This window comes from Cavia porcellus, unplaced genomic scaffold, assembly GCF_034190915.1.
Source record: "Cavia porcellus strain 051 isolate PalLab524CR breed Dunkin Hartley unplaced genomic scaffold, mCavPor4.1 scaffold_18, whole genome shotgun sequence".
NCBI lineage: Eukaryota > Metazoa > Chordata > Mammalia > Rodentia > Caviidae > Cavia > Cavia porcellus.
In genome coordinates, this window is record NW_026947501.1 from 62,537,225 (window position 1) to 62,681,403 (window position 144,179).

At 41.7% G+C, this 144,179-nt stretch overlaps 1 protein-coding gene, 1 long non-coding RNA gene and 1 pseudogene across 2 annotated transcripts; 2 read left to right on the forward strand and 1 right to left on the reverse strand.

Moving 5' to 3' along the window:
* The first annotated feature begins 1,818 nt into the window (after positions 1 to 1,818).
* Positions 1,819 to 1,932, forward strand: LOC134471547 (U6 spliceosomal RNA; annotated as a pseudogene).
* A 28,531-nt stretch (positions 1,933 to 30,463) lies between these two features.
* Positions 30,464 to 35,251, reverse strand: LOC111755494 (uncharacterized). Its single transcript, XR_002790043.2, has 3 exons — positions 33,294 to 35,251; positions 33,065 to 33,152; positions 30,464 to 30,756 (listed from the first exon to the last, which is right to left on the reverse strand). It is a non-coding gene; the product is annotated as an uncharacterized LOC111755494 (long non-coding RNA).
* Positions 35,252 to 59,003: 23,752 nt separating this feature from the next.
* On the forward strand, positions 59,004 to 118,540 carry Tapt1 (transmembrane anterior posterior transformation 1). Its single transcript, XM_063230129.1, has 14 exons — positions 59,004 to 60,111; positions 70,886 to 71,016; positions 81,930 to 82,048; positions 92,558 to 92,720; positions 97,373 to 97,508; positions 98,621 to 98,718; positions 98,913 to 98,982; positions 104,151 to 104,231; positions 105,677 to 105,786; positions 107,725 to 107,784; positions 108,169 to 108,237; positions 110,578 to 110,654; positions 113,963 to 114,123; positions 116,387 to 118,540. Exons 1-14 carry the CDS (start codon positions 59,019 to 59,021, stop codon positions 116,614 to 116,616), a joined length of 2,598 nt encoding a protein of 865 aa, XP_063086199.1. The 5' UTR covers positions 59,004 to 59,018; the 3' UTR covers positions 116,617 to 118,540.
* Positions 118,541 to 144,179: the final 25,639 nt, after the last annotated feature.

Genomic DNA, 144,179 nt, shown 5'->3' on the forward strand with positions numbered 1-144,179 from the left:
CTCGCTTCCCCATTTGTTCCCAATTTAGTCAATGTTACCTGAGCAATTAATTCCCAATTTAGTCAATGTTACCTGAGCAATTAATCTTACTGGTTGACCATAGTTCTGTCCCACTTAGTGCCCCACTACCTTGAGAGTTCCCATATTTTCCCCACCTTGGACTTACTTTGTGGTTTTGCTCTATAAAAGTCCCTAGAAAAGACAGTCTTTACCAACCCACTTGGGACCTCTTCTGTCTCTCTGACAGAAATTTTCTTTCTCTAAATATATATATATTCTATTCTTAACCTCCTAAAATTCATTCTTCAGTTTTAGAGAACATGAACTCACACCAGACATAGAGTAGGTTGGGAATTTCATTCTGCTATATCAACATAACCATCTTCTATTTGTTTCCACGTGTTTCTATGGCTTCACACAGCATTATCATGCACGTGTGTTGATTTCTTTTCTTGTAAGGATACAAATCACACATATTAGATTTGGGCTCGTCTTAGTTGAACGTGACCATATTTATCTCAATTACATATCCCAGGGATTGCACAGTGTACCCTACATCTACTGTCTCATTCATTACTAGGACAAAAAGTATAGCCCCTTCTTGACCCAAGAAAAACTGAATCTGTGTGAGTATAAAATCTGTTCTTCCATTATTCATCAAATGGGTACCATTTGCATACTGGTTATTACTCAGAGAGAGGATAGCAGAGCCCTAAATTATTCCTCACCAAAGTGTGCCCCGGAGGCTGGGCTCACTCACTGAAAGGGAACCAAACTTCATAGTCATTTCAGTATCACAGTGAAACATCTCAGATGGCCTTTGTGTAGATGCCCAAGAGTAGTGGAGACTTCAGATTTGATCACTGGATTTATAGGCACAGGAAAAGTTGCGTTTTAAAATTTTTTGTTAAATATAAAACTCTATTGAATGGTAATAGGAATAAAATCTAAAATTGCTAAGTTTTTCCAGCTTAAAACAATGTCAGGTAAATAGCCCAAATTTCATATGCCTAACCACTGACAATCCATTCTTCCCATTACTAGAACTTGGGTACAGATATGAATTAAGAAAAGAAAAGCCAGGTGTGGCAGCACACATCTGCAGTGGCAGCTATTCAGGGGGCTGAGGCAGGAGTTTCACCTGAGCCCAGGAGTTCAAGACCAGTCTGAGCAACATAATGAGACTGTCTCAGAAAAAGGAAAGAAGGGAAGGGAAGGGAAGGGAAGGGAAGGGAAGGGAAGGGAAGGGAAGGGAAGGGAAGGGAAAAGAAGGGGAGGGGAGGGGAGGGGAGGGGAGGGAAGGGAAGGGAAGGGAAGGGAAGGGAAGGGAAGGGAAGGGAAAAGAAGGGGAGGGGAGGGGAGGGGAGAGAAGGGAAGGGGAGGGGAGGGGAGGGCAGGGGAAGGGAAGGAAAGGAAAGGAGAGGGGAGAGGAAGGGAAGGGAAGGGAAGGGAAGGTGAGGGGAGGACAGGGAAGGGGAGGGCAGGGGAAGGGAAGGGAAGGGAAGGGAAGGGAGGGGGTGGGGAGGGGAAGGGAGGGGAGGGGAGGGGAAGGAAAGGGAAGGGAAGGGAAGGTAGGGGGGTGGGGAGGGGAAGGGAGGGGAGGGGAGGGGAAGGAAAGGGAAGGGAAGGGAAGGGAGGAAAAGAAAAGAAAAGAAAAGAAAAGAAAAGAAAAGAAAAGAAAAGAAAAGAAAAGAAAAGAAAAGAAAAAAGAAAAACAATCCAAGGAAATCAAGGTCCAAGTCCCTGTCTCTTTTATACTGGGCATTCCACAGTGAGTCTAGAGAGAAAAAGAACAAGAAGAAATCACTCCATTCTATAGCTCACTTCGGCAGCACATATACTAAAATCGGAATGATACAAAAGATTAGCAGAAGATTAGCATGGCCCCTGTGCAAGGATGACACGCACATTTGTGAAGCGTTCCATATTTTTCTACCAAAAAAAAAAAAAAGACCCCATTCTGATCTTCATGGGACAACGAGAGAAAGGAGACACAAGCAAAGAGACAGACACATCCTAATTTCCTCTCCTGGCTTGTGCCCAGGCGGGGAAGACAGATCCCAGAATGCTAAATCTCCAGGTGTTTGTTTTGCTTTACTTTCTAATGTGGACTCAGTTTTGCCCACTACATTTGCTTACTTAAAGTAGATTATACACACACACATAAATATGTCTCAATTACCATGACAGCTTATAATATTTGTTTTCAGTCTTCCTTTATTAGATTGGAGGAGGGAGCAATGTGGAAGAAAGGAGAACGAATGGGTAATTTGCACTGTTGAATTTTTAAATAAAACTTCCCGAGACCAATCACATTTGCTATTTTGATTATTTTTCTGATGCATGAGTGGTTTAGAAACTAGAAGAACAACTAAAGGAAGATGAGGGAACAAATGGAAACATTGTTTTAGAACCTAAAATGACCAGGATCCCCTACTTCCGCAATGCTGCCATCTGGCGAGGTTTTCCTAGTGACTAAGGGCAAGCATTTGGACATTACCAGAATGCAAACAATTCCAATTACCAATGGAGCTAAACCATAATTACCATGCAAATGATTTCAATAATGTAATAGAATGGGATATCTGGTCATTACAGGGCAGACAATTCACAATGTTAATTGAGGTTAGTCTGTTTTCAGAGAGTAAATAATATTAACAGCAAAATAAATCCAAACTAATATTAGGTTTGACTTTGCTTATAATCAAGGGGAATGGTCTGCTTCTGAATTATGTCTATGTTACAGAGTGTATGCTACTGCTTCAGTCTCTGTTGCAAGTAAAATAACTTGGATTAAAAAATACTGGGGGACAAAATGGTACTGAGATGTGATTTAGAGTTTGAGAAGAGAAGGCAGCAATTGAAGGTCTTCAGGGCAGAAGATAGACATGGAGGTAGACAGCCTTTAGTTCCCAAATGCCCAAATATACTTTGGGGTAGGAGAAGAAAAAGAGAGGACCAAGAGAAAGAAAACTGCCGGGAAGTCACTCTCCTAATTCCTGTTCTTCCTGCCCATTCTCTCGTCCCGGATTCAAAAGTTAATCTAGCATTAGGTGATCCAATTGGCCATTCCAGTCAGTTTCCTACTCACCCAGCTCTCTGATACTCACACTCTGTCCCCCATTTTGAGCCACATCAGAGGTAAAGAATGAGGTTCTTCCCTGTCACCCCTGAGCTCCCATCAGGCCCTTCCTGTACATGCAGGCCCTAGATGTTCCTTCCACCAGAAGCTGCCTCTCGCCCTCTGCTCAGCATGGAGGAGCCACATGGCCTCACCGTGGGCCTCAGAGTCATTCTCTCCAGGACTCCAAGTCAAAGATGATGCAGTGGAGCTAACATACAGCAGCATCCCTAACCTGTGAGGCACGCTGGCTAGTTACAGACCCATGCAGGACCTGATTTCTGCTCAGAACCTAAGGCCACATTTCTCCAGTTTCTCCCTATCCCCTGATCTATACACCATTCCTCTAACAAACTCCCCTTCGATAACACCTTAATCAGAGTTCATTTCAGACACTTTCCAAACATGAGGGAACAATGAAAACATTGTTTTAGAACTTAAAATGACCAGGATCCTCTGTTTCCTGAATGCTGCCATCTGGCGAGGTTTTCCTAGTGACTAATGAGCTACCATTGTAGAGAGAAACTCTAACACATACTTCTAAGAAACGCAAGCCAGTTCTACAAGCATCAGGCAGCATGTGGGAAGGGTGGAAAGGTGGGGTGCTTCTAAAGATTTTCTGAGGTCATTTTAAATTTGAAAATAACTTGTGAGTAAATGATCTGATTAGATTCATTGGGGGTTGTGAAGCCAGACCATGTGGACGTGAACTGCACTTCCTGCTCTCAATAGCTGTATGACTGGGATATATTGCTCAGAAGTGAAATGGAAGAAATAAGGACACATACTCTAGAGTTTGCCATGAGAATGTGTGAGGCACACGTTTGGAATTTAAAAGAGCAGAGTTTGACAAGAAGGAGCATTTGTGAGTACAAAAAAATGGGATAATTAAGACTTTTGAAAAATAACCAAGTAAGAATTTTAAATAATGGTTCAACAACCTTCCTCAATCTCTATTTGTGGCATGATCAAAATATATGGTAAATGTTTGCATTTTTTAAAATGTTGTTACAGTAAAAGACAGTAACCCCTGTGGAAGTATCCACCTTGCTTCATGCAAAGCATGCTTATCCCCTTGTTGTTCCCACTCGCTGAAGCAGTTCTGTGAGTCCTCTTTCATGACTATCTTCACAAAGTGTGATCAAAAATCTGGTGACTGCTGCTGCCCAGTGCCATCCAAAGGAAAGACAGGCTTGTAAAAACATCACGGTGTGTCTCTGTCCACCTATTCCCAGATCTGACACCACGAGACTTCCAGCTTTTACCCAAAGTAAAATGGCCATGAGAAGTAAATATTTTGAATTAATTCAGGACATGGCAGCAGCCAGCACAAAGAAGCTAAAGACACTGGTAAAAAAAGGACTGCTTCAGAAAGAGGCAAGAATGAAGGGAGAAATGCATACAAAGGGGAGAATTTCAGTGGATCAATTGCAATGTGTCTTTTACTGTAATCTTTTTTTAATTCAAGCAATCACCACAGTTTTCAATCATCTCATGTATACAAGTAATTATGTGGCATCTGTCATTTCTGACCAAGATGAGATCCTATCAGCAGACATGCTGTTTTCAGCAAAGAAATCCACAGAGCAGAAGGCCATAAAGATGAGTCTAGGACAGGATGTGCAATCTCCCCAGCACTGAAGAGTCTGATGTTATCTACACACCTGCACCAACCGTTTTCACCATTCTGTGAACCTCCATCAGCTCCCTTCCCAAGTCCTGGTTGAGGGCTGACATCTGTCTCGATCTCAGCCCCTCCACCTGGAGGAATAATCCAGCCCAGGGTCTAAGCACAAAACCCTGTTCGAGTGGTCTCTCACATGTGCCATTTATCACAGTATCCAATGTAGTTAGCCTGAGGTTACAAATACTCTCATGATATTTCCATCATTTTTGAGCTTTATTTACAGCCTGACATACCAAAGTTTGACTGCCCTTGTTCTAGCTAAAAAGAAATTTAATTACTAAGTACTGAAAGAAAGTATTAAGAGCATGGGTCCTCCCCCAAGATGGTGGGTAGATAAGTAGAAGAATACAGAGGCTCCCTGAGTCAGACAACTCAGGTACTGGAATAAAACCTCATGGGGAGGTCTGGACAAAGGGAGATGGATCCTCTCAACCCAGGAAGACACTAAAGGGAAAAGAGCTGGTCAAACATGCAGTCCTGGGACTACCATTGGAGCAGCTAAGACTAATGGCCATGGTGCCCTTGCTGCAGTGCCCTAAACTTGCACGGCCACAACTCACCAAGCCGCCCAAATTCCTGCCGCTGCAAATAAGCTAACTGAACTCCCACTGCTGGGACTCGCTGGAGCCACAGTCATGCTGAAGTTAGAGGTCGGTTGACCTAACAGACAATGGAGCTGGCAAGAGACCTGCATTGACTCATAGTGAGTGTTGGGATAAGACCCTCCCACGGGAAAGAGGCAACCAACTGGACAACATGTTGGAATCGAGAAGGAAAGGCAGGAACAAGGAACAGCAGTGACTTCAGTCAGTTGTTCCCTTCCCAGACCAGATTGGTGGGATATGCTTGGCCTGGGTAATGCTTCTAGTCAAGACCCAGTAAGTCATCCCAAACCAATTCCATACACATGGCACACACTAACACAGTGAAGGCCCTCACAGGTTGACCGACCCAGAGGGCAGGGGCCAGCATATGCTGCCCCTGTTTGCACCTCAATGACCAAAAGCAAACTGGAGAGGGCAGAAAACCCTAGCCAATGCACTGCAGAAGAACCATAACCAACAAGAAAGGGGCTGGGACCTCCACAATACACCTGTTTGGAAGAAACCAAAAACATGACAAGAGAAAGAAACAAGAAAAAGTCCCCAGCCCCCAGCCCTGAGAATATTGATCCAGGAGAGGTAAATACAAAAGAGACTGAGGACAACAAACATGCAATATCAGACACGGCATCAGTGGACATGAAGAGATATTTTTAGGACCTTATGACGAGCTCAGAAGTGAAATATTTAATCAAGAAAAGAAAGATATAAGTAGATTAATAAAAGAAATGCCAAGCAGCTCTCAAGAAAACACCAATGGAAGAACACCAAAAAGGAGAGAAACATTAAATGAAGAATATAAAGAAAACCTAGAATGCATGAAGCATGTTCAAAGAGATAACCAGGAAATAAAAAACTCCATTGAAAGCTGGCAAAACTGCTTGAAAGCAACTAAAGATAGACTATCAAAACTTGAAAACAGCTTTGCAATGTGTGATCATGAAAGAAAAAATCTCTTAAAAATAATGAGGAAACAGGCAGTAACAATACAAAGGCTAGAAGATGACAAGAAGATCTATAACTTAAGAATAAAGAATGTGAATGAAAAAGCAGGAGTAAAAACAAAGGAAATACAGACTATTCACAGAAATAATTAAGAAAACTTCCCAAGCATAAGAAAAGGAAATGATATTCAGATGTATGAGGCATACAGAACTCCAGCCACCTACAACCAAAACAGAGCTACACCCAGACATTTAATAATCAAGATCCCAGAAATTCAATATAAGAACAGGATATTAAAAGCTGTCAGAGAAAAGAAACAGAACATCTATAAAGGAAAACCCATCAAAATCACAGCAGACTTCTCAATACACACCATCAAATCAAGAAGAGCTTGGAGCAAACTATTCCAAGCCCTGAGATAAAATAACCTTCAGCCCAGATTGATGTACCCTGAAAAACTGTCTCTAGAAATTAATGGAGAAACAAGATGCTTCCAAGACAAAGAGAAACTAGGGGAACTTGCAACCACCAATCCAATCCAACCCCACAGAAAATACCAAAGGACATTCTAGAGAGAGAGAAAAGTACCAGGATTTCAGGAACAGTGGCAGAGAGGCCTCAATGAATGGAGCAGAAAGTGGAATGAAGGAGAAAATCAGACAACTGATGGCAGAAAAGTAGCACAACAGAAATGAGACAGAGAAGGTTGGCTATAATCTCTAATATAGATGGCCTTGATACACTAAAAAAAAAAAAAAAAAGAAACACAGGCAGAGTAGATCAGGAGTCAGGGTCCACCAAGATGCTCTATATAGGAAATATAATTAATTTGAAAAAGGGTTTGTAGACCAAAAATCAAATATGAGAAAACAATGCTTTATATGATGGGGAACCAGAAAGTAATAGGAGCAACTCGACCAGCACCTGCACATAGGTTGGAAAGACAGGTTTTGTAGGTAAAGGAATACAACTTGAGATCAAGTCCAGGAGGGAGAAGGTTCAGAACCACTTACGTAAACAGCAGGTTGGCCCCCTCAATCTAAAACCTGAGGGAGTTGGTGGGACCCAAAAATGCACAGTGCACCCTGTGGAAGTGAAAAGGGGAGGAATAATCCAAAAAAAAAAAAGAAGGCAGAGGATATTGTTAATAGTGTATCAGGATTTAAAACCCACATTACTCACACTGCTCTGTTTAGATAGATTATATTCTGTCCCAGTTTGTCTACTTGCACTAGACCTGAGGGCACAGACAGCTATCCCAAAAATAGCAGAATATAGTACAGTAATCATCCTTAATTCCCTATTAACTTAATCTGGAGCCCTGTAAAACTTATACTGTTTTATCATGACTGATCTTAGTTGAATCTGGTTTGTTAGATAGCTGTTTTGTATTGACAGATTTTATTCAAATCTGATATGATTGATAGTATTAAGTCTGAGAGTATAGGCAACTACACTGAAGATGACAAGATTCACTACAATATCCATTCTGGTTTGATTATTACCTGCTTTTGAAGTTTTATACTATCTACAATGTTTTGTTTTTATTAATATTGCTATGTAGTGCTATATTCAATTATACTATGCCTGAGGATATAGACAATTCTATTGAAGATAACAAGAGACAACATAGTAATCATTGTAGATCACCTTGTACTATGGTTTTATATGACTTTTTCATTTCATGCATGTGTTTATAGGAATATGTTTTCTTTTGTCTTGCTTTGTTTTGTGTCTCCCTCTGATATAGAAAGGATAGAAATACATGTAGAGACTCATGCATATGTAGAACCTATAAACAGTTTATGAGAACTGATCTTATAATGCATGATGAAATGAACAACTACTTTGAAGAACAAGAGACCCAGTGCTGATCCCGGAGTGTCTTGATGTGAAATCCAGCAATACTATTATTCTTTGTTCAGAGTGATGTTAGCCTGCTTTGGTTTGTTTAGTCTTAACATACATGAAGACATGGATAACTGTGTGTCTGTTTAAGTGCATAACACTGATAACCATATTTCTAAGTTTTTGTTGGATGGTTGAACAGAACTGTTTGCAGTCTGTTTGAATGTCCACTTCGTATGCTTCACTTTTGTAACTTGAACAACTATTTGTAAGAGGACAATATGTAATTATCCCAACTAGTGACTTCTTAGGGTTTATTTTTTTTTCTTTTAAATTATGTATTATTTCTACCTTTTTTCTGCTTTCTTTATTCTTTCTTTAAATAAAATTTTTTTAAAGTATAAAGAGCATGTAGACTAGGTATGACTTTTCCTCCTGGTCCCTCACAGCTTTCCAAAAGGTTGATATCCCAGGGAACTGCAGAGGTAAGGAATTGTGTGGTTTTATGCCACTTAAGTGACCTCCCTGCTGGTAGATTCCACATGCAAGAGCTTGCCTGAAGGACAGTCTAGAGCTCAGAATCCTAAGTCTCCTCACTGGCCTTTCCAGGCTCTCAGAAGGCATCCAGGAAAGATGCAGTTCCAAAAGACCATCCTGGCCTCTCCCATTTGTCTCACTTCTACAGTTTCTTGATCAGTGCTTCCTGCTAATTCTTCTTGGTCTTTGGCCAAGGCTAAAACGGAAACCTCCCCAGATGGCCATGGTGCAAAGGTGGCCATGTAACCAAGCTCCTGATGTAGGTTGACATGAACCAGTTCCCAGGAGTGGGATCCATGGGGGACTTGGAGGCTCAACCAGTACCTTCCTAAAGCTGAATGCTTTACATTCAGGCTTTGAAGACAGGGCCATGGCCAATGTTCTGAGATGCTTCAGTTGTGAGTTCCTAATAAAACCAGAAAAAGAAAAAGACAAACAACCGTGGTTCTCACTCCAGGATCCCAAAGTACACTATACTTTGTACTCAACACTTCCCAGAGCCCGCACATATCTTAATGGAAGTGTGGTGGTGGTAGATATAATCCAGGCACAGGCACTTTTCAATACATCAATGAATCAAAGAGACAGTGGGGACTGAATAAAAGTCAGCCTTTTAAGCTAGTCCTAAAAGGAGATCTAAGTCACTAAGCATTGGAGTGGACGCAGGTGACTGTTCATTATGACATGCTTATTTGACTGAAATAAGAAAAACCTAGCAGATTTGTAAATCACAGTTCTGGGTGTGTCTGGGGGGTGTTCCCAGAGATGACTGGTATGGAGGCCAGCAAACAATCAGGGAAGACTCATCTTGGTTGTGGGTGGCACCAACCAGTAATCTTGAGGTCTGGGCAAAGCAAAGCAGAAGGTGAAAGTTGACATGCATTTTTGAAGAGCTCCAGTCTGCTTGAGTGGATGCATCTTTGGATGCAGTCATCTTTTGACATCAGTCTCCAGTTCCTTCAGCCTTCCAGTTCAGACTCATACCAACAGCTGTCCAGTTAGCGCCCACTGCCCGAATTTGGGCTTGTGTTGCATCCTTGATCTTCTTGTTCTGTGGCTTCCATCTGCTCAGAATGAGCAGCCACTGGATCTTCTGGTTCTCCAGTGTGCAGATGGCCATTATGGATTCTCTCTCTCTCCTCTCTCTCTCTCTCCTTTCTCTCTCACTCTCTCTCCCTCTCTCTGTCTCCTTTACTCTCTGTTGTGATCCTTTAGCCCTTTCTAATAAATCTGCTTGCCAAATCACACATGTATTTTCTATTGATTTTGTTCCTAGAGAGACACCTAACCAATGCAACTCAGTTGGTAGTGTCCTCCTCTGGCAGACAATTCTTTCGGGGGCGGGGGGGCTTCTCACTCTCCAAGGATACAGCCCCTAGGAGGCCTCTGAGCTCAGCTGAGCTTGGCTCTCAGGTGAGTCCTCATCAGTTCTGGCAGCCTCACCCACAGAAGGATTTGTGGGCATCAAGTACAGCTCACTGAGTGAGAGGGGTGTGGGAATATGTAAGCAGTCAGACCTCTCTACAAAAGTCAGGATGCTAAGAAACAGGACCAGGTCTCCTGGCACAAACCAGGAAAATCAGTCTCCACTGGTACCTGGGAAACAGACCCCAATATTGAGGCAATGTAAAAAGCCTGATCTCAAGGGACTTCTGAAACATGATCTCCAGGATGAGTTTCATGCAGTCATCGGCAGCTCCTCCCAGTCATAGCTCAGTAGGTTCCACTGTGTGATGGTTAATCGTGGTAAGTCAATTTGACTTAAGAAGAGCCAAGCAGATTAATAATTTCTCAGTGTGAAACCTTGTAGCATAGATAGAATAGGAAACAAAAAAAGGAAATGTTTCCTTTTTCCTAGAGGAGCCCCTGTCTTTGCATTTGCCTGTACACATTGATCCCAGTACCTTCCGCCTTCAATGCAGACTCCAAGCTTCCACACAGACTCTTCAGCCTTCTTACATAAACTCCCACGAGTGACTCTGAAATGAGCTTCCACACTTTCGATACTCAAGCGCCACTGGATACTCTGGCTCTCCAGCCTCCAGACAATCAGTTTGGATACTTCCACCCCTCGTTTCTCAGATGGCCACTGCAACTCTTCTACTATTGATCTTGCAAGTCCACCTAATAAATCCCTGCATACTCATACATACACTTTACATGGAATCCGTCTCTCTAGAACCTTGAGAGACACTGAGAGCCCATGCTCTAGGCCCTCCTCCACAGGGTCATCACTGAGCACTTAAGTGCCCTCCCAGCCTGAACTGTCCAGGGGCTGGTAACCTCATTCCTACTGAATACTTCCAGATACTGAAATTCACCTTTCTCTCCATGAAGCACTCACTGTTCAGAATCCTATCAACAAAAGGAACACAATCACTATCTCTACCCACCCACCGATGTAAAAGCAGGAGAGAGATGTGAAACAGGTTAATTTAGGGATGGGTTGAAGAAAATTAAGGCTTTGTGGGCTGCTAACCTGTCCTTTCCTTTGAAGGCAGGGATAATGTCTCAGATTCAAAAATACATTTCTTTAATTTTATTTAAAGAAAGACTAAACAATCAGAAAATGGGTAGAAATAATACATACATTCAGAGAAAAAATAAACAGTATGAAATCACTAGTTAATATTTACGTACTGTCCTTTTACAAACAGTTGTTCAAGATATAAAAGTGAAACAAATAAAGTGGGAATTCAAACAGTAAGACTGAAAACTGTTTTGTTCAACTATCCAGCAAAAACTGAGTAATATAGTTGACAATCCTATACACTTAAAGATACATGCAGTTATCTATATCTTCATTTATGTTGGGATTAAGCAAACTGAATCAGGCTAAAGTCATTCTGAAAAAAGAATAATAGTATTACTGGATTTTACATCATGACACTCCAGGAGCAGCACTGGTTACTGTAGTGTCTTTTTTTTTAAATTTAAAGAAAGACTAAACAAAACAGAAAATGGGTAAAATACATACTTTCAAAGAAAAAAATAAACAGTAAGAAATCACTAGTTGATGATTGCAGATTGTCCTCTTACAAATAGTTATTCAAGATACTAAAGTGGAGATATAAAGTAGGCATTCAAACAGTGAGACTGCAACCAGTTCTGTTCAACTATCCAACAAAAACTTAGATATATGGTTATCAATCTTATACACTTAAACATACATGCAGTTATCCATATCTTCAATTTTGTTGAGATTGAATAAAACCCAAGCAGTCTAATGTCACTCTAAACAAAGAATAGTACTATTGGTGGGCTTTACATTACAACCCTCCAGGATCAGCACTCAGTACTTTAGTGTCTCTTTTTCTTCAAAGTATCTGTTCATTTCATCATGTGTCATAAGATCAGTTCTCATAAACTGTTTATAGATTCTATACATACATGAGTCTTAACGTGTCTTTCTATCCTATCTATAATAGAAGGAGAAACAAAACAAAGCAAGACAAAACAAAACATATTCCTATAAACATATGAAATGAAAAAAACACATAAGACCATTGTACAAGGAGTTCTACTATAGTCCCTGTGTTATCTCTTGTTATCTTCAGTAGAATTGCTGTATCATCATAGTATAATTGAATATATAAGTACATAACAGTATTAATAAAAACACAACTTTGAATATAGTATAAAACTTCAAAAGCAGGCAGTTATCAAAACAGAATGTGTATTGTAGAGTCTTGTCATCTTCAGTGTAATTGCCTATACTCTCAGACTTGATACTATCAATCGTACCAGTTTTGAATAAAATCTATTGATACCAAACATCAACCAAAAAAACCAGATTTAACAAAGATCAGTCATGATAAAACAGTATAAGTCATACAGGGCTCCAGATTAAGTTAATAGGAAATTAAAGGTGATTACTGTGCTATATCCTGGTGTTTTGGGGATAACTGTCTGTGCCCTACTTGCCTTAGAAGGCAAGTAGACAAATGAGGACAGAATAAAATCTATTTTAAAAAAGCAATAAAATATCTAAGCAGAGTGGTGTGAGTAATGTAGGATTTAAATCCTAATACACTATTAACAATATTTTTTAAGACTCTCCCTCCCCTTTCACTTCCCCAGGTACACTGTGCATTTTGGGTCTGACCAAGACTCTTGGTTTTAAATTGGGTGGGGGGCAACCTGCCATTTACCTAAGTGGTTCCGAACATTCTCTCTCCTGGACTTGACCTTTAATTGTATTCCTTTACCTATTAAAGCCTGTCTTTCCAACCTATCCACAAATACTGGTCTAGTTGCCCCTATTATAGCTCCCTGTTCTGTCACATAGAGCATTATTTTCTCATATTTGATTTTCAGTCCATGTACTCTTTTTTATGTTAATTATATTTCCTATAAATAGCATCTCGGTGGACCCTGCCTCCTGATCTACTCCACATGTGGTTCTTATTATTTTATTTAGTGTACCAAAGCCATCTATATTAGAGATTATAGCCAACCTTCTCTGCCTCATTTCTGTGATGCTCTTTTTTTGCCATCAGTTGCCTGCTTATCATCTTCATTCTGTTTTCTGCTCCATTCATTGAGGCTTCTCTGCCACTGTTTCCAGAATCCTAGTAATTTTTCTCTCTCTCTAGAATGCCTGCAGTATTCTCTGTAGAGCTGGATTGGTGGTTGAGAATTTTTCAAATTCCTCTTTGTCTTGGAAGCATCTTGTTTCTCCATTAATTTCTCGAGACAGTTTATCAGGGTATATCAATCTGGGATGGAGGTTATTTTCTTTCAGGGCTTGGAATATTTCACTCCAGACTCTTCTTGACTTGATGGTTTGTGTTGAGAAGTCTGCCATTATTCTTATGGGCCTCTCTTTATAGGTGATCTTTTTCTTGTCTCTAACAGCTTTTAATATTCTGTTCTTATATTGAATTTCTGGGATCTTGATTATTATATGCCTGGGTGTAGCTCTGTTTTGGTTGTAGGTGGCTGGAGTTCTGTATGCCTCATACATCAGAATATCATTTTATTTTCCTATGTTTGGGAAGTTTTCCTTAATTATTTCTGTGATTTAGCCTTTGTATTTAGCCTTTCTCTATTTAGCCTTTGTAGTTCCTTTGTTTGTACCCCTGCTTCTTCATTCACATTCCTTACTCTAAAGTTATAGATCCTCTTGTCATCTTCTAGTCTTTGTATCGTTACTGCTTGTTTCCTTGTTATTTTTTAAAAGTTTTCCCTTTCATACTCCCACATTGCAAAACTGTCCTCCAGTTTGGATAATCTATCCTTAGTTTCTTTCAAGTAGATTTGCCATCTTTCTATAGAGTTTTTAATTTCCTGGTAATCTCTTTGAATCTGCTTCATGTATTCTATATTTTCTTTATATTCTTCACCAAATGGTTCTCTCCTTTGTTTGAGTTCTTCCCTTCTTCTGTCTGTGTCTTCTTGAGGGGTGCTTAGCATCTCTTTTATTATTTTTATATCTTGGCTAAATATTTCACTTTTGAACTCGTCTTTGAGGTCCCGAGGATATCTCTTTATGTCCACTGGTGCCGTGTCTTACATTGCATGTTTGCTGTTCTCATTCTCTTTTATATTTATTTACCTGTCCTGGGTCAATGTTCTTAGGGTTGGGACCTGAGGACTTTTTGTTGTTGCTTCCTCTTCCCATCATTTTTTATTTTCCCAGGAGGCCCCAGTTTCTTTCTTTATTGGTTACAATTCTTCTAAAGCATGCTGGCTAGATGACCCTTCCCACTGCAGTGTGCTAATGAGTTGCAGACAGGGGCAGCATATGCTGGCCCCTCCCCTTCAGATCACTCAAGCTGCTGAGGCCTGCACTATATTACTATGCACCACCTCCCCTCCAAATCAGTCAAACTTCTGAGGCTTCACTGAGTTAGTGTGGTTAATGTGCGCAGCCACCATTCGGAATTGATTTCCAATTGATTGAGTCTCAGCCAGGTCACATGACCCAGGCCTAGCTCACCCCACCAATCCTGTTTGGGAAGGGGACAACTGACTGAAGTCACTGCTGCCCCTTGTATTTTCCAGTCCTGGCCAGTCCCTGAATGTCATTAGAAATCCAATTTCTGTGGAATGGCTCAGCTCCTGTCACTCACCACAGGTCGATGCAGGCTCCCCACCAGCTCAGCTCTGTGTTTGGCTGGCTGATCCCCAACCTCAGTGTGATTGCACCTCCAGTGAGTTGAAGTGGCAGGACGTCAGACAGCTTGGCAAGTTGTCCTCTGTGGCAGGAGCATTGCACCTTTAGCTGTTCCAATAATAGCGCCGGGACTGTATGTTTGATTGGTTCTTTTCATCTTAGTTTCTTCTTGGGATGAGAGGATTCATCTCCCTCTGTTCGGGACTCCCCATGCTTTATTATGTTGAATTCTAAGTTGACTATATCAAGGAGCCTCTATAGCCAGCTGTTATCTATCTGCCATCTTTTCTCTGCCCCCCCCCAAAAACACATTTCTTGAGTCTTAATTAAATGTCGAGCCTTCTGTTGGATTCTTTCAAATATTATTTCATTTAGTCCTTACAAAAACCCTGTGAATAGAATTAGTATAAGCCCTACTTTACAGATGACACACTGAAACTCTAAAGTTATTTGATTATGTAAGCTAACAAACAGTGGAGTCAGAATTTGAATCCAAGTCTCTTAACTCAAAAATCTTGAGTTCTTTTCTACTGTACTAATTTTATGAGAAAACAGTCAATTTTTTATTGAAATATTTCCAAAATGATTTTTACATTTTATTATAATTTGTTTTGGAAATAAATTTTCATAAATGATCATTTTTCTGATGAAAGTATATTGGCTCAGTGTGTCAGCACACACCAGTAATCCCAACATGGGCTCTTGGGAGGCTGACACAGGAGGATGACTGTAAGTCTGAGTCTAGCTTGAACTGTACAGCAAGAGACCTTGTCTCAAAAAAAAAAAAACCAAAATCCAACCCCTCAAATTAACTAAAATATATAATACGTATATATCCACCCTCCTCAGTGCACAGAAAACCAAGTGATAGAAGTCAAAGGCTGCATGATGGTCTTTTTGAGTGTACTGTTTTTATTTCTTTTCTGGTTTTTGCTGTGTTTAAATTACAGAGCTTGTGTCTTTGTGGAGGAAAGGTAAAGTGAAAGAGGGATGTGGTGTGAACACTGGCTGTACAGGGACCGTCCTGTGGAACCCTTCCAAGCCCAGGAGCTGACAGGGAAAAGAGAGGGAAAGCAGGTTAAAGATACATAGCATGCGTCTTGTCCAAACCAGACAGAGAGAAAGAGTTTTGTTTTGTTTTGTTTTGTTTTGTCTTGTTTCTAATTTTATTTTAAAGAGGATAAAACCAAGGAAAATAAAACAAGACAGGGGCTCCTCGAGGAAAAAGGAAACATTTCCTTTTTTGTTGTTGTTTTCTATTCTGTCCATGCTACAAGTTTTCACACTGAGAAATTACTAATCTGCTAGGCTTTTCTTACTTAAGTTGACTTACTAGGATTAACGATCACACAGTGGAACTCACTGAGCTGGCGATTATCTGACCCAGGAGAGTGAGCAAGCATGTGTATGGATGCGTATGTGTGAATTCGTGTGTTTTTGAACAAGCTCAATTTCATTAATGTTAATCATTTCATTAATGTTAATGTTGATCATATTCTATTTTGTAATGTTACAGTTTTAGTATATCTTTTTTTTGGTGGTACCTGGTGGGTGAACCCAGGGCCTTTGCACTAAACTACTTTTACTCCTCCCCTTTTTTCTTCTTTCTGTCAAACAAGGTCTCATGACGTCACTAAATTGCCCAGCTGGACTTATATTTGCAATCCTCCTGCCTCAGCCTTCCAGAGTGTATGGAGCATTGTGACTGGCCTATTGTGTACTGTTACATTTGTAATATACATTTCATCTCCTTGGAGAAGCTTTCAAAATTAGGAGAAACAAGACAATGATTACAATTTTCTGTCAATTTAGAATTATACTGAGACTAACAGGCCTGAGGAAAACATCTATCTCGGATAGTCTTTTGTTGAAAATGTGAATGCATATTTTTGAGATTGTGAAAAAAGATTTATCCAGCTCCTGTTGGATCATCAGCTCTGCCTGAGATGCTAGAGCAGCTAGGAGGGTGAATAAGAGACACCGGGAACCTTTTAGAGAGGAGGAGAACTATGATTCTTGACGTCAGAAGATGTGAGAAGAAATGCTATGGTATAAAAGTGTTTCCATACCTGAAAATGAGGAACTGACTGAACATGGGCAAACCGATACTCAGAATGGAACTTGGAAGTAATAGCAGAGAGCAAAGTTTCTCTCCTTCTGGATCCCTGCCTGAAAGCCGTGCCATGCAAGGCTGCTGCTGGAGTGGGGACAGCCACACCCAAGCCTCTCCCTGAGTCTGCACCATTCCTGGGAGAGGACCCAGCCTCACCAGGAAGCCATCCTGGCTGGGAAACTGTATCCTTTCATTGTTTTGTTGGGTTGGGTTTTATTCTCGTTTTGTTTGATTATGCTAAATCTGATGGCAGGAGCAGCTATTTCAAAGAAAGGAAGACATATTATGGTAGCCATTTTTGGTTTACTAGTGGCTTGTTTTGAAGTCCTTCACTGCATTCACTGTTTTTGGCTTTATTGTTTCTATCCTATTACGTTCTGTTCAATTTTTACTATGTCCAAAAGTATCTGCAGCTATTTTGAAGACAAAAGGTGTTATGGTAAGTATTGTTGGTTTCATAAGGTTTTGAAGTCCTGTATTATAATGATTTATTTTTTATTGCAAACAGTTTAATAAATTTGTTGGAAAAAGTGAATGATTCAAGCTAAGATATAAAATCTGAAAAATCTTATTAATGAAATTGAGTTAGTGTTCAAAAACACACGAATTCACACACACATATCCATACATACGCTTGCTCACTCTCCTGGGTCACATAATCATCAAGAATACATCTCTTAGGCTCTGTGGAAAGCTAGACTTACTAGACTCATTTAATGAGACTGATTTCCCATGAAAACAAAAGTGTAACAAGAGAAATAAAAATCTAAACCCCTCTCACTTGAGCGTATCTATTTTTAAAACCTGAAATAAAACATAAATACATTAAAGTGACCATTTAAATATGTGAGCAAAATTTAGTTGCTGAGGCAGGAGAAAGTATTAAAGGTCAGAAAATAAAACCTGTTACTCTGTATCAGCTTTAATTTAGCAGTTTACATGATCCCCGAGACTGATTGCTTCTTCTATTTTCTTGATGGAAACTTTTAATTCATAAACTCTTTAAATCCTGAATTTGTATCAGCCCAGTATTTTACGGTCACAGAGGATGGATGTCTTATTCATTCATTTAACATTTATAACTTTTCCCCTATGTGCCACGTACTCTGTGCGAGTGCCAAGTGTCTTCCCCTGTCTTCTCTCAAGGCTCAATCAAACTTTAAATTTTACCAGTAGTGATATGCATCACAAATGAATATGCTATATTATTTTCCTTTCATGCACTTGTAGGAAGTTGGAGGGCAGGAGAAAGCAAGATAAAAATTTTAAAAAGTATAGTACAAGGAAAGTAAATAGGTTTTTCAGAGAAACAGAAACAGTTCTTCAGAATGGGGAAGATGCTTTTATTTGAAGCATTTCTGTACTGTTTTTATTTGGTGCATTATTTTTATATGCAAAACCCCAAAAGCAAACAGGGAAAAATCCAACACAGTCAGACAACACTGTACCAGGATTCGTTAATTCAGGTCAGGGGCAGAATTTACCTTAGGAAGGAGGAGGCATAGGAAAGAACTCCTTGCAATCTACTAATGCAATGACAATAAAAGGCCACTGCTGCCTCCAAGTTGTTGTTTGCCTCTGAACATAAGGCATTTTATTTTCCATAAAGCTCACAAATTTTTCCGACAAATTTAATAAACTGTTTCCAAAATTGGGAGCACAAAGTTGTTCATAATAATCACCAACACATTTGTAGTCACGTTTGTTGTGATTTCTTTTTCAGTTCCAATAGTAATCATTCATCACTAGTCATGTTAATATCAATTGGCATTCACAAGAAGTTTGTGTAGTTTGTTAGTCTTTTCAAAGCGTTAATGTTTAATTATCTGATTCTTAATTAATGTTGGCTGTTTTCTTTATTACTGTCTTCTATTCTTGCTCTGAGTTTATCATTCTTGAACTAACTTAACTTCTTGAACTAACTAGCCTCTTTCATTTGTTTGTTTTAAAATTTCATATATTGTCCAAAATATAAATCTAAAATCATAAATTTAAAGTGTCATAATAGATAAATTCTAAATTCTATTTGCAGTGCTTTACTGCTTTTCATTTATTTTTTATCATACTTTTGTCTTGAAGCATAAATAACTGATAACAATTTTTAACTTCTAAAGTTGTAAGGATTGTTTTTACCACCTTCTACTAATGCCACTGTATTTTAGACAGAGAATGTAACCAATAGTATAGTAGTTTTTAAGCAATCACTAAGCCTTTCTTTTGTGGTTGTGGCTTAGTATTTGTACATTCTCTAATGGATAGGATCATAATCCTATTATATCTATTTTTATTATAACTATTTTACTCTATTGTTCAAATTTTCTAAAGTCTTAAAAGAATTAGTCTATCAGATTTTGAAAACTACATGTTGAATTCTCCTGTTATTAATAAGAATGTATTCATTTCTCCTTGAAAACCTTTCATTATTTGCTTGCATATTTTGAAGGCATATTATTAGATGCAGATATGTTCTAATTTGTTTGAATTTCCAGGTTTGTTGTTTGTCTGAAACAGCATCTTGATGTACATGGCCAGCCTTGTATTCACTATGTAGCCCAGGCTGGCCTTGAACTCCCTGGGAGCCTCCAGGTCTGAGCTTCCCAATTGCTGGGATTACTGATGTGCACCACCACACCCAGCTTGATTTGTTTTATTTACTGGCTCTTTATCTTATTCTTTTACTACTGTGAAAAACCAAGTGTTAGACTAGTGTTAATAATTAATTAGGAATAGTGATAATTAATGTCTATTAATATTGCCATCCCAGTACTAGAGAAGAGAACTTGTATGGAAAGTGCCCATGTTTCATCCAAAGTCCTGCAGGATGCCTTGCACAGGCTGCTCCTGAGCCTGCATTGCTCTGCTGGCCAGCCCATCTGGAGAGGGAGAATGGAAGCATGTGCTATAATTTCATCCCCATCTCTCTTTGCTCTGCATAGCCTGGCCAGGAATTCCTATGGAGGCCACAAAGCTAAGGGACAGCCTTTGCTGCTAGATACCTCCCCATGGGCTTCAGACTCTCCAGACACCACACCCCAGCCCTAAGGACTCCTGTCTGGCTCATCTCCCCCTGCCTAACATACTGAATTGCCGCTCCCCTCTCCCCCCCACCCCCAGCTCAACCTTCTCGAGTTCCCTTACCCAGGACAAGCAGCAGGTCCTAGTATGTAGGGCACTCTGGCCATCTGGTAATTTGAGCCTAATCTTAGTTCTGTGTGAAGAAGCTGAGACCAGGGGAAGCCACACAGCCCACTTGGCTGTATGGTGCTAGAGTGAGCGAAGTGCATGTTTGTTTGAGAAGTCTGAGGTTAGCTGGATGTGGTGGCACACACCAATGTTCCCCACACCCTGGGAGCCTACGGCAGGAAGATGCAAAGTTCAAGTCCAGCCTGAGCAATTTAGGGGTTGCTGGGGGAAATACCGAGAATCTATGAATCTACTTGGAGTAGATTGGCTGACCCTGATTTTCTTGATTGGGAATTTCAAATCCTAAGAGCTTTGCTGCAAAATTAAACAAATTCCCAGAATTAGTTACAAAAAGGCTCATTGATGGGGGATGGTATGTGTAACAGAAAACACTTACTCGGGCAGAGTAAGAGCAACCTTTAAAGAAACACTAGAGCTAAGGTCATATTTCTCTGAAAAATAAAGCCTAATTAGAAAATAAATTTCAGCTGTAATGATGATGGCCAATAACATCCAGAAATTGTACCTCTGTATTCACTCTACTGGCAAATAAGGCAAGGATAGGCCGGTTAGGGTGGGGCTTTTTGATCTTTAGTTAGGTCTTATTTTGGGGTAAATGCAGTGGTAACTTTCCTTTTCCAGAAAGTTTCCCCTTTATTCTGAGCTTCCATATCTCTAAGAAAAGAACAATGACAATTTTCAAAACAAAGCAAGCTATATGTTTTAAAAACATTTTAAAAATACAGCGTGGTTGAAAAATTTCTTTGAACTTTCCAAAACAAAGTAATTTTCTTTTAACAAGGTAATATTCTTTAAAAAAAATTTTAAATACATATTACATAGCCTTCCTACTTTCTAGAAAGTTTTATCTGTTACTGTTTTCATCCTGCAATGATACATAATTCGGGAGAACTGTAACATTTACCAAAATTCAAATACAAAATTCTGAAGTCCCACTTCACCATCACGACGCCTACAAATTTCACTAGATGGCAGCATGTAATAACAAATGATGACACACAGCTCTAGCACTAGCAAATGTCAGTCTCGCAAAGAAAGACTATAAAACAACAGAGACAGTGCTGTGGACCTTTTTCTGCTTCACTTTGAAGGATGGCAGATCTGTCTACAGCATTCCCCTGCCCCATTTTAAGTAAAAGTCTATTTTAAGTAAAAGTTCTTGACTAAAGCTATATGGATAGAAGAGTAGGATTTCCTGAGGCATCTTTCCATCTTAGCATTTAAATAATATCCTTTTCAGGAAGATGGCAGTTTGATAGGTAGCAGGGTAGAGGGCCTCTCTGAGAAAAACAACTCAGACACTAGAATTTAACACCATGGAGAAGACCAGACAAAAAGAGAGGGATTCTCACAACCCAAGAAGAAACTGAGGAAAAGAAAAAGGAAGAAAGGAAAAGTGTGGACAAAAGGCTGGAACCAGACACTTTCACAGGGGCCTTTCCTGTGCTGTGCTGGGTGCACCTTAGAGTCAAATGATTCATGGTGGCGCTGAAATCGCGGCTGCCAAAATCAGAGCTTGGTGAGTCTAGGGCCCTTGGTGGGAAGATGCAGTGCAACAGAGAGCAGAATCAACATGCAGAACTGCATTAATCCATGGTGAGTGCTAGGAATTGGGTTTTGTGGAGGGGGTAGCCAGCTGGACGACATATTGGAGTTGGGCAGGATGGGCCTGAACCCAGAATCCCAGTGGCATTAGTCAGCTGCTCCTGGCCCAAAGAAGACCAGTGGAATCTTCTTGGGCTGGGTCACGCCCCTGGTCAGGACCCAATAGCCAGGGACGAAATTGTCCTGAACCTGTGATGTCCACATGGCACAGACTAATGTGCTGAAGGCACTTCCTGGTTGACTGGCTCAGAGGAGAAGGGTCAGCCTGTCTCATCCCTGTGTGCACCTCAGATCAACAGTAAACTGGAGAGGGCAGAAAACCCCAGCCAGCACACTTCAGAAAAACAGTAAGCAATGTGGAAAGGGCCTGAGACCTCCACCATACACCTGTCTGGAAAAAACATGACAAGAGAAAGAAACAAGAAAAATCCTCCAGCAGCTGACCCAGGCAAATTAAGTTCAGGAGAGGTAAATACAGAAGAGATCGAGGAAAGCAAACAGACACAATATCAGACACAGCATCAGCGGACATAAAGAAATACCTTCAGGATCTCATAGATGAACTTAAAGCTGAAATTCTAATTCAAGTGAGGCAAGATATAAAAAGGTTAATAAAAGAAATTCTAAGCATCTCAAGAAGACACAGATGGAGGAATGGAGGATCCCAGAAAAAGGAGAGAAACCTTTGATGAAGAATATAAACAAAATCTAAAATACGTGAAACAGATCCAGAGATTACCAGGAAATTAAAAATGCTATTGAAAACTGGCAAAACTACTTGACAGAAACTAAAGTTAGACTTTCAAAACTTGAGGATAGATTTGCAATATGTGATCGTGAAAGGAAAGATCTCTTAAAAATAATAAGGAACCAGGAAGTAACAATACAAAGTCTAGAAGATGACAAGAGATCTATAACTTTTTAAAAATTTTATTTAAAGAAAGACTAAACAAAACAGAAAATGGATAGAAATAATACACACATTCAGAGAAAAAATAAATAGTAAGAAATCACTAGTTGATTTTTACATCATACTGTCCTTTTGCAAATAGTTGTTCAAGATACAAATGTGGAACATATAAACTGGGAATTCAAACAGCAAGACTGCAAACAGTTCTGTTCAACTAAGAGGATGTATAACAAGAATAAAAAACGTGAGTAAAGAAGCAGGAGTAAACACAAATGAAATACAAAGGCTATTCACAGAAATAATTAAGGAAAACTTCCCAAGCATAGGAAAAGGAAATGATATTCAGATGTATGAGGCATACAGAACTCCAGCCAGCTACAACCAAAACAGATCTACACCCAGACATATAATAGTGAACACTCCAGAAATTCATCACAAGAACAGAATATTAAAAGCCATCAGAGAAAAGAAACAGATCAACTATAAAGGAAAGCCCATCAAAATCATGACAGACTTCTCAACACAAACTATCAAATCAAGAAGAGCTTGGAGATAAGTATTTCAAGCCCTGAAAGAAAATAACTTCCAACCCAGACTGATGTATCTTGCAGAACTATCTCTCAAAATAAATGGAAAAACAAAATGTTTTCATGACAAAGAGGAACTGTGGGAGTTCATGACCACCAATCCAACCCTACAAAAAATACTGAAGGACATTCTAGAGAGAAACAAAAATCACCAGGATTCCAGCAACAGTGGCAAAGACACCTCAATGAACAGGGCAGACAGTGGGATACAGGAGAAAAGTAGACAACCAACAACAGAAAAATAACGTAGCAGAGATGAGGCAGAGAAGGTTGGCTAAAATCTCTAACACAGATGGCCTTGATACACTAACAAAAAAAAACACAGGCAGAGTAGATCAGGAGATAGGGTCCATCAAGATGCTCTAAGTAGGAAATATAATCTACCTGAAAGAGGGTTAATGAACCAAAAGTCAAGGTGAGAAAGCAATGCTCCATGTGACAGGGAACCCGAGAGGAATAGGGACAGCTTATCCAGCAGCTGCAGATAGACTGGAAAGTCACGACACTTTTGTGCAGTGGAGAACTACTCAGCTAGAAGGAAAGAAAACCTTGAGGCTTTAGTAGGTAAAGGAATACAGTTCAAGATCAAGCTGAGAGATAAAAAGGTTCAGAATCACTTAGGTAGATAGCGGGTTGCCCCCCTAATCTAAAAACTAAAGGAGTTAGTGGGACCCAAAATGTACAAAGCACCCTGAGAAAGGAAAAGGGGAGGAACTGTCTAAAAAAGGAAGGCAGAGGATGTTGCTAATAGTGTATCAGAATTTAAAAGTCACATTAGTCTTATTGCTCTGTTTAGTTTGATTTTATTCTGTTCCTGTCTGTCTATTTGTACTAGATTTGAGGGTACAGACAGCTATCCCCAAAACTGCAGCTTATACTATGGTAACCATTCTTAATTTCCTAGTAACTTAACCTGAAGCCCTGTATTACTTACACTGTCTTACTATGACTAATCTTATTTGAATCTGGTTTGTTAGATTGCTGTTTTGTCTTGACTGATTTTATTCGAATTTGATATGCTTGATAGTATCAAGTCTAAGAGCAGAGGCAACTACTCTGAAGATGACAAGATGCAACAGGATACCCATTCTGGTTTGATTAGCTGCCTTTGAAGTTCTATAATATCTCTAATGTTTTGTTTTTATTAATATTGCTATGTAGTGCTATGTTCAATTATATTATGCCTAATGATACAGACAATTCTACTGAAAATGATAAGCGACATCATAGTATCTACTGTACAACACCTAGTATTATGGGTTTTTATGTCTTTGTGTCATGTTTTTCTAGGAATTTGTGTTGTCATCTTGTTTTGATTGGCTTTTCCTTCTACTACAGAAAGGATAGGTATACATTTAAAGATTCACGCATGTGTAGAACTTCTAAACATTTTACTAGAATAGATTATATAATGCATGATATAATGAACAGATACTCTGAAGAAAAAGAGACACTAAGATACCTAGTGCTAATTCTGTAGCATCATGATATAAAATCTAGCAATACTATAAGTCTCTGTCCAGAGTGATATTAGTCTATTTTCTTTTATTTAATTTCAACCTACATAAATATATGGACAGCTATTTTGAAGAGAACGAGAGACATTATGGCAGCCATTGTTGACTTCCCTATTGTCTGGTCTTGAAGACCTAAAATGCCTTCATCATCCTGATGTGATCAGTTTAGTACTATTTTGTTTGGTATGAATTCACTGTGTGTGAAGATATGGACAACTATTTGTAAGTAAACAAGAGACAATATGACAAGACAGTGAAGATCTCTGGTGGTCTTGCTTTGAAATCTGTGTTTCTTAAATTGTTTTCTTATGATGTGTTTTGTTCTATTTAAATTTATTCTCTTTAAAATAAAAAAAGCATTTAAATAAAGTAAATGAAAGTTTACCTCTGAGAAAAGAGAAATTTTCACTGATGCAGCACATTATAGTCAAGCATTTCTCCACATCAGATCTTTGTTTAGTAATTGATGATTTAAAAAAGCAAACTAGAATTTTAACTCCAGGGAAAACCTATTGATGCTACTGAGATAGGTAGAAAAAGAGGACTGACGTTGTACAGTTCAGGAACCAACACATAGCACTTTGCTTAGCCCAAACCTATGTGGGTGTTAAAAACTGTTCACATGCAAATTCAGACTATTTCATATAAAAATAAGAGAAATGGAAGAAGAACTAAACTAATAGAGACTCACATTCATTCTTTGGAGATCTCAACATTATTAAGATGTTAGTTCTATCTAACTAAAACTCCAGAAGGTACATTTGCAAAGACTGATAAGCTGATTCTACAATTTATTTATAAAGTCAAATGACATAGAACTGCCAAAAATATTTTGAGGAAGAAAAAAAAAGAACAAAATTGAAGAACTTAAGTTATCTTATTTCAAATGAAAACTGCAATTAACCAAGACAGTCTAATATGAAGTAGGTACAAAGACAGACATTAAAATCAGTGGGAGAGAGTAAAGTTTAGAACAGATGTAAAACGTAGACGGTCCACTGGCTTTTGCTATGTGAGGTGCAAACAGAAAATTCAGTGATTTTTAAATTTATAAAAATGGCTACAGTGAAAGACACATTGTCATTAATCTTTCTCACATCACTGCACTTGGAACACACTTATCCCATCGTTCTCGCCACTTTGTGGAGCAGTTCTGGAATCCTCCTTGTAGATGTCTTAGTTGTGCTGTCCTGGATGTCTTGATCTCCTGAATCAACTCAAAATATTTACCTTTTGTGGTCATTTTGATGTTAGGGAAGAGCCAGAAGTTGTGTTGTACTTGGTCTTGTGAATAAAGAAGATGGGGACACATTCTATTGTTTTAATGAACCAACATTTCCAATGACGGCGCGTAGCAGCAACATTAGACATAGGTTTGATCATACCTCATTCTGAACATATGAACTAATATTTCTGATGGGAAGCAGTTTGATATCCCTCATAAAGTTGAGCACACATTACTATCTCATCCTTGAGTATATAAACAAAAGAAAAGTGCGAGCCTTAACATTGATAGCTTTATTCATGATAATCAACCACTGAAAACAACCTCAATTGTGACCTGATTAGATAAATAGGTTATAGTATACGATTTGTTTACAATGTAATACAACATATAAAAATATACAATGTATATAAATGTGATATTCTTTTCCTGTTCTCTTGGTGGTTTTCTTTGTTGTATGCCATGGTTTATACAATAGAGTACCACTTAGGAACAAAAACAAATTACTAAAATACACAAAACCATAGAATCTCAAAAAATATGTTGAGAATAAAAGGACAGTAATAAAACAGTATGCAGTAATGCTTCCATTTAAATAAACAACTAAAACTAATGCATACTATAAAACTAAGGCAAACTATAAAATATCAATATTAGTCAGTATTAGAAAATGAGTCCATGAATTCCTGAAACTGATGGTAGAAAACATTAAATGCAAAGGAGTTGGAGGGGATTTTCTAGGGTGACAGAATCAAAACTATGCCTTGATTGTACTGGTGTTCACCTAAATGAACGTATTGTGTGGAACCCATAACACTACTCTACGATACAGATAACCAGGTTAATGGTAGCAAAGGTGGGACTGGAGCAGACATAGAAGGAAGACAGTCTGGGAGTTGCACCAGTGTAGCTGTTATCCTCGATGTGCCTTTGATGCATAATGCAAGTATGACTCTGGCTGCTGTGGCCCATGCTTTCTGCACAAGAATACATTAAGGATTCAGCGCCAATAGCAAAGAAGTCTGTCTCTCCGCCTACGAATCCTTCACACTTGAATCACTTTTAATCTAAAAATGTTCTGCGTTTTGTGCATTTGCCTTTTTTTCTGTTGACATCATCACCAGTAAAAATATATCAATGTGAGATTCTGTACATGTGTGCATAGTTGTTTTCTTCTCTCTTTTTTATTTCATCTGGTTTGTAACAACGAAAAAGCTCATCAGCCATGAGTCTAGCAGAGCAGACACTGGGACTATAAAATCTAATTGCCATAAAATATGTGGGACAGAGCCCTTGACATTTTCATGTCTAAGAAATCATGCAGTCACCCAAACAAGCAAGGTTCTGGGAAAGGTAGATGCGACTGGGCCAGGGTGAAGTCCAGGAACCTTGCTCACTGTGAGAGAGGGAAGAAGAGCTGAGAGTGGAGGTGCATTCAGGGGTGTGCTACTGATTTGGAGGCCTTTCGTCACCACAGAATAGGAAGTAAAATGGACAGGGCAGGATTAGGGTCTGAGGAAAATGAGAAAAGTTTGCCATGACCACTGTGAGGAACTAGAAAACAGCTCAAAACAGAAGAGCCATGCTGAGTCGGTTCAGGGTCAGCTGCGGTCAGAAGTCACCAATTTATAGTGGCACCAACCTGTCTAGAGTCAAAATGTGTCTCCTCTGGACGTCCTGCTCTGCTCCTTGCTTTTCACACGTAGGCATTTGAAAGTGTAGAAGTGTGTGTGTGTGTGTGTGTGTGTGTGTGTGTGTGTGTGTGTGTCTGTGTGTGTGACAGAGAGAGAGGGAGACTGTAGATCTGTGGGTGTTGAAACTATGGACTTGTCACTATCTTTTTGTTACTCTATGTCCCTAAGTCTTTTCCTCCCTGGTTTAACATCTCCATCAACGACTATCCCTCAGTGGGATACTCATTTGGCTGTCTTGACAGCTTTTTCTGAGAGATAGATACACAGAAACAATAAAATGCCCATAATCTGTCATATTAATGATTAATTTATTTGGCAACCTGTCTGGGCCATGGTGTCCAGATATTTCATCACATATTATTCTGGATGTTTCTACAAAGGTTCTTTGGGATGAGATTAACATTTACATTGGTAGACTTTATATAAAGTCTTTGTCCTTCATGATATGAATAGGCTTCATCTAATCAGCTGAAGGCCTAAATAGAACAAAGCCTGACTTTTGCCAAACAAGAAAAAATTGTGCCAACAGACTGTCTTTGACTCAGACTGCAACTGACCCAGAATAAAGTTCAGGAATCTTGCTCAACGCAAGAGAAAGAAGGTGTTTGGGTTTTTAACCAGGCCTCCACAATCATGTGAGCCAATTCCTTACAGGATGGATGAAAGGTACTGTCTTAGTTACTTCCTTCATTGCTAGGACAAAATACCTGATACAATTTAAAGAAGGTTTGTTTTGTCTCGTAGTTTATAGAGGTTTTAGTCCATAACCAGCTGGCTTTATCTCAAGGCAACATGGCAGAGGGACATGGCAGAGGAAAAAGAGCTCATGGCACAGTGGCTGGAAGCAGAGAAACACATCGAGAGAGGAGGAATGGGAAATAAACCCTTCCACACCACAGCCAGAGATCCACCTCCTGCAACCAGGCTTCACCTTCCAACATCATATTTAGCTACAAACTCTTAATTGCATGAATCACTGGTGAGTGTCACACCCCTATGGTGCAGTTATTACCCCAAAATCCTGCCTATAAGTGCATGAAACTTTGAGGATTAGATAGATAGATAGATAGATAGATAGATAGTCAAAAGTACAGATGATGATTAAATACAGATGTATATAGAGATACAGATGATAGAGGTCCATGCTCTGGTTAGTTCTGTCTCTGGAGAGCCCTGACTCACACATTGCAATGGTTTGCAGTGCACCCCCAGAATTCACGTGTTAGCAGCTTACTCCTCATTGTGACTATTGAGAGGTGGGGCCTAGTGGGGAGCTTTAGGTCATGGGGGCCCCCACTCTCCTGGACAGAGTCACACATTTAGAGCCAAGTTCACAGAATAGGTTCACTCTCTTGAATGTTTGCCTTTCGACCTTCTGCCACGTGCTGATGACCCCACAAGCCTCTCACCAAAGCTGGCCTTGATTTTAGACTTCTCGGCCTCCGAAACTGTGAGCATTTGAATTTCTGATTATTATAAATTGCCTTATCCCAGATACTCTGATATAGCAGCACAAAACAGAGTAAGAGACTTCATTAAAAAGGCCTCACTTAACCTCTCCAGTAAATGGATCACAGAAGCCGCTCGTGCTAATCAACATATGCAGCCTTTTTGACCGAATTCAAATTGGAAAGGGAAAACCTATACACTCCCTTCTCCTCACAAACTATAATCTCCAAATCCTTTACCTTCTGGAGGTTGCTGAATGTTCATGATATTTAGTGGATCAACAAATATCTTAAAAGGATTACACAGAAGTATATTAAGACTGAATTTATTACTAGCAGTTTCAAAGACAGTGACCAGATTATTTCCCAACTTTGCCATTGGCCTGCAAATAGTTGCTTTTATTCAGACATGCAGGGTTTCTAGCATACCACTCACAGATGATTACCAAATTGGATCTGAAATTCAGCATCCACTCTATGGAAAATAATGAGTATTTTGTTGGAATAAAGATGACTAATAATGCATTATCAAAAGCAATAAAAGCCAGGCTGATGCAATTGGAAACTCACCCACATAGTTCCAAAATTGGCCTGACTTTTATAGATCCGTGATGTAACACCAGCTATCTTCTCCTCATAATAAGCTGCTAGAGTTTTCTTCAGTGCCCCAGTTCATTGATAGATGGCTACTTTTAAGTAAACTAGCTCTTGTTCAGATGTATTGGATGAGACATGAGCTGCGAAACAGTATACATAGGGTGTATGCTCCCTCCTTACAACTCTGGCAATGCAGGGCTTCATTTTGAAAAGAGACCTCTTCAGGTTGTAAGCCCCAGCACAGCCAGCTCAGATATTAAAATACTGACATTGTCTTGTACTTGTTAGAAAACAACTGACACACTATGCAGATCCTTCCACTTCATATTGTTCTTCCTCTTCTCTGCTCCCTCCTTGGGCCCATCTAGCTAAACAGAGCAGTCAGGGCCCCCACAGCCTCCTCTAGAGCAATTGCCAGCACCCATCCTATCTAATCAATACTACCCCCAAATGGTTGCTAAATATTCTAAAAATCATACCTGTTGGCTCAGAATATTTTGAGCATCTTTTTTTTTTAAATGTAGTCTTTTAGTCAATCTATTTTATTTTTTAAAAAATAAACAAGAAAATTTTATAGTTGAGGATTTAGCTCAGTGACATAAGCCCCTGCCTGGCAAGCGCAAGGTCATGAGTTTGATCCTCAATACCAAAAAAAAAAAAAAAAAAAAAAAAAAAAAAAAAAGAAAAAAAATATTTTATAGCAATCTACACTTTGTTTTCCCATACATTTCTATTCAACAATCATTTATTAATGTATACCATGTCCTAAGCACTTCTATAGGTACTAACACTACACACACACATTTTCTGCTATGCTATGAAAATCTTTGTTTATGCTGCTATAACAAAACGCTATACAGTGGGTAATTTATAAATAACAAACACATTCATTTCTCAAATCTCTGGAGGCCGGAACTTCCAAGAGCAGGGCGACAACAGGACTGGGTTCTGGCAAGGGCCTGCTGTCTGCTTCCAAGATGGCACCTGGTTGATGGATCCTTCAAAGAAGACAAATACCATATACTTACATGGTAGAAGAGACAGAACGGGAAGAAATTGTTTCCTTTAACCCAGGTTCCTTTTACAAAGCTGCTAATCACTTCCGAGAGATCACATTTCTCAGTACTTGTCCCTTGGGGCTTAAATTTCTACATTCAAATCACAAGCAGCACACGCACAGACACCCACATCAGTTACTCTCATGACAATACTGTGACTTGGGTGATATATGACAACTTTTACCAACAATCATATAAATATTCTATGTGATAGATGGCAGGTCGCATGCTAACCTCTCTGAATAGATAAGCTAAATTAACCTACAACAGTGTCATGAGATACACAATTTTTTCACAGACAGAGGAGACAAGTGGGGCTGGAAAAGGTTAAGTCACGTCCTGCAGGCTAAGGAGCTGGTGGGAACAGAACGGGGATTCTCACCCAGGCTTCCGGTTCTCACTTGCCACTGCTGTCTCCACTGCTCCACGTTCCCTTACACTAAGGTTGGTTTGGGCAGAAGTACTGAATTATGGGACAACTGCCATTTCTAAATGGATAAATATATCCTGAGTGCTCACTTTCAGCTTTGGTTTTAACATCACATAATTTTCACAACATAAAAATGGTAATTCACACTGAAACCCAAGTAATTTCTAGAAGCATCTCTGTTTCAATTTCTTCTTGGTAAATCTCATCTGTAATGGATGGATGTTGTGCTATTCTTTAAAAACTGCTTTCTGTGTTTTTCTTTTAGACTGCATTTAATACTTAAGTTCTGCGTTTATCAACTTTCTAGGATTATTGTAGGACAAAGGTAAGACTTGCACTGATTCTCTCCCCATTTTTCCTACTCTTGCCTGGTAGGGGAATTCTAAACCCTAGTTCTGAGGACAGGAGCCATGTCTATAATTCTTCATTCCTAAAACACTATAAAAGAATATTCTTTGTATACAGGAGGCAGTGCTATTATAGCAACTTCTTCATTTTCTGATAATTTACTCTAGATTTCTATTTACCATTTTTGCATTTTTATTACATTATTACTCACATAGTATACATTTTAACCATTTGAAGTGTACAGTTCACTGATTTGTAGCAATATTCACATTATGCAACCATCAAGACAGTCACCCCTGGAACCTTTTCATCAAGACCCAAAGAAACTCTGTATCATTAACATATGGTGTTGTATGTCTCCAGAAGACATAATTGCCCCAAATGGGCTTTCACTTCCACAAAATACCAGTCTCCAGGTTAAAAATTCATCAGGGTCAGTATATGACATATGGAAATTTGTTTTCTCTTTATTTTTAATGCAACAATCTCTACATGCAAACTTCATTCATTTATTTAACAAATATGCACATCTGCTCTACTCCAAGCAATGAGCTAGGTTCTGGGGATGCTGTGAAGAACAAGAAGGATGCACAGTCCCCTCCTTAGACAACTTACATTCTAATCAAGGGAAAGGAGCATATGTGATGAATATAACTAATAAATCAGTGAAATCGGAGAATATAGCTCAGCAGTGTAAGTGCCTGTCTGGCAAGTGCAAGGGCCTGAGTACAAAGTTCCTGGTACAAAAAAAAAGTTAAAAATAATAAATAAAATAATTACAACTGTATAGAGTGCCTTCACAAAAATATATGTAGAAAAGGGCTGGGCTAACTGGGAAAGCAATGAGGGGACCTCAGAACTGAGAGCTAAAGATGAGGATGATCCAGGTGTGCACAGGGTAGAAAAAAAGCACCCTAGGCAGAGAAAGAATCAAGGACGCAGGCCTGGGCTCCTGAGAGAAGGGACAGGAGGCTCGTGCTGCTGCTGTTGAGTGAGACGTGGGAAAGGGGCGGGGAGAAGACACCAGGCCTCATAGCGCTCCATAGATTTTATTTTCAGAGAAATGTAAAGCTAAAGAAAAAAAGAACGAAAACACCTTTCCGCCTACTGTAAAGAGGAGGCTGACAAGGAAGGTCACACCTTTTACAAACAGGGGCAAGATGGTGGATTGGACTAAGAAGGGGGTGGTGGAAATTGTGAGAGTTTGATGGATCCATGATCTATTGGACCTGCGTGTGTGGGAGCAAGGAAGATGAGGTTAAGTTTGGGAAGACTGAGGTAGGAGCACGTCACTGTCAGGAACTCCCCTTCAGTGTGCTCTTTCTAGTGCATATTAAATATCCAAATGGGAATAGCAAATAAATAGAGGACATGCAAATCCTGAGCTTAAGAGAGAAAAGAAATTAGAAGTGGGAATAATGAACCTGAGTATCAACAAACAGATGGCATCAAAATGAAGCCAATACATACTATGATCCGCTTATTTAAACCCTGGTTGTGAAGCATGGTAATTCTGTGATCTTGAACAAGTAAACTCCTCGTGCCTCCATTTCTTCTTCTATAAAATGGAAATAAAAATACTATTTTAGGATGTAGGGAATAATAAAATAATTTATGTACTCTATAGCATTTGGATAAGCACTCCAAGAGTATCAGTGTAACTAATTTATAGTTTTTCCCACAATGCTTTCACACTCACCCTGCATATGACTCTTTTAAAACTATGAAAGCCGTGATGGGTATGGAAGCACATGCCTATCATCCAGCCCTCTGGGAGGTTGAGGTAGGAAGACTGCAAGTTCAAGCCCAGCTTGTTCCGTGGGACTCTGGAAGTCCTGGCTGGGTCCTCTGCTGCCAGAGGTCCTCACTGACCATCTCTTCAGCCATCCTTGCACCCTGATAGCTCTCCAGATAAGAGGGAGGCCCCCGTCTCAATATCCCCTGTCGGCAGACATCACTCTTCCAGGTTTGCCTAGCTTGGAGAAAAGAGACAAACCTATTTTTCTCCTCAGAGTGATGAGCGGGGAAATGCCGCAGTAATCTTACCCTCCATCCTCTGTTGAGTACCTTCTCAAATCATCCTCATATACTTGAAGATGATTTGAAGATTCCATCTGGTCATGCCTCAGTAAATTCTATAAAAATGGATTAGTGTCAATCTTTATAATGTGACTACATTAGTCAGCTTCACATTACTAACACAAAATACCTGAAGCAGTTAACACATAATGAGGAAAGGGTTATCTACCTGATAGTTCCAGAGGCTCCAATCCAAGATGGGAGGGAGCATTGCATTGGGCCTCTGGTGAGGATGCCAGATGACAATGACAGAGAGCAAGCAACAGAGCAAAATCACTCACCTCATGAGCCAGGGATGAAAGAGGAAGAAGAAGAGTCTAGGTATTCCCTGGTCCCCATAATGACGTATTCCCAGTGATCTAAGGAGCCCCCAAGGCCTACTGCCAAGGATTCCTCCATCTCACAAAAGTGCCACTCCTGAGAGCAAACCTTTATCACACAGACCTTTGTGACCATAGCTATGGAGAATTTGGTATACTTCATAATCAGCTCTGGCTTCACGTATAATTAGAAGAAACAGGAAATATCTCATTTAATATCATCTATATTTATTCTTTAATTTTTAATATCAAATTTGTTAGCCTATAATAATCCCTATACAAACAAATAGAGCTTTCTAGAAGTGACTATTAAGCGACTAGAAGGAAATGAGCCGGAAGCTGTGGAAGGACAGCGTCCGGGGCAAAGAAAGCAAGAACAAAGCCCTGTACACAAATCTAAGTCTAAAGAGATAGAATGGGGGACAACTTGTAAGTTTGCCTCTTCTTTCTATATGCTTATGCTATTGGATTATAAATACAAATAAGACATTAGGAAAATCTGTGGTAAAGAAAAGTTCATAAAAAGAGTCATGTGGGTGTCTGAGTTCAAAGGAAGATTGTAATTAACTGCTCTTTCTCTTCAGAGGTCAACATTAATTAAGAAAGTAAGTCAGAATCATGGAGGCCAAAACACCATCCCTGTAATTGTGAAAGACAGGACTAAAGAATGTCACTTGTCCTGTGGTAAATGTTGGTTTCCTGTGACTTTCTGTCCCCTTACCGGGGAAAATTAAAGCCTGCCCGTATAACCTCCACAAGTCCCAGGGAAAAACCCACAGGGACTGCTCTGGTCCCACGGGGGCCACCAATCAGAAAGGCTGGAAACACAAAGCCAGACTTCACCTGCCTTCCAAGCAGCATGTGGGAGAAGCCACAAGTGCTAACAGTGTTGCTTGCACCTTTTTTGTTCCTTCCTCTTCTAAAGGACACTAAGATCTCTCCCTCAATAGGAAGAACAAAATGTTGCAAAAATGGAAAGTAGAGAGGGTTCACTTAGCAAAATCCAGGGATGGCAGCTTTATGGCCACACATTTGCTGTTATCTTTTTAAAGAAGGGGGATCCACGAAGCATCTATGAGAGGAACAGCGCCATGACAGGGCAGGATGGAATGGCAGCTGTGATCAGCAGGTTAGATTCACTTGAAAATGAAGATGTTTGGTGAAGACAAATAGGTGACAGCAAGAACACGGTCTTGAGCCAGGCTGGGAAGAGTCGTGGATGCGAGCCAAGGAGTTTGTGTACAAGTTGGTCAGGAATTGGAAGGCAATCACAGTTTTTGAGCATAATTATGGCAGTTCTTTAAGAAGATTGAGTGAAAAGCAGGGTGCAGAATATATTATCTGGGAAGAGTCTGGAAGCAGGAAGATTAGTCAGAGGCCTCTGTGTGAGTCCAAGTGAAAGTAACATTACCTAGTGCCATTGCAGCAGGATTGGAAGCCAAATGAGATTTGTGTGGTGCTTTAGAGTTTAGAAAGTTCATGCTGCATTAGTTACCTGGCTTGACCCAGCACTTGTGGGAAGTAAGTCACTCAGGGATAAGCACATCATAAGGCAGTTTGCTCACAGTAAATGCTCACTGAATAAACATGAGGAAGACTCTGAAGGGCCTGGTGACTCTATGAGAGGGTAAACCCAAGTGAAGAATCAAAGACAACTCATTGCCTTCTGTACCGAGAATAATTCATTCACTAATCAAATATTTATCCAGTGTTTTCCAGGAACTATTCCAGATGTTGGGATTGCAACAAAGAACATGATAGACAGAGTTCTGATGTAGCAATAAGAAGAGAGGACTAGTACTTACATTAAAATACAAAGTATTATGTGGTGAAGAAAAACAAGTCTCAGCATAGCAGAATGGGGTCATGGAAGGATGTTTTTGGATAGTGTGGTTGAAGAAGCCCACTGTTCAGAAGTGACTACTGAGCAGAGCTGGAAGGAAGACAGTGAGCTATGGAAAGTTCTGGAAGAGGGTTCAGGGCATGGAGAAAGGCGAGGGCCATTGGTGTGGCCAAGAACCGGCAAGGAGGAAGCCTGTGAAGGCAGAGTAGGGTCAATAAGGAAAGATGGTAGAAAATGAGTCCAGAAGGACTGCCAAGGCCAGGCCCTGGCAGCCCTCCTCAGCCGGGATAAGGACCCTTACCTTGCTGTGGAAGAATTGTCCGCAGAGGAGCCAGAGAAGGTGAAGAAGGGGTCTGACAAGAGAACACGGCGGCCTGACTCATGTAGATTGTTAGAGAAGACGGGCAATGGCAGACCCAGATAGGTGCTAATGTAGTTTACAGGATGTTATCGGATTTGCTGTGTAGTAAAAGGGAGAGAAGAGCAGGATTATCTTAGAGTGGTGCTCTGAGCAGACGGGCACATAGTGGTGCCCTTACAGACCGGGTTAGTGAGTCAAGGGATCAAGAGCTTTGCATGCAGCCTGTTAGGTGTGATCTACCAGCTCAGCTCTCGAGTGGTAGTGTTGTGAAGAAAGGAAAGATACAATTCTGAAAGCCAGGGAAACAGGGTTTGATATACAAATTTGAGATGGCTTCCTGTTATCGCTTGTATCTAGATGTCCCCCCTCCCAAATCTCACACAGTCACAGGTGGAGCTTTTCAGAAGTGGCTGATCCAGGGTGTGTGCTGCTTGGATCAAGGATGTGACCCTGGAAGTGATTCACAGTGTGAAACTAGGATTCGGGGTGTGAATGCTACCTGCCCTAAAGCCAGGTACCCTGGATAAGATATGAAGGACAGAAAGGACTGTGTTGAGGACTTCAGGTTTGTTGCTTGCTACTTCGTTGTTTTGCTCTGCAATGTTCCTCTGCCATAGCACCCTCCTGTAGAGCCAGCCGCCTATGAAGTGAAACCTCTACAAACTGTGAACTCAATAAACCTTCCCCTCTTTAATTTTGGGTGTTGAGTATTTATTTTGTCTCATAAATAAAAAAAGTAATTAAGACACTTCCCCATCACCATTAAACAAGGACAGGGCTGGCCCACCTGTAATCCAAGCTGTGTGGGAGGCTAGGGCTACAGGATCATGAATTTAAGACCAGACTAGGCACCCCAAACAAAAATTAAAAAGTGAAAAAAATTAATTAAAACTTTCAAAAGCCTGGGGATATAGCTAAGTGGTAGAGAGCCCTGGGTTCGATCCCCAACTACTGCCCCCACATAATCCCCCAAAATCCAAGAGTACAGTTGTATATGCCAGAGACCTATTACTGTACCCAAGATCACACTCCTGTGACCCACCCAGAAGTCTGCTCCACCAGTCCCCCGGGGAGCTCACAAAATGATCAGGCTGAGGATCCAGTTTAACTATCAGAGTGATACTCAAGGAAATGTGGAAGACTGAAGTAGGGCTCTTTGGAAGGGGCTTGAAGGAGATCAAAGGAGAAGGGTGTTTCAGAAGGGTGAAGAGAATGTGGTCTTCAATAGCACAGGATTACCTAGTAGCATGACACTTTCAAGCAGCTGCAGATAGGCAGATGTACTTGGAAAGAGGGTGTTTATAGGAGAGAGGTAAAGATGAGAATGGAAAGGTAGAACGAGGACAGATCGAGAAAGTTCTCTTTAGGGGTTGGGGATTTAGCTCAGTGGCATAAGTGCCTGCCTTGCAAGCATGCAGCCATGAATTTGATCCCCAATACCAAAAAAGAAAGAAAGAAAGAAAGAAAGAAAGAAAGAAAGAAAGAAAGAAAGAAAGAAAGAAAAGAAAAGAAAAGAAAAGAAAAAGAAAGTTAGTTCTCTTTGGCCCAGGCTAAGCAGTTTGACAGGGAAGGAGAGAGAGGAGGTTGGTTATAGAAATGTTAAGTTTGACATGCAAATGGGGCACATGCAGAGAGTAAGAGAATATGGAAGATCAGAACTCCAGGAACATCAGGGCCAGATCTATATTTTTATTTATATCTCTAGTACTTCAAAGACTTCCTCCTTAAGATTGTCACTGAAACACTACAGGTGGATTAAATACCAAAGAATTTTAAAATGCAAGAAAAAGAATAGGAGAAAACTAGAGTTTCAGGCAATATTCACAGACAGAAGAAGAGGAGGAATTAGTATAGAACACAGGAAAGAATAGTAGGGACAGCTGACAGCACGTTGTCACCAAAGCCTAGGACAGAGAAGAACTCATGAAGGAGACGGCGCTCGACAATGCCAGATATCCAGAGAGGTTACAGTGAGGAAAACAGACAAGAATCATCCCATGATGTGACCAAACAAATGGTCCCTTGCTGATGTTTGGGAGAATAACTTAGAAAAAGATGAGGGAATTCAATAGCAACAGGCTAGACTGATCTGTGTAAGAGTGAGGGAGTGAAAGCTGAGAAGGTGGACTTCAACTCTTTGTCACCGAGCCTGTCACCTTGCCCTGTGCGGTTCCTGTCATTTGTCCTCCACCTTGACCTAGTTCTCCTTGACTTGACTCTCTTATTTCCCCCATTGTCTCTCCCTCCATGTGATTTTTGTCTTGCCAGTTCTAGCAGTCAGCCAACTAGGAAGCTCTGAACAGAATCATCAAGTAGGTGGGGAAATCGGCCAAGGGTTACCTGGATGAAACATGCGCTGCCACAGATTTGGCACAGGAGCACAAATCCCAAGGACACATTCGACTGGATGAATTTCCCCAGGCAGCAGTCATCTCCCAGGACGGCGGCTAGCTGGATGCTATGGATGAGGTGCTTCTTCGTTTTCGTTTTCACCGTAAACACACACATACCATGTTTTTGCTGTAGGTGGTGGTGGTCATTGTTGCTGTTTTACCAATTTTAAAATGTTGATTTTCCTTATTTCAAACATTTTTGCAAAAAAAAAAAAAAACGACCCCCATTCTTATAATCCACACAAGTACCATTTCACTAGAGCCATTTATATTTCTTCTTTCCTCCTTCATGTTCTCCTCCGGTGGTTCTTTAGCAGCCAGAATTATCTCAATGGAAATCTTGGCAAACTCTGGAGTCAGACATTTGTTTCCTTTAATGTCAAGGCCATATCTAGATTGTTTCCCTATACCAGTTGGTATCTGGCTTTTAACATAATTGGATCTTTGCATATCCAAAAACCACTTATGCAAATTAAAACAATGACTCCACTCAATAGACTGGGAATGATAACCACAGTTATTATGAGACTAAGGGAAGCTAATCAAAGCTTCATCTTTATAATTTTCTTTTTCAAGACGAACAGCCGAAATGAATGGGATCATTATTCCAGAAGGGAATAATTGGCCACTTCGTCTAATCCTTGCTATTTATAATAGAAATAAACAGCATAAAAAGCAAGCAAATTAACAGCTTCTCCCCACTCTCGAGTCAATCAATTATCGAGTTTTGACAACTCCACTTCCTGAGTGTTTGTCTTCTTCACTGACTTATCTATCTTCTTTCCAATTTTGTGGACCATGACACCAGCTACCCAGTTTCTATTCTTGTTCCTTTTAAACATAACGCTCCATACAAGTCACCAAAATAAATTCTCTGATGTCAAAACCAAACTGTTGCCTTGCTTAACACCTTGGGTGACCCTTAAAGTGTCATGGAATATCTTCACTGCCACATGCAGGATCGTTGGTTTCCAGCATCCTAGTGGTGAACCTTGGTCTGAATTTGAACTCAGACTCATAGTGACCAAATCAAGCTCTCTAGCCTGGTGTTGTGTTGTGTGGAATTTAGGTCACTGCCAGGCTCCCCTTCCCTTCACAGTGAGTTTTCCACAGGGGACTTTAGTGTCCTCTTGTGTCACTGCATCTTGGACCACTGTAGTCCACTGTGGCAGGCTTTCCTAATTTCAGTAATTAGTAGGAAGAGCCTTTCAGAAGGCTTTTAAGATCCTTATGCAAATATATCCAATCCTTCACCAAACTTCTGCAAACTGAGAAGAAGCCCTGGCCAAATCACAAGATTAAAAAAAAAATTAATTGCACATCATTTCTAAAGTCAAGACATGATTCAGTTCTGTTTTTTCCTTTTTGAGACAGCGCCTCCCTAGTAGTGCTTGCTGGCCTTGAACTTGCTTCTGTAGCTCAAGTTGGCCTCAAACTCATGGTGATCCTCCTGCATCAGATTCCTAGGATTACAGGCATGTACCAGCATGCCCAGCTCAATTCTTTTTATAAGGGATGTTGCTCCAATATGACATTCTGCATTCACCTCTTAATAAAAATTTATACCTCATGATCCACAGTATTACATGCAAATAATCAGATTTATATAAAATGTAACTCACTATTAAAATGCACATATCTTATAGTTGCACATCTCTGCTTTTCTGGGAATAACTCTTACTAATGTTATTGCTATTTTATCTGCGACCCAACAGATTATTTCCTGAACTAACAGCACTGAGATCAGAAACTTCTCTAAATCTAGCCAGAATCCAAGTGAACTTCAACAAATTGATTATTTTTAAAGCTAGACTTCTAAAAGAAAGAAGAAAAGAAACTGGTAAGTGTGCGTCTGTCAGAGACCAATTTCAGGATCTGTTGAAATGGTCCCCTTATCTGTAACTTCAGTCACGCGTATATGTACGGAAATATCTATAGTTCTTAGAGTCTATCATTATTTTGGGGCAAAGTTTTCAAACTTGGCACATTTGAACCCTCTCACCATGTGCAATGCTACTTCTGGAAGAACCTACCCCAACATCCAGAAGACAGCAACTACTGAGAGGAATTTCCTTGGAAGAGCAGATGGGAGGAAACTTTAGGAAAGTAATGCTGGACTTTCTGATGGCAGTAAAAGTACTAGCAGGTGTCACAGACCATCCAGCAACTAGTAAGATAAGGTATTCTCTAAGCATCTGTCTATATGTAAAAATACAAACACCAGCCACATGTGTGTCTTCAAGTTCTTCCAGCCTTCTGAGGCCATGCAGTCTTCAAAGTTCAGACTAAGGTAGAGAAATAACTTTTTAAAATGACTTCAAGTGGCTCCAGAACTTCTGAAAAGTCCAGCATTCTATGTGAAAGCTAGGCCCAATGAAACTCAACTTAGGTGGCAAGTTAGTTTGAGACTTGACACTTGGTTTGAGGTTGTTGGGAGAAACTGAAAAACTGTGGGTCTTTCTACATAAGTTTTTTTTTTTTTCCCAAATAATAAAAATCGTGCAACCAAATGTCCTCTTTTGGCCTTACCTCTCAGGGACTACAACCTTCAATCAGTGCCCCCCAAATAAGGTACCTCCCAAATAAGTCTTGGCAGCCTTCACTTCCTTTTTGGAATCATCTTGTTTATGTGGATATAATTGTTGACACATTGTGTCAAGTTGAGAAGTTTAGAAGCTTAACTAAGTGACTCAGTAGGGGGCCAGGGTTCTCACTTGGTAAACATCCTCAGCTTGTGCATGAGGAGGGCACTGAAATGGTGTGGGTGCAAAGGACCCACTTTAGGGTAGGTAGCCTGCATTCGATAAAGGGAGAAAGGGACTTGCTCTTTTACCTCTTGCTTTTGCTGCTTTTGCTGTCTTCTGTCACCATGAATATTTGCCCTTCTGCCATGCCACCCGGCCTGGGAGACAGCTGATTATGGGCTGAAAGCTCCACAAACTGGAAGCTAAATAAATCTTTCCTTTCTTAATTTTGGATGTCTGGAATTTTGTCCCAGAAACAAGAGAAAACTAACTAAGAGAGTGGGGTTAAACATAAAATCTAGGTAGAAATTTTATATGAATAATTTAAGTAAAATATATAACATATCAAACTGTTGCTACATGCAGATGCAGTGTCACTAGAACCTATTAAATGGACTGTGGATTATCAAAAAAAAAAAAAGATGCTTACTACTTCACTACTCCAAGTTCTAATGTCTGCAGTCTTTACACATCCAAGTTGTCATCCATTTAATATTCTAATAAAATTGCCTGAGCTCCATACTAGAAGCCTTGGGAAAGTGTGACCATCTCCCTCGCCTGAATATGAATCCACCCATGCAAACACCAATGGCCACACTTTTCCCATTCCTGTGTCAACCTCTCCATGGCACCAGTGAGGTGTGTCCTCTGAGCACCCTCTGTCCCCACTTATTTGCTTCCAGATGATGAGTGTAACAGATTGTTATGGTTTGTATCTAGATGTCCCCCTAAAGCCTCATGCCCTCATAGGTGGAGCTTTTTGAAGGTGGCTGGATCTAGAGTATGTGATAACTAAAGGGGTTTAGCATAGTGGGTGTATATAATTGAAGTCCCACCCTGGATGTGGGTGGTACCAATCAATAGTTTATAGCCTAGATGGGATAAAAAAAAGAAAGGCAGGCTGCTGCTTCTACTACTGTTGCTGCTTCTTTGTTGCTGTCGATGGCCTGCCCTGCCATGAACTGTTTCTCCTCTGTGATGCTCCTCTGCCATGCTACTCTGCTTTGAAATCAACTATGGTCTAAAACCCTTACCAACTGTGAGCCAAAATAGACCTTTCCTACTTTAACTGGTGGGTGTCAGGTATTTTGTCACAGGAATAAGAAAAGTGACTAAGACATGGATGTTACTGCTTTTTTTTTTTTCTTTATCAGAGATCATCTTAACCTAAAAGGAGCTGCTCCATCCAGGATTTTATGTTTTCACCAATTTCCTTCAGAGAAGATGAGAACCAATGACCGGCAAGCACAAGGTTTAAAGCCACACCTCTTGTCCAAAGAGATCACCTCTTTGATGCAATTCTTCTAAAGAGCTTCAGGCCCATATTAGTCCTCAGCCAAAATCACTTCCGCAGTAGGAAGGGTTTAGTAAATTTTTGCTCCTGAAGAGGAATATTAACACAGAAAGGCAACACTCTAGATTTGAGTGCCAGCACCACATTGTTAAAAGAGTGACCAGCTGCCAGGTATGCAACCCTCTTCTCTGTGCAAGATTTTGTAACCAAAGAGGAAAACATCACATTTATTTCCATATATTAGGGCTTTGAATCTGCCCTTCTCAACTGTTTCAGGGGAGAGAAAAATACTCCACAAGGACAGAAAGAACTTCCTAGAGTTAGTCCTTGCATTTAAACATCTTCTTAAAGCTACTGAGATCCATAACATAGGAACCAAAAACCTTCAGTTGTTATAGATTCATGTTGTTCCAGACTCACCACAGTCATGCACAAACTAAGCCGTATTTTATGCTATCCTTTAGGGATGACGGTAAGATGCCATGTGGGAGATTATAAGAGGATGTGAACACAAGAAAGTTCTGGGAGGCCAGATGTGCAGGAAGCATAGGTGACCTAGGATAAATGCTCATTCAGGCTGCCTCATGGGTAGGTGGGCTAAGTTGGAGGCATGTGCAGATTGCTATGGGAGTAAAGAGCAGAAAGTAATAAAAAATTACATGCTGGTGAGGAGAGGAAGGTTTTCGCTGATCTGTGCCTGAATCAGAAGTGTACTACCAACAAGGAAACAAGAGGGAAACCCCAAAGGCACAAAAGTGTAGAGCAGATGGCAGATCTAGGACCTGGAAAGTATAGGCTGTCTATAGAGTATGGCAGGAGATAAGACCAGAGCCTACTACAGAAGGTCCAGAGGACCATGGAAATTGTTGCAGCAATGAATCCTTTGTTTTATAAAGATCAGCCTGTCCTACATGTGAGGAGCAGATTAGAGAACAAGAAACAGTGAAACCAGTCAGGAGGTTTTTGGAATGACACCTGCTCGTTGTGTTGGTTTAGAGCACACCCAGCACGAGGCCAAGCATTTTACACATCTTTTCACTTAATCCTCACTTTAAATGTGATAAATACCCATGTAACTCAAGTGGAAGGAGGAAACTGAGCCACAGTAGGTTCAGTGTCATGGGGAGTCACCACTGGTAAGTGCAGAGCAATGAGCAAGAGGGTCTGGCTTCAGCATCTAAAAGCTTTTCTCTTCCCCCACTCTGGATTCTCTGGGAAACATATTCTGGGTTTATCCTTGGGCAGTGGTAACTGGGATAGGAAAAAGGAACAAAGTGAATGGTATTTTCAGGGAGATTATAGATGAGGCCAAGATCAAAGCAAAAATAACTAGATTTCCAGTTTCAGCAAACCAGACCACGGTCCTAGAATTAATGACAGAGAAGTGGTAGCCGCAGGGATGAATAGTCCTGAGATAGGCCAAGTTTACAGATGGAGACACATCCTGAGCCAGTGTCCAAAGCTTCACCTCCCTCCTGCTTTTCTCAGTAATAGGACATGCTCTCCCATCTTCCACAACTTGTCATAACATTTGCTCTCCTTTGCTCTGAAAAAGTCTATTCTAAGAAAGTTCTGGTACAGATGTTGTTCGTAGAGGGATGTCACTGAGTCCTTTCTCCTGGATGACTCTGATATTGCCTAAGTTACTTTCTCATTGCCAAGACAAAATACCCGACAAGTTAAAATAGGAAAGGTTTGTTTTAGCTCATAGTTTGTAGAGGTTTTGGTCCATAATCAGCCGACTCCAAGGCAGAGTGGTGTGGCAGAGGAAGAACAGCCCATGGCATGGAGGCAGGAAGCAGCACACCTTCCTCTTTCCTTTTTGTTCCGTCTAGGCTACATGCCTCTTGGTTGGGGCCATCCACATCCAGGATGTGTCTTTCCTTTTTAGTAAATCCATCATTCACACCCAGACTGTACTAAACCAATAAGTGAACTAATGTGGTATTATATACCATGACCCAGCCACTTCCCAAAAGCCCCACCTAGGAGTTTGGTGGGACATCTAGACATAAGCCATAACAGATATTAAAGGAGACTCTGTCTTTTGTCAAAGGAATCAGTGAAAATTAAGAGAATGTGTTTGGCAGGCCTTTCCAGCATTCATGAAGCCCCTCCTCGTCTAAATCTAAGACAGTCAGCCCTACTTCCCAGGACAAACCAAGAATGGAAATAAATAGAATCTCCCATCAATTTAACAGATGTTGGTTGGATTACAGCACTTCTCAAAGTGCTTAAGAAGACACAAAAGTCATAAGAAATAGAGACTTCTTGGGAGCATGTAAGCTAACTCCCTAGAACATCCAGGTCTTCTTTCAAAATGTTCCTGTGTGGGCTGGGGCTATACCACAGTGGCACAGTGCCTCCCTGGCAAGCACAATATCCTGAGTTTGATTCCCAGTACCAAAAAAAAAAAAAAAAAGGTTCCTGTTCAAGAGAATTATTTTAAAAAATCAAGCATCTCTCTCTTCTCCTCCATCATCTCTCTCTTTTCCTGTCTTTCTTCCCTAACTCCTAGTTATTATTAAAAGGAAGTGTAAGAAGAAAAACTGAGGTACAATACAAATTTTGAAGAGTTTATGTGAGCAATCAACAATTCATGGAATTGTCAGAAGCACCAAACTACAAGAGTTGCAGGGGTTGCATCAAACTACTAGGAGCAGGGTTTAGTTCTTGTTGCTTTTATTGTTGCTTTGTTACTCTTGTTGTTGTGGTCATGTTAGTGGTGCTCAGGACCTCAAACACACCATATCAGGTAAGCACTCTACCACTGAGCTACACCCCCAGCTGAATAACAGACCTGTATACAGTGAATAGTGAAATAAAGAAAATATTTGTGATATACTGTTGCCTTACTTGCTTTTCCTACTAAAAGTCCCTAGTTATATGAGTTTAAATTATGAGGGTGCTTCTGATTGGTTGAAACTAAATTTGGCTTTTCTGTAATATATGTATGAGTAATGGCCCAATTTAAGTTTTGATTATGTTTGTGACTCAAGCAAGTTTATAGTTGTTTCAAGGCCTAACTGGCTTTATTGGCTCAGGGATTTCTCAAGTTGGTCTCCATTTTAATTTGCTTTGACAATTGGTCGCTTTGGTTATCCTCTCAGCCAGCTAAAAATGTGACCAAATGGTACAATAGCAAACTCAATTACAGTTATGGGTTGTATCTAGATGTCCCCCAAAACCTCCTCCAATCACAAGTGAAGGCTTTTTCAAAGATGTCTAGACCTCGAGTGTGTGATGCTGCGATTAAGAGTGTCTGATCACTAAATCACTCCACTGATTGGTTTGGCCCTTCTCTAATCCTAGTATTCTAGATAGAGTATTAAAGGGGCATAAAGAAGCTGCTACACTCCCTTGGCTACTTTTGCCATCTTCTATCTGCAATGAACTGTTTCTGCTCTGCCAAGCCACACTACCTGGGAGCCAATCAATGATGGACTGAAATCTCTAGAAACTGTGAACTAAACAAACCTTTCCACCTCTAACTTTAGGTGTTATTTCTCAGCAACGAGAAAAGTAACTAAGATCCTGGGAGTGGACATCATCACTGGGACGGAGCTATGTGGATTTGATTACCATCATCAGTAGTTGCATGGGGACAGAAGTTTGTCTTGTCGCTAGCATCAGCAACTATAGGGCCACCTCTTTTAGGGGGAATTGAGTTCCTCAGGCTGTCTAATCCAAATGACAGTCCTTTGATGCATGAGTGGCTGCTGGGAGAATATTTAAGATCTGTAAGAGGACATCATGTGGTTAAGAAGGAAGGACGGCGACTAAAAAGAATTGAAAAGGTCCCTGGAGCAGAAATTCCTAGGAACCAAAATTATAGGAATAACGTCACCTGCCTGCTAAAACACTTGTGTATATATTTTTTGATCTTTTCCATTTTTGGCAGCTCCTGCCTAATAACTATACACACCCTATACTTCTGAGTGACTGGGATATTTAAGATTCACCTGCTTTAAAAGTCTTCATATGCAAAGCTGGAAACTTGAGTTTGTAAAGCTTGAAGAGAAGCAGCAATAACACTAACGCATTTTTCTAAAGTCTTAGAGACTTTTTAATAGCCTTTTCTAATTCAGAAATGCCATTCGATGGAATCAATCCCCTGACGAGAGGAAATCCCACAATTACATATAGTGTGAGTGTTAGCAAGGTTTGGATTTCACTTAGAAGGAGTCAGTTTTGTGGACAAATGAATGGACAAGTTAATGGTTTTATTTTCAGAGAAGATATTTTGTATTTGAACACTGGGAGTCACTAGTCATTATCTACAGTGGCCATTCCAGTTTGGAGGCAATTCTTATACAATACTATGCTGCTATGGAAAAAAGCTCTGTTTTTCTGAAGGATAAAGTTAAGTTTTGAGATTCTTGGCTTGGGCAAGTCTCAAGTCTACTTCCTTCAGTCTTCTAAAGAATTAGGTTATAAGAAACACTTCTAATTGCTGAATTTAGGTAAAGAATTTACTATAGGATGGAATTAGAAAAGTTAATTTGGGAAAATGTATTTATATTTATAATGTTGGTAATAGACACAGGTCAAGGAGGATTTGTATGGTTACATTGGGAAAATACCATCCAAATAGTTTCAACACATGAGAAGCAATAAAGAATGGGGGATCATCATTCTGATTACTAAAATTACAGAGAAGAAATTTGTCTTTCACTTGAGGATAAATAAAAACATATAGTTGGGAAGGACTCAGTAGTTAGAGGTGGGATATGTGCACATCCTGGTAGGTTATTGCCAAACTGTCTTAATGATAAGACACAACTGTCTAAAGTTCATTACTTACCTGGGCACAAATCCAGCATTCTGCCTGATTAGTTATAGATCCTACTTTTCTTCAGCATCCATTAAGGGCTATTTTCAGTCCATGTCAGTAAAGTCTCATAAAATTAAAATTTCTTAAAGCTATGAAAGCAGCATGGCAGAAGTTAAATGGAGAAGTTGGACAACAGTAAATCCACAGGGAGAAGTTAAACCAAGACATAACTATGACATACGACCCTCCAAATAAACTGCTAAAGCAGACTAAGCTTCTCATGTCTACTCCACCCTCTGAAATATCTTTTTAGGTGAGGACATGTGGCAAATGAGAGAAAAGAACAATGCAGAGAAGGCCAGAGAAAGAGAAGTAATATGACTCAGGAAGGGAGTGGCCAAGGGCAAGTGGGGAGAAGAGAGGAGGAGCAGGCCAGAGCTGGCACCGCTTCCTCAAACCCTCTCTGCCAGTCTGCAAGTCTCCCCGTCAGTCTTGCCAAGAGTCGTCATTAGCCAATAACTTATTAAATCATAAATATTTTTAACATGGTTATTCTGATTATTTAGGGGAGACCCTCCGCTGTATGGCCACTTCTACTATAGTGGCATGATACTGTCCAAAGACACCCAGCTGTGTTCCCCTATCCCTCTGGTGGGTCCCCCTTCTGAGCCTACAGGTACCTGTAAGTTCATTGCCTGCCCCAGGGAACAGGAGCACAGATTAGAAAATAAAAGCCTGTCTGTCTCACATTCACTGATCCCTCCACTTCCTGTTTGAGGCAAGGAATAAGGAGTAAAGACCCTGGGCTGAACACCATTCCAGCAGAAAGGGGAAGACTCAAGCCAGGGTGGCCAAGTGGCTGTGAGCCCCAAGGCATAGAGCTCCACATGTCTGCATCAGCCTCTGCTCCCAGCAAGGGGTCTCGGAGGGAAACAGGGTAACAGACTCACCTGGCGTAAGTGGGAACTGTGGGTACCATGAATGAAGAACAGATGGCTTCCACCCATTCATCCTCTGGCAGGGAACAAAATTCAAAAACCTGGAGGACCCAAAGTGGCTAGAGACTTGGTGCAGTGAAACCAACACAAGGCATCTCTGGCTTTTCCCCGGCCCTCCCTTGTACCCAAGGGGTGACTGTGCTGGAACGGAGGGACCGCAGTGCATCAGGAGAAGGAAGACACCACGGGCCAAGCAAAGACAGGGTCAGCTCTTCAGAAGTCAAGCAAATATGCTCGACCTGAGAACAGCCAACAAAATTGCCCTGTACTTTGTCCTGAAGGCAGAATAACAAGAACAAAAACAGGGTCAGAACAGGGTAGAAGCGGAACACTAGCTAAAAATATTTAGTCCAAGAGAAATGTCCTTTCTTCCGTGTCCCGGTGAGTGCGCAACAAGGCTGCTACACAAGGACACAAGTTTTCTTCAAGGTAACTCACAGCTGAAAATGATCTAGCCTCATAAAACACAGTTAACCTTTGGAGCGGTGTCACCTGGCAGGGGAAACAAGTGCATGAGGATAAGGAAGAGTGCATTTGCTATGCTCAAATGACCCATCAGATTGTTAATAAGTTATATCAGGAAAAAAAAGGCCTGGGAACTCTCCCTGTTCCTGCTCACAAGACTAACTGCCCACAGTGACAATGACTAACCGGTTGGACTGAGAGCTCTCTGAGGGCTGGGACTGTGATCCTTCATACTGTAACCTCCACTGCTTACTACCATGCTGAAAATGCCCCCCAAATATGCAGTGAAGACACGGGCAGATGATCTAGTGAGCCCTCACTGCGGGGATACACCAAGGGTGTGTGTGTTGGTGACCGCCCTATTATTTGTGAGGTTTTGCTGTGACTTGCACAGTCTTGGGACAAATGAGAAGAGCAGTAAGTGGGCAGGTCCTGTAGGGTGTTTTGTTTTGCTTTGTTGTGTTTTGTTTTCTCTGACATGTAAGGGGCAGGCCTCAGCAATGGGCAAAGCTCCTGCCTTACAGCTAGATAGCAAGGATAGCAAAGCAGATCTGATGTTGAGGGCATTTTAGGATCGTAGAATTTTCTCAAAACCAGTAATATTCAATACATTATGGGCAGCGATAGTACAGTAGGATTGGACACAAGACACAAAAACTCCCTTGCCTAAGTGCGAAGCGAATAGTGGCAGTTCAGGAAAAAGCTCTGGGTCTACAGAAAGGAATCAGAGAATTAATAAAGGAACCAAAATAGAGGTGTGATTCGATGAGTCAGATCGACAGTGGCTTCATGTTGGTGGGCACATGTTGCTAAGTAATCACTACACATGAAGAGGTAGGCAGCAAGACAAATACCAGGGACACCCACTGGAAGGGACTGGCTGCTTAATGAGCTCCTCAAGGATTCCACCCCCGTCTCCCTTTATCTCATTAGCACTCAGCCATGCCCAGGTTTCTGCCATATTAAAAGGACACAAATAAGCCAGGCGTGGGGCAGACACCTGAAGTAACAGCACTCTGCAAAGCTGATGCTGAAGGATCACAAGTTTGATCCCAGCCTAGGCGATTCCTGCCTCAAAATGATAAAAGTTCTGGGGATGCAGTTCAGGGAAAGATCCTAAATTCAATCCCCAGTTGAGGGGAAAAAATAAAAAAAACACAACCAGGCAACAAATAAGCAAACTTTCCTTCCTGCAGCTCAGTATTGTCGGTATAGAGCAAGCTGTTTCTGCCTCTTTGCTTCCTGCTGGCTACTCTTGGGTATACACAGCTGTATACTCCTCCTCCCTCTGAGAACAATGAAGTCATTGCTGTTGTTGCTAAACCCAAAGGCCACACTGCAATGTGTGTCTTCTTAGCAGCATCTGACATTGGTGACCACTTCCTCTTTTCTTTCATGTGAAAACCCATTTGAGGTACCCTGTCATCCTCTGCTTCTCTCATGGGCTCCTCCTCTTTCAACTGTTTCTTACCAGCATCGTCTTCTGAGGTAAACACCACTCTCACTGTACATCTTCTTAGATGTCACCCATTCTTTTGGGTTTCACACGCATGCAATGACATGGCTCCCAAGTCTGAGCTCAGATTTCTCTGAAGATCCTCACACCTTGATATATATGTATTTTTTGTGACATCTTTCCTTGGCTATGCCATATAGTGAACATGCAATCTGATTCAACCTTTCTGAGGCAATTTTGACTTTAAAGATCAAAATGAAATGGCCAAGAGCCAAAACTATAGGTAGCAAAATTTGTTACAAATGAAAAGTTAGCTTCAGAATCATCTACCATTGGTAATTTGCTTTTTCATTTTTTTTCCCTTTTCTTTTGGTACCAGGGATTGAACTCACAACCTCCTGCTTGCCAGGCAGGTGCTTACACCACTGAGCTAAATCCCCAGCTCACCATTGGTAATTTTCAGTGCTGGAAAATTGACTTAGGAAAATAGATTTGGGATTTTTTTTAAGTAAATTTTATTTGATTGGGGCTGGGGATTTAGCTCAGTGGCATAAGCGCCTGTCTTGCAAGCAGGCAGTCTTGAGTTCAATCCCTGGTACCGAAAAAAACGAAAAAGACAAAAAAAAAATATTTGATAAAAGCAAAAACTATAATAAAAAAACAATTAGTATTGCTCACAACTTGATTAAAAAAATCAAAAAATTGATAAAAGTTTAGATGTGCAAAGTTAATTTCATGTTATAAAAATATCAGCATTAAAATGAAATTTACCTTAGGAAAAGCTTTGCAAAAATTTGACAAAGATGAAAAAAGAGAAGTTGACAAGCTGGAAATGGCAGTGCGATCCATAACCCCAACTACTCAGGAGGCTGAGATAGGAGAATGGCAATTTCAAACCCAGCCTGGACAACTTAGCGACCGAGAGACCTTGTCTCAAAAAATTAAAAATTAAAAACAGGGTATGTAGCTAAATATGAAGTACTTGGATTCAGTTCCCAAGACTACACACACAAATAAATTGATAAATCAAGACTCCATTATAGAATGTACCCAACAAAGACACCTTCCAGATAGAAATAATGGTAAAAGAAACAATGAAGTGGAGACAATTGGAAAGAGCTTAAAGAAAACAAGTCAAACTACATTGGCTTAATGGAATTCACCTGGAGCAAATCTTGTCACCAAGTCGGTGTCACTCTGATGGAAAGGTTTATATTTAAAACAAACAGCAGGATCAGAACACAGAGGAGCTCACTACCACGAATTCAAAATGTTCTGCTCTCCCTAAGGTACCTCAACTCCCACAATTTTCCCCTCAAACTTAGTCCTTGCTGCTACAACAGAAAAACCACAGGCCGGGTAAACTATAAATAATGGAAGTCCATTGAGACAGACAGACAGAAAAAGGAACAATAATTCCTAGGACAACTGCCTTTCTTGGTAAAGGCATGAGGCCATTTGTAAGGGTGCTACAATGGCACTAGTGTGTTACTGCTGTTAGTTTTGTTTTTGGTACCAGAGATCGAACTCATGACCTCACACTTGTCAGGCAAGTGCTTTTGCCACTGAGCTAAATCCCCAGCACTAGTACGTTGTGTTGCACAAAAACTGTTACAATTAATCCACCTCCTAATAGTGTTCCAATGGCAGTTCCATTTCCTCCTGAATTTTGGAGGGAACACTCAAGCTACAGCACCCAAGTATATCCTAAATGGTTTCCCTTGCATCTCCATCCCAAATACCACCAGCAAGTCAGAATTCTATAATTTCCCTTAAAATTTCCTTCTTCCCTACTGCCTTTCTTTCTCCTCCACATCTGATCACTTTGCCTTTTCTGGGCTCAAACAGCTCCTGGTATGTCCCATCCACCACAACCCCACAGCAGCCCTTTGCTCAGGCCACCCCCACTTCCGGGCCTCTGCCTTTAAATGTCTGTACTTGATCCGGGACTGTGTCACACTGCTCCATGCCCTGACAAGGAAAGAGATTTTCTTGAGCATAAACTTGATCCTATGCCCTTCGCAGGTTCCCTCTGCACTGGGCCTGAACCGTAAGGCCCCTCGTGATGTTTACTTAGAACTTAAAAGCCTAACCCACCATCGCAGTGACATTATTCCCCACTATGTCTTGGACTTGCCGTCCTCTCTGACTCAAAGACATCACACATGCTTCTCCTTCTACCTTCATTCCTCCTGCCTTCACCCTAACCCCTACAATCTTTGTGCTAGTAAACTCAGACTCACCCTCAAGAGCTATATTACGATTGCATATCCTATGAAAGTATAGTCCTCAGGACAAGGTCATAACTTACTCATCTTCATATTGTTAGTGCCAAACTCAGTGACACTTGTACCAATGAGTAACAGGACTCTCTGTACATTTGTTGAGATGGATGGAGCTTAATCTTCTTAACAATCCTGCATAGCAGGTATTATTATTATCCTCATTTAAAGGAACACAAGGAAGTTAAGTAATGCACACCAGTCCCCAGAGCAAATAGAGTTAGGATTCAACCTGTAGCAGTACAGCTATGAAGTGCATGTTATTTCTGTTCCACTGCATTGCGTGTTTTAACCATATGCAACCATAACACAGAGATGGGGACACAGTCCCCACAAACCTGCCCTTAAGAGTCAACAAGGGAGAAAGATGCATTTACAAAATCATTCTTAGTGCAGTTGTTGGGCACACAGACATTAGATGAGCACAAAGTGAATAAATGACCACAAGAGACCAGGAAATAAAGGTAAAAAAGAAATTGGACGGGAAAGGGGTCACCTGTGGTTTAAAGGCTCAGTGAACAAGAGAGTTAGAAAGAGAATCCCAGCCAGACGCAGAAAATAAATGTGGTTTTCTTACACATCCATTGCTGCATTGGAATAAGGTTAAGAAATTAATATTCTGAGTATGGTACAGATGACAACACTGCTAATGTCAATATTTTGACATTTCAAAACACTGGGATGATTAAATGTACAGGAGTATAGATGCCAGCAAGGATGATGATTTCTAGAAGTGTCACCCATTATCCTGAGAGCGTCTGTTTCAGATGCTGCCAGCATCCCCAGGCAGACCATCAGGAACGAATTTCTTCATGCCTCGAGCCTCATCAATGTATTCTGCTGTGTTCCAAGCACTAATTAAAATTGCATGCTGATTGCCAAAGTAAAAGAAAAAATGCTTACATTAAAATAAGTGTCTAAATTAAATGGCTCAAAACAGAGACACTGATTCCAAGTTGACATACAGTTCTTACCCCTACCCTGTAATTGTCCTGGGAGCAGGCTGAGACTCAGACATAAAATTTAATAATGCATTGTTCCTGGCATTTATAGTTATTCAAAATAAGTTAGAACTTTAAAGTTTTACAAAAAGCAGCTTTCCTAAGCAAGTCATCATTCCATTTTATCCTCAAAGATGGAAATGAGTTGATCTGGAATTCTGAAGTTAGATGTGAAGAATATATCTACTTATCTGAAGACTTAGGGGAACAAAAGGTTGCCAACTACTCCGACCTTCTTCATAAATGAAGAACAATAATTTATCATTTTAACTCATATATGTATTCAGAATTTTTTGCACTTCTACTAGCAATATCTGACTAAAAACAATTAAAACATTAGTCTATATTTATTGAGCATTTACTATGTATCTTATTTGCAAGGTTCAGGTCCAATACATAGTTCAGAAATTTTACCAACATCTATTTTCTTTTGAACATTGTCTCAGTTTAATAACTTGTAAAATAAACCTTTTTAAACTTTTCTTGTTTGACTATAAAATAATTATGCATTAAGAATTCAATTTGTGACAGGTACTCACAGATACTTTTTAATAATCATTCTTGTCCATTCTATCTAGCCAATGCCCTGCTGAACAATGTGCTTCCTAGGACCTAGTCCTGAGAAATGAATTTGTAAGTTCTACTCAAACACCATGCAACTTCCTACCCCCTCACTGTGTGTATGCTCCAACGTTTGCCTGAGGGCTTCAGGTGCCACCCCTAGCCCCACCTGCCATTGGGCAGACATGTCCTTCCAGAGCCACTCAAATGCCACTTCCTTCTGCGCTGCCATGGCTCCTCCTAAAGCAAAATTAATCAGTCTCTTCTTGGAACTATCAAACCATTTCACTCATTCCTCTATCCTGGTACTTTTCACTGTACTACTTATGGATAACAAGAACATCTCATTTTTCTTTGTTACTCTAGGGCTCTGTACAGCTCCCAACATAAAAAAAGACAGTCAACCAATGTTGGCTGGAAAAGAAATACTAACATGTGGTGGTCCAATGTAGGGAATTTAAGATAAAACTTACAACTGAGAATAGGACAGTCAAATCTATCGGGAAAAAAAATAAACTGCAAGTTAATGCCAAGCCAACACTTGATGCCAACCTAAAATAACTCAAGGGGATAACTAAAAATCACATAATTACAGAGCTAAAAGGGAACTTCAAGACATCTAAGGCCACCTTTAGCTGCACAGATCAGGAATGGTTTCGTGACTACCCAGCCAGTCTCCTAACCTACACATTTCCGGCTTCCCCATTAGACTCCGCTATCTCTCTGGAGAACTTTTCAACCAACTACAATCACTGGAGACAACATGCTGTAGTGTAATCTGAAACAAATATTTTGCTCACTTTGACACAGAAGCACAGCAGACTGTTTTGAGAAAGCCAGCCGTTAATTAAAAACAAATGCTTGCATGGGTGACTCCACCTGGGCTTTTATGTACATCCCTAAAGGATTAAACCAAGGCTGCCCATCTTCAAATTTAGCATTTTTTAAAAACTATATACTAAGAAGAAAAAGTCTTGCAGAGTGGTTATTAAAAAATACTCTTGAAACAAAGAAAATCACTTGTTTTCAAGGGAAAACCTAATTATGCTATCCATAAAATGGGCATTGTCCATTAAACACTAGTAAAGATACCCTAATCACACAAATACGGCTTTCTCCTTGGGACATGATTAAAATGTTAGAGGGAAATAAACAGCAGATTTGGAGAGAATGTTAAGTTGCCCTAAGTCAATGGAATCAACTTATCTTTGTACCTTTATTTGTGATAGGTTGATTTTACTATCTTAAGATAAACTAGAAACTGTATCTTTAATCAAGCTAGACATTGTAATTCTCCTGCCCCAGCCTCCCACAGTGCTGGAATTACGGGTGTGCACCACCATGCCTGGTTTAAGGAAGGATATTTAACCAGTCACATTAGGTTATAAATACAAGCATTGTAATAAATACTAAAACTGACTATCTAAAACTGGTTTGCAGCAGTAGAAATAAACTTGTTCTTACACAATTAGTGTTATCACATTGCTAAATATGGTGAATGAAAAACAAGAGTAAAAGTTAAGAGATGATAATGATTGGTGTTTATAAATATGTAAATACAAGCATTGTAATGTCACAGCTCAAAAGAACTTAAAGGCAAACAGTAAAAAGAAAAATTATTCAGTTATCAAAATACATGGAATTCAAACTAGAAACACTAGGAAAGAGTATAAAGCGTTACTCTAAATATTACATACAATCTTCTGACTATCAGCAACTATATTATGAATTTTCAAAAGGAGTAACTCACCACTGGGGAATAATAAAATAGGATAATAAAAGACAAAATCCAGAAGGGCTAGCAACATGAACTGGTGGGGCAGGAGTGGTAGAGAATAAGCTCTCCTCTGCCTCCTGAATTTAAAAAGCATTGCTAGCTGGAATTACAACGGGAGATTTTTGACCACTAGCAACAAATTTACTGAAAGATCTAGTGCAATGGCTTCTTGTTAATTAAATAAATGATTAAAACTGTTCTAAGCAAGACATGTCTATTTTGTTTCTGTGATGAAAAAAGAACAACATCAGAGCTAGGGATTTAGCTCAATGGCATAAGTGCCTGCCTAGCAAGCAAAAAAAACAAGATTATGAGTTCAACTCCTGGTATCAAAAAAAGAAAAAAAAAGTTCTTTTCCTTCAAAGAGAGAAACCTGGAATTAGGAACTTGCTAAGTCATCATCAAAATACTTTTCATCAAGATTTTGGAATTTTCTGGAAGCTTAAAATCCAATACAAAATAAACATGCATCTGATTGTGAAAAAATGTCCAGTTAGCCAATGCAGCATGGATTTATGTCCATACACTGCTACTATATAAATAGAACTTGTAGGCACTAAGAAAACCTTTAATGAAACATTCTTTTGAACTAAGCATAATTTTCAATAAATCCTATTTATAATGGTTATAGTTCATAGTCTCATGCCACAGAAATGCTTTTAGAAGTAAGACTTTGCTCATGACAATTGTGATTAAATTCTAACAGGTACATTAGAACCTATTATTCAGTCATCTGTGGAACAAACTGAACTGATGTCCTTCAGAAATCCATGGAAGGGACCCCAAAAAGTATAAAACATAATGAGTATATCAAGAAGAGAGAGAGAGAGAGACGATTGCTGAAGATAGAAAATATTATTACTAAAGCCCAGAGACATAAACTCACAGAAATTTAGTGTAAAGGGTTGTGCTGGGCCCAGCCGAGTATTTTATTTCTTTAGCACCTCTGTGGCAAAGTGTTTCACAGTTTTTTTTTTAAATCTCAGCATTTATTTTTCCCCTTGTAGATAAAATAGTAAATTAAACTCAGGACTACAGTTTATGAATTAGATATGTGGCTTGTATGGTTCAGAAAACAGAAGTCATAGGCTGCCAAAATACATTTTTCAGTGAGAAACAGTTATCAATAAAACTGTCCTCTAGTCAGTGTCTGTGTCTATCTGACCAAAATATTACAGTAATCATCGCGAATACTGTTTCAGATGCTGCTGTCACCTCAGGCAGTGTGCTTAGACTGAGGCGTGCACTGGTACCAACAAGGAAACATCCACAATGTGGAAACCCCAAGACCAAGGACAAATACTGGAGCTTTAGAGACCCGAAGGTGAGTGAGAATCCATCAGGCCAAGATAAAAAGCGAAAGCATGGAACACAAAGGAGGAGCATACAGACTTACACACCTTTCATGTGTTATCAGCACAGTTTCTGCATTTTAACTATCAGAAAATATATGAATGTTTGTTTTACAAATCTTAGGGCCAGGAATATGGCTCTGTGACAGAGTGCCAGCCTGGCAAGCACAAGGCCCTGGGTTTGATTCCCTCCTCCCCTCCCCTCCCCTGATCAAAATATCTTAGTATGTTGACTTTAGTATGAGTTTGAGATTGTGCAGTTTCACATCAGATAAAAGAGTGCAATTCTACTAAAAAGATCTAATGGAAGAGCAACTACAGATTCCTCAGCTTTCCCACATTTCTACACTGTTCCTCACTGGCCAGAACACTTTCGGTTTTTAGGCTGGACATGGTTGGTTCTCTCCTTTCTTTGCAGATTATCTGAAAGAAAAGACAGGCTTTGGAACACAGTGTCTTTTCCCCAGGTCTCACGTACCCAAATGAGAGAAATCCATTTCTACATATGGCTGTTTTAGCGAGAGAAATGGGATTCCTTCCCCTCCAGCCAGTGACCTAAAGGAAGGAGTGACAAGACAGTAAACAGAAAATTACATCAACAAGCAATAAAAGAATACTTCCTTCTTAACAGTCAGTAGGTAATAGATTTTACAGAAAAGATAGAGAACAACAGAAATTGAGCAGGAAACAATCTTTAGAGACAATAGTGTCATCAGTATCTTTTGATTTTCCAAATGATTTATATAACTTGACCTGTGTGTTTGTTTTTAATTGATTCAGTAAGGATGAGTTTTAACCCAAAACAACTTGAAAGAATTTTATGGAAGATTACCCAGCTCCCCAACTGCCCAACTGAGGGGTACAAGAAGGATAAAATAAGAGATAAATTCAGTAACCCATGTTGGGGGGCTGGGAGGTCAGTGCCTCAGGATGGGCAAACACCCAGCTATTCCAAACCAACCACTATTTATTTGGTGTGTGCAATGCAGTGGCTGTATGCAATGATAGGAGGGGCCAGTGTAGGGTTCCAAGTCAGTGGAAGATTCAGAGGTCAATGACACTGCAGGCAAAGGGCAATCCTGGAATGACTCAAGAGGGTGGAGATGATTTTATGCTAAACAGGATCTTATTCTGGAGTATTCTTTTTCATTTTAGCAGTCTTAGTGGGTGGGAAAGGATGGCCCATCCTAAGAGTTAAGGGAAGTTTCAAAAAGGTAATAATACCACAATTCCAACCCTCCAGTCACCCCTCAGGCCATTGTGAATTTGTGATCCTCAATAGAATATGGTCACAGAAATAAAGTTGATGCATTCAATCCTGTGAGATGTCCCATTTAACGGAACATAGAGAAGTTTGAAAGACGGCATTGATTGGCTCCTCCTGTCCACCTGCCAGGTTTTATAAATTCACCCTGATCCCTCACCTAGGCCTCCTGCTCCACTGTCGACCACCAGGCCCTTCCCTCGGGCTGCCCCCTAAAGCAGCTCACTCAGTTTTAAACTTGGGGCCACTGACAGCAAAATCCTCAGGAGATCCCTGACGATCAACGCCCGATTTTTACTTGTAAGGAAGTTTCCAGACAGCTTAAGTGTTCCGGGAACAACTGTCTTGCTTTCGCTAATCAAAAGGTTACAAAAGCATAGGTGAGATCCAAAATTAGCACAGGGGAAAGAGGTGCCACTGTCTTCCTCGCTGGAAGGCGCAACGATCACGTGAGAAGCTGATGACAAAAGTCCCCCAGCCCCTCGAAGGACCCCAGAGCGAGCGGCCTCACGCTGCGATCCGGCGGCGGCGGGGCACTGGCCCTCTCCGCGCCAGGCAGGTGACAGCGCCAGGACACGGCGGCCGCCAGGGCCGGCCCGATAGCATTCCCGGCACTCCGAGAGCCCGGCACGCCGGGCGGAGTGCCCTCCGCTCCGCACCCCCACCTGTTGTGAGCACCCCCCTCAAAGCCCCGAGTTTCTCCTGTCCCAAGTGCTTTGGAAACGGTCAACGGCCGGGAAATGTGACAGTGACAACTACCATAAATATGCAGGAGAGATGCGGCCAAAGTAGCAGACACGCGGGGCCGGCGCTGGCAGGGGACGGGCAGCTGGAGCCGGGCCCGAGTCGCCGCAGCGGCGCTGCGAAGGCCGGGCGGGCGACGCCGACACCCGCGGGGCACCGAGGCTGCGGCGACGGCGGCAGCGGCAGCGGCGGCGGCGACGGGGACCTCGGACGGGCGGCTGCGCCCCCAGCGGACAGCGGGCAGCGGGCTCTGCTGCCCCCGGGCTCCGCCGCCGACCCTCCCGGCCCAGAGCCCCGCAGGAGGCGCCCGCTGTCCCCAGCCGCGCGACCCGGCCGCATGGAGCCCGGTGCGGCTCCCCGCTCCGCCGACCCCTCCGCCAGCGCCCGCCACGGCGACGGCAGAAAAAAGATGGCGGCGGCCGTAGCAGCGGCGGCGGCGGCGGCGGCTGCCTCGCACGCGTCGCTGACGCCAATGGCGCGCGCCGGCCGGCGGGCTGCGGACGGCGGCGGCGGCGGCTGCCCGGGCGAGGGGCGGGGCGAGGCGGGGAGGGGGCCGGCCGCGGGCGGAGGCCGAGCCGCAGGCTGGCGGGAGGCGGCGGCGGCGACAGCGGCGGGGACGGTTGGCGGCGCGCGGAACATGGCGGGCGTCGGCGACGCGGCCGGCCCGGGAGAAGGCGGCGCGGGCGTCCAGGCGGAGCAGCCAGACCGCGGTGGCGGAGGACACGGGCCCCCGCCGGCACCTCAGCACACGGAGACGCTGGGCTTCTACGAGAGCGACCGGCGGCGGGAGAGGCGCCGCGGCCGCGCAGGTGAGGCGGGCGGACGCGCGGGCGGCGCTAGGCCTCGGCCGGGGCGACCCCGGGACCCGCGAGCCCCGCGCGCCCCGGCCCTGGCAGCCCCGCGGGTGGCCGCGCCCGGCGTCCGGAAGGAAGCTGAGGCCGGCCGGGTCCGGAGAGCGGGCGGCGCGGCGCGGCGGGGCCGAGGGTCGCGGGCATCGACGCGGCGGGGGCTGCGCGCAGAGACGACGTGCGGCTAATGCTCTTCGTGCCAAGGTGACTTTTGTTATTTTAAGCGAACTCGAACCCTAGGAACCTGTTAACTTGCCCTCCAAATAGATTATGTCACAGATGCGGCTGACAAGTATGGAAAAGACCGGGAAGTTGGGTCGTTTTTCCCAGAACAGAAATATTTAGCACTTCTTAAAATGGTCCATGGGAACTTTTCCCTAAACGGAAACTGCCACAGAAGAATATAGGTAACCACACCTGAATCCCACCAGTGAGGGTTCTTAGGCATGTCTTAATAGAATTCTAGTAAAGGCTGCGGTTTTCTTATAGCTTTGAAAAAAATTTTTTTTAAAATTGTGTTTGTATTCATATTGCAGTTGTGTACTAGGAGTAAAAGATTTTCGAGATGTATGTTTTAGTTAATACAGAGTGAGCACCACGTTTTAATTCTTACATAATTTTGAGTCTTGAACAGAAGCTGAAGCATAACGCCACTAAATTTCTTCCAACTAAAAAATTGATGCAGTTGAATAGGAGCTCCAATAGCTGTTGTCTCCTGCAGTTCAAGCAAATAAAAGTTTCATTTGGCTGACTGTACCATAGATTGTTCCTGGGTATTGATATTATAGGCGTAAACGCTGATCCGAGGAGGTCCTACTTGGTTTGCTAATTCTTGGAACTGGGCTTAGATTTTTGAATAGGTCCACATCTTTGAAAACTTAAGTATGGACCATGGCATGTTCGGTCTTCTTCAATTAACCACTTAAAATTTCTCAATCCTGCTTTATTTGGTTTAGCTTTTGGTTAAACACTTGATTGCAAGAGTATTTACTTTCTGAATTGGCAGATTCTAAGGAAGACAAAATATTAAATCTCTTAGCTGTGTATTGAGACTTGACTGTGGAAAGTATTGTGCAAATAGGAATAGATCTGGCCTGGTTTCACTATAGTTTCTTTCAAGAAAGCCAAGGTTTTTAGAAACCGTTTTGTTGTTTGCGGGCAGAGCAAGTGAAGTTGTCAAGGGGTATTGATAGACATACCTTGGGCTGCTGAAGTAGCGCCTGCTTCTTTCCTGGTTCTTCTGGGAAGTAGCTGTGGTGGTGTAGATTGTTGGGTTTGCATAGATGTTAGCACACCACACACTCCGAGAACAGGGTTCTCTGAACCTGCTGCCTTTAACCGTGTTTGAAGCTTGGCTTGCACCCCACAGTTGCAGAAAGTCTCATAAGAGAAACGCCCAGCTTCAGCTGTTGGTATGGTCAGCTCCATCAGGTCTGTGTGAGAAGAGATGACAGTGGCCACTCCTGTGTGTAAAGTCACAGTAGCCTGAGAGACCAGCACCTAGACAAGCACTGCAGGAAGGTTAAGGTTTGGCCTTCCTGCGGTCTCCCCTGTTCTGCTGCAGACCGTGCTGCTCACACTGCTCTTGCAGCTGCCCACGCCCACCTGTTAGTGATGCTGCACTGACTTGAGCTTCCACACTTCCCGATCTGCTGGGGCAGCTCTCCAGTCACTGACCCGCTAGGGCTGCTCTGTTCCTCTGCCCTGTAACCTTTCCTCTCCCTTCTCTCCAGACTTAGGAAAACTTCCCTGGGCTTAGGGACTTTGAGCAGCACCCCACCTAGTGTCAGACAAAAAGTACTGCTGTCCGCGTCAAGCCGTCTTCCTAGGGGCTCTGTTCTTTAAGAGTTACTCCCCTGCACTTACACTGCTGGCTCCCTCTGCAACTCAGGACAGCCTCTGTCCCTCCTTGAAAGTCATCATCTTGGTGTGTGGCCTGACCATCAGTCAGTTCCAGAGTCCTCCCTTCAGGATCTTGGACATTTTTCCGTCAGTTGGATCCCTTAAATAGATACCTACACAGTTTAAATGCTTAGCCATGATCCTCTCCACTTGAGTGAAATACAGTATTCTTGTCCTTAATTTGTTTAGAAAAAATACATATATATTACCAGCTTATGTATATATGGCGGTATGTGTTGTGTACGCTTCTCTACATCAAGTCTAGTCTTTTTCCTTTCAGTCTTTTTTGGTTAATTTTCAGAGCTCTGAGAGTGGACTGAAACTTGTCTCAGTTGTTGGTACTTTACCCCTTCACATGGAGATGGCTATCTGACATTGCTGTGTGTAGTCACTGGCCTTGAACTCTGGGAGTAATGGTGATTAAAAAAAAAAAAACTAGTTTTTGCATCTTCTGTCTCCTTTGTTTTTCCTACTCCCAATTTCTGTTGCATTTTTTGGCATGAGATCAGATGGTATTCCTTATTGTCATGTTCTTGCACTTTTTTTAAACTCTTGACTCACAAAAATTCCAGGTAAAAGTGTTTCCATATAGCTGTATTCACCTTGGAAATTTACATTCTGCATGTCAACTTTGGACTAAGAATTAGGCAACCTGTGTTCTTGGCTTGATGCAGTTGTCGAATTGTTTTCTAGACCCTGTGCTTGCTTTGACTGATTGCCTAATTGGTTTGGCTGTTTCATCACCCTGCTACCAAATGGTATCTAAATTGTCTGAGTTGCTTTAGTTGATACAGAAACTTCACAAAAGGCTCAGCGTACAATAAGCGCAACACCTGCAGTGAGCTTCAAACAGTACCTGTGGAAGGTGAGAGAGATGCATGGGATTAGGGCTTGCTTGTAAAACGAAGAACCTTGAAGTGCAGTATCCCTTCTAGCCATGACTCTCGACTTCTGGAGCTGAAACTTACCTACCTCTTGCTTCTCCTATTTGTCTTTACTTGTCCTTAGACCTTTCTTTGTAAGAAGTTGAGCCAGATTCTTGCCGTGTATGTCAGGCTGGCCTTGAACTCAGTGATCCTTCTGCCTCAGCCTCCCAATGCTGGGATTACCACCATGCTCAGCCCCAAGTGCTGTTTTTTAACAGCTCTCACAACAGATTTGCAAAAGGAAAAATACTTCAACTACTCATATTCCTTGTGTTCTGTTATTTGTGTAATTGAAAATTTAAGTTCTTCTTGTAAATGTTTTATTGAAATAAGTTTTGTCTTCACCTCCTATAGAATACATCAGATAGTTATCTCTGTGGTCTAAAATTCAGCTAATTCTGAAATTATCCTATAGAGTTTTTTATTTGCAAAGGAAAATAAAAATAATTAAAAATCTGCTGGGAAATGATTTGGAGTGACCACAAGCCTGCTATGGATAAAGTAAAATCTTTCTCTGAAAAGCAGCTAATGTTCTGCCTTTCAGATTCTCACCCACATTGCTTAATTAATATACATAAACTAAACACGGAAAAGTTACTCAGTTGGGTCTTTACTCAGTTTATTATCTTGGCGTTTTTAAAAATGTTAAATTTTAACCTAGTTTACCATCCAGAATTTAGCACAACTTCATTTGTGTACCTCTTTGGGGAATATTTGCATTTTTAAAAGTCTCTGGAAAGATGGGACCATTAACTGTCAGATACTGCTCTTCTGTTCCCCATTTTTTGGGTTTACTTAGGAAGCTTGTGACCTTGGAAAAAGTAACTTCTACTTTTTTGTATCAGTTTTTCCGAAGCTTGTGACCTTGGAAAAAGTAACTTCTACTTTTTTGTATCAGTTTTTCCATCTCTGAATTCATGTATATTCTACGTATTTTTTACTTTGCTACATGAGAGTATACACATTTTTTGAAGGTTTAAAAGCTTTATAATGAGTACAGTGATATCTTTACTTACCTTTGATTTAGGAGGGCAGAATTACTATTGTACTGATTCTCAGAAAAGTTGAATCCTAATTGGTCTTGAACAAGGAATGCCTCCGTATCTGTGTAATAAACTTAATATTTTGGTATAAACATAGTAAAGTTTACTAAAGTTTTAGGTTACTTAAAACTGGAACTTTGAATATTTCATATTTTATTGACTGTTAAGCAGTATTATTTTTCAATTTACTTTTTAAGTATGCAATGTTATTTTAAGAACGATATATTTAGCCTTATTACTAAACACATAAATGTATTTGTGATTACTCATTACTTTTAATTAATATGTTTTATCCTAGATTCTTATTTCTAAAATAAGCTATCACTGAAGATAATTAAGCATAATAGTTATTATTATTAGAGGCAAAGAAGCATTTTATTCTATACTTTTTCTTAAATTTAAAGTCCTGGATTACAGAGCAGTTCTGTGGTAGGAGATGAATACTGATATAAGGTACATGGGGGGAGTTGGTTTAGGTTTATGATTGGTATTATTTTCCTTATATTAAATATCCACAATTGGGAAAACTTAATTCTTCTAATGCAGAGGCACTCTGTTATAATTACTAAAATACCTCTAAAAAGACTTATGAACATTATTTCTATATAAAAGTTAATGAACTATAAGTGGTTGGCATCTAAAGGGTTAAGTCAGTGTTTGGAAAAGAAATATTTGTATTATTTTATTTTGGAAAAGACTACTGGTAAAATGGAAAATCAGATGGTTGGCATAACCAAAGAGAGCAACTTCTTTGCTAAGACAGAAAGAGATGCTACCAGAGTGAGGAAGAAGTTGAGGAACCTGAGTTCCTTTACCTCCCCATTTTTCTTTTAAATGTTTGTGAGACATAATAAATGCCTTCATCGTAGGGAACTGGCAGATTTGATCCTATTTACTTTCCTTTGCATCCTCTCTCTTCTGTCTCCTCCAACCCATTCCCAATCATCTTCCCATCGTCACAATGTCTTTCTTCCTGTTTCTTTCTTTTTGCTCTTTATTTATGCTTTAGTTTTCTCATGCAAGAGAAACTGCAATATTTAACCTATGCCTGATTTATTTTACTTAGCTCAGTGGTACATCCATTTCCCTACAAATGACTCAAACTTATCTGAGTAGTACGTGATCATATGTATGTGGTTTTATATATATATATATATATATATATATATATATATATATATGCCACATGATCGCATTTTCTTTATCCAGTCATCTGTTGATGGCATGTAGGCTGCTTTCAGGACTTAGCTGTTATGAGTTGTGTAGCAAGAAACATTGGTCTGCATATGTCACTGTCTAACTCTTTCCAGAAGATACTGGAAGAAGCATAACCAGTAAAGAATGGAACCAGCAGATTAAAAACAGCAGTCTACCTATTGCACTCCCTATATTTGAGCAGATGTACCCCACATCACAGGACAGATAAGTTCGGATAGGTCTATAACAATGCTAGAAAGCAGTATTTAAGGATACTGAAGCAAAGGTAGCCCTGGCCACTCCCGACGGAGCAGCGGGTGGTATAGTGCAGCGTCTCCAGCAAGAGAGGGGAGAGCAGACAAGGCCCGACCCCTTCCATCTCGAGCCTGGAAAAAAACCTGGGGTGGGGCCAGATCTTCTTGTCTTGAAATGATTTTGAGTAGATGAATAATGATGATGCAAGAAAGAGAGCTTGCTGGATTGTAGTTCAGAGATCTGGAGTCAAGTCCCATTTTGCCTCCTAACTTTGCAGTAACTTTGGACCATCCTCCTAACTTCCTCAGTTGTCTTTTTTTGCAAAATGTGAGTGCTGTTAGCTGCTGTCTCTGGCTCTCATAATTGTGAGAACTGTGTGAAGTGATGCCTGCAAGACCTTTGTCAGTGGTCTCATGCCTCGTGGAAGGGCCTTAGTCGCTTACGCAGGGCCACCCTTCCAGAAGTTGAGGTGGAGGTAAAATAAAGCTGTTAGGATATTTAACACTGTCAAGCTTGGATGTCTTTTTGGCCAGCTTACTGAATCTTTTAAAGCTTTTCTAGGGCTCATAGGTATGGTGTTACTTTATATGTGCAAAGATAGCCTTTACACCCAGGACGTTCTCTGGCCTGGACCTCAGGAAGGGAATGAGCGGGTGCATGGTTCTTGCTCTCAGGTTGTTCACCGTGTCGTAAAGTGGGTGACCGTGCAGCTCCCTGGATGTAAGCCCTGTGCTGTGGGAGCAGTGAAAGGGGGATAGGATTCTGCTTTCCTGAAAGAGCCCAGGGCCTAAACTCTTGAGACAATGATAGGTGACATCATCTGTGGTGAAAAGCATGCTGTTAGTGACAGACGGGTTGGTTTTGAATTCTGGCTCTACACTTGCTTACCGGTGACCTTAGAGACTTCTTTGGCCTGTCATTCCTTGGTTTCTTCATCTTCAGAATGAGTGTAGAACTGGTTTCATGGTTGTGAGAGCACGATCCAATATATGCATTTAGCATTTCATGCTTTAACATTCTCCAGTGTAAAATCTCAACTGTTGCTTATAATTGAAAGTGTCATATTTTTAGAGGAAAAATCCTAACCCAGTATTGGTTTGTATTTAGTTGAAACACTTTTGTTTATGTTGTATAATTAGATGTTTACAGAAAACTAGTTACTGAGATGGTATAATTTGTTAAATATACCAGTCACTTTATTTTTCAATCTTAGAAATAGGATTGCCGAAATAGTAGACATTAGGCCACTTAAACAGAGCCAGCATCGGTGACTATTGCAGAACTCATGGAATCAGTGAACCGTAGTTTAAGGCGTAGTGTCATGCTCTGCGGTCTTCATTGCTTGCCTACAGATGCTGTAGTCCCTCGTGATCTGTGTGGAAGGCAGGCAGGAAATAGATGTTTGAGAAGTGCTGCACGCTCAGTTTTACCTCAGGGGAGCTCTGCAATCCCCCAGGAGCAGCGAGGCCTAAAGTGCACAAGAGCTGCTGCTAGAACCCTTTGTTGGCACCTTTGTTGGTGCCATCCTACAATCTTAGGGACCATAACAAAGTACTGATGATAGTAAAAGCTCTGCACTTCCCCTGAGAGACACCACCGCGGAAGATACTGTCTAAGCCTTTTTACGTAATTTGCTTTCTTAAGTTTAAAACTATTGTGTGGTAGCTAGTTTCTATGTCTCCAACCTAGGTGACACACACAGGCTACTCAGCTTCAGTAGTTGCACTCATTGTGGGCAGATAGGGTCACCCTGTCCCCACACCCAGGGCCTCAGTGGCCATGACTGGGTCAGGCAGCTGTGCTCCAGCCCTTTGTGGGCCCAGAATCTTCAGCCATGCTGCGTAGAGTGAGGCACTGGGATTCCCCCATCTCAGGACAGTTCTGTCTCCAGCGTGTGTTCTCTTCGCATCTAGAGAATCTGGTATTCTCTTCTGATGCCCTTCTGAGTTTTGATTCTGTTTTTGAATTAATACATTATTTCTTTAGCAGTTGTACTAATGTTGAACATTTTGTTACTTTTGTTCATATAGATCATCTTTAAGTAAAGTCAGTGTTAAAGAGAAATAGAGAAATGCCAAAAATTTTAATACTAGGAGGAACAAGTCATCCACCTGATAATGAGACCCAACTGCCTTTGTCATTATTTCCTCCATTCTCCTGAATATCATCAGTTCTCTTCACTGCCTGCCTTTGTTCTACAGGGGCTGTAGCTGAATACTCCATTTTACATCTTTATCATTCGCCTCCCTTTCCATCTGGTCTGTAGCTTTTCACTTTCTATTTTTGTTCTTTCTCTTCCACACTGTTCTCTGGTTTTATTCTTCCATGCTCCATATATTCTTTTCCCAGGCATTTGTTGAGCATTTATTATATGCTGAGCCTAAGAATACAAAGGTTAATTAGAAAAGCAAGACAGGAAAATGAATGTGACTTGCTGTAGAGATGCACAGGCCAGTAGAGATGCTGGAGGTTGAGGTGGGGAAAGAATGGATCTGCCTGGAAGACTAAGAGAAGATAAAGTCTAAGCCCATCCTCCTGTGGGCAGCTGGAAGGGAAGTCTTGAACCAAGGAGCAGTACAAACTGTGTTCGAGGGAAAAACACAGTAGGGTAACTGGAGACCCGAGAGCTAGGTGTGAGGTGCCGCTGGAAAGATGGCCCTGGGCCAAGCTGAGGAAAATTTGGCATCACCAGCCTGAGGAGCTGACTTCTTCAGGAGGTAAGAGGAGCCACTTCAGGCATTGGAGTTCGAGCAGTCTTCTGGTGTGGCTGCCCAGTGGAGCTGGTATGGAAGCGAGGAAAGGTTTGAATGAGGGTGCGAGGTTAGGAAGCATTTGTGGAACCGGGTCCTAAGTCAGGTGGCCTATAGAAGGGCATAGCTAATGGATGTTTGAGGAAGAAGAATCACAGTGCTTGGTGAGAGGAGAGAAGTGATTACCAAAATTGACAGCACAACAACTTTATGATGCTGCGCTCTGAAGTCGAACTCTAGAAGTGCACAGGATTACTGGGAAAGGTCCTAGCCCAGTCTCAAGTGATGGGGTGCCTGTGGAGCACCACACAATGAAGATATGATGACTTTAAGATTTAGCTGATGCAAGCAGGAGGTTATGAGTTCAATCCCTGGAACAACAACAAAAAAATAGAAATCATGTCTCACTATTTAGGGCTGGGGATTTAGCTCAGTGTTGTAAGCACCTGCCTGGCGAGATTTACCTGATGGTTTTAACCCCAGATTGTCCAAGGAAAATATATGTGCAAAACAAAGAAAATATAACCCAGGACACATCAGAGATACAGGCATTCCAGGGTGGCCACTGTTTTGCTGTAACCTGTGTTTTGTTGGGATGTAGTAAATGGTGCTCTAAACTGGCAGGCACTGAAGGGTTGGGTAGAGGAGCAGCTGCCAGCAAGAATAGGTCAGAACGGTGGGCCATCTGAGATCTAGAGAAGAGTGCATCTGAGGAGAAGAAGGGTTTAGGGTACTGCAGTGTCAGGTACAACTTGGAGATGGGAGTGAAGCAACCTTTGGGTTAAAGACTGCGAGTTCTCCAGGGTCAGTAAAATTCTTGTACGTGGATTCTTTTCTGCTCTCTGTGTGTCCTATTGCTTCTCAGTTTTTACACTGAGTGAATTGACATTTATAGATATATGCTCTTCCAAACATTCTTTTCTTTCTAGTTGGAAAACTGCACTTATTGTGAGCCTGTCTTGCTTATTATTTCTATCTTTCACTAGTCTTGGCTATTCATGTTTACAGCTCACAGATCTTTTACTCCTCTTGGCAGCATATCTTATTAGTTCTAGAAAGCTCTTAGAAGTTTCACTTTTTGTGGATTAGGCCATACTAAGACCTTTAAATCTGAACAACTGCTCATATAAACAGTAGAGTGTACATCCTGTACATTTAACCTGCGTGACTTCAGTTACTGTGCTGAAAAGAAAAAGTGGGAAACACTTAGGATATTAATGATCCTGCCTTCCCTGACCTGGGTCCATATGTGAGCCACCACTTTTCTTTCCCTCTGTATCAACCCCAGGCATCTGTTGGTATCACTAACTCTCCAAACAGAGTACCAGTCTGACATGTGCCTTAAAAAGCACATGCGTGTGCTGTTGAGGTGGTGCACACCTGTAATGCCAGCCTCTTAGACAAAGGTAGACAAAGGCAGGAAGAGTGGAAGTTTGAGGCCATCCTAGGCAACTTAGCAAGACCTTGTATCAAAAAATAAAAAAGGGCTGGGAATGTGGCTCATTGATAGACTGGAGGCTTAACATGTGTGAGGCCCTAGGTTCAATCTCCAGTACTGAAAAAATAAACCAGATATGTACACTTTCATAGAACATGAACCCTAAAGCATGCAAGCAGGGCTCTTAACATGATGCTCAAAGGCATAAGGATGTAGGACACTGTTTTAGAGCTGCTGAGGAGACCCACAGTGAATGTCCAAGTCTTTCAAAGCCTTTCAAGGATATTTTTGCCTGTAAATGCTCTCTCCCTCCCCTGGAAACTTGGCTCTTAGCACTCACAGGAGATGCACCTCTGAGTAGGGGACATCTGTGAAATCAGCCTGGCCTCTCCGGCAGCAGCTTCGCATGTTTGGTAGAAGAACCACAAGACCAGCTCAGAATAGAGAACTTGAGGCATCCTGAGTTCTGGGAGAGAACTCCTCTGTAGGCGTTGGCATGGGAAGGTGTGTATGAGGTAGGAGGTGCCGTGGGGTCAGAGGTGATGTGCTGTCAGGGAGATGACATGCCACAGAGCCTGGGGACTGAGTGTCCCCACAGCCATACCTGAGCAGAGAGCATGTATTTCACCTACATGTGCCTGCCTTTCCTCATCTGAGCTGAGAAGACTGTGGATGGCTTTGCTTGAGAAGACACAGTGGCAAATGGGAGAATCCTTGAAAGGCAGGTTTTGCAGATGTGGCTAGGATACTGCGGGTGCCATGCTGAGATTCCTGTCCCATCAGTAAGCCTTCCTGTGAGCATGCTGGGTTGAGGCACTCTGGCAGGATCTGCTAGGCCGACTGGGGAAGGATATGATTGCGCCAGTGTTTCTGTGGTTCCCCTAGCGTCCTGTCGACTCTCTGCATAGCCACTTGATACGTCCTTGGTGGCCTGTTCTTCCTCCTCTGGCCTCCACTAGCCCGGGCTCCATCTCACCTTGAAGATGCAGGCCTTCTGTGACTCTTCTGGTTCCCGTCGCATTTTCCATTTACACCACATAGAGCAGTGGTTTTCAAAGTCACATTTGCTGGTCCTTAGTGTGTAGTTCACCCTTAGGCACAGAATTATGAATGACTTTGTGTTGTTCTGTTTGTGTTTTATGAATGTATCACCTTCGCCTCAGCTAGCCTGTGAGTTCCTTGATAATCATTGTTCTTTTTGTTTTGTGTCATTTTTTCCTGTAGAACTTTCATTGTTGAGGTTCCTCAGTGCTGAACTAACCAGAGGGTACTTCCTCGAACATAATGAGGCCAAGTATACAGAAAGAAGAGAAAGAGTGTACACTTGTATGCGAATACCAAGAGAATTGGAAAAGGTACTGTTTTTTCATTTCCAGACATTATTTCAAAAGCTATGTCAAAGCGTTATTCATAAGAAAAAAAAAAGTGAACAACTTCAGTTGCATTTCTAAAATATCGAAAGTAATGTTGAAATAGGAATTGCCTGTAGGGAGATTTTTAAAAGGTACATTTGTAGCACAAGAACCAATGATAGCATGTTAATACGTTTTTACCAAAATGTTAATTATGTACTGAACTTTTTTATGTTTGTGTCATATCTAGATAAATTCTCCAGATAATTCCTGTCCATTTCTGTACTCATACAGTTTCCCTCAGTTTGGTTTTGTTGGCGGAAATAACATGATAAATTATTTAATTTTAGTCTTTTTAAGGTTTCAAAAAGCATACATAGTGTATTTTAAAATGTGAATCAGTAGTCTTTTCAAAGAGAAAGATGTGTGGCATTTGTCTCAGAAAGAGCCAGCATAGCGGAGCAGGGCTAGTCTTGGCCACGCTTCGTCCCAGAGACAGCAGGAAAGCACTCCTTTACCTCTAAGCGCCGCTGCAGTTAATGAACCTGAGTGAAATTCTTGTTGGAATTAAGAAATAATTTAGCTAGTTACACTGCAGCATATTTTCAGACTTCTATAGTAACATCAAGGCCAGTCATTTCCTTAGAATTGTGCTGTCCCTTAGAGCAGCAGTGGAGGGACTTTGCTGGTTTGCTCATGGGCACTGTAGTAACAGGAGGGGGAGCAGCAGGAAAGCAGGGACCCCCCTGGGTTGGTCCTGTAACATCCTGCCCATCACTTTGCTGGAAGGAAGGCAGCCCAGGGTGGTATGAAGTACCAGCCCTGCTTTCTGTAGGTTCTCTGTGAGCGTGCCACCTGCTGCCGCCTTAGGGAGTACTGGACTTGGGCGAGGCTGGGGCTGTGGTGAGGGCACCAGTGCCAAAGGAGCGATGGCCTGGGGGCCATTTGGATGCTTGAGCCTGATAGCCTTGCTGCTTTCTTGGGGATCTGAAGGGCAGGTGATGGGGACCGAGAGGAGCCAGGCTCTGCAGCCTGCAGCAGCTGCATTGATGTGGGGGGAGTATCTAAGATCTTGTCTGGGCTGGGAACAGAGCGGGGAGGCTTGAGAGAAATCAGAAGATGAAACCACTTCTGACATCTGAAAACACTTTTGTCTGCTTTTCAAAGCGCCCCCTCCCCGCTCCATTTCCTCGCAGTGATAGCCGTGAGGTGGAAAGGTGGAAGTGCAGAGACAGAGGGATTGGCAGTGAGGCCTGGGTTTGTCCAGGACGAGGCCAGCACATTGCACCTTTGCCTGCCCGGCCTCCGTGCAGGTGAGCAGTGCAGGTGGGAGATCACAGAGAGACTGGCTGCAGCCACGGCCAAACACGGACACAACATGTAGGACAGCAGCTATCTGACCCCTTCTGCCATCTGTCTGGGGCAGTGTCCACTCCCATGCCTCCTGAGACACAGGTTCAGAGCACAACCCTTCTCCCTCTATTACCAGCTTGAAAACAGCAGGCAGTGTTGCTGCTTTTCATTTTTGTTGCTATGTGCACAGATTATCTTCTGGAGGAAATGCTTGTAGACGTGGATGGGGTCTAGGTGTAAACAGGTGTTTGTTTTTGGTACCAGGGATCAAACTCACAACCTTGCACTTGCCAGGCAGGCACTTGTGCCACTGAGCTAAACCTCTGGCCCAAACTGGTGTTTTTAAACTAGGGTCCTGTATGGGTCCCCTGCAGGATCAGGTAATGTAGGCAGTAAATTACTGTGAGTGAGGGTTTTCTTTTATTAGGAATAGCAAAAGTGGGGTTGGAGATTTAGCTCAGCAGCATAAGCGCTTGCTTGGCAAGCACAAGGTTGTGAGTTCAATCCCTGGTCCCACAAATAAATAAGTAAATAAATAAAGGAATAGCAAAAGTGTCAGGGGGTACTGTCTGTATTGTAAGTGTTTATAAAGCTTGGGTTTGCTAAAGGTGAGCTCTGTAGTGTCTGAAAAGCTGAATTAACTCTGCTTATACACATTTTTGTTTCCCTTGAGGCTTTTGACTGTAGCCTATTTGGGAAAATTTGAATCAGTCTCTTAGAACAATAGTTCAAGAAGGTTTGTAGCATAAATGGACAAAAAGATATCATGCATTTCAGTTTGGAGCAATTTCTCTGTAGCTTCTAAGATCAAGGAAAATATAGAAAAAAAGCAGAGTTGGGTTTCAGTTCAGTTCCAGGCTCGACACTTAACGGAACATGTCTCACATAACTGTACAAAACCACACTGGTATCTTCTTATGTTTATTTTATATATGTAGGATCCCACTTAAAGTTATAACTATAAACATTGAGAAACTATTTAGGTTTTTTAATCTAAATTTTTGTTGGTTTCCTTTTAGCTTACTAGAGTATTTTAAAATACCTTGATTCACAAACACTTTTGTTTGCAGTTTGGTTCATAAACAGAAGTATTTGGCAAAAATTTTTGTTTGCAAACTGTACATCAGGTGACAGACACAGCCATTGCCTTCTCTCCCATGCAGACACAGATGTGACCATCTTTTCTGAAACCACAGGACAAATTAAGTTCATAGACTAAAGTACCACTGTGTCTTAGCTATTTTTTGTTTTGTCTTGTTTTCATTTTGTTTTTCATTTTTGTTTTGTTTTGTTTTGTTTTGATAAAGCTGTGATGCTTTTGCCTAATGCTTTCAGGAAAAAAAAAACTTAAGTTAGAAAGCACTTTGCTTCTACAAAGCTTATAAATACTCTAAGACTTTTATGTCTAACGGTTATACTTTAAGGTCAAGAGAAAGATCAATTGTGTCCTACTCAGTCTATTTACTAACATGAAACAAACGAAAATGTGGCTGGATTAGTAATTTATACTTGACATTTAATAAAAACAACTTGTTTATGTAAAGTAATATTTACAACTTTTCATTAACACTTTTTTTTCCTACATTTGAACTTTTTATACTAATGCAAAGATAGAAAATTTGGGGATATTTTATTGCCTTTGGGAGGATATTTCTTCCTTTTCACTTAAATCTCTCTTCTCCATCCATTTTGGGTTCTTTTCTCAGGTCTGGTCCCAGTGTATTGTTGGTCCCCCTTGGGAGATGCTCTTTCCCACACAAGCAAGGTGACTGAACTGTCCCTTCCCTGCATTCTAACTAGAGAGGCAGGGGAGGGAACTATTGGGAGAATGCTAGCTGCAGCCAGACTTCCAGCCGCCAGCCAGGCTCTATGGTGTGTTAGGTGTGATGAGGCCCTGAGCTGCTCACTCACCTTGCTGCACCTCGAGATTCTGCTCTGTGTGTTCGCTGAGTCCTGTACAAGTACCTTCAAATCAGAATCCCTAGAATTCAGATTTGTGTATGTGCTAATGTAAGGAAATAAAGGTTGCTTATTCCTTTGTTCTATACTATAAGTCCTTGCTTTTTGAGATAAGGTCTCACTGTGTAGTCTGGGTTGGCCTCTACCTTAGGACGTAGTCCAGGCTGGCCTCGAACTTGTCATCCTCCTGCAGCATCCACTTAATTGCAGGGACTGTAGGCGTGTGCCACCACTGTGACACCACCTAGCTATGTCATATAATTTACTATGTTCCAGACCCTTATTCAATATGGAAGTCTAGAGGTAAACATGAAACTCAGATCTGAGTGTAGTGGGAGATATCAGCTACATAATTAATGAAAATAGAAGATACAAAGTGATAAGAGCAATTAAATAGTATAACGAAATGCTATTAAGAATTTACAGAAGCAAACACTTGCTTAGAAGACATGCCTCCTAAAGAGGACCAAGCTTTGTGAAGGAAATAAATGACCAGAGAATGAGGAAAAGAAGTAGATTTTGTACGTGTGTCAAGTAGATTGTGGGCATGTGTGTGCGAGAGAAGTGGTGAGGGTGAGTATTCCAAAGTCAGAGGTGTGGAATTGCTGGATGTGACGGGGAGCTTCCAGGGCACACTGGAAAGGCAGAGCGGGCCGGCTTATGTTGGATGTTCAGGCCGAGGAGTTTAGAATCAAGGCTTGGGTAGAGGATGTTCAAAATATGTACCTTAGGAATGCTGTTGGAAACTGTATAGAAAAGAAAACTAAAAGTGATTTAAACCAGTTTGTTTTGTTTTGTTTTGTTTTTTAAACACGTCTAAAGGAAAGAGGTCTCAATTGTTTCAGCAGATTAATGAAGCTATTGTGAATCCAAATCTTTTTTGTCTTTTTTTCTGTCCTTGGCCATTGGCTTTTGGTCTCCTTGTTTGTTTGCCTTTTAATAGAAAGATGACAGCTATGACCTCAGGCATTAGGTCTGCGCTATAATCAGAAAATAGAATGGGCAGTGCCCCTTTTTGACTGTCCCTTAGGAAGAAAGCAACATGGGCATTGACTGTTCCTTGCAAAGAATTAAAGCTTTCCAAGAAGCACCCTCACAACACCCCCATTTCTGTTTGTCAAGCTACATAGCCATCCCTAACTGCCAGGGCAACTAGGACAGTGAATGTTATGTTTTCCCAGCAAACAGGGGAGGGTTGAGAATGGTTATTGAATGAGCCCCCTTCAGAGGTACACTTCTGAAGAACTACAGTATTCAGCGTGGGTGGGAAATAAGCAAGGAATGCCCAAGAGCTGTCCGTGTGTGTGGTCTTTCTAGAGATTAATTCGTTTACCTCTTAAGACATTTGTTCCTGGAGTTATGTTAGACATTGGTTGTAATTATCTGACTATTCCATAAAAATTACTTCTTCATGTAACTTTGTTGTAAAAAGTTGAACTGAAATGAAAATAATATTTTATCTTCATGCCCTTAAAATTATGTGTTTTTGGTACTCTTTTATTCTTACACTTTTATGTTATAGTCATCTAGTATATTCTTCTAAATATTGAATTCATCTACTTAGTCTTAAATGAAACTACTCATTTTTTTTCTAAGAACCTAGCAAGTTTTTTAAGCCTTAAAATTTTAGGGTGAAGGTGTTATAAAAGTATTGATACACAGACATAGAATATTGTTATTACCAAGCATAGACTGTTACTGTTATTGGAAGGGAGAAGGGTTTCTGTCCCACAGGGAGATCATTGTGAGCAAACATCAGCTTCTTGCCTCAGATGTATGTTACCCATGAGGCCTGATCAGAGCACTGAATCTCCTTTGGACTTCACTTTTTTCACCTAAAATTAGGAGACTGAACAAGGTCATCTCAAGAGGTCTAATTGTCCACCACCTGTTAATGAGTTGGCCTGTGAGAAACAGAGAAAACAGGAAAATTTAAATATCTAGTAGAAGAACTTAGTTCTTGCTTTTCTGAGTGTAAGAGGGTTTAACATCTAGAAAAAAATAACCCAAATGCTTTTTAAAATAATGAGCTTAATTTGTTCTCAGAGGAAGGGTATATGTTGAGAAAAATGTAGCCATAGCTGTTTTTTTCACCTTTATTTTAATAAAACAGTCCTGGGGTTTCATTATAACTGATAGAGCCTGTGTTGGTGGCAAGGACTTCTCAGGCATCCCTCTTATTGCTGGTTTCACGGCACCCTGTTGGGAGAGCCCTCTCACTGGCTTCTACCCATGATGCAGCCATGGTGTGATGCACCCTTGCTCTGCAGTCCTAGCTGCTTTTCTCTCCCCACGGTGTGTCATCCCCTGCTTGTGGCGGTAGCGATAGCAGCTTCCACATTCCTTCTGTTGTCTCACTTGTCTTAACTTGAAGGGGGGCAGGACAGTGAGGGGGCATGCCAGCAGCCACCTGCAGAAGTAGTGGCTGACAGTGACGGATGAGCAGCTCAGGCTTCCCAGTCTCACACCACGTGGAACCCTGCTGCCTGTGGAGCTTGTGCACAAACAGCAAAGAAACCTTTCCAGTCCCTGCCTCATTCATTCACTGATGCACTTCATTTATTTATTTATAGTTTCATTTTTATTTTAAAGAGGGTAAAACAGAATTAAAACCAATCAAAATAAACCAGTGTAAAAGATACAGGGCTTCAAAACATTACAAAATCAATAATAGTTATCATAATGCCTTTTGATATCTTCAGAATAGCTGCAGGTAACTTTGGACATAGTAAAAAAAATCCGATAGAACAGAATAGAATAGAAACAGTAAAAACAAAACAATGAGTGCAATAAAGGACTTCAAAACAAGCAAGTAGTAAACCCAAAATACCATAATGTATCTTGCTGTCTTGGATATAGCTGCCCCTGCCATCAGATTCGATATAATTAAATAAAACAAAAGAAAATTCAATCCAACCCAGCAAAACAACGGAAATGATATAGGACTTCCAGAACAAGACCATAGGGAATCAACAATGGCTGCAGCCCTCAGAAGGAGATCCCCCCGCAGATGCCACACTGTGTACCACTGTCCTCTGAACCCATGGTCAGACCACTGGCCCTAGACCTGCAGTGTTAGTGAAACAGCAGAGCTCCACAGGCATCCAATTGCATTTCACTTCCATAGCTGTCATCATAGTATGGGTTTCTCTGGATAAGCTAGTTGTTTTCAGCAGGGGGCAGGGGAAGCAGGTTGGTCTTCTTATTTGCCAGCCTACATACTGGAAGGGGCTGGGCTCTGTCTGTTCCAGTCTGACAGCGACCTGTGCATGGCACTGGTTCCCAAACTGGGCTTGCTTGCTGGTTACTTTGTAGGTCAGGCTGGCCTTCAACTCGCAACGATCCTCCTGTCTCAGTCTCCCGAGTGCTGCGGACAGGTGCGCATCACCATGCCAGGCTTGCACTTTAAAGACAATTTGTGAACATGGAATTATGGGACTGTTTGCTAGTGCCCTATTTCCATCATGTTAACTTTCAAACAATCTTAAATCTGTCTCTTCTTCTGCATTGGCGTTGCCCTAAATCAGGCCATTGTGATCACCCTTAGACAGGTACTTTTCTTGTTAACTATGCCCTCTGATTAATGTCTACCCGCAGTTTAATGCTGCAGATCAGACTCCCTGAAAAGCAGAGCTGAGCCTAGGAGATATACCCCTGTAATCTGCAGGGCTTCCCTTTCCCCATGCCAGCTGTGAAGGCCTCTATTCCTAGCCTGTTGCAGGGAGGGCAATGGGGAACACACCCACCCTCCTGCTTCACCCCAGTCTCCCAGCAGAGATAGCAGCCCTGCCTGCTTCCTAGGCAGAACTGTGTAGAGTTGGAGTTCCTGCCTTGGGGACTGCTGGGGGATTAAGTGAGCTGATGTAGGTCAGGCACTTAGAATACAGCACTAGCCAACATGGGCTGGAGATAGGAGAAACAGGAAGATCTCAGGATTGCTCTGTGTACATAATCTTCCTACAAATTAAAGTCCCCACTTGGTTTATGTAACTCTTACGAAGTATGTCCTGTGCTCCATGTGTACCGTATGGAAATTTTGATCACAATGAGTCATTTATCAAGATTACTTTGCTTTTCGTAGTTACAGATGTTTATGTGACCTTGCCTATCAGAAAAGAACCTGGTTTACTGGGACTTCCTTTGTTGGCCTTCTAAAGTGTAGACTTCCTGCACACATGAATATTTTTAAGTTAGATGAAGAAAAATGACTTTATTGTAGGGCTATCCTTGAATCTGCAGTAATTGCTTTCAAAGTCGGTTAGAAACTTCCTTATTGATAGCTTACTCCCTTGAGAATTTCCTAATAGTGGATCCCTATCTGCAGGTTTGTTGAGAACTTCACAAGTGTTGGACAGAAATTTGAGTTCCTTAGCAAATCACCGGGGATCATTTTTATCCCTTTATATAATTACTATCAGCCTCAGAGCAGGCACTTGCCTTGTGCTGTGCACGCTCTTCACTGCTTGAAATTCTGAACCTCCGGCTGGGCCTGGCAAAATCATGGGCCCATCCTCTGTCTCAGAGACCTTTCTGATTCTTGCTCCTGTGTCAGTCTCATGTACATGTCCTGCCCCCACTCCTCTGCAGCATGTGTGTGTGTGCACATGTGCACACACATATACACGCACACACACAGCCTCATCTCTTGACCAGCATTTCCAGAGCCCAGTAGTTAATGCTTTCCTACACCTGTACTTACTACAGAGCTTTGTGTCCAGCCAATGAGATGGTGAATTCCCTGAGGAAGGTGCCCCTCCTGATGTCCTTTTATCCCCCAGTGTAGGATTGAGCAAAAAGTTAAAAGTAGGACAGCAGAGAGAAACTGGGACTCCCTATGTAGTTAAAGCTGCTTTGAACTCTCCTTGAACTTGCGGCTATCCTCCTGCCTCGGCTCCCCACCTTGCTACCCTCTGCAGAGCCCCCCATGGCTGGTTTGAACTGCCCCATTGCCTGCAGTAGCACTCAGGAAACTCAATTTTAATTTCTCAGCTGTGTGGGAACTTGATACTCAGACTGTTGAGTTGCCACTCCTTAATGGATCATGAATTTTGATAAGACCAGCACTATTTTTTTTATCAAGGAAGAAGAAACAACCTATATTTCAAAGAATAAAAGTATTATTTTTATGAAGCTTTTCTTAGGATGTTTTAACATGTATATGAGTCTCTGCATTGTGAAGTGCAGTGTAATATATTTGGTTAACAAGTTTGAATACTCTTCTTTGTAGTAAGTTCTTTTGTGAGGTTCTTTGACCTCTTTAGAGCACTGAAGATGTGTTTTATTTAGCTGGAACAGTGTCTGTCTCTTCAGAGCTGTGCAGTAACCATCTGCTTAAGGAAAGGATGCAGAGGAAGTTGGAGAATGAGCTCGCCCTGAGAAGGTCTTCATGAAGACCTGTGTAGCACCTTGTCTTGCATTCTTGGGTGGCAAATGTGTGTCTGCCACAGCATGCAAAAGGGGAGAAAGCGGGGCTGGGGATTATTTTTTTAAAAAAGGGGGAGAAAGCCTAGAACTCTAGTGTATGACTTCTTGAAGTTTTTTTTTTTTTTCATTATTCTTTGTTTTTTTGCCATATTTCAGTTTTCTGCTTTTTGTTTTATGTGCAACTAGTTTAAAGAGAGAGCATACTCATGTGAGGGCCTTCCCTGGAAAGGTGAGAGACAAACAAATGAGATGCTGTGTTCTCCAAGGTGGCAAAGCAGGGAGACTGCAGAGGCTGGGCGAGAGGTGGGAGAAACGTGGAAATGAAAAGAGAGTGCGCATGGGTGTGGCCCCAGGTTTGCCTGTGTCCTGAGAGGACTGACTGGCCTCTGGCAGGTGACACCTGCAAGGAAGTATGTTCCAACATCATGTGCTTTTAGCCATAATACAGCATTTATTTTGAAATTTAAAATGTTATTTCGAAAGGGCAGGAGATTTTTGTGTTCCCCAAAGGGCAGTAATGGCACACAGCACCACTTTTATTACTTTATAGTCCTACCTTGTGTATTGTCGGGGAAATGTTTATTAGCCATTAAGAATGCTTGAATAGTTTATTGTTATTTTGTCCAGATAAAAAGGAAACAGTAATTACTATTTATTTATCAAGATGCCAACAAATAGATTAAAAATGGGAAAGTGTACTCCTGGGGATTGAACCCCCTTTGGCATTGATTTACATCACCGCTTTTTTGTGATACAGGATCTTGCTAATTTGCAAAGTTGCCCAGGCTGGGGTTGACCTTGCGTCCGTCCATCTCCTAGAATGCTGGGATTATGGGAGTATGCCACCATGCCAGGCCATGCACTGTCTTGTAAATAATATATTCTGAAAGCTTTGAATTCTTAACATAATTTTAAAGCTAACAACAAATTAAATATGTGACATTTTATTCCTTTTACAATTGATTCATTAAATTTCTATTATTTCTAAATTCTAACTAAGCAAGTACACAAGACCAGGTAGCACAACGAAATCTGCCTTATCACCTCCCGGTGCCTTGTAAAAAGAATAATTCATACGCAGCATAAGCTTGTAAGGAAAATAACCGGAGACTCTCTTTCCCAGCACCGTGTCTGTCTGTGTTCACCTCAGAGCATCTTTGAGGAACGGTGGGTTCTAGCACTGTCTTCCCTCTGCCCTTCACCAGTAGTGCCCTCCAGGCAGGGAAAGGCTGCTCAGTGCCAGGAGAGAAACAAGGACCACTGCTTGGTCTTGGGCAGCTTTCCTTTGTGTATAAGTCAAGAACAGACCTGCAGAACTGGGAGTCTGCTGACAACAGAGACAGCGCGACCGGCAGACTGTTGCGGGGTAAAGGCCTTAGGACTGGAGCCAGTGGCGTGTGAGTCACAGGCTTGCACTACTCATCGTGTGCACTAAAGCACTGTGCTGCAGGCATGTGCCTCACAAAACCCCTTCCGGTGTCAGAAAGTCACTGCTTTAGAACAACAGTGTAGCCTGGCTGCTTCAGCAGGCTGTAAGGACACTTAATCCTCCCAGGAAGGGAGTCCCAAAATGAACAAGTAAAAATCTATGGTGTTTTCTTAAAAAGCAGGATATGGCAAAGACACCAGAAAGGGAGAAGATTACCCCCCTAAAAAAGGAGGCTAATCCTACAATTGATAAAAATAAGGCAAGTACAGTGATGTTCGGAGTACATGAAGTTGTGTAATAGTAATCACTGTATGTATGTTTAATATAAATAGTATTTTAACTCAATATATATTCCAGTATTTTCTATCACTAAAGCATTCCAGTAAACTGAAAGCAAAATTATTAGGAATAAAGTTAAAGACTTTGTCTAAAAGTTTTTCTGTAGCATCTTTGAACTTCAAGGAGATACCCAGAAAGCTGTATGTGTCATAACTATGGCCAAAGACGTCTTTCGGATGATTTACTTCTGTAGGTTGGTAAACCAAAGACTGGAAGAGTCATATTTGTGCTTTGAAAAATGGCTGTCAGTAAAATATGACTTTTATACACAAATAGAACTGTTAGTTTGTTCCCTGGACTAACTTATAAGAAATTTCTTACACAGTTTAGAAAGTCTTTGTTTGAAATTTTTACCTATAGTTATTTAAAGGATGTTTTACCTTTTTTTTCCCCCTGTCTTCTTGAAATACAGCTGATGTTTTTTGGAATCTTCCTGTGCCTGGATGCCTTTCTGTATGTGTTCACTCTGCTTCCTTTAAGAGTTTTTCTGGCACTATTCAGGCTCCTCACCCTGCCTTGTTATGGCTTAAGGTAAGTTTAAGATCATTAGCTATTTCAAGTGTCTACAGTTTGTTTACTATTAGTAAAACTTTTTAGAATAATGCAGTTTCACATATTGAACCTTAATGCATAAATCAATTGTTTCTTTTTCAATGGCCATTAGATAATACTGCACATTTTATATGCACTGTTTTTTCCAAATGATTTTGAACAAAACTGCTTTAGTGGCTTAGCCAGTGAAATAACATATGTGGCAGGCTGCGTAAGGACCCAGGACAGAGAGCCATTTGTGACACTCCCGACTTGCCTGACCTTTATTTTCTCACGCAGCCTGGGCCTCTAAGCATTCTTTGTGAAAGTCCCAGGTTCTCAGCCAGGTGGGCTGGAGGCGTCAGACTCTAGAGTTCTTCCAGTTAATCCAAGTATCACTGGGTCTGTGTCTTGTGAAGTTTTAGATACAATTGTATAGGCAAGATGTCCCTAATTTGTGATGGTGGGAAGCTCTCAAAGGTCACTGTCATAGTGGGAAGAATCAGACAGATCAGCCCAACACTGATGAGCTGGTGAATTATGGCAACTACCTGACATCTGTAGCCTGTCTCCGCTCAAGAGGAGGCTATGGGGAGATCAGTGTCTTTACCACAGAGGTATAGTGCAAATAGCCAAGCACAGTTCCCAGCTCCCACCACAAAACAAGTAGCAGTTTCTTTCCATTTGTTGTCTACAAAACAGTAACATAAAAATGTTAAGCCTGTGTAAAGCTTCGAGTTTTATTGGCTAACAGTCCGGAGGCAGTTTGAATATTGTAGTTTTCATTCTTTGTGTAGTTCTGCCTCCGCTCTGTGTAGTTACTCCTTATAATGTTACTGTTAGCATTTAATATAGTTGTCTCAGTTATATTTCTAACATGCATTATTTTCTAAATGAATATAGTTCATAAAATACAGTACAGTATATTTACAGTACAGTAAATTTGGTTCTGAAAAAGTTTTAAAATGCTAAAATGGACAATAATTTATGAAACTCCATTTATAGTGACTGTTCTGTGGGATATAAAATATATAAATAATAAAATAAATTTAACCTTGGAAATCAAGTTACAGAATTATTAATCCATATACAGAATTATATTTTTTAAAAGATGAAAATCACAGAATCATGTATTTTAAAGTAGAAAATGAACATATACTTAATATTTAGTAACACATGTATTTCCTTTAAAAAGGAGGCTTTATCAGTTTTGCTAAAGAAAAAATCTTTCCAGTGTAGGAATAATTTAATGATGATCTTATAAAATTAATAATTATTTTTTGCAAAGTTGCATGGAGTAAAACAATGTAAGTATTCAGCTTGTATTGTTGTATGATTCTTTACATTCTGTAATCTTTATTACCTCCCAAAATAACAATCAATTAGTGTTACATGTCATATTAATTACAAGTTAATCAGATGGGAAAATGTTTTTAGGAATTTAACTTTATACTTCAAATATATAATCTTTAAACTTTGAAAAGAATTTCTGACAAGCTCTTGTTCTAATTAGTAAATCCCTTAAAAGACACTGGGAGCATGGCGCTTTAATACTAACGAAACACCACTTCAGAGTACTGTTTTCTATTTCTGTTACTATTGGGTGATTGATAAAAAGCATTGCATTTTTTTAGTTTACCTTTCCAGAAGACCAAAATAAAATCTAGTAAAACTTTACTAAATGTAAATCCTTTTGTGTGACTTCAGAGAGGGTGGATAAGTATGATTTTAGGTAAAGTCAGGTGAAACTACGTGACGTAGAATAACTGATACCATGTAGGGGTTGGCACCTTGTTTTGATGGCCGTTGGCTTGATGAGATGCAGCACTAAGGGGTTTGTACCATAAAAGCTGTTTTCTTTCTGGAGGGTTCCTTCCTTGGGTATGGCGAGTACACAGGTTATGGCCCCCGAGTGGCCCTGAGGGCCTCTGGAGGCAGTGGGTTCTTAACTTGAAGACCTATCTGGTTGCTCAGTGCCTAGCAGCCAACACTCAGGCTCATTTGCGTGTGTCCCTTGTCACTTGGGGATGCAGGGTACTTAAGCAGCATTGGAACAGCCTTGTAGTGTCTGTTCTAAGTACCAAAGACAGGTATCAGGGAACTGGGCATCGTTAAGTCCTCTACTTGTTACTCCGTTGTAATTGATGCTTCCCAGTCCTAGTATTTTTTTAAGGTTTTTTTTTTTTTTTTTTTAGCACGTGTAGATGATTGCTTTTTTATATTTTCAAAACACTTTGCAATTTAATTCGAGTCACAAGTATTTCCTAATTTTAAGGTTTTGTTTAGTCAAGAGGACACTAGAGGGCAGCCTGTTACTACATTTAAGACTACTTCTACAGTTTGGATTAACGGGAAAATTCCATTTCATGCCATCACTAATAACTATGTGACATAAATGGAACATGAATTACAGTTCAAATTATTCCATTATTAGAATTTCAGTATCTAGAATACTCTGGCCGTATTACACAAAAAAATGAAAAAACTGCAGGTGTCAGTGCCTTCCTATGCTGTATCAACATGGAGCAATTGGTGCTTGCAGTAACGTTTTTACCTCTTTAATCAGCATAGAAAACATTCCCTTTGGTCACTGTTTTTAAAAGCACAGAATCTAAAATGTATGATAATATGGAAAGTTACATTAAACAAAACTGTTGTAAGTCTAAGACCTTTCAACTATTTGGAAGTATCAGCGTACATTTTAGTTTTATAAAGTTATTTAGAAACAGCCAGATTCTACCATCTTACAGCTTTCTTGGCGATGTTCTCTGCTTCGAGTAGAGATAAGTTGATTTGTCTTGCCTGTAGCTGTATTATGTTCCATCCTTTTCAGCAAGCAAAAGTGCTTCCTTCCACTCTTTTTCCCAAAGTAGATGAGATTAAAGAGATCAGCAAAGAAGTCAATTGCATACTTTTTTCTGACAAAGTTTTCTTTTTCTCTCCTATATTTCAATCTTCTTTCCATAACAAATGTACTTTCTTCCTAGCCTGTTAATTCTTTGAACTCATTCTCCCCAAAGGGGAGGAGGGAGTGTATTTGTTAAATTAATAAAATAATGACATGAAAGTAATAACTGTCTGCAATCTAGGATTGTTTGTTTCAGTATCAAAAATTAATAGTGTCTTATTATTTACCTTTTCATACTTGTGAGTACCTTTTCACCTCCTTGGCATGAAGAGTTCTATCTGGTACAGCATTTTAAAGCAGATAGATCTCCAGATTTTCTACCTCAGAATTAAACCTTTGAATTTGTTTCTCGATCTTCTACTAACTTAGCCTGGGTTTTCCCCGATTCCCCACCGCAATCACCCCCACCCCTCCAGTATTTACAGCTAAGTTAAGAAATGTTCTACTTTTCCTTAGGGTGAGGACCAGGACAGTTCTGCTGCTCTGTAAGGAAGCCAGCCTCTTCGTGCCTCCCTCGCCAGTGGGGGTGCATTTTGACCTTTGTAAAGATCTTTATGAGAGTTGGCAGGAAAATTAGCTCAGTCTGTGGTGGTTTGTTGTTCACAAAGAACTGGCTGCTTATGCATAAAGTTCACATCTATCTTCAGTGATCTCAGACATACTTAGTACCAGTTTGTAATGAACTAATGGTCTTTAAAAATCTTTGCCTCCAGTTTTGTGGTAGAAAGAGAAAAAGCATATAGATTCTTTAAAAGCAGAGGCATTTATGTGTTTCTTCCCTCTCTGAGAGAGGATAGTATCTTTTTAGGAAAAAATTTGAGAAACTTCTTGTGTTAGGATAATCTTTTTAATGAAATGAAAAACAATTAAGTTGTAATTCATTTTATGAAGCATCTCCTCTTCTAGGAAAAATGAGATTTTTCCAGAAATAATAGACTGCTCTGTATTATGCTAAAGAGATAGCAAAACATCAGTTTTCCAAATTTATTTACAGAACAAATCTTAAAATAGTCAATTATGTATTTTTAATTTGTCTTTTTTTGTGAACCCTATTTAAGATTTGTGATATTATTGTATGCTTTAGAATTCTCAGTTACATTTGATTTATACTTTAAAGGAGATTATAGAGAGAAATGATCAGATATTATGTCAAGAACTGATAATTATTGTTGAAAAAAACTTTACTGAATTGTTTTAGGCAATGATTAGTTGATTAGGCATAAGTAATAAACGCTAGTGTATTTTTTCTTTTACTTTTTGAGCATATAAAATACATACAAGCAAATTTCCTGATCCTTCCCCTTTTAGTCATAACTCTTATTTGAGGCTTCACTGACTATGTAACTTTTTGTTTTGCTTGATTGGTTGGTTTTTTCCCCCCTTGGTTGTTTTAAAAGGCAAGGTATCTTTTTCTTTTCAGAGCTGACCCATTAGGAAAGCTCTTGTCTCCAAGAAGAGCTATGAACTTCAGATACTTGCATTTCTTAACCTAGTGGGATTCCTCCATGCATCTTAGCTCTTTCAAGATAGTTCGTCCCATTAACTTTATGCATTACAAATAAATTTTTCGCTTTTCAGGCAAAATTAAGTCTTGTTTCTGGCCTAAGTCATTAATGCCACCATGAGAACACGTGTAGCGAGAGCCCTTGTATCTTTCTCTGGGGAAGGTGTCTGCTTTTTCCTCTTAGCAGGGCTGATCTGTGTGACTTCCTGGTGGAGGGCAGTGTATTTGGTAAACTAGAAAGTCTTCTTAACATCAGGTTTTATTGTCCCTGTTTCCTCACCATGCCGCTCTAAAGTAGCGTAGCAACATTACAACCTTCTCTCTTTCTTTCTCTCTTGTAAATCAGACCGAAGGGAGGAGCACTTTCACTTCCTTTATAGAATGGAATGTGGTGGCACAGGGACTCCTGGTGGTGAGTAAACCCTGATTTTTCCTTCTATACTCTTGGCCACATTGACATCAGTACAAATATTATGCTGCAAAAGTAACAGCGTAGACAGACAGAACCTACCATGCTGGAATGGAAACATGCTGAGAAAGTATGGTTTCTGTCCTTCAGGAGCCTCCTTGCCTAGGCTCAAAGCGCTGTCCATGCTTGTTTATGAAGGATTCAACCTCGGTTTCACCTGACATGAAAATCACCAAGGAGAATGGTCTCTAATGACGCGTGTTGGTCCGGGTAGCAGCAGATCCTTCATCCTCAACACCACCACGGCTGGCTAAGCTCTGTTGCTTCCATATAAGCGCTTTTTATTGCGTTACTTCAATGCTAAACCTAGCTTTATAAAACCCATTACATTTTCCCCATATACTATAGTTTGAAATTCTTCAATATGTCAGCCAAACTTAATATTGAAAATGTTTATTTTCTTAGGAAGACATCTTGATCTTACTACTTTATTTCAGTTCACTTTAAAACTATGGGAACTTCTCTTTTAAAAATGTAAACCGAGTTCAATACTTTATATTTTTTATTCAGTTGTGCTTGTATTTCTTTACTCTTTCAGCTATACCACAAATATTTTAAAATGTTAACAAATTGAGATACAGTGTATGTATTTTTTAAGGAAGTCACTTATGCTGATATCCAGGCCTGTTTCTTCAATACTCATTTGAAATTAACCAGTAGAATTCTCCTGGTTCTCTTGTTCATTATTGTTGCTGCCTTTTTCTTTCTGTCGATTCTCATTTTAATTTACATTTTAATAGCGGGCTGCTAACGAAGGGAAGGAAAAAGTCTACCCTTGATCATCCTTCTCTGCAATGTAATTCTGCTCCCATAAATCTAGGAATCCTTTAGGAAGGCTTTAAAATGGTAAATTTTACAATGTAAAATTTACATTGTAATTTATAAATTACAATTACTAAAAATACTGTGGAAATATTTATAGGAATGAAAGGCAAAACTTAGGAATGCAGAGAATTTGATTTCTGTAAGGGTAGTTTAACTTAAAATAGTTAAATTCTGTTGAGTACATTATTTAATACTACTTGACTTGCTGTGATACACAGCCAAACCTGTAAATTAGATTACTGTGTTTTCCAGTTTGCCCAACATGTTCCACTCAGGATTTTCTACATTCACAAAAAGAATTGCCAGTTAACTACCTTTTTTTTTTTTTTTTTTTTTTTTTTGTCTTTTTGAGATAGGATCCCACTATGCAGGGCAGGCCGGCATTGAGCCACTTTGTAGTCCAGGCTGGTATTGAACTGGCAATGATCCTCCTGCCTCAGTCTTTCAAGTGCTGGGACTACAGGCATGTGCCACCACACCCAGATCAGTATTATCATTTAAAAGGTGTTAGTAACAAAAAATTTTGTCTGCTAATACTATTCAGAAGTCAATTCCAGGGTGATAGGCAGGGCCATAGATAAGCTTCTTAGAGAAAAGAACATCATGCTGTTTAAATTGGGGAAAATTATTTGTGGGTTAGGTCTTTTCTTAGGCTATGATAGTGTAGGCATCTTGCACTGTACCATCTTAAAAATATTTTAAACTTTTTTCTACCTTGCAAGCACGCAGTCATGCGCAAAATCCTTGTTTCCAAAAGGTTCTAATTCTTTTGGTCTTTATTTAAATACTGTTTGTTAATTTTGAAAATCATTGTCATTGTCATCTCTGTGGCAACAAGTTCTGTTATGAGCAACAAAAGATTTTTACCAGAGGTAGGTGTACCTAGATAACAGAATCCAAGGAAATATATAGATAGATAGATAGTTGTATGTATTTATATTTGTGACTATATATAAAATAAAGAATAAAGTGAGAGGCATATTTGGTTTTTAGCAGTTTTTCCAAATGATAAATTATGTGCTGTTAAATGTTGCTGAAAGATAGGCACTGAGTTGATTCAGTAAGTTCAGAAGTTCTTTTTTTTTTTTTTTTTTTGTCAGTGTCTTGTACCCTGGTTAACTTTAAGATTATGCTATACAGTGTATTAACTACTTTTATTGTCATACTATTTTGTTAAGAAATCTTAGTTCTTAGTTTTTCATTAAGAATGTAATTCTGAACAATTTAGAAAGAAATCTTGAATCCAGAGGGTCATGCAGAGCAGCCCTGCTGAGCCAGGCCGCCCAGGCTCTGGCCCTGCTCACCACAGATAGCTTGGGGACTGCTGAGCCACAGGGTATGCCTAGCTCCGTGGCTGTCTCTGTGTTGTCGGGATGGCAGTGGTGCATGTCTCTAGGGTTATTCTCAGTGACTGAATGTGTTTGCGTGCCTGTTGCGTAGTAACTGACTTATGTGAATATATTCACAGTCAAATGAATGAATGTATGTGAAATGTCTGTTATGTAGTTACTGACATAGCATAAGGTGTTTCTACAATTTTTGTTTTTCAACCCTATTTAATGCTAGGTAACATAAAACTAAAGCTGTTAATTTTTTGCCTTTTGTGTGTGTGTGTGGGGGGAGGGGTTTGAACTCATGACCTTGCACTTGCCAGGCAGGTGCTTACGTTGCTGAGCTAAATCCCCAGCCCCTGTTAAATAAATTTTGACTTACCATCTAGGTTCAGAAACTGTGGTATTACATTATTTTGATGTCTTTCCATTGTTTGGCAGATTTAATTTCTACCAATAACTTTTATTAATACAGGTTTTTTTTTCCAGATATACACTATACTAACAGATTGTTCCTTTGTTGCAGTAATGTTTATAAAGGAATACAGTTGAATGTATACCAAGAGACTTCCTTGTTGCCTTTTTTTTTTTTTTTTAAAAGATAGGGTCGCACTATGCAGTTCAGGCTGGCCTTAAGCTCAATTTGTAGCCCAGGCTGGTCTTGCAGTCACAAGGATTCTCCTGTCTCAGCCTCTGGAGTGCTGGGATTACAGGCATGTGCCTTCATACCTGGCAGCAAGACCGCCTTATCTCTTAAATAAAATCACTTTTAGATCATTTAACTAGGTAGATGTCAATCTAATACCAGAAACTTTTAGTATAGTTTTCTTCATTTGTGAAAACCATTTTAGCACTTAATGTACCTCACTTAATACTACTGTACTTTTAGTTCCTGTTTTTTTTTTAATCATGAAATATGACCCAAAGTTCTTAAATTCCAGTGCCCAGCTGTTGTTGCTGTGCGATTTTCATTATCTGTGGAGCTGTGCCCACGAGTCTTGCAGGACAGCAGCACACACACTTCCGTGGAAGGGAGGGGAGGTGTGTAGGCTGCTTTGCCGTCTCACGGTTTGGCCCTGGCTATTGGAGCTTAGTAACTCAATTAAAGCATAAGGTGAACTCCAGGGGCTCAGGAGCTCAAAACATTTCCTTCTCTCTGGGTTTGAGTTAGAACTGAATTCACTCTTGATAGAATGAATCACTCTTCTAGTCTCAGACCTGTGAGGGGGAGGGACAGAAATAACCTACAAGGTCAGGTAGCGCTTGGCAGGGATCTGTGCTCTGGGCTGGGTGTGAGAGCTGGAAGATGAAGCTCACTCGCGTGCCATGAGGAGAAAGTGGCCAGACTCGGGAAAGGGCAGCATTGGAGAAAAGAAAATAAGCATGACAAAGAATGATAGAGATCGAAATGGTGCACTTTTGCCTGTAGCTGACTTTAGCCCTAAGTGTCAAGACCTGTGTCCCGCTTAGGCTTGAATCAATCCAACTTCTCTAATTCTACTTCTGCCTCTTCTTGGTTTGTCTCTGTTTGGGACTGGCACGACCTCATGTTCTGTCTTTCATTCATTGCCAGCTTCAGATTACATTGTAGAAAAGTAGGCAGCTCTGTTCCAGCTGCTCACAGACCTAGTACTACGTGGTCACTGTCCCCTGAAACCATGTTTCAGGTAGCAGCTTGGAAGACTTACACATTCCTTGTTGATCTTTGATGAAAGCATCTCTGATATGAGTGTCGAGTCCAGACACGAAGGCACTTCGGCACATAGGTAGCCTTGTAATACACAGTCATGAGTAGATGGCTCACAGGCCAGTGGCTGAGCAGCAAGTGAGCTCACTTCTTATATAGTTCTTATATAGTTCTTATATAGTTATATAGAATGCTATCATGACTGGTGAGAGATCTATAAAAGGAAGTACAACAGTTGTGTTTTTTTTAATTGATTGTGCTACATAACAAAACTGCCAAATAAGACAAAGCCTTCTCTGTCTTGAGGATTGGGTCTGCAGCAGACATAGAGAAAGCATCTTTCCATTTTTGTTTTAGTAATTTTATATCCAGTAAAAGAAATCCTAAATTTCTTTGCTAAATGTAGTTTTTGTTTTGTCTTATTAAGATGTTCCCTTCCACTGTTTAGGTTTAGTTCTTCCACTCTGACTTCAGAGTAATAATTCTTTTCATATTTTGAAAAAAAATTCAGTTTATGTCACAGAGAACTAACTTTAATAACTGCCCCATAAACCAGTACAAAAAGAAGGCAGGAGAGAATTCAACTCTTAAATGCCAAAAAAGATGTTCAGTCTCCTACAGAGAGAAATTAACATTGTGTCACTTTACTAGATACCAGTTGGAGATTAACAAAGACCCAGAAATGGATAAACACACTGCTTTGATGGTCATCACAAGCTTTCTCATCCCATCACTGGCAGAAGTATAACTGGTACAACCCCTACAGAGGATCCACCAGCTGTTTTTTCAAAATATCAAGCAGACCGGGCATGGTGGTGCATTCCTATAAATCCAATGTGTGGGAGGCAGAAGGATTTTGGTGAGTTCAGGGCCAGCCTGAACTACACAGTAAGATTCTGTCTCAAAAAAACAAGCAACAACAAAAATCAAGGAAATGTAACCTTGAAACATCAAGTTTAGAAATTTATCCTGTAGATATACTTTCATTTGTGAGACATGACATGAAATTTATGCCATAGTTTGTAGTTGCAAAAGACCGGAGTTCTGTTAAGGGTGCATCCTAATGACGATAACTCTGCTGCCATAAAAATATGGTTTCCTTATGAACCAGTATGCACCACTACATTAAAAATACAGTGTGCTTTGGTTTTATTCTCTTCAAAAAAGTAATAAGAACCGTGAGAGTAATAAAACCCTAAAAGTCTAATTGTTACTGTAAAAAAGAGAGGAAAGTAAGGTGGACTAGGGGATATAACCGCAGGTATGTTCGAGTGTGTAGGATGGAAAACCATATAACTGAGTTTTTGTTGGATCATTGAACAGAACTGTCTCCAAATTTACTGTATGAATGTCCACTTTATATGCTTTAATTTAGTAATACGGGCAACTGTTTCTGGGAAGATAATATGTAACCTATTAACTGGTGATTTCATACTGTATATATTTTTTTTCTTGAAATACTGTATTATTTGTACCCTTTTACTGCATTGTTTTTTTTATGTCCTTTTTTTTCCTTTTCTCTTTAAATTAAAAAAAAAATACAATGTGCAGCACATCATATGTTCCAGAATTGGTTAAAAAGGACTTATACCATTATCATGGAAAGCTATTGGTTGGCAGAAAAAAAATCATACTATTGAAGAGTCATTTATCCTGACTTCTTAGTTTTAAGGTTTTAACGTCTATCTGGTTATTACCTTTACAAGTGAATGTCCAGTCAAGAGTACTTACTTTGAAAACACATAAGGTATAACTCATATTTTCATTGCTTCTTATATGTTTCAGGGACAGACGTTTACTTCAGCCTGCCCAGGTGTGTGACATTTTGAAGGGTGTCATTTTGGTAATTTCCTATTTCATGATGCACTATGTTGACTACTCGATGATGTATCACCTGATAAGGGGGCAGTCTGTCATCAAGCTCTATATCATCTACAACATGCTTGAGGTAAGGACCTCAGTACCCCCACATAATGCATAGGCTGAGCCAGTAAGCATAGCTTCAAGTCGTCCAGTGTACAAGGAACCTGAAAGTGTGAAATATTTTTCTCCCAACTTAGATAAAGGTCTTTAATATGAGTTTGATCTTTTGAGGATCCTGCAGGTTCTGATCTGGTGGGTCAAGGGTGAGCCTGGGGTATTTGTGCTCCTGGGGTAGGGGATACCAGGCCTGTAGGCTTTGGGACTTAGGAGACAGATCCCAAGGATCATGTTTCTTGCAGTATGGAAGGATCTTGGTTACTTTTCTCTTGTTGCTGGGACAAAATACCCAACACTCAAAATGAAGGAAGGAAAGATTTAGCTCACTGTTTATGGAGATTTCAGTCCATAATCAACTGGCTCCAAGGCAGGGCGGCATGGCACCAGGGCAACACTTCAAGGCAACAGCCAGAAACAGCAGTCAGGATAAAAAAGGGAGAGAGTGAGCCTCTTCTCCTCCCTTATGTTGTACACAGGCCAGTACCCCACCCGACCCCAGCTGGTGTAGCACTAACAAAATCTCCTTGCTCTCCTCATACACAAGACAAGAAAAGGATATTTACAAAGTAAGGATTCTGGCTCCATGCCAAGTCTCTCAGTTAAACTTCTAAACTTCTCAGGTTGACACATTACAGTCTACCCCTTGTCAACTTGACAAGCAGGCACATTTCTTTAAACAAGTCTGGAGATACAAAGGCATACTTTTATCATTTCACAACTTGAATGGTATAACACAGGTTTAACAATCCTTAAGAATCAGCATTAATTCTGTCAATATTATATTACATTAGAATCATAACAGTTTGTCCTTGGCGCCCCCAAAGTCTAATACACATCCCTTTAATTGCTGAAAAGTCTTAATTCCCAACTCTACTTGAGATGTAAGACAAAACTCTTAGTTTTAAGCCCTCCTACGAATGAAAACTCAGTTAAATACTTCCAATATGCAATTGCACAAGCTCAACATTCCCTTTCCAAAACGAACAAATGGAGCTACAAAGCACTGGGACCAAAGCAATCCAAAACCCAGCAGGGCAGGTGTTAAATCCTGGAGTTGCATGTCCAGCAACTGCTGTCACAAGCATGTCACAAACAACCTGCTTGTGAGCCCCAGAAGGCTTCCATAATGCCACCTCTGTGGCACTTCTGGTGGTTGTAGTTCCCACAGCTTCTCTTGTAGGCCCGCTTTGCTCTCTTCTTGCAGCTTTTCTGATAACCTGGCTTTTCCAGACTTCTGGAGTCTCCACAGCACCTTTGGCTTCACAGAGCTTCGCATACTACCATCTCACAGGCATACCACTTGACCTCCCAGGCCTTGTGAAATCTGGGTGGAAGCCTTTTTAACCTCAGAACTCTTGCATTCTGTGTTCATCTAAAACCAACAACATGTGGATGATGCCAAGGTCTGCTGTCAGCTGGAGCTGTAGCCAGGTTTTCTTCTCTCTTGGCTATAGGGGTCCAGTGCCTGAATCACTGGGCACTCTGAATCCAATTCTGAGAAACATTTCTTACACCACCACGATTGTGGAACATGGTACTCTGCAGCTTTTACCTCAGAGCAGTCTTTCACTTTCTCAGGTTTGAGGCTGCAAAGATTTGAAACTTGCTGCTTTTTGTGATGCCCTCAGACCATCCTTTATATTGTCCTGTTCCTTCTCAACAGTTGCGATTTCCTCAGCTCTACCTTTGCAGATCCCAGCTTTATTAGAGCTTCTTTTTTGGCCAAGCTCACAATGTTTCAAATCATCCTGCTGGGCTCTTTGCTTCTGATTCACAACATAAACCTGGCTAAAAGCCCCCAACAATAGTCCTGCCACAGCCTCAACATTTGACTGCCTTGAAATTTCTTCTGCCAGATTATCAGTCCACTGTCCTTCATCTTCGTTTCAGGCAAAGTCTCTGGACATGAGCAAAATGTAGACAAACTTTCTGCCAAGCCATAATACACATCCTCACGAGTCTGCCACCCAATACAGTCCTTCCTGATAGAAACCTCCAAGCTTGGTCTTTACTGATTTTCTGGTCTTCTGAGCTCTGACCAGAATCTCCCATATAGAACAGCCAGGGCTACTGTTTCAGGTGACATCCACAAACCTTTCCAAACTTCCCACAAGCCACTCCCAAAGGTTCTTGAACTACATTTTCAGATATAGTCACAGCAACAACTCCGCTGGCACCAAGTTTTGTCTTGGTTATTTTTCTCTCATTGCTGGCAGAAAATACCCAACACCCAAAATGAAGGAAGGAAAGATTTATTTAGCTCACTTTTGTGGAAGTTTCAGTTCATAATCAGTTGACTCCAAGGCAGGGTGGCATGGCACCAGGATAACACTTCAAGGGGGAGCCAACAAAAACAGGTAGAACAAAAAAGGGAAAGAATGAACCTCTTCCTCCCTTATATTATACATGGGGTACCCCTTCCAGGGCAAGTATAGCACTCACAAAGTCTCCTTGATCTCCTCTTGCATAGGATGAGAACATTCACAAAGTAAGGAGCCTGGCTCCAAGCTGAGTCTCTCTTAAAGTTCTAAACTTTTCAAGTTGACACAGTGTAGCAGCTGCACAGCAAGGAAAAGGTTTGCTGCCTGTGGTTTTCTAATCAGTATTCCTTAGAGAATGTGGGCTGGCAAAAGCTAAGAAATTTGCAAATTCATTAGAAATCCATGTGTACTTTTTGTTAGAAATTTAGAGAATACAAAGTAAATGTTACAATTTTTATATGTGTATTTTAATACGTATATACTGTAATGTATTGCTTTAATTAATTTACATTTAAATGACTTGAAAATTTTAGTTTCCCCAATTTCTCTTAAGAATTTGGCATTCTTAATACAAAAATATATTTTATTTTAAAGCAGTTAGTGTGTGAAAATATGTATTTACACAAAAAGTAAATTGAACAGTTATGTGTTTGCTTTATAAGAAGGAACTATGCCTTAAAAGCAGTATCTTAATAGGTTTTTTATATAGCAAACTATCCTAGATTTATATAACAAACTCTGAAGTGCAAGTTGCACTTTTCTACAACATTTTCTTTCCTTTTTGCTATGCTCACAATCAAACCCAGGGCCTCTCACATGCCAGACACATCTCGACCCCACCTATACTACTTTTTAGGAACTTTTGATTACTGTTAGTAAGGTCTGTCTTTTAGATTACTGTGAAGAGATTTTTTCCTAGTAAGTAGACAGGCGGCGTGATGTGGGGCACCAGCCCTTTCTGCTGCCTTGCCGTGGCGGAGGTGAGCTTCCCATTAGTTCACGGAAGCCATGGGATCCCAAGCTGTCCTGGTTCCATGGTGCTTTCAGACTGCACCCCAGCTTCTTGACTCCTGTGTCTTGCTTTGTCCCGTCAACAAGGTTGCTGAGGTGTGAGTGTGAGAGAAGTTTGTGAAGTTCAACAGCCGACTTCTGCCCCCCTCCTCATGGGAAAGCAGACGTAGGCTTTGGTCGCCAGTCCTGTCGCTGGTGCCCTGCTAATCTCCTTTACTGTCCCCTTCCCTAGGGGATCCCAGGACCCAGAGGCTTCTCCATGCTCAGTGTGTGGCTTCTCACTCACAGCCCTCTCGAAGGTGGTGTTGTGGTTGTTACTAGAAAATAAACTAGAAGGATCCATGAATTGCCGGTTGTTATGGTTGCTATTGCTTCATAGACTATGACTAAAAATGTGGTGTAAGCATAGGAGATAGGAGTCCTCTGTCTCCTTCTCTTAGTACCTGGTTATGTTAGACACGGCTGCTGGTGATATAATTGTCATTTTTCATGCATAAAGTAGAGATCGTAGGGCACTGTGAGGATCATGATGATACAGAAGACTTAGCCCTGGGTCATCCACAGGATGGGAGCATCCAGAGAGGTAGCTCTTTCTTAGGCAGCTCACACTTCGCTGGGCTTCCTGCATGCCTTGGTGTTAGGCTCTGAAGATCCACAGGTGAACAAGCCTGTTCTCGTAGGGTTTGTATTCCACAGATGGGAGCCGGACAGAAAACAAGGAGAGGTTAATAAGATAAAAGATGAAGAGTATGATGGGAAAGAACCAGTTAATTCGGAAGAGAACACGGGACTCACAAGAGACAGAATGGTCTGGAAAAGCTTCTCTGAGAAGTTAGTGTTCCAGCTGACTTCCTGAAAATAACTAGAGTGCCTTGCTGTCCTTCTTATATGCCCCTGTGCTACACAGAATTCAAGCTCAGTACCGGAAACACCTTTGGAAAGAAATCTGCATATTATATTCTAGAATACTAAACTTAAACAAATACAGTGCATTGTTTACCAGTAATAGGTGTGCATAGAGTGAGTCAAATGGTCCATGTATCCTGAAAAGTTCAGGTTTGAATCCTGATTTAAATTTAAAGTGCTAAAGCCAGAGGCACAGGTCTCCCTGCTGCCACCTCTTTTGCTGCTAAGATTTTCCTTGTTACAAACAGCAGAGCCTGATTCAAATTTTGCAAATATCATGTGCCAAAGAATAAAGAAATATGAGCAAATAAGTCAACAAAGATGCTTTTTTGTTTGTCTAACCCTGTGATTTAAAAATCAGATGTCCAGTGCTCACAGTGCACCGGTTCCAGTAATATGTTTAAATGGACAATTAAGTGACATCTTCCTGGTATCTCTGTAGGTAGCCGATCGGCTGTTTTCATCATTTGGACAAGATATACTAGATGCTCTCTACTGGACGGCGACAGAGCCTAAAGAAAGGAAGAGAGCCCACATCGGGGTGATTCCTCACTTCTTCATGGCTGTTCTCTATGTGTGTATCCTTTTAGACTTCTGGAAACCCCAGCAGTCAGGGTGTGGTCTGTCTTATTTTACTTGGTTATCCATTACATAGATTTAAAAAGTAAGTGTCTGTGTGTGTGTGTGTGTGTGTGTGTGTGTGTGTGTGTATGTACATCCTGAAGATTGTGAAGCATCTGCCTTCTTTTGAGAAATGGTAATCGAAATTGTAGTTGAGTTTAAAGAGCGTTGTATGTGCACGACCCTTTGAACTGCTTGCAAAATGTTCTGTTCTTAAGGAAGGATTCTGTAATGAAAAGCCTTTACACTATATAGAAAGCTATGTAACTTTTCCATACTTAGAATTTTTGTTGGAATTATCTTTCTATGTATGAACTCTTGGTTAGAATTTTGGAGACAGTTTTGTATGCATTGAGTACCCCTGGCTCAAAGCTTTTCTTTTGGAGGGTTCACATAGTTTTACTATACATATAACTTTACTGCGTGTGTTCACCATACATATGTTTACACAAACATGCATAGCTACTGTTAAGTTCCACATGCAATCGACTTATAAGTTAAGGAAATAAGTGGGAAAGTATCTAGAGGAGCAGAAGCTCGTTCTGAAGTTAGTGGAGTCAACCAGTTACCATTCTGAGATACAAATTAACCTTCCCAGGTATAAAGTGAATATAGCTCTGCCAGTCTTACAAAGAAGAATCTTAATTTTCAGACATTGCGGACTATCTTTAACTTTTCATGTTCCCAGAAGAACTGGTGAAAAGAGAGACTTCCGGGCTTTTATTTTGTGTTTTTATAACGTTGAAACTATCTCAATTCCAAAGTCTCCTCTTTCAGTATTTACCATGGTTTATTTTACTTTAACACACTTTTTTGAGAGCCTATTTCCCACGTACTGTGCTAAGTGCCCAGTGTACAAAAAGAACAAAATAATCCCATTTTATTCTGTCAAATCTCTCACCTAGAAATATATAGCTAACCTAGAAATTACAATGTAGTAAAACACTTTCATAAAATTTGATTTAGAAAATATAGTCACTTGTCCTATTACTTGTTTTCAGAATTTTATAATATTACCCATTAATAATATGGAAATGAATTTTAAGTTTTTTCCTTGATAGACTTTTAGTCTTGCATGCAATTCTCATAATGGTTCAAGCAACAACTCTCAATGTAGCTTTTAACTCACACAACAAATCACTGCTTACCATCATGATGTCTAACAATGTAAGTATGAGATCTCATTTTATGTTTTAGTTTATAAAGCTACTTCAGTGAAATACTGTGGATGAGATGAAATTTTTTATTCTATATGTCATTTATTCTTCATGAAATTTTATATTTATGGTTTAGATTTTATTTTGGCCAGTCAATTTTTAAAATTGTTATAATGATAAAGATATTTCTGTTTACTATTTCAGTTTGTTGAAATTAAAGGAAGTGTTTTCAAGAAGTTTGAAAAGAACAATCTCTTTCAAATGTCAAATAGTGGTATGTACAATTAGATTCTTCTTGCGACTCTCATTAAAATTAATTCAAAGTGATTCTTTCCGTAAACATAAATGCTAAATAACATTGTGATCAAAAATAATTTTCTAAAACAAACTAATACTTAGAAGAGTTTTTCCCACTAGTAGTGCTGAAGCATCTGAATAAAAGTTACTCAAGAAAGAAATTTGACTTCACCTTCTCCCAAAAAATGAAAGTAATTCATTTCCATAAATATAAATGCTGAATTGTAAAACTTCTAGAGCACATCTCATGCCTGATCTTGTAACCTGAACATCTATTTCTGGGATAACAATGTGCACTGTATTAACTAGTGTCAATATCCTACTTTTGGTTGGTTGCTTTTTAAAATAAAAAATTTTGTAACAAAATGTAGGAGAATATATTCACAACCTTTGGATAAGAGAAGTGTTTTGGGAGGAAGTATTTGAGACAGGGTCTCTCTCGTGGCTCAGGCTGGCCTTGAACTCACCATGTAGCCCAGGCTGGCCTTGACTTCACAGTGATCCTTCTGCCTCAGCCTCCCATTCCTGGGTTTATAGGCATGTGCCACCACAAAACATTTTTAGAGACCACTCAGAAAACACTAACCATAAGAAGAAATAAGAAATTTGATTTCAAAATTAAAAACTTATACTCATTAAAAGTAGTAAGAAAGTGAAAAGGCAAACAGCACTACCAAAAGATTTAAGATAGCAATAGAACTCTTTAACTGGCAGATCAGCAGTCCAGGTAAGCATTTACCAGAACTCACTGAATTGTGTACTTAAGACCTATACATTTCATTATATATAACTTTAACTTCTATATTTGTAAAGAAAAATAATGGCATATTAAAACAAACAAAAGTTTGAACTGTAGGAGATTTTAAAACTAGGCAAGGCATAAAAAAGAATAGATGGAAAACTAAGAATAAAGTCTAAGACAGTGATAGCAAACCTTTCAGAGACCAGGTCCCCAAACTGCAACTCCAAGCCCTCTCATTATCACAGAGCGCCACCTCTGCAGTTAACCCTGAGCAGTGAGGCTTTAGTTCAGAAAGTAACAACTCATACACTCAACTCGTGTGTAGACAGGGCTCTGCGTACCCACTGCAGCACGCATGCCGTGAGTTTGCCACCACTGGCCAGGTGTCTGCGGTCCACCTTGGACCCGGGTCTCCACGGCTTGTAAGCAGTTCATGCTGTCTTTCCTCTCGTATGCGTGGGACCAGGTAAATGAATTCGGAATGAAAGAGGCTGGGAGGGAAAAGGGGAAAGGAGCTCAGAGGAAGTATTTTGTTAACCACTTGAAGTTGTTAACCATAAAATATATTGATTCAACTATAAGGGTTTCACCTTTGCAAAAATAATTTTCATTAATTTATATTAATGACCTGCTTCAAGTACATACCCTTTGTATGAGTTCATTCTAGGCATGTAAATTTTAAATGTTAAAGAGTTTTCAGTCTTTTATTAAGATCCTTAAAACTGGGGTTGGGGATTTAGCTCAGCGGCATAAGTACCTGCCTTGCAAGCAGGTGGTCGTGAGTTCGATCCCTGGTACCGATAAAAATGAAAAAGACAAAAAAAAAAAAAAAAAAAAAAAAAGATCCTTAAAACTGTAAGGTGTGATTTTTAACGTTATCACCACCATGTTGAAATAATTAATATCTCTTTTCTTTCTTTTATAAATAGGTCATTCAAGTTCAATCTTTTAGTTTAGAGATATTGTTTGGGTGTTTAATAACATAGTTTTAGGAAGATTCTGAAAAACAAAAAGCAAGCATGTTGCTCAGGTATGCACATCAGATCACAAAAAATCAGTATATTTTGGCTTAAAATGGTTAATAAAGCATCAAAAAGTTTTGCTTTTTTTAAGTAAAATTAAGGCCCAATGCAAAGTGGTCTGCATTGGACCCTTGACATCTTATAAGAGGTTGATGTTGCCCGAAGGTGATTTTTAAAACTCAATTCCCAAGTAAGGAAAAGTCAGCTTAGGCAATGTTGGCACCATTGCAGGTAGTAGGGGTGAGAGGAGGGGCACAGTGCCTTGTCCCCTGTACAGCTGCCCACCAGGGACTCCCACCTCACCGTCCTGTGCGCTCTCTCCCCCCAGAGCTGAGCTACAGACAAGACGCATAGTGCACAGTTCAGTACGTTGACTGGCTTAACTGGAAGGTTTTATTTGGAAGTTTTAGAGTAACTTTTTTTCCTTCCAGCATTAGCTGACTGCAGTTTCTGTAGAGGCCTTGCCTTGAGGGCACATGAAGTGGAGTTTAGTTACAACCAGATTTTTAACAATTCATCCTTTTTTCCACTCCATTTAAATGTTAAGCACCAGTTGAATGTGAAACTTAGGAAACTCTGATTTGTATTCCTAGGATGAAAATTTTTACAGTGTTTTATCCATTAGCAATGTGAACAGCATGCAGCAATCTGTATAATTATTCACAAATCAGTCCATCAGGACATTTAACCCTCTTCACAGAGGCCTTAAACATCTGCAGTAGCTTTGAAAGTTGTTGGAAATAGATGTCACCCATTGCCCACATAAACTACAGCTATAAATCTGTTGAAGTATAGCTCTGCTAGTGGTAATGTACCTGAGGAAAAGGAGGTTAACAGTCTGAATATTAGAAATATCTTTTTTAGTATGTGGGTACCGGGGAATCGAATTTATGACCTCGCACTTGCCAGGCACGCGCTTATGCTGCTGAGCTAAGTCCCTGGCCCTAGAAATTTCTTAAAAGCATTATTCACTAGTGTTTGTAGTTTCCTTAGTAAGAGCAAAACATTCCTCATTTGGTAGAAGGTATAATTTTTAAGCCACATAAAGGTTCAGTCCCAAAGTCCTTGCTGTACTCAGGATGAGATGTGGTATAAATATGTTCTTTGCATTATGTAAAAAAAGTTTTTTATTAGAACTTTCTCAACGTCAAATTTTAAGTAAAATCTTGGCTTTAGAATATGTAAAACACTTTAATGGAAACACTGAAGCTAAATATACAAGAAGAAAAAAATTTTAATCGCATTTCATTTTCACAGTTAAATTGAAAATGAATTCTTAAATAATGTTTTCTTTACATCTGTATTATAAAATTGCATTCATCTGCCAGAATATCTTATTTTTATTAATCAGTATCATATTTTAAAATAATGTACATTACAAAAATGTTTTGTCTTAAATATCCCCTAATAAGTGAGGTTTTTCCACTTTGGTTTTTCATCCTTGGAAATAAAATGATTGCAAATTTTCTCTTTGCTGGCAGCCGCCGTGTGTCCAAGAGTCAGAAAAGATTAATTTTAATGCTACCTTTGTTTTTGTTTTATTAGAGTTCCTAAATGTTATTTTGGCTTATTTCATATAATATTCTCAATTTTCCAATGCAGTATCATTCTAGATAATTATAGAATGAGTCAAGTTGGTATTATATATCTATACTTAGTAGGAGGGTCAAAAATAAGTACATTTCTTTGTTAACTTGATTTATGGAATTTAGAAAGGACTTAGCACATATACGGAGACTGGTTTGGGAATTGTAGAGAATTCCAAGGTATATTAAAAAAAAGTAATCCCAAATTAAGATCCATAGTTAACTTATAGGTAGCATTTTGTGTCAGATTTTGATAAAAATAACTTTGGGAAGACTTCTAGCTTAGTTTGCCTATATTGCCTTTGAAATCACAAAATAAGTTGGACCTGTGATCTGGAACTACTCAAAACGTGTGCACTTGAAAACCCCCTGTGGACTTCCTTCAGCTCTCCTGCACCTTCGCAGGAGGCGGATCCGTGGCCTGCACCTGGAGACTCATTGCCCTTAGTGTAAGCCCTGAAGTGTGGCATTGCAGGAGGAGTAACTCCAGGTTACGATTCGGATTCAAGCGGCAGCTTGTGCTCTCAGGGCTTTGAAGGCGGGAGAGAACCCAGGCCCGTCCCAGCTAGGAGCTGAGCCACCCTAGCAGAGAAGTCCCCAGCAGCTGCCTGGAAAAGGAAGGAGTCAAGGAAGCACAGTGTGGAGGTCAGCTTAGTACAGAGGCAAAGGTTCTCCCGTGGACGAAAAGCTCTAAATCATTTTGCTGTAGAGTACAGAAACCTGTGAAAACAGGAAAAGAGAAGCAAAGAAAGACTTGTAAATGACTTCGAGGTGAAATTGAACTCGTACCCTTGGTGGTGTGGGTGAGCCTGGTGTTAAGTGACAGGCGCAGTCTGCAGTAAGGGAAGGGAGCCAGGTTCAGGAGTGCGACAGAGATGGGGGCTGGTGTGTGGCGTGGACAGTGGTGCATGCGTGACACTGCAGGGGTAGCTGGTTTTCACCCCATCTCTCAGGTGGTATCTTAGACTCCGTGGAGAAAGTGAGAGCTTGCAAAGTGAAATTGTAAACTAGTCTTTACTAAAAATTAAATTACTTGCTTTCATTAAATTCATGCAGATCAGTCTCAGAGTACAAGTTTATTAACTTAGAATAAACATTGGAAAATCTAATTTTGTCCCCACATTCTACATACAACTTAACAAATACTCTTGTAATACCAGGATTCTCATAGCTAAGGGGTTCTCCCGGGCGTGGTTATCAGTCAAGGACTGTGTTGCCCAAAGTCTTATATTTTACTGTTTCTGTTTTTCCTCTATAAAATGAAAACTTCTGTGTCCCAAGAGACTTTCAGAGAAATTTAATAACTCATTCTGGATGTGTTCGATCGTTTGGATGTGTTGTGAAAGCCGTAGAAAATTTGTAGATCAAGCTAGACCTGTATTGGCAAAACAAGTTAATACAGCTTGCTGTTGAGACAAGCTTGGGTGCACTGGCTCAGCCTTTCTGCTCTAGAATTAAACATTACGTGTGTACTAACGCATACAGATCTCTTTTTCTAGTTGACATTCCCTAGACAAAATAATATAACAACCACTTAAATAGGATTTACATTGTGTTAGGTATTGTAAACAATTTAAAGTGTATGAGAAGATTTGGTCTGCTTATTTACAGACACTACATTTTACAGGAGGGCTTGACCATGGATATCCATGGTATCCATGGAGTCTAGAACAGAACCTCACAGACACAGAGACATAACATGTACTTTTTTACAGATGTTTATACATGGAATAATAATTGAACCATGGCTCGCCAATTTATTGTTATGCACTAAATATTTCTCTTTTTTTTTTAGATATTAAGGAAAGATTCACAAATTATGTGCTTTTGCTAATAGTGTGTTTAAGAAACATGGAACAGTTTTCCTGGAATCCAGGTAACTAGCTCTTAACAAATACAGTATCTCATGATTTTACTCTTAAACCAAGTTATTCGTTCACACAGAGTAAATGAAGTACTACACAAAACTCCAAATGCCTGGCCACCCCTGCATTTGGGTAGCATGAGTTCTAATCTGAGTATGTTCAAAAGCCACCTGATTCGTGGTGAGAAAGCATCTCCCTCCACATTTAGTTTCTTGTGCCATGGATCCCTTTGAAGAATGCTGGTGTAACTAGGTCAGCCAGCAGCACCCGAGAAAGGCAGAGCAGGTGTGTCCCATGCTGAGAGCCTCTGTGGGTCACCAGTCCCACCAAAGGACAGGATGTAATACTCCCTGAGCCTCCCATCACCTAGACACTTGACATCATATTCTCACTTAAATTGCGGCTTTCAACCAGTAAGATCTTAGATCTCCTTTTTCACCACTGTGGCAGATAGAATGATATAAAAGAAATACTCTGTTGATGGATTCATCATTCTTCACTTTTTAAAAATTTTATTTTGTCTATAAACCAAAATGCCATTTATGGAAGCTTTCCCTCGGTGCCCAGCGTAATTAATAACATAAAAACCGTGCCACTAGTTTGCATGCTAGATACATTATCTCATTTAATTCACATACCAATGAAATGTAGACCCTGTGGATCATTATTTTGTAAGTGTGTGGGAACTGTAATTTAGATAATTAAGAACCTTTCCCAAGGTTAGGAGCAGTTAGTGACAGAGTTTACTGTTGAAAGAAGTCCCTGATACCCAAAGCTCACTGTGATGAAGACTCCGAAGCTGCTTTTGAGCATGCACAGCCTGGCCCCCAGCTGCCCAGGGCCACAGTGCTGCAGGTCCTTGTCACTGTTTCCAGCCATCCATTGTCTTGCTCTGGGCCCCTCTTAAATTCTTCTCCTAGGTCTTAGGCAGTAGTCTGTTGGTGTTTCTTTTAATCAGCTTAGTTAGCACTGAATTGAGATTTTAATAAATACCGTAAAGGTAAGCAGGTTTAGCAAGCCTGTGTGATAGTAAAAGAAGTGATTGATCAATATGTTTAAATAACAGTGATCAAAGAGGCCAAAAATTGCTCAGTTGACCTCAGCATGTCTCTGCTAGCTACTTATGTCCCACTGAGGCAGCTGTTGAATGAAGTGCTTTCCTGGCCCGCGCTCCCCCCAAAGACGTCAGTCTCCTCCAGACAGTGTGGTGCGTACCACTGTGACCTGGAGGGAAAGCAGCACTTGGCACCTGAAAGGTTCTGAATAAATCTGTCGAATGAGGTGTCCTGTAACTTATAAAAAGTGATAAAGGCTGTAACTCACTCAATGCTAATTGTGTTATCTATTGAAAATATTATAGTCATGTGCTCTGGAGAATTCAGATGTCTGATTTTGTGATACGTACTCTGTTCATTTTAAGAGATTTTATTGTCTTCCCTTTTTCCATACTTTGTAGATCATCTCTGGGTGCTGTTTCCAGATGTCTATATGGTGGTTGCATCAGAAATCGCAGTGGATATTGTAAAGCATGCATTCATCACCAAGTTCAATGACATTACTGCAGATGTGTGTATTCCTATAAACAATTCAGTCTTTACAGTTCACCTCACTTCTTTTTTTTTTTTAAGCCAGTCAAATTTAGCCACTTCACTTCTTAATATAGTAAAGTTGTAGAATAATGAATGTAGGCTTACTACATTTATAAAGATGATAAAAGTTTACTATTTTAAAATTAGAATTATAATTTTAGGAATGATTACACTAATGAAAGTATTTTCTTTCAATATTAAATAGTTTTAGGTTCTATACTTTTGGATGAAAGTCTACCTTAGTAGTTGAGATTGGAATGTTAATAACTCAGAATAATTCATTATGCACTGCTAGTACTATCATCCTTTATTTTTTTGTGTTTTAAAAACCATATGGTATTTACTTCAAAAATTAGACCGTCAAGCCTAGGCGTGGTGGTGCATGCTTGTAATCTCAGCACTTGGAAGGCTGGGGCAAGAGGATTAGCATGAGTTTGAGCCCAGCCTGAACTACATAGCAAGATGCTTTTCCAAAAAGCGAAACCAAAATTAGACCATCAACACTTCTCTCTGGCTAGTTTGTAAACTAGTATTTAAAAATTGGGGTTTGTTTTTCCCTCTTTAGTTCCAGATTCCTGAATCCTAGAAGACATCACTGTATTTTTTTCTGGTAAAAATGTATGAGAAAACTTTGAAGGATTTCTTTTATGTCGTAACCATATTCTGAGGAGAGTACAGAAATCAGGATAGAGGTTTGGGTTCCTTGCGTGTGTAGTAAACCATAGCAGAACATCCTCATACATTCCTCATTCTGCCTCAGTCCCAAAGTATCAGCTTTCTAGATCTTATTGAGTTGTACTTTTAATAAAGTTACACTGATACTGTTTTAATTTCAAAGATTTAAAATACAATGCAGTTGTAGTTGCTAAGAGTCATTTGCGGATGACATGATACTCTACATAGAAGACTCCAAAAACTCTGCCAAAATACTGCTAGACTTATTAACCCAATTTAGTAGTTTAGCTGGATACAGAGTCAGCACTCAGAAATCAATAGCTTTCCTGTAGATGAATAACAAACTCACTGAGAAAGTAGGAAAGCACCACCTTTTACAATAGCATCCAAAAAACCTGAAAATCAATCTAATGAAAGAAGTAAATGATCTTTATTGAAAACTGCAGTTCTCTGGAAAAAGTGTTTAAAGAGGATAATAGAAAGTAGAAAGATAGCTCTTGCTCTTGTGTAGGAAGAACCAATATAGTGAAAATGAGCATACCTCCAAAATTGTTACACAAACTAAACTGATTACTTCATTATGAATTTCTAACCACTTTCACTAGGAAAAATACAATTTTGTGCTTTTTTATAAAGCATTGATAACATGAGTTCATTTTGCCCTTTGGCTTCCTCAATACAAAATGATTCCCTTTTCATAGATTGATTTTTCTCAGTACCTGACATAATTAATAGGTTCAGTTAAGGGGTTACTTGCGGTTTTTTAATGGAAATGACAATTTTGTAAGTCACCTTGTGACTGCTACAATGACACAACTGTGTTCCCTACCTTAGTTTTCTATCCTACTCGTTGTTACTGACCATTTTTCTAAGATGTTATTGTTATACTTGGAAATACAATGTTAATTAGTTTTAGGGTTTTCATTTAATTTAAAATTTCAAAACAATTCTTATATAAGACACTACTTACACTAGCCACTGTTCCCAAAACTCTCCCAATTGTGGTCATTGAATATTTATTCCTCTCTGAAAAGAAATCTTTTTGAAGAAGTTCTGAATGTACAGTTCAGAAGAGTCGAGGCTGTGCTCTACAGGGTGGCAGAGGAACCATCTCCAGACGTCTGCTTGGTTTAGCATCAGTTCTTGTTTAATTATTAAACATTTTTATGTGCTGAGTACATCTTTCCACATTATATATTTGCACTAGATGGTCTACTATTTCTTTCTTATTTTTCTTTAGGTCTACAGTGAATATAGAGCCAGTCTTGCTTTTGATCTTGTTAGCAGCCGACAGAAAAATGTAAGTATTTTATTGAAAACATAGGCTGAAGTTAACTGAACAGTGCTTAAATTTAGCAAGGGATAATTAATTAAAATTATACTGTAATTAAAACCTGAATTTTCTGTCCATTTCTGTGAGACACATTAAATATTTACTAACAGTGCTGTTATATAATGTGTGATTTTTGCATCATAGTTACAATTCCACAATTACGTATTTCAAACATTTTATGAACACTAAGATCTCCACATCATTTTACTAAATTATCCAACAGATGCCAGGTGTTTTTCCTGCTTGAAGCCTCAGCTGTTTAGAACATTCACTGGTAATGAGTAAATACAAGTACTTTTTAAATGCTGGTTAATTCCTGTACCTCTGAATCTTCTTCCCCTTCCTCTGCAGGCATATACTGATTACAGCGACTCTGTAGCACGGAGAATGGGCTTTATTCCTCTCCCACTAGCTGTTTTAGTAAGTCTGTACTTGTTTGTTTGTTTTTTTTTTTTTTTAAGGAGATAATCATTATAGAACATTAATAACTGGATTATCAAAATTATTTTAAAAGGACTTAATACAACATTTGATGGTAACTAACATGAAAGGAAAATTTGCTTTAAATTATAGCATTTTCTTTTGAGTTTTGAGCCATCAAGTAGATAGGTAATATTAAAGAATTGTTTATGTACATTGCTTTCCTAACAGTGAGAAAGCTCTTGCTTATTCATTTGGCAAAGATAATAAAATAATTATTTTTTGATGGGTATACTTGGTAATAGGCATTAATATATCCCCCAGAACACATAGTGGTGACCGTGTGCATTAATTCAGTGTTTCTAGAGACTAGTTTGACATTGTGATGCTTTGATGCAGTTATTCCAGTTCTAGGAATTTCTTAGATGGAAGTTATCATAAAAGACACACAGTGATTGATGGACAAAGCTAAGCATTGCAGGGACATTGATAGTAAAAATGTAAAAACCTGTTACGTTAAAGTAGGATATGCCCAAATGAAGATGTCCTTGGTATTTATTGAATTACCATTTTTAAAATTTTTTCCAACATTTCTACATTGAAAATTCCTACTGGTATGTTTAAAAAAATAGCTTATATTTTTTAAAGTAACAATAGTCCTGAAATTTAAATCCACCCAAGAGAAGGTTCTCACCCTCAAATACTGTATTTGAATGAATTCTCAGAACAGCCTTGCAGATATTTACTAGCCACATCAGGCTATAATCTTGTTAATTAAGATTTGGTGACTGTGTCAGGAGTGGTGACACACCTGTAATCCCAGCACTCAAGATGCTGAGACAGGAAGATGCAAGCCTGAGGACAGACTGAACTACATAGAGATTTCCTGTCTCAAAAAAATACAAAAATGTAAAGATTTATCAACAGTATCTGCATGTGATTCTGTTCCTCCGGGGCTATCTGTCCTTGCATCAAAACTAATGAAACCGTCTTTTCGCTAGACATCTCAAGCTCTCCTATAGAAACAGCCTTCTAGAGATCAACTAAAGAATGTCTGAGGAGGTCACAGGGCATTCTAGCTGTGTGTTGGACCAGCTTGCCCAACTTTTTGTAGATGATGGATTATTAGTAGGTTTAATGTTACTTAATTTTAAGTGTGACTTTCCAGATAACCACATCCTAAATATTTTCAATTATATTAATAGCTCATTATCTTGTAGTAATGCAGGTTTCTTTTGCTTGGGTAAAAGAATTCGTAGTATTTTGGAAATATAGAGCATTTTAACGAGTAAAATTTCTTAGTAAATGTTGACATTGGTAGAATATTAAATTTTTCTACATTTGTTTTCTACAACTGAAAACATGATACATTCAGTTTAGATTACCTGTTTTTTTTTTTTTTTTTTTTTTTTTTTTAAGAAAAAAAGCCCTGGTTTAATAAGAACAGTCACTTTCCTACCGGAGGCTGTCTGTGTAGGCAAGGGTTCCCATGTCAGTTTTCTCCTGTTGAAGCTGTCAGATACACAATAATCCACTCCTGCTACCTCATTGCAAGTCTTTTATTAAAAGTCTTTCTATAAACTCTCGTAAGATGTGTATTAGTGTCTAAGGCACCCTTCTAGACGTTTCCACTTCGGAACACTGTGGAGAAGGCCCATGCCTGTCCCCAGTTCTCATCCTGCCTGCGGTCTTCTCTCCAGACCTCAGCGCAGAGGCACAGCTGTGCTTGTGTGACCATTTTCCCACGGCTGGTGTCCCCAGACTGATTCAGCAGGCTTCTGAGGACAGTGCTGTCATTCCTGTAGTTCTCTAAGATAAAATGACAGTGAGTCTTCTCTGTAATTACCCAGAAGTGACAGAAGTTTTCTGATTTTTAGGTAACTGAGTTTTAATAGTATTTTAGTTTTTTAAACAGCAAAAACTTTATAAGGAAAAAAGCAAAAATAAGGGGAATGAACAGCCAGCAGTTGCTTTCAGCTCTGCTAGGGACATGTGTTGCAGAGCGTTCCTGTGTCCTTTCCAGATGTTTCTTCCAGCAGTGAACTGACCGCACCCCTGCTGGGTGCTGGCAGAGGTGCCCTCAGGGTAGCAGCTGACCTCAGTCAGCAGCAGTCCCGCTGGGTCCTGATTTCCCCAAGCAGACCAGATCCCACACAGAGGGTTTGCTCATAGGCCGGCTTTGGTGCCCACTGACGTGTCCAGAACTGCGCTATCTGAGCGAGGTCAAGGCCACGTGTGTGACCTGAATGCCCAAGAATCATGGGGAAATCTCGTAAGTGAATAACTGTTAACTCTGGTTTGGGTTTTATCTGTGTTTTGTTTTGGTTTGTTTTTGGCCAGCTCATCAGAGTCGTAACAAGCTCCATTAAAGTGCAAGGGATCCTGTCCTATGCCTGCGTCATACTCTTCTATTTTGGGTAAGGTCAGCTATTCTTGTGTATGTTTTAATGTTAGAGTACACATATAGGATATAATGGAACTTACTAACACCTAAATCATACTTCACCCACTCTGTGACCTTTAGGTCTTATTTACTTTAAACCCTCTTTTTACATTGTTTGGTTTTGTTTTTGCCTAAGGTTTCATTTTTCTGGGTGCTTACTCCTGTGAAAAGAAGCCACTGTAGTCAGACGTTCTTCTGCCTAAAGCCGCCTTGGACCTTCCGGCGTGTGCCGTGTTAATCGTGGGGGCGCGGTAGGCCCACGGCAGGCTAAGCTTCCCCTTCACACCTGTGAGTCTTGAGTGGCTTCTGTTCTCGCTGGGGGAGACAAGCAGGAAGTTAGTAACTAAAACACCTAAGATAGTCACAAAGATGAGAAGAAAGCAACATACCAGCATTAGTTTCCTCCAGAAATACACCAATGACAGAGCACTTCAGCCTGGCTTTGAGTTATTTGACTGTAGAAGCCTGGGAAGCCTGATCTCTCTGTGGCTCCTGTGGGGTGCGTGGCAGTTAGAGAGAGGATTGAGCCGGGAGAGGACTCAGATGCATGCTCTTCAGAGGGAGGCAAGCGGGGAGCCAGTGGCCGTGGGTTCCCTCAGAGCCGGGCCCTGGGGCTCCATGTCGGAGTGTTTTCTGTCCCCCTGGTGCCTGTACACCACTGGCTCGTGGCAGATGCTCAGAACGCTGCATGTCAAAGCAGCCAGGGAACAGTTCCTTCTCACTGCCTGCGCTCCAGTTCTGTGTGTGCCAAGCTGGGAATGTGCCTCCCGGCCCTGCAGCACTGCCTGCCTTGGCCCTTGGAGCCACGTCCAGGCCATGTGGACAGCAGTGATGCCCCCAGCAAGGTATAACACTGATCCGGGTGCAGAGCCTGCCCTTTCCCACTCAAGTAGATGCTCAGTCCTTTTGCTGTTGTTAATAATACCGTGTCACATGGGTAAGTTATTAAGAAAGCTTCGATTTTGGCACATGGTCCTGTTCTGTAATGAGGCAGCCACTTCCAATTACGCCTTCTCGCGGGCAGAGTCCAGGCCTCCCAAGGCAAGGTGGGAGTGAATGCCAGACCCCACAGCTAAGCTTTCACGGCAGGCCACTGTGGAGGTCACCCACTTTCATTTCTAATGGGAGTTCAATTTCAGTGTGGCTCTTGACGGGGGCAAACCATTTTCCAACCGTGGTGCTGTATCATATTGTCTGTTTCATTGTTTTGACATTAAAAGTCATGAGACACTCACATTCTGGTGCATGTTCCTACACCACTGCTTGGAGTCCCTTGCAGTGTACTGTATGTGTCATGTGAAACTACTGTAATTGCTCCTGTCTTGGCTTACTAAGCTAATTGTTACAGCATTTTTATATATAACCGAACCGAAAGTGACACGTATATAGAGCTGCCTGGAAGCCTCTGTTTAGTTAGCGCCTGAGCACAATTCACCCAGCAGGTGGTTCTGGTTGAATTACTGACCCCTCCTACTCACCTCTCACCTCCAGTCTTAGCCCTTCTCCACCTGCCTGGTCCATCCTGACCAGGCTGCTGATCTGTCTCTCCGCATCCTGATTATTCTGACTCCATGTCTCTGAGTAATTCCCAAATTATTCTCTCTGCTTCACAAACTTTCTCAAAGCCACCTTCTCCTTGTGGACTTTTATTCAGTAATCCCACCGGCATCCAAACTCTGCTTCTCCCACCATGCCCAGCCGCTCCCCTACTCATTGTGGCCCACAGGAGAGGGACGCTGGCCTGGCCACCCTGCGTCCACCCAGTCCTCTGGCACTGCTGGGGCCCAAGGGTCAGTCAGAAGCCAGAGGAGGGCTCTGGCCTGGTGTCACAGACATTCTAGGGACCAAATAGACATCAGCTGGGAAAGCAACGCATTCTCAAGGGATAGCTGACCATAAGTGTTGAAAAGAAAACATGGTAACTGAGGAAAGGAGGCCTGAGCTGTCGCCTGCCTGATCGGCTGGGTAGGATGAACACCTGCCTGCCCGCCTGCCTGGGAAGCACGTGGCTGGTGGAGGGGATGCCAGACCCAGACCTGATGGGAGCTATGGGGTGCAGGAGGGGATGGCACAGGGCCCACAGGCCACCGCCCACCTCTTCCACATGTTCCCACTGGCACAGAGCCTCCTTGTGTATCATTTAAAGCCTACTGTTTTATATTCAGAGCATGAGCAAGATGCCAGTGACAGCTTTTTCCTCCAGAATTTTTTGTCAGATTTATATCTTGTGCATTAAAACATTAAATATCTTTTAATCCAAAAATTCTACTTCTATAAGTACAGATGTCTAGCAATTTATCTTAATTAAGGAAATGCAGATTTGACATAAATTTTCTTAATCAGAAACTTAATAGAAGCAAAATACTTGAAATCTGAAGAAGTAGGGCCTTTGGGGTTTTGCTGACCCATAAAGTTAAACATTCTTTCTTTTTTTATTCTTTTTATGGCACAGGTAATTAAGTCCACAGCCTTCAGATTGGCTTGTATTCCCAGACGTTTCATTTTGAGACGGGATCTGAGTCCTTAAATTGCCCAGGTTGGGCTCCATCTTGAGATCCTCCTGCCTCAGCCTCCTGGAGGGCTAGGATTTCAGGCATGTACCACCATGCCCAGTCTGAATTAAACATTTTTAAGCCTACTTATAATAATGTCTATCAGGGCTGAGGATTTAGCTCAGTGGCATAAGTGCCTGCTTATTTTTTTATCCTCGGTACCAAAAAAATAATAATAATGTCTGTCACTAAAAACCTTTAACTGACATGGAAAGACGCACCCTTACTGTATGAGGGCGTAACTGACACCAGCATAGTGGAACACTGAACAGATGTGCCGCACATTTCCTGGCTGAGCACTGATTTGAGCACCTTGCTCGGCTCCCCTGGGTGAGGAGCTTGTCCAGGTCCCACAGGACCCACCGAGACCCTTGACCCCAGCAGGTGCCCTGTCCCCACAGGTGCTCCCTCCTCCTGCCTGTGACTGACCGACTGCTCTATATGTACCGAGTGTGTGTTGTGTAATAAGAAAGTAAACATTAAGTAATTAAATACCAGGACAACTCCTAAATGTTTAGGAGTTTCTTGTGAGAGCTGAGGAATTTGTCAGAAGTTTTTCCTCTGGATAAAAAAACCCGGGAAGCACAGGCTTTGTGTGAGGAGCCTGTGCCCCTCAGTCTAGGCCCCCCAACTCCTGGGCTGCCCCATTCTCCCACGCCGCATGCCTGTCGTTGGCCAGAGAGGCACCTGCGAACCCCAGCAGTGCCTGTTTCTGTGTTTCTGGTTGTAGGTTGATCTCCCTGAAAATACTTAACAGCATTGTGCTGTTGGGGAAATCGTGCCAATATGTGAAGGAAGCCAAGATGGAAGAAAAGCTGTTTAATCCTCCCCCAACCAGCACTCCAGGCAAATCATCCAGCAAATCGCAGAGCAAATGTAAATCCTCACAAGGTACGTCGGGTTCTTTCCAGTGTTTCCCTGAACCATTTTCAAGTTAATCATCTGAACACTTCCTGATAAAACTTAGCTTTCAGTCAACACTTCTCAGTGCTTCGAAGCCTTGGTTCCCTTCACTTGCCATGTGGGGATTTTAGTGGTTGCATTTTAGTTGTCATCATGGATGCACAGAACACAGTGCAGGAATTTTCACAGTTGTTCCTTTGTTGTTCAGATGGGTATGGAGCGCTGGTTACATGCCAGGAGCAAGGGAAAGGGCAGGGGCCCTGAACGTCTAGAGCGGGGACAGGCAAGCGCCCATCCTGCCAGCAGGGCGAGGCTGTACAGCGTGGCAGGGTCAGGGAGGGGCGGCCTGCTGAGACGGTGGCACTGAGCAGCGCTGCGTGTTGTCCTGGAGGACAGCGAAGTCCAAGGGCTAGGATGTCGGCACCCTGGCCACGGGGGCTGGAGCAGGGTGAGGGGCCACAGAGAGCTGCAGGTTACCCAGGGGCCTGCAGGCCGTCCTGAAAATGTTGGCCTTGATGCCGCCATGATGGGCACAGGGCTTGGAACCCAGGAGCAGCACGGTGTCCTTCTGGAGCCCTGTGGAAGGTGGCAGGGACCTGCAGATCTGCCTGATGCAGCAGCCAGAAGTGGTGCAGCAAGGAGGCCAGGCTGGATTCTGGGTAGATCTGAAGATCAGGTCACAGGGTCTGCTGATGATCGGGGGTGAGAGGAAGAGAGAAGTGAAGGATGATTCCAGGGCTTCTGCGTGAATGGGATGAAGGAGGAACTGGGGTTCTGACAAACTCGTCACTCGTGGATGCACAGAACGCAGGATGACAGTGTCAACAAAGGATGACAGTTCTCCTTTCACTTAGGGATTTGTTTGGAAAACTCCTCGACATGGTTTATTTGTATGTCTGGAGCTGCCATGTGCTGGGTCACAGAGGGGCTGTGTGCCAGGTCACATGAGTGATGGCTTAGGGCCTCCTTTCCCCTGGGGAGATGATACAGTAGGCATCGCAGTGGTCACGAGGAAAGGACCTTGCCTCAGCTACATCCAAAGGTGAGAAGCAGACAGGTTACTCATGGTGCCTAAGAAGTGCAGGGAGCTCACGGCTCAGTGCAGAGTGTAACTTGGATAGATCAAAGGAGACGAGCTGGACCCGAGCTTCCAGGGAAACAAGGCCATACTCACCACATGTGCTTGACCCGAAGCTAAAGTAGAGTGACGTAGAAAGCTGCAGACAGTTTGCTCGTTATGAGGCGCATGTAAGTGCAGTCCAGGGAGTGGAGCTGGCACGTTTTCGTTGACCAGCGGATCTGCGGCTGTGCTCTTACTCACAAAGACAGCACTCAGTGCCAGTCTCACTTTCAGGAGTCGGTCAGGGCTAAAACCTTGAAGCATGTGCTGCAGGACGAGGACCAGGACTCCTGTGACAGGGAGTATGCCTAGGACAAGTGGTTGGGAGGGGCATCTTGCAGGTCAGGAGACCACAGGCTGGAGACTACTTGGGAGGATGGTGAGGTGAGGCAGGGCGGGGTATGCTCAGGATAGTGTCAGGTTCATCACATTCCAAAACACAGGAGACAGCGGGGTCCCGGAGAGATAGGCGTGATTGTCGCCCCTCAGTGGCAGTAGTTTCAGCAGCAGGCATACATGGCAGAACTCATCCTAAATGGATGCAGCATGCGACACTGCACTCTCAGCTTGAAAAGCCATGCTTCAAAGGACTAAATGTACAGTTAGAGATCGGTTAGTCCGGGCCGGCTGAAGTGTCCAAAGGCTGGGCTGCTGGATTCCTGTGGCCTGAAACAAACGCTGGGCAGTTAGTTAGGTTGGTTGTTTTTCCCTCTGATTGGGAAACTCCAGAAGTAGGCATAAGACTCAGCCTTGCTACAGCTACTGGGAAGGAGGTGGGAAGCACTAGAGCGTGTTCAGCACTGACCTGAAGTCCTGAGTAGGGAGCTGGTGTTTCAGACCTGGCCGCAGCCACAGGAGAGTGTGGTTGCATGGGACAGTGCTATGCTAGAGGACTCGCGGACTTTTCAGGATTGGATGCCGGTGTTGTCTGTGTGATCCACCATACCCCTCTGTAAAATCCTGAGTGAGCCAACAGTGAAGCCAGGCTGCTTGCAGTTGGCTATTGGATTATTTAAGAGGGAAGATGATGACACTTCTTTTGGTACAGCTGAAGAAGGAGCACTGATGCGCTCTTGCACTTGCTAAGCTGAGGGGGTCATCTGCTAACTCAGTGCATCTGCTTTTCCGCAGGCCTTTCCACAGAAGAAAACCTGTCTGCTTCAGTCACCAGCCAGCCTGTTCTTCAGAAGGAAAATGTCACACCATTACTTGTGACCAGCAATTCTGATCAATTTCTGACGACTCCAGATGGTGATGAAAAGGACATAACACAGGACAGCTCCGAATTAAAACACAGATCCTCAAAGAAAGATTTGCTAGAGATAGACAGGTTCACAATCTGTGGAAACCGGATTGACTGACGCCTGTGGCTTGTATGCTGAGGCTGCTGGACCCTGGGCAGCACATGTTGCCGCCTGGACAGACAGGTGCCGGGATGGCACTTAAATATTTATTTAAAAACTTAAATTATTAATGGCAAGCAAATCTTAGTCTGTTTCTTCCAGTGATGTGGTCTGGCTGAAGGTCAGATCACAGAGCACCGGTGACCTCAGCCTTGACTCTGGGAAGCCGGCGGCGACTGGTGGAGTGGGCCAGGCGGCGGCAGTGGCTGGAGCTCTTTGCCACCTCAGCCTGGGCTTCAAGGGAGCGACGAGCTTGCCCAAGGCCTCTTCAATGTGTGGAGCTACCTGGGAAACTGTGAAGCTTCTACCGTGAAACACCTTCCACTCACGCTGTTTTCACAAGCATTTTCCAGCCTTCACCTGCCAAAGCATCAAAAAATTAAACATAAGTCAAGATAAGTGTCCTCACCACCAGAATATCCTAAAGATACATCTGAATCAAAATAAAAGGCTACCTTAAACGGGACATAATGAATAACAGCATTTCATAGAAATAATTTTTAAAAGCCCTATGCCAGTTCATTTATTTAAAACAAAAAAAAAAATTTAAAGTTATTCACCGCTGAGAAAATACTTCATTATTTTTCAGTTTACTTTCTAAAGCAAAATGTGAGTTGAGTAATATATAATTGCAGTGAGTAAGATAGGAATTTTAGTACAGAAAGGCATTTTATAACTGAAAAAACAACAGTGCTAACTTTAAGGTATGGTTAACTGGATTTGCTTTAAAATTAATTCTTCATTGATTGTTGACAGCTAAAGGATTGGGTGCTCATAGGCTGAGAAATTGTGAGTGTAAGAAATTCAAAACTGTCAACTTTAACTGGATTTTGAAAGTAAGTTTTAAATACTCCAGATGGATTGAGCAACATCCTCTGGCTGGGGCTTACGCTGTGCAGTGCCTTCCTCCTCCCCGGGATGTCGGCGGGCCCCTGTCCCACAGACCGGTGTCCCGTGTGGGGAGGGAGCAGCAGCAGACGTACACCAGGCAGGGCCTCATATGGAAGCCAGCCCCCGTGTTCGGGGTCCGCAGACGCGTGTCCAGCGGGGGCACTAGAGTGTGGATGACCGGAGCAGCAGCCGCAAGGTGCTTCCAGGTTTCCTTTGTGATCAGGGTTCCGTTTCTGCTTTGGCACTACTTCACGGCTTGCATCGCAGGACAAGTTATTTCTGCCCCATTTTGTCCTGAGAATTCTTCCTGCATTTCTATAAAAATTGTTACCGCTCTGGCTTTAGAACTGTCCAGATGGTGGTACTGTTGGCTTTGGTGTTTGGAGGCTGCAGTCCAGCCTCACACAGCAGGTTCAGGCTCCTCTGTGCAGAAGGCCAGTGTTCAGTGTCGTCAGATTCCTGGGAAAGTATACCAAGCTTTCATGCTTTGGCTTGTTCCTTGGAAATACAAAAGTGAATGTTAGCATTTTGCACCCATTAAAGAAATTTAAAGATTGATGTCAAAGAGATTGTACAGAAATGCCTTGTGAAACCAGGAAATATGTTTAAGTTGAAACATAAGATTTGAATTGTTTCATATACATTTCATTGGACTCCCCCCTCATTTTAAGTCTACTTTTTTTTTTTTTTTCATCTCCTTTTCACCAGCAAAAGGAACAGTGTTCATTGTGAATAGGAATAGTTTGGAGAGGGGTTTGCTAGATACAGCCCTGCTCAGAGCAAGAACATGGTTCGGGTATCTCTTTCGGTTCCGCTTGAATTACCTTGTTACTGGGCTGTTGTTTTCAGGAGACTTTGATTTCCTTCGCAGATGCTGTCCGGAGTATGGGATGATACTCACTTCTTCTGTCATAACGGCATTCAGTACTAATTTTATAAGTGCATCTTGTGTGAAACTCAATAAATTCAATTTTGTAATCTTTTTTAAAAAGGTCACTAAGTTTATTTTGGTTCACTGTTGTTTGGGGTGGCATGGATTTCCTACACCATAGTAAGAATTTATTTTGAATGTACAAATGATGGAACAGTCTTATTTTCAGTTATTCTCCGGTTCTAAATGGTGGCAAAACATTCACTTTTTTCCCTTAGCCTAGTCCTTTGTCATAGATTTTCAGCCCTTGGAAGCTTTTGCAAGTGTTCATGTGCCACGTAATACACTTTTCACATCTGGGAGCTGAGTTCAAAACAGTGCTGCGGTGTTGATTTTTTAAAAGGACCTAATTAAGTAAGGCACAGCATAGGTCAGACAGACTCTTTTGATTCCCGGGGAATCAAAGCAGAAATGCCAAATGTCATTCGTGGGTTTGTCCAGACTTCCTGGGCCTTGGGTCAGCGTTGAGACCAGAGGCTCATTCTCCATCAGCATGAAAGCTACTGCAGTTAGCTCTCAGAATCTATCCCGCTGCTTCTCTTAACTCACAGAGGGGGAGAGGAGCGCACGGTGTAATTTTAAATCGCACTGTTTTGGTATGTTTGGATTTCACGTGTTTATTTTTCCCACAAAGATTGGTTAACTGCGGGGAGTGGGAGATTGCCCTGCCTTCTGGGGACGGCTGAAGCAGCGAGCCCATGAACTCTTAGGGTCACAGGGTGTCGTGCAAACACATGATCTCTCAGGTTTCCTCAGATCTATTAATGCAGCACTGACATTTTTATGTAAAATTGATTTTTTTCCTTGTTTGGCTGAAGTAAGATTCTGTAGCCATTTTACAGTGTTTCTATAAAGTAGAAAGAAACAAGAAAATACTTTTCCAATAACAGCTCCTAGTTGTACACTAGAATTCTGTTCTGGACAGTAAGCATAGGGTCGTAGCTGGCCACACAGCCACCCGGCGGAGACCTGTGTTCAGATCCCAGGCCCTCTCCATTGCATCCAGCCAAGTGCTGAGTCCTCATCTGGAAGGTAGAAGCAGAGGGGTGCATGCTATTTTCAGGCCAGGACTCTCGAGACAGGGCCCCTTTCACCTTCTCAGTCCTTCTGACTGGCTGGAAACCAGCCCTGTACAGTTAAATGCACAGCACCCTCAGGTGACAGGCAGGCAGCAGAAGGCGGCTGGTCCCTGAATGCCTATGAGCAGATTTGCTGGTGCGCTTAGAACAGCTTGGACTGCACTGAGAGGGAAATCAGTGTGGGAAATGCCTTTGGTGCTAAACCACAGACGTTGGGGGTCTGTGTACACCAGGCAGTCAGAAATGGTCTATTTGGAAACCTTCATATAAAGCAGTGCCAGGCTCCTGGAAATACTCCCTTTTGCTTGCTCCCATTTACTATTTATTGTTCATTGAGGAAAAGATAAGGACCCTTGTGGCAGTTGAGGTTGGATTCCCAGCACCCATGAGCTGAGCATTAAGCTTTCTCAGAAGTAGCCAAGCCTGATGTATTCAAAACATCTAACAAACGGTCACACCAGGTCAGAGCCAGGAGTCTAGCCTGGCCTGGTCAAAGCTCAGCCACCTCTAGGCACCTGCGTGCCACAGAACTGAGACACGAGTCTACACCCATCCAGCCCTTCTTCAGCCCTGACACTGCCAAATAGAGAAGAACCACTTTGTCTAATTTTGTTTCTTATTAGTTGGTCATAATAATGAGCACTTCTCAAATCTGGCAGTCTTTTGATATAATTCCCAGAGTCATGCTAGCCCCTGCCGGTGGGCCCTTCAGGGGAGATGGAAGGAACACACCTCTGAGCCCCATTCCCAGCAGCCATGTACTGGATAGGGCCTTCACATCCAGGGGAACAAACAGATAGGAAGAAGCTACGGGCAAGATGAAGCAAGTCGTGAATGTTCACATGCTACCCATCTGTTTTAGTCATCTTCCCATCACTGTAACCCTTGAAATGCTCAACTTATTGAAAGGCTGCACGTGCAGTGCCCTACGCCCGAAATCCCAGTCACTCAGGAGGCTAAGACTGGAGGATCATAAGTTGGAGGTCAGACTGGGCAACTTAGGAAGACCTTATCTCCAAAAAAAGGTCTAGGAATATAGCTCAGTCTTAAGAGTTTGCCTAGCATGTGCAAAAAGGGAAAAGAAGAAAAAGGAAGAGAGAGGAAACGGGGAGAAAGAAGACGGAGTGGAAACCCATAGTCTGTGACCTAAAAACCTCCCACAAAGCCTACCTCCTTAACGATTTTCCCAGTACAGCCATGTTGGGGACCAAGCCTTTACTTTGTCCTTCAGGGAAACCTTTGAGATCCAAATGATAGCGCTATCTTTACTTGAAAAAATACAACAGGAAAAAAGAGGCCCTCCCCTTGTGATATAGTGGATATAAATAAGTTCATTTCTCTTTGAAATACCAGTTATGACCTAGGTCCTAAGATGGTGAAATTTTAGCATTGAAACAGCTCTAATGAGACATCCAACTCTTCCAAAGCAAGCTTCATTCGCCCCACACCCCTAATCAGTGAGCCCTCAAGCCTTGTCTTAAAATATGAGCTCTGGTATTAATAGTAATGTTTAAACCAGTACTTGCCGAATACCCACCTCAATTCATCACTCAAGACCCATTTTAATTCATTACCTCATTTAATTTCCACAGTACCCCTGCAAAGTCCCATTTATAGAGGAGCTCTTAACAAACTGGGAGCAACACGGCCAAGATTTCAACCCTGGCCCATCTGATCACAGAGCCTGTCCTTGGTTACTATGTGACCTACAGACCTCAGGACAGTCATAAACGTGAGCTGCCACCCATACACACAAAATTTCTTAAATCATTTTCTAACAAAAACCTGTAGAGTTAACAGATTTTCCATTCTGTCTGCCCACCCTTCAGTTCACATTTTCCAGATGCTCATCTGATTCTAATTCACCATACATTGGCTTTGCTGAGCGTTATTTTTAGGTTGGATTATGAACGGATGCCTCTGATTCTCCTGCTTACACTGTTGAATCGCTGTTTCTCGCTGAGGAGTCATGAAGCATGAGGCAGAACAATGTAGACTTATGTGATGCCCTTGCTGGTTTTGATTTCTGATTTAGTGCTGCGAGGTGTGTAGTGCAGGCAGATAGGGCGGGGGGAATCCCAGTGCCAACCACAAAGCCAAGCCCTCGTGCTCCAGTATTGGAGTGCAGGACCAGCACATGCCTGCTAAACAGGGCTTCCAGCTCGAGAGAAGAATATGCCTGCACTGCTGTGATAAACAGGAGAAGGTGGGGGGAGCAGCCTCTTCCTGACTCCAGTGGTGCAAATACTACTGGCGCATTAAAGGCTGTCATTAGTTCAGATTCTCAAATAATAAGCAGTTGCGGTAGAACAGTCAGGAGATGTAGGCAAAAGTGGAGGCAATGAAAGGAATGCACACAGTTGCACCCTCTAACTTGGCACATGCTCCTCCAGACTTTGCGACACTCCATACACAGATACAGGTATCCACAGGCAGAGATACTGTGATGAGACACCACCCTACCAGCTGGTTTAGCAGACTGTCTTTCACATGTGCCAAGCATTCTTCTATGTTAGTAATTCAAAATGTTTTCAATAGATGCATAAAATTCCATGTATGGCCAGATTGTAATTTGCACAATCCTTTTTTTTTTTTTTTTTTTTTCCAATTTGGGCAATTGTGCATTTCTTGGGATCCCTTCTACAGCTGGAATTTCTTGGACAAAGGCTACTGATGATTTCAGACATGTGCGTCTTGCCCTCCAGAGGTAATTAGCATGAGGGTGCCAGGAGCCCACATACTCACCAGCCATGCATTGATTCTGTCCTCTAGGTTTTTTACTAACTTTCAAGGCATTTGAAAGGGGTGTGTAGTTTTAAGATCGTGATTAAATATTTCAATATAAATATTAGCTAATTTTTATTTTCTTCGTATAACTTGGGGAGATATTTATATCCTTAATTTTTCTTCTTGGTATTAATATTTTTCTTGATGACTTTAAAAATATTTAATGAATGAAGTTTCAACCAATCCTTTAGGGCATCCAAATGAGTTCACAAAAAGGCAGAAGTTCTTTGCTCTCCCGAGATTAGGCCAAGCCCTCGGCGAGACTTGGATGTCTCCTGGCACTCTTGCTCTGTGCTACCCTTAAAGAGAGAAGGAAGAAAAAAAGTGTGAGCTGTTAAATACAAGGCCTTTGTATTTAACAAAGAAGTCACGGGGCATTCACGAACTGTCTCTGTTGTGGGGTGTCTGAGCAAAGACTGCACTAAGGGGAAGAAATAACAAATTCTGTGCAAGGACCCTAAATTTGGACCAGAAAAGTTAAAATTCCAAATTCTAATCTGCTATTTTGCATTCTAATCTGCTTGCTTGCATTTCTCTTTCTTTCTTACTTTCTTTCTTTCTTTCTTTCTTTCTTTCTTTCTTTCTTTCTTTCTTTCTTTCTTTAAGACAGTGCCTGACTATGTAGTCCAGGATGGCCCCAAACTCACCACAGTCCACTTCAGCCTCCGAAGTGCTAGGATTACAGATGTGTATCACTGTGCCTGGCCAGCCACTGCTTTTTGTTTCTGAGGGAAGAATAGATGCTTGAATGAATTAACCAATCCATTCCCTTAATGCTCTCTCATGTATCAGGGACCTGGCCTAGATCCCCAATCTCCCAAACAAATATACAGCAAAGGCTTAAATAAATGAAATAAGTGGTATGACTTTAGGGCTCCGGGAGGATCAAACCCCTCTACAGAGTTTGGGGATTCTAGTGGCTAAGACAGGGAATGTTTCTGAATAGCCTGTATTTATCTAGGAGGTTAGAGTAGAAAACACAGGAAATTGAACAGACCTTGGAAGTGGTTCAAGGAATTTTCTAAGTCACAAATTATGTTAATTTAGGGGAAGTATCTTAGGAAAAAAACTCCACATTGCATTTCACTACAGGGTGAAATGCCTGCTGCTACAGTCTTTATTTAGTTAAATGAGTTGGAGTCAGCTGTCCTCAGCCATTATCTTACCTTTGCCCCAGCCGTGCAGCAGCCCTGCATGCGGCCCTGCATGCATGTTCAATTTCCAGTTTCAATGGCTCCTAACACCCACCCTTTCACTCTGTGGAAAGTAAATTTCCCTTGCTCTTTTTCCTTGCCCCTCTTTCAATTATTAACCTCTCTAGTCAGCTGAGGCCACTCTAAAGTTGGGCCTTCAGAGGCAGTTATTTTTACTTCCCATGGCAGATGTTTCAAAAAAGACAAGTTGGAAAGATGGTAGACACCAATGAAACTGAGCAATACCATCCACTGGTATCCTCTGAACCTCAGTCCCTCTTCTTGGGGATCACTGAGTATGTTGGCCTGTTAGAGTTGTCTCCTAATTCACATTCTATTAAGCAATCTCAAAAAACTATTTTCTAAGGAACAACTTACATGAGGGGAAACTTCCTCTTCTTTTTGCAAAATGAGGCTGTTTTCACAAAGGCTGCTGGAGACAGTGGGGAAAAGGGGGAGCTTTGGAGTCACAGAGAACTGAGTGGATGGAGGAATCACCCCTACCTCACATGGAACGTTGGCCAAGCAGTCTCCCCTCTCCAATGTTCCTCTTCTGTGCATATAATGAAAATAATACCTCTCAGGATCATTGCATGTTAGGTGAAATAATGAAAAATAAGTATCTTAGCAGACAGTCCTTCCTTTTCCTGCCCTTCACAGTCTAAAGGATAAATGATCTCACGTTTTAACCATTTCACCAAATTTAGCCCGCAAACATTTACCTGCACGGCTCTAAGCATGGCTGAGGTACTGACAAGGGGGCTCGAAGGTTAATCAATTGTCACTATCATTCAGATCCAGAGCAGAAGAAATAAGAATCATCCGTATAGAGGGAGTAGGTGCAGGGTGCAGAGAGGGTGTACCAAGGTTTGTGGGTACGAAGGCATTTGAGCTGGACTCCCACTAGTTGGACAAGGTTCAACTGCTTTCAGCTGCTGGAGTTATAGACCCAATACCAGCAGCTCTAGGAGTAGGTAATGACTCGTCTCACATAACAAACCTGGCCAAAGCCATGCAAGCACACTGGTTAGTGATTTGACAGCAGCAAGTTCATTTTATCCTTGTGGCCTCAAGATAGATGCTGCACTTCCATGCATCACAACCTATTCAGAATAGGAATGGGGAAGGAGCAGATAACATGCTAGTCTCATTGGCCATTTAATCAGCTAGGCAAAAGCCTCTCAAACCCCTCTCATCTGTCAGTCATATTGGCTACAAGCATAGGGGCCAGGCTTACTCTAAGTGGCTGTGTCAGCTGTTGGCATCCAGCATTATCCAGTGTCATCTGGTGACATCAGGACTGCTAGCAGAGATGCAATTTGCCAACTCATGGTTTCCATGTGAATTGAGCAAAAGAACCCTCAACTGATTGGCAGCAAAGCCAAGCTAATCCAACCTCAGACACTAAGGCAGGGCAGTATTTATAGGTGTAGACAGTGTGCAGAAGGCACAGGCACACCCAGGGTAGGGATCCCCATCTTTGGGCTCTGGGAAAGAGGCAAGACTGGGATGGTTACGTGAACTATCCTGGCATGGAGGGCCTTGCTACTGCAGGACAGTCCTGTGGGAGCCCTGGACCTGTGTAGGGGTTTTCAGACCTCCAGCCACCTTCCCTCCTGGGCTCATCTCTCCAGTGACAGACTGGCCCACCCAAGGCTTTTCACTAGGACCTGCACCATTTCTGCAGATGTGTTCCATTGTGGTATTTCTCTGTACTCTTTCTCTCCAGTAGGATAAATTTTCCCATTGTCTTCTCAAACACACAGCTCTCCTACAATCCTGTTTAAACTCACCACTACAGCTGTCTTGGCTATTTTTCTGTCATTGCCCAGACAGAGTACCCAACACTTCAAGGCTGCATTGAGCAAAAGCAGCCAGAACAAAAGGTGGGGGACAAGCCTCTTCTCCTCCCTTATATTCTATCTTCTCTTCCCTTATATTGCACGCAGGCTACCCCCTCCTCCAGGGGGAGTGTACCACTGACAAAATCTCCTTGCTCTTCTCTTGCATAGGATGAGAACATTCACAAAGTAAGGACCCAGGCTCCCTGCTGAGTCTCTCAGTTAAACTTCCAAACTTCTCAAATTTATACAATGTATCAAACACAACAGCAGCTTTCTCCAAATGGCTTTGGACGGCAGTGCCAGGTGGAACTGTGGCTCACATCTTCTTGCCCAGCACATGGAGCATTAGGTACATGGACCCAGCCCAGGACTTAGCACACATTAGCTTCTGGTTCCCTCCATCAGTGTTGCCCAGAGATGGAGGACACAGAACTCTCATATGAAGTGGTCCTCACATTCCCCAAGAGGACTTCAGTCTCCTTTGTGTTCAGAAGTAAAGCATATTTGCATCTTTTCCTCTTCCTTGAAGCGGTGCTTCGTCAGATTGTTTTTAATCACATGTCTTTTCTACACTTACTTTAACACAAGTACCAGCTCTGGCTCCTGCTATTGTGGAGTGTCAGCTTCCTTTTGTCACAAATGTGATTGTCAGGGTCAGTGGATAAAAAAGAGGCGTCAGGTCCATGATACCTGTGTGACTGGACGGTGCTTGTAGGGAAGAACTTACCTAACCCATCATTGTGGGTGCTGCAGAAGTCTGTACTATCAAGTTTTGAGTAAAGACTCTTATTGAAAAGGAATCCCAACTCATTACCTGATATTATTGCATTCATTCAACATGCCAGGTGAGAGGGAGAATCCCAAAGGATCACTTTTCCTGTACTGCATTATATAAGAGAAAGTTATCTGATTGAGCTGTTTGCATAGCTCTGACAGGAGTACCAGTTACTCAAGCGGCTGAGGAGGGAGGATTCCTCGAGCTCTAGAATCTGAGCCTGAGCAACATAGTAAGACTCTAGTTTAAAATAAGTAAATATATAAGCAAATAAGTAAACAAATGAGCAAACAAACAAATAGCCATTTAAAACTCACTGTGTATCTATGGGAATTGTGTTGCTGTGCATTCATTTCAGTACATTACCACAAAGCTTGGTTGGAAATCAGTCGTCAAAAAATAATCAACAAAGAAACATGACCTCTATTTTCTGGGATGACAGGGTCCCCAGACAGTAGCGAAGAGAAATGATCAGGATGTGGTAATGACAGATCCCTGCAATTCAGTGGAGCCTAATGCTGGCACTAGTTTCTCTAATCCCCAATTCACAGACTTCTAGCACATCAAATTATGGGAGACCCATCCTCTGTGTTGCAGCAGGGATCTCTAAGCTCCTTCCCTAAGGTACCTTAGAGTTGCTCAGGAGGTGGGAAGGGTTCAGGGCTTTGGAAACAAGGATCAGTGGCCCAGGACATAGGAGGGAGCAGTGGCAGGTTCTCCTTACAGTCTGCAGTTGCCAGGAGCAGCGCCCCCAGTGTCAGCTTGCTGGGTGATGGTTCTCTGGGATGCTGTCCTTGCTCTTAAGAGGACACCTGGACATCTGACTGTCTCCCCATGCTCCAGCCACTCCAAGGGCACAGCAAAGGCCTCCAGCTGTTCTAATCAGCAGGTACTTGTGTCTTTAAGAAATAGATTGCACCTTGCTCTGAGTTCTGAGTAACATTTTATTAGACAAAATAAATTCTATTGCTGTAAACCAACGGAAAGCCATTATATTCCTCCATGCCACTAGTTATGGTTTAGATCAAGAATCTCCCCCAGAAGTTTCTTGTCTTTAGAAGTGGGGCTTTTCGAAGGTGATTAGAACATGAGGATGTTATGCTCATCAGTGGAACAATCTATTGAAGAGTTGATAGCTAAATGTGTTGTTAGAAGGTGGGGGCTGGTTGGAAGGGATGTGTCACGGGGGGTGATGTTCTTTCACAGGCTGATCTGTTTCCTGACTGTCAGTAGGTGACCAGCTTTCCTCTACCATTCCCTTCCACTGTGAGTTTTCTGCCTTGGAGTCAGCTAACAATGGACTGAATCCCCTGAACTGTGAGCCAAGTTCAACCCCACCTTTTTACAGTTGTAGGTTGTCAAGTATTGTGTCCCAGAGACTGGAAAGCTGGCTATGGTATTACTATTCCAGGTATTACTATTCCAGGTCCAAATGTCCCCATTGAGGGCCTCCCTTGATTTTAGTCTTAATCAACAAGCAAATCATGAAAGTTGTCATGTTATAAATTTAAAAATTATAAGTATGAAAATATTTGAGACTTAAATTATGAATGGAGTATTGCAATATAAATCAGTAAGAAAAAACGCCCAGTGAAGAGAAGAATGGAATGTGCATAAATAATTCCTGAAAACATAAAGGTATACAAGCAATAAAAAGAAAATACTCAACATCACAAATAATTTAAAAATTACAAATAGAGCCATGCATGGTGGCATATAATCTGGGAGGCTGAGGCAAAAAGAAGGCAAGCCTAGCATGGGCTGCTTACAGACTGTTGGCGTTTATATCCAAAGGGTCCCCCAAAGCCTCAGGCACTCACAGGTGGGGCTTTGGGGAGGTGACTGGATCATGGGTGTGGGATATTCTCAAGCCACCCAGCCTTAAAGCAAGCCAATGATAGACTGACAATGATACAAGCTGTGAGCTAAAATGAACCTCTCCTCCTTGAACTCATGGGTGTCGGGTACATTGTCTCCACAAGAACCAAGTAATGAAGACAATGACGGGTCATTTGAGATTGTAGTTCAAATACAAAATACAAAAACATTACTGGGGATGTAGCTCAGAGAAGAGACACTTGGTTTAGTCCTTAGTAACATCAAAATATTACTAACTGAAGCAATAGGAAGAAGCACCTAAAATTAGTCCAAAGACTACAAAGAACTATAAAGTTAGTATTGATCGACCCTGGGGATAATTTCCTGTGTTTTTGATGAAGATTGTAAATTAGTATGACTCCTGGCAAGCTACTTGAAAGAAGGTACAAAAAATATCAAAAATCACGTAAACTAATTGAGTATGTTCAGGAGTTCAAAATGATTAACAGCTCAAGTTCTAGAGTCAAATAAATTTTGTTTGTTTACAGCTTTTGCTATTAATCTTGGATACATCAGTCACCAGCTCCAAGTCAGTTACCTTATCTGCAAAATGAAAGATTACACTACCTGCTTCCTAAGGGTCAGTGGTCACTAGTGAACGCAATGCTGGCCAGGTGTTTGGTTCAGTTCCTGCCATTGCTAAGCACTTGATAAGCATTCACCATTTGATTGTTATGAAGAATTTATGCTAAAAGCATGGGATGTTTTTCACCACACTCTACACAATGACACAGATTATAGTAATGTCTGAAACTGTGGAGTGTTGGACTATACTTCGTCCACACTATGGATTTCCATGCAGAAATTTTAAAATATAGTACAACCTTACATATAATATGTTGTTAGGTGAAATAAACAAGCTAAAAGACTATAATATGAAAATACTTAAACTACCTCAATGAAAAGAAAAATCTTTGCAAAAACACAAATATTAGTAAACATGTTGAGTGTGTGTGTGTGTGTGTATGTGTGCACGTGTGTGTGTGTACAAAGTAAGGACAGCAAGAGTTTTTTTTTTTTCAATTATTTGATATTTTCTTAAAAGTAGGTTTTTAAAAAGATTACTGTTAATCTCACATCAAAAGCGAGCACATGAGACTCAGCAACATGGCACCTGCCTGGCAAGCATGAGGTCCTGAGTTCAGTTCTCAGAACCAAAAACAAGCAAGCGTATGGTACCAAGAGTTTTTGTGTATCTCCTTTCCTTACACACACGTTATCTGCCCTACTGACAACCTCGCACTCCAGAGAGGCACACTTGTTAAACTGACGGACAATCCATGGCTGCACGGGTGCACCATTATCACTGACCCCAAGTCCTTAATTCCATTGAGTTCACTCAGAGTTGTATGCATTCAGGAAACAGTGGTGACTCAGCAAAGGAACATGGCCAGCCTGAATTCAGGAGTCTGAGCGAGACCTCCCTGCAGTAACTCCAGTGGAAGGTCCGACTTGGGTTTGCACTGAGAGGCTGCGGGTGAGGTGAGCAGCGAGCAGAGTGAGACCAGCTGGGCAGCAGCAGCTCCATGGCAGTGGCTGACGGCAGTGACCAGTGCAGCGCTCTGCCAGGTGAGCTGTGACTTAGCAGGGCAGGTGCAGCAGGTGCACTGGACCTAGCTGTGCAGGCCAGGTGGCAGCAGGATGTGGGGGATTGCTGGGTGCTCAGGCACTTAGAGCAGCCACTCTGGGAACTCAGGCAGCTGGAAGCAAAGGGGGATCACACCTGTTGGTATGTTCTCTGGCTTTTAATAAATTATATATATTTGAGAAAGAGAGAGAGACAGAGAGACAGAGAGAGAGAGAGAGAGAGAGAGAGAGAGAGAACAGGGGTGCTCCCATGTGCCAGGAAAACATCACACAAAATACTTTCATTGCCCTAAAAATCTTCCACAATTCACCTATTCCTCCTTCCCTCCCTGCCAATCCCTAATGATGCTTATCTTTTTTCTGTCCCCGTGATTCTGCCATTTCCAAAATGTCACATAGTTTGAATCATGGACTCCGTGGCCTTTTCAAACCAACTTCTTTCACTTAGCCATATACATTTAAGGTCCCTCCAGGTCTTTTCATGACTTGATTTCTTTTTAGTGCTAAATGGTATTCCACATCATGAACCACTGTTTATCCATTCATCTACTGAGGGACAGCTTGTTTGACAACTGTGAATAACACTGCTCAGAACATCCACATGAAAGTATGTGTGGAAATGAGTTTTTATGAATTTTAAACAGCTTTCTTGACAGGTAACTTAGATGCCTTATAATTCATCCATTAAAGTATACAATTCAACATTTTATAGTATATTCAGAGTGTTAAACATCACCACAATTTCAGGACATCTTTGTGATCCCCAAAGAAACCCTATATTCTTTCACACACAAAAAAAGAGGAAAATACCCTAGATTTATTAGTAGTCACTTCTCACACAATCCACCCAGCTTTTGTGAACCACTGTCCATAGGTTTGCCCACTCTGGACACTGCATACAAGTGCAATCATACTGTGACTGTCTGCTTTGTCAGTGTATTTCCAGGTTTTATTCATGTTTTGATGAATATCAGGACTTCATTTCCCTTTTTTGTTGTTTGGCAAAATAATATTCATTGTTTAGATATATTGCATTTTCTTATGGACATCCGGATTGCCTCTCCTCTCTCTGCAGGTGCGTAGACTTACGTTTTCATTTCTCTTGGGCACATCCCTAAAAGTGGAATGGCTGAGCTCTATATTTACTGTTGGCTTAGCCTTCTGAAGAGTGCTACAAGGTTCTACACAACTGCGGCACCATATGAAGGCTCCAATCTCTCCACATCCTCTGTCCTCTGTTGCCTGTTTTTATCTGTCTATTTAATTTAGCCATCCTACTGGAGTGATTTTTGTTTTTGAGACAGAGTATTGCTTTGTAATTCATGCTGACCTTAAACTGTCTACGTACTCCAGGCTGGTCTTGAACTCATCGTGATCTTCTTGCCTCAGCCTCCTGAGTGCTGGGATTAGAGACATTTGCCACCATGTCTGGCTCTGGAGTTGTTTCTTTACCCAATGCACATTTCACTGTTTGATGACATGTGTTTTATCACGTTAGTAACTGTGAAGCATGTGTGTAGGAGCCAGGCTATAAGCTTTGTACCCAACCAAAGGATGATGAGGACGAGAGACAAAGAGACATAGGATTGGTTAAAATGTGCGGGAGCTCTGGTCTCCCTTCCACAGAGATCCTGAGTGACTGGTGCATCTACCCTGCTTTGTTTACTCAGACACAGGTACAAGCAATTAGAGTAACACAGGGTTTATCTGCCTCCTGCCATCCATGGTGAATGACAGTATCTCATTCATAAAACCTACTTTTCCTAGACCCACCTTTCTGCTTAGTGCTCACAGAGGAGGCTGATTAGGACTCAGACTTCCTATTTGGTCTCCCACAAGTGTGCTATCAAACCACAAATTTGAAGCCTCTCTGTGTGGGCTTTCCAAGAACCAAAGTGCATAGGAATGCTGTTCCAGAAGTTGTGGGTAGCACAAAGGACCTCACTGCTCTGTGTTCCATGGCTCCTGCTGTTCCCCAAGGCCCTGGCCTCACCTCACGGTTCTGAAGCCCCCCTGGCTGCTTCACTGAATGTAGTACACAGCTCCCGTAACTTGCCTCCAGTGTTTGTTTTGTGCTGGGCCCTCAACCTGAGTTACGTGCTAGTCTTTCATTACTGTTTTTGAGGCAGGGTCCTGCTATGTCACTAAGTTCCCCAAGCTAGATGCTAACTTGTGACCCTCCTCCCGCAGCCTTCCAGGTGCTAGAGTTACAGGCATGTGCCAGTGTGCACAGCCCCGGTGGTGCTCTCTGATGGCTTCTGGCATCGCCCGGCTCCTTGCATTCAGACTCAGGCACACTGGGTTTGGAGCCAGCTGTCTGTCCTCTGCTAGAACCTAACCTCTTGATCTTTAGCATCTTTATAAAATGGAGATAAGCACTCTGGGAAGGAGACAGAGACAGAAGGATCCTAAATTCACACCCAGTCTAGTCTGGGCAACTTAGCGTCTTAGCAAAACCCTGTTTCGAAATAAATAAATGAAAAAAGACCAAGGAAGTATCTCAATGTGAAAACCTTGGGTTCAATGCCCACTACCACAAAAGCAAATAATAATAGTAATAATAATAATAAAAGTAAGCCTGAAATAAACCCCAGCCTTACCATACTGCAGAGGGTTAAATGCAAAGCAGCCCAAGCTCTACTCTTTTCCAGCACTTTCCTTCCTGTCTAGGGCTTGGCACATAGGGAATTGGGGCTCTCTCTCTGGATTCAGGATTTGCCTGCTTTCTGCTGGTGGATGAGACAGCTGTGAAGGTGTTTTTAGGAGAGGCTGGAAGCCTTGCCATTACAGGCTCCATTGCCCCAGCAGGGCCAGAGGCCTCAGGCAGACCTGAGGTTTCGCAAGCCCCCAGCTCCCCAGTTAAACTCAGTGCCCCCAGGGTACCCTATCCGTGTTACCCAATTCCAGAGGTCTCATCCACACAGAGTACAAGGAAGTTTTTCTTTCTCAATTCAAATCTAATAGTATGATTGTGGTCTATGTCGCCCAGTTGACAAATTTCAAAGCCATGCTAAGAACTACAGCAGTTGAGGACTTCCTGCTTTTAATTCTTCAAGAGCTTTATTTTAACCCTCCTACTCTGGGGCTTCTGTTTTCTTGCCTTCCTGATACTGCAGACGCCAGAACGCACACAGGTGGTCAGCTCTGCATAGTGAGGCCTCTCCCCTTCTGTGAGGTATGTCTTCCTGGTCTGTATTGCTAACCCAGTTGGTCTCTGTAGCAGTAAGGAATCACTCCTTATATGACAAACATCTTTGTTTTTTGTTTTGTTTTGTTTGTCTTTTTCGTTTTTATCGGTACCAGGGATCAAACTCACACTTTCTTTTCTGTATTTCTGAAGCTTTGACATCTGGCCCTTCCAGATCTACCTGATAGATGGTGGGAGCAAAGGCTGTGCCTTTCACAGGCAAAGCAAACAACCTAGAGCCCTCCCCATCCACCTCCTCTGGGCTGTCACACTCTGGGCCACTATGTCCTGTCAAATTGCCCCAAGGTCAGGTTTGTGGTATCAGACATGTAGAGACAGCCTGGTGCCCCAGAGTTCACTGAAACCAGCCAGTTCTAAGCCTGTCCACCGTGTTCCTTCCAGCAGAAACCACATGAAAGCTGTGGCACTCGTGCCCCTCCCTCTGCCTGTTGCCCACCCTGTGACATCCCAGAATGGTCCCATGTGGCATGCCATGCCTCTGTTCCTGGGGACCTGCAGAGATAACAAACTTCCTCCTTTGTGACAGGTGTGTCCATAACCATACAGGGAGGAACAAACCCCAGCAGATTTACACATCCTAGAGGTTCCCTCTGGGGCTCCCCTGCCCCTGTCCCAACAGCGTATGTATGATTATCATAATACCCATTTCACTTTATTAAGTGTCTTTTTAATCTAAAAACAAAAGGAAGTTCTGCTTCCTGCAGTCAACTCTGACCTTAGAGTAGCTCAGCCCCAGCTGTGCCCCCGGGCTGGCACAGACAAAGAAAGCCCAGGATAGCTTGCCTCTAGCACAGGCCCTCGGCCAGGAAGCCTGCTGTGCTGACACTGGTGTTGGCACCATGCTCTGCAGTCCCAGGGGGTGGCCTTTGTGAAAGCATTCCCCAGCTGCAGAATGCTTCTTGGGCCATTGTGTGACCTGTGCTGGCCAGCCTCCAGGAAAGCTGTTGCTGAGCAAATGTTTCAAAATTCCTTGAGGCCTGGGTCATTTCCTTTGGTGACCTGAGCTCCAGGTTATGTTTCAGTCCCAGAAGAACAAGCCTCCATGGTTTCGGTGAAGCCGGGCAGAAATTTTTTTCCAGTGAGGGAAAAGCCCGAGGGATGCTGGGAAATCCAAGATGGCTTCCTCTGGTCCCCTCCTTCTACCATTTCTATATGTGTGCTTCTTGTGAACTCTTTCCCATTCTTGGCTGTTTGAGATCAACTTAGGTTGATCCTAAGCTTGTTTGGGGCTTTTTCAGTTTTTAAAAAAAAAACCCAAATCTAACCAAGCCACTCAGATTTTTCTTTTCTCCTTCTCACACCCTTTTAAAGGAGTTGTTTGCTCCAGTTGAGACAGGACAGCAGGAATGGGATATGATGTGTCCTTCAGCCCAACTCTCCTGTGTGCTTTGCTGTGTCTGACTGCTCTGGAGTAAAGGGACAGGTGATCAGAAGGAAAGATGAGACAGGAAGTCTCACCCACCTCCTAGTGGAATATCTGGCCTTGGCTTCCTGCTGAGTGGCAGGGGCCTACACCTGGCCCTTGTGTTTGCCAGGCCTGCCATGACAATCTACTGCAAACCTGGTACCAAAACTTACCTTCCCATATTTTGGAAGCTGGAGGTCCAAACTCAAGGTGTACAGAAGGCCACCCTCCCCCTGCGGCACCTACGTTTCTCCCTCGTCTCTTCTGGCTTCCAGTAGACAGCTGCTTTCCTCAGTGCTCTCAGGGCACTCTCTCCACTCTCCTTCTGTGCCAAATGTCCTCTTCTCACAAGGACACCAGTCCTGTTGGATGGCGGGCCCACCTTGCCCTAGTGTGACCTCACTAAACTAATGACATCAGCCACAGCTCCATCCTCAAACTGATCACATTCCCAGGTGCCAAGGTGTTATCTTTTCAGGGGTCACAATTCAACTGGTAACAACTGTCTTTGTCTTCTGTCTCTGATGAGGGCTTTTGTGATTTCTTCAGCGATCTCTCACTACCCACATTTTTGCTTTTGTCACCTGGCACTGCTCACAGGGGGGACACTCTCTGTGTGACCTCTTGTGGCTCCTTCTCATCTCTTCATTGCCTGCCCTAGGAGGCCACTCTAGATGGCACACATCCTCTTGGACAAGGTTCTGTTCCAAGATGGCACTCATCTGACTCCTTCCTCGGGGTTTCCTTATCCACCTCTGGCTGTGCAGAGGCCCCTATGATTCCCCCATGACTGTGGATCCTGGACAATCCTGGGGATGCCTGTGTCCCTCCTCCAGCCCTCGCTCCCCAAGTTCAGGAGGCAAATGGCCCTATTGATGCATTGATTAAAGACCTCTGGACTCTAGAATTTCATGAGAATAAACATTTATGTTTTAAAGCCGCCACATTCATTACGGCTGGCAGCCCCTAACAAACAAATACAGTAAGCAGTGAGTTTGCTGGGTGAGTAAGGTATTTCTGCATCACCTCCTGCAGCAGCATCCACTCCTCTCTCCAAGGTCCCAGAGAGCCTGTTGCATCATACAGTCACCTCTAAAGGAGGCAGTGTCCAGGCCACTGAGTTCCAGCTCTGCTGATCTCAGTCTCCCCGTTGGAAGAGATGTCGCCATGATGCAACAGAAATCCTGTGGAGATCTCAAAGCTTCTCTCCAGGCAGCCCTGTGTTCTCCAGGTCTGAGGCCTCAGCTGGCAGAGGGTTCCTAGGATGCCTCCAGAGTGGGTCAGAGGCTGTGTGCCCAGCAGTGGCAGCTGCTGTGTGTCTATGTCTAGTGACCCCTTGGGGCCTCACAGTTATCTTAGCAATCATCTCTCTCCTGGAGCTTTTGGCGGCAGATGGGACCAGCTGGCAGTAGGACTGGGGTGCATTGTCCCCTGGCTAGGAGACAAGCTTTGGGCATCACAAAGGACCCTGATTTCTAGGTCAGCATGGAGCACAGTTGCTCAGGGAAGTCACTTCTCGATGCTGAAAGCTTATTTCCATTCCGTGGATGCAGGGATGGCCCCTGGCATCACCGCATCTCCTAGCAAGTCTGGCCAGCTTCCAAACATCCAAGAGGAGACTATTTTAGGACACTTGTAAAAGTCTACAGAAAGCCTTATTTATCCACAAAAGCTACCCTATTTCTCCAGAGACATCTGCTGCAGGGCCAACTCCAGGTTCATTTCAGCATGCTTATGTGGGTTTTAAAAACATTCAGAGCCCCACATATTTGAGATGAGGTTCAACTGACCTCTTTTTCTGACCCTTCCAGTGACTAATTCTTGGTCAGTTGCTGGCCCTTTTGGATAAATTATGTCCCTGGCAGCTGGGTAAAGCCAAAATGACATTGCATTAGGTGTCAGCACACGTGAGCCTAAGAACAACCTGTAGAATGTTATGGACGTTTCTAGAACTTTCTGGTTCTCACCTAACTCCCTGGGAAAATGGAGATCACAGTGTCTACCTCAAGAGGTGTCAGGAAGACCCAGGCAGCCATGCACTTGTCAGGAGCTAAGAGAATGGCTTGGGGCATATGAAGGAATGGCTGAGGAAGCTGGAGAAGGGGGCTTGATATGCATAAAATATTAACATTGCCCAGAGAAAGTAGCTGCTTGACCTTTAGAATATTCTGCCCAGCTGAGTGTGTTTGTTTCCTGGAGGACCTTAGACTATGTCAGCTCCTCTCTGCTAAAACTGTGACATGGGGGGAAGGGCAGGCAGTCTCCGCCAAGTGTCCAAAGTAACAGTAAGCTAAAGTCAGCCGTGTGAGGATTCATTATGTCTACACGCCTCACGCCCAATGCAGGAGCTAGATACCCAGGTCCAGGGAGTTTCCCCTGCTGGCAATATTCCATCTGTATTGTCATGCATCATTGATGGGACAAGTCTATGCCAACACAATTACATAGAGAAGGCAACCTGGAGAACATACTAGCCCCTGCCCTGGGTGCTACTTCCATGCCTTGGGCATGGCAGTATTGGTGAGCTCTGTGGTCCTCCTAGTGCATTGCTGGTCATAGGAACTCTCTCCCCACTTGAACTTGCACTTGGAGTATGTGCAACAGTCAAGGGAATCTCAACATGGAAAAGTCAAGAGCAGGTTCCAGGGTAAGATGATAGAATGGGACAGTCACTGGGTCTCACTAGCTGCTTCTTCCCGCTCCTATCTAACCCTCAGTGCTGGCCCAGCCTCTCAGCTGTGAGCTCAGCTGAAAGATGAAATGTTTCAGTTTTACAGATAGAGAGAACATGTGTTGGTGGGTACCCATGGGCCTCATGGTGATGGTAAGGCAAATCGTGCATGAAACTTTCAGGAAGGCACAGGCAGAGGGTACATATCCTTTGGGTTTTTCCATTGCTCATCTTTCTGGCTTGCCTTAGTCCATTTGTGGTCCTTTAACCAAATATTGTAAACTATGTATTTCTCAAATAGCAGAAATGTCTTTCTTCCAGTTTTGGAGGCTGAGAAGTCCCAGAGCATGATGGTGGTACATACAGCATTTGGTGAGGGTTCATGTAGTGTCCTCCTATGGTGGGAGGTGGGAGGGGTAAAGGATCTCACTCAACCACATCTATAAGGCAGCGATCCATTTTTGAGGGTTCTACCCTATGACCTAATCACCTTCTAAAGGCCATACCTCCTAACACCATCCTCTTAGGTGTAAGGATTTCAAAGTATGAAATTAGGAGGACACACACCTTCAGACCTGGTGTCCACTGCAAATACCAAGTAGAGGAGCTTCACACATTCTTGAACCAAGTGGTGACCTTGGGGATATAATATGTTAAGGGGACAAAAAGACAGAAGGTGCCTATGCCATGAGGTCATCCTTCTGCCCTGAGCACTTCAGGTCCAGCCTGTTACAGAGTAGAGAAAGAAACAAGTGTTTATCAGATTTAAGCCATGGTCTGGTGTTTGCTCACATGCACAGAAGCTAACCCTAAGGTCAAGGTGGTTCAAGTGAGACACTGTAGCAGCAAGCAGGAATACTGAAATGACACCCAGGATTTGGAGGCAGATTTATTTACATCAGTGGGCACTGATCTCTGGTGGTCTAGGGCTTATATGAGATAAGCAAGCAGGAAGTACAGAGACAGAGTGGCTTGTCAACTGGGGATTGGTTCTTACAATATACATCATAATGACCAGTCATTTCTAAAAACAACAGTAGCAGGAACGTTTACCTGGGCAACTAACAAACTGAAGTGTATGTGCTGGGGCACGGAGGCATTTTTCACTACAACATGAATTCCAGGCATTGCAGGCAAACTCCAGCTGTGATTTCCTGTCTTTCCCTGACATGACTAATTCTCCTGATTCATCTGAGAAGTGGATAAATTTGTACAGCTTCCAATCATGCTTTAGGATTCCTGCAAAAGAATTCTAAAGAGAAGTAGGATTTTGGCAAGGCAAGTTAATGAAAGACTTAGGGTCCACAGGGCAGTACTGAGGATCTGAAAATCCATTGGAAACTTGGCTTTGTAAACCCATGCTGACCTAATGTACACATTTGGAAGAAAAAGAGTTGGTACGGAAACCAACACTACTTCCAAGATGCAGGGACTGTTATCAGTGTGAGTAGAAACAGCCTGCTGAAGCTTGGAGACAGTGAGGTAAGGAGGGTGTGTGTGTGTGTGTGTGTGTGTGTGTGTGTGTGTGTGTGGTGTCAAACCGATGATCTTCAGTCCTTTTTTATTCTGAGACAGGATCTCACTAAGTCCTTCAGTTGCCCAGGCTGAGCTCAAACTTGTGATCCTTTTGCCTCAGTCTCCCAGAATGTGGAGATCACAGGCATGTGCTACTATACCTGGCTTCAATTTTTGATCAAAGCCAAGGCAGAAGCTGAATACTGTAGTCACAGAATGAAGTTATATAATAAATAATAACTCTGACATCTTATCCAGAATACATTAATTTAAATTTTGTGTTATTGAAACAACTTAACACTTAACAAAGCTGAGAGTGCAGGAACCATAGATCTTCAGCAGCAGCAGCAGCTACACTGCTTCTAAATTACTACTCCAACACTGAATACTAAAGAGATGCCTACTGCGCCCTACTGACAGAAGATGTTTGGCCGTCTCTCTCAGGCAGGATAAGGCACGGCCGATGGTGATGCTGCCAACAAATTATGAGGTCTTCTCACACTCTTCACTCCACCACCAAAGTTCTGGAGTGAAACCAAAGTTCCCATATACCCTAGACAAGTGTTGACACTCCCAGCCATCCACTCACTTTCCAGAAGCAACAAAACACAAGCTATGTCACCTCTTCATCTCTTGGCTAGAGAGTGTGGTTCAAAACGCTCATGCATCTTTGCTGAAGCAATTGCACAACTCAAGCTCTGATAGGTGCAATAGCCTTGTGGCTCTTAAGGAAATTGTGTTGATAACTGAAGTCCTTAAGAAATAAAGCAGAATTTCACTGGTGAGTTATGCCAAACATTTAAAGAAGTAATAGTGTTTCTCTACAAATTTCCCCAGAAAATAGAAGCAGAGGGAACACTTCCCTACTCATGAATATAGATGAAAAGCCTTTGACAAACTATGGACAAAATTGAAACGAGTAATATAAAAAGGATAATAGATCATGACAGAGTAGGAATTGAGGAGCCAGGAATGCAAGACCAACTCAATATTCATAAATCGTGTGACTTTTAATTAACTGAAAAAGAACATCCATATAGTGTGTCGTGATAGAAATTCTCAAAAATATAGGACTAGAAAGAAACTTCTTCAGCATAATGAAGGGCAAAGCTAACACCTCACTAAAAGTGAAAGACTGGACCATTTCCCTCATGACTAGAATAAAGAAGGCAGATGTGCTCTCTTACCACTCCAAATATACACTACTACATGATATGACAAGAAAAAGAAATAAAAGGCATGCAGGCTGGAAAGATAGAAAATACTCTCCAAATATTTCCAAAATTGCTCTTAAAATTATTATCTTTTCTTTTATGCCTTTTCTTTCCTATATTTCCACATGTACTTGATGCTTTTTATTGATCTTTGAGCATAATTTGTCTTTAAATTTGAATCAAAAATGTGATGGTAAGAGCAGTGTCGTTGGCTTTCTAGGGAGCATAAAATCACACCTGATTTCTAGTGTGTCTGCATTTTCACTGCCTTTCCCTGGAGCAAGAAAAATGTTTACATCAGCCCGGAGATGGGAGATATGACATTGATATAGATAGTTAGCTGTTTATCCTCCCAAAGTCTAAGGGCAAATCTAAACCCATGGGCAAACATTCAGAACGAAATGTAACTTATATGAGCCCCGAGTATTTACCTGGAAAGTCCTATGCTACGTTCTCAGACCTACTGGAAACTCTTCTCTACACATCCAGGAAAGTCCCTGGTCCCTAATCATCTGCCAGATTAGCAGAAAATACTGGATTTTAACACACTCCTGATCAGGTTTCCAGGACACAAGCATGTTCCAAAATGTGTCCTACCTGCTTTTATCACCTCACAACCTCTGTCCAGAATTTGCCTGTGTTCCATAAACACCTTCTAACCACTTTGCAACTGTACCTTTCCCACAGACAAATGATTCTAATCCCCATACTGCAGCCAAGATCGGGCTGGAATGGTTAATAAAGGATTCCTGGAGGCAACATTCTAAGAAGAGAATTAAAAATACAAAAGAATGTCATGCTCTCACAAGTCCTGTCTCGACGGATTCCCCTCAGTGGACTTTCTCCAGCCCCATACCTGCCGCTGCCTACTTGGTCTCCCCATAGGAATGCAGCCGCTTGCCATTTTTTTCTGCCATATCCAAGCATCTTTAGTCTTAGACTCAAGGGAAGGAATCAAATGGGAACTCCAAAGAAATGTAAATCTGCTTTCAATGACGTGTCCACCCATCTCATTTAGTAGCCCGTGGTTAGCAATTCCTTACTTATAAAGTCTTCATTTCCAAAGCAAATCAAACCTTTTTGTTGGCCTGAAAGAGTCTTATTACGGTGGCCTCACTAAATTAATATGCAGTCTTGCAGCCTTGGCGCACTAAGAATTTACCCATGTGCATGTAAACATAGTAGACCCCACTTCTATGCATTGATGGTTCAAACATATTAAGTTCAGATTCAGCCTTATTACAAATGTAGATCATAGAAGATACAGCCAGTGGGAATCACAGGATCCTTTCTCCCCTTGCTCCTTCCTTCTCATTAACTCCTTAGCTCTGTAAGTACTTAGTGGCATTTGTAGTAAAACACTTTCTTGCATGTGAGTGTGCATGTGCATGTGTGTGTGTGTGTTTGGCAAAACTGTGATTACATACTTACCCATGTTTCTGCTTTAGGACAGTGCTATGAAGTCATTATCTTTGCCACACTGCTGCTTCTCTCAGCACACCTGGCACTCAGGGAGACCAATGGTCCAAACACAACTCGCATCTGGACCAGACTTAAGACTTACTGATGATGTCCCTGCTTCGGCTATTTAGCAGGACCAACAAATATCTATTGAGTAAACATGTCCTTTCCAGCAGGGAGGCAATCCTTTCCCAGAACCCATGAAAGACCTCTCTTTTCCTCTCCAGAGCTGAGGCTGCAGCTCGCAGCAGGTGTGGCAAGGAGGAGGGTACACTGGCTTAGGTTAAGCAGATGCCTCTCCCCACCTGTGACAGCAGAAAAACCAGCTCCCTGGAGCCTGTGGCAGTGTGGACACCCAGGCCTGGCCAGGACTTTGCCAGCCTGGGCACAGGGAAGGGCTGGCAGCAGTGTGAGGCGCACACACTGCAGGAGCACAGCTGAACTACAGATCTCAAGTGTGAGACTTGCCACTCTGATCCCTTAATCAAAGTAAAGTGGGACTTGAGTATTTCCGGAAGTTACATGAAGTAGTTGTCCAAGTGCCCAGATTTAACACAAAAATATGTATATGTGATATTCAGAGGGTTTACTAAGTAAGCTTACAATGGCCATCTGCAGAGTGAGGGGTGAGGCCAGATAAGTGGGTCATGTGTGTGTCGGAAAGTGCAAGGACCCAGTCGAAGGTCAAAACGCTGGAGCTCACTGCAAAGTCCTGTGCAAATCCATGTGAGAAAGCCAAAGGGACTGTGCTGGAAAGCTGAAAAAGAGGAGACAGACATCCACAGGTGACAGTGGAGGCCAGAGCTCCTCCAGAAAAGCAAAGGAAGACTTCTTTCTTTCTACTTTTTTTCTGTGCAGGTTGCAAAGCGTATCCTCCATCTTCAGTCCACATGTCAGTCATCCATAGACACACCCGGCACTGTGCTCTGCTAATCTGCTTGAGTGTTTCTATTTTCTTCTTTCCTCCTCCTTTTTCTTCTTCTTCTTGTACTTTTTTTCATTAGTGCATGTTTTCAGTGCATATGTATGCATGCCTTGTGTGGAACTGGTACATAACACATCTTAATTGGTTTTTTTCATCTGCTTCCCTTCCATTCCCTCTCTCCTCCTTCCATCTCTTGGTCCCTTTCCCATTTGAGAAAGATCTATCTCCCTACTCCCTATTTCCTATGCTCTATCTTTTATTTTGCCCTTTATAATTAGGTTTCCCATATAACAGAAAGCATGCAATATTTAAGCATGTGTATCTGATTTATTTCACTTAACATAATGGTCTCAGGTTGCATCCATTATCCTACAAATGCATCATCAAGAAATCAAATAATAGCAGATGATGGTGAAGCTGCAGGGTGCCTTCTGTGTTGTTGGTGTAAGAATAAACCAGTAAAACACTGTGGAAATCATTGTGCAGATTCCTCAAGAAACTTAAAACAGGAATTCCATTTGACGCTGTGATTCACTTCTAGATGACTTCTTGAAAGCTAATGGTATTATATTACCTACCCATGTTTATAGCATTCAATTCATAGGAGCTAAACCTTAGAAGCAGGTTATACATCCACCAATAGGTGAATGAGTAATAGAAATGTATTTTCACACAACTGAGTACTGCTCAGTCAGAAAGATAAACTCAGGGCATTTGTAGGTGTTTTTAATGCATTCAAGTTGACACCACAGTTAACTCTCACATTCACCCCCATGAACTAGGCATGTGTGATTTTTGAGCAGCACAAATCACCTCCTGAAACCAGGCTTGATGTCTAGGGGACTACAAGAGTGCATGCCCAGTGTGAGGGCAGGGGAAGGAGCAGCAAGTGCCTGCCTTCTGCAGCGCTCCGAGCAGCACTGAACCTTTAGCAAGTACTCGGTGAACGTTCATCTCAGCTGACAGTGAGGATGACAGTGGTGGGGACACGGCACAGAAAGGTGTCCTCAGACCTCTCCTACTCCTCCAGATTCATGATCCCATGGCAATCCATCGGGCTTAGTAGAGGAATGGTGAAGCTTCAGCTATCAGCTGTGCCAGGTGGGTCCTGGGACCCTGCAAAGCAGAGTAGTGACAACAAGAAGCTGATGCCAGCTGCTGAACTGGGAGCCCAGAAAGCAGCAGCCTGTCTGAGTCCATGCCAAGTCTCCAGCTGGAATATGCTCTGAGCTCACACAGAGAAGAGGCATGCAAATCCTTCCAGATGCAAGTCCTACCTGACAAGGCTCCCAGGCTGGCCAGTGTGCATCTCTGCAGCCCTAGCACGAGGATTCCAGGGACTAGCTGGGGGAAAGGGGAGCCTTTGCCAGGGAAGCACCCACATGTCTCCAAGAGCTCCCCGAAAGGCAGAACTGCAGGAACCCATGAGCCCTGAGGAGTGTGAGCAGCAGCATGAATCCTGAGTCCCCGAGCTCCTCCAAGTTGAATTATTTATGATGCTCCATTGGCCTGGTAGTGGTTTTAATTAGCATCCTGGGAAAAGGCAGCAGGCTCGTGGCCTCCTGTGGCTCTCTGAGAAAGCTCTCCAGCCCATCGAATTGTTTTGGTAACAGGATCAGTGAGCGGGTGCTATTTCTGGACGAGAAGTCGGGCCTGAAATGGTGTCTTGCAGGCTTCCTAAGCTCTGCAGCATCTCTCCCTGGTTTCCCAGAGCTTAACCCTCCTACATGGCAGAGCTGGGAGGCTTCAGTGAGAAGGCACCTGTGGAAGGCAGGCCAGGGTCTGAGGCTGTGCTGGCATCACCCTGGGGACCTGCATAGAGTCAGAGCAGTACCCAAGCAGCGCTGGGACAGAGGGCACAGCCCGGCAGTCCCAACTCCACAGCAATGCTGACCTCTGCTTTTCTAAAAGCACTCCTTGGACTGCTCCAGTAATAGCCAGGAGATGACAGGAGCAGGAAACCAGGGAAGAAGCAAAGAGCATCCCTGAAAAACCAGGAAGGCAGAGCCTGATGCCCGCAGCCACACACAGGTGAGAGAGCCTGGCCATGCGAGTGGAATCCCAGGCCAGAGGCCTCTGACACAGGGAGGGGCAATGGGCTGGGGGGAGGAACACAGGACTCCTCCTGTGGCTGTAGCTGCACCCCTCCGGCAGTGT

Excerpts from the sequence above, each read along its gene's own strand:
- Tapt1 (XM_063230129.1), top strand. The coding sequence starts at position 59,019 with ATGACAAAAGTCCCCCAGCCCCTCGAAGGACCCCAGAGCGAGCGGCCT. Across the intron at positions 97,509-98,620 it reads CATGGCTGTTCTCTATGTGT|TCTTGCATGCAATTCTCATA; the intron begins GTATCCTTTTAG and ends ATAGACTTTTAG. Across the intron at positions 105,787-107,724 it reads TCAATGACATTACTGCAGAT|GTCTACAGTGAATATAGAGC; the intron begins GTGTGTATTCCT and ends ATTTTTCTTTAG.